We start from the raw sequence: 144179 nt of genomic DNA on the forward strand, positions 1-144179 counted from the left end.
CTGATGAAACTAGTGTTGCAGTATTGTTGTGTGATTGTCTACAACTTTGAGGTGATCTTTGAGCATTAGATTATGACCGGCTGCCAGACTTCCAAGCTTGATTTTATTGTCTTAACTTGGTACATTGAGCTTTCCAATGACTTTTCTGCTTATAGAAACTGCACTTATCGAAGGCAACCCTTGTGTAAGGCTTATTCTGATGATTAGAGAATGGCTTGGAGGGTACTACTAGTATAGATGAATTTAAAACAGAAAGAATTTCCTTTTCAGAATAAGACCAGATACGTATTTCTTCAGCCAATAACTCACTGTCTAAGGAGATTAGGTTTTAAGCGGGACCGTTTGTGACCCCTCCAATCTTTCCTGGGAACTTACTTAGTGAAGAATTATTCACATGATACTATTTCTATATATGTTACAGATCAATGAAACGGTGATAGCTGAATAGATCTCAGTGAATAAAATGGCAGCAAAGTACGAGATTGAGAGGTTTAATAGGAGCAATTTCTCACTATGAAAAATGAGAATCAATGCAATTTTAAGCAAAGACAATTGCTTGGCAACAATTGGAGATGGGCCCGCGGAGATCACTGATAATGCAAAATGGAATGAGATGGATGACAATGCTATTACTAACATACATATAGCATTAGCTGATGAAGTGTTATCAAGTGCGGCAGAGAAGAAAATAGCTGAGGAGATATGGGATACTTTGACAAAGCTGTATCAGTTCAAGTCTTTACACAATAAGATTTTCTTAAAGTGAAGACTTTATACCCTTCGAATGGAAAAAATCACGTCGGTAACTGACCACATCAACACAATAAGAACTCTATTTTCACAACTCACTAATTTGAGTAACAAATAGGGGAAAATGAGTGTGCAGAGCTTCTACTTCAAAGTCTTCCTAATTCATATGATTAGCTCATTATCAACTTGACCACTAATATCCTCTCAGACTATTTAGTATTTGATGATGTTGCAACCGCTATTTGGAAGAAGAAAATAGGCGAAAAAATAAAGGAGACAGAAATAGTTCAAACCAAGCAGAGGCGTTGTTGATGTCAAGAGGAAGATCAACGGAGCGTGGCTCCAATGGGAGTCAAATGCAAAGGAGGTCCAAATCAAGAAGTAAGAAGACTATGAAATGCTACAACTATAGTAGAAAAGGGCACTTCAAAAGGGATTGTTGGTTTAAAAAGGTTATAGAGAACAGTGTAGAGTTATCAAAACCTCAAGGATGTGTTGCAAGCACCTTAGAAGATGGGGAGGTTTTATATAGTGAAACAGTGACAGTCTTTACAGATAGAAAATAGCTTACTGAGGTTCGATTAATAGATTCAAAAGTAACATGACATATGAATCCTAATCGAGATTGGTTTCATACATATGACCCATTTGTGAAGGCTCAATTTTCATAGGTAATGATCATGCTTTAGAGATTGCTGGCATTGGCACCATCAAATTGAAGATGTATGATGGCTCAATTCATACTATTTCAAAAGTATGACATGTGAAAGGCTTAAAGAAGAAAATTTTATTCGTGGGACAATTTGATAATCTTGGCTGTAAGATTTGAATAGACAATGGAATCATGAAAATCATCAAAAGAGCATTGATGGTTTTAAAGGCAAGAAAGATAGCTGCAAACTTGTTTGTGTTAATGAGAGAAACACATCATGAGGTAGAGGCGTCAATTGTATCAGCCAATCCTTTAGAAGAGAAGATGATGATGTGGCATAAAAAACTAGGCCACATATCAGAGAAAGGTTTGAAAATTTGAAAATTCTCTCTAATCAGAAGTTACTCAATGAGCTTACAAAGGTTATTCTACCCTTTTGTGAGCACTGTGTTATAAGTAAACAACACAAGTTGAAGTTTGACACATCAATATCTAAGAGCAAATACATCTTAGACTTGATTTATTCTGATGTTTGGCAAGCACTTGTTATATCCTTGGGAGGAGCAAAATACTTTGTATCATTTATAGATGACTTCTTTAGGAGATGTTAGGTGTATCCAATTAGAAGAAGGCTGTAACAGACCTGACTTACAATTTGATCAATGCTAAAAGATCCCAACATATGCTATTAGTTTTAGGTTAATTTTTTTTTGTAAAGAATTCTACCAAAATTTCAGTAGAGATTCGTTTGTATTTAGGAATCCCAAGTTATCAACCGCTATCAATTTACTCAATCAACCATCACAAGGTCCTATAATTCCGGACCTTGTTGCAATCATCAATATTCAACACCTCATACAATCCACACAATATATCCTATCACGGATGCCATTAGCCAAAGCTAATCTTGTAATTCATCTCTTGGTAATCCTATCACTGATGTCATTAGCCGAAGCTAATATTGTAATTCATATCCCGACTATCCTATCACGGATGCCATTAGCCGAAGCTAATCTTGTAAATACACTAGACTTTATTTACATTGAACATGGCATTTATGCATTCGCCAAAAGAACTTTGAACTGCATAAGTGCAAAAAAGAGGGAAAATCACACACCTGCTTGGCCTATCTCGTGACCTCCTCGAATAAGAGATCCAAACTTGGTCGCTTCTCCTTAATCACAAGGAAGTTTTTGGTCATAATCCCTTCAAGCCGAATGTTATAGAGAATCTATATTCATCCATTACACATATGTTACTTTCTATGCATGTTTATTTCCTCATCATAACATACATACACATATCATGTATATTTTCAGAGTTAGTATCTTAATGTGCAAGTGTCCGCACGACTCAATTCTTATATATATACATATAGTATTCACGTGAAAGTCTAATTGTTACTGTCTTAGATATCTCACCTTTTGTAACAGTCTCATTGAATTTCATGGATTTTAGCTACCAATTTAACATCTCTAATGAATTATTAACGTCTCATAAATCCATTACATATAAAATCTAATAAGGGCCACCAATCAACTATATTCCTCATCAGACATCTACATGAAATTTAAGAAGTTGTAAAGAGATATTAAAAAAAAAATAGTCTACTGCCATTACCTTGATTTTTTCTCATTGCATCCATAATCATATTCTTATAAGGATTAATGTTGTCATTTGCAACTCCATGCACGTTGCTAGCACTAGAAGTTGACCCAACCACCCTTTCTACCATGCTCTCATTACAAACAAATAGTTCTTTATGGGCATACCAACACGGGCAATCCTCCATGAACATTGTATAGAAGATGCATCATTACAACATCTGGATGCATATACTTTTTATTTTTACACTTCCTACATGGACAACTAATACCGCTTCCAATAAAATTTCTAGGAATAGATGTTGCAAAATTAATAAAACCCTGAACCCCATTAAAATAACTCATCCTCCGCAATCCTTTGAGTGAATCTCGATACATCCATGAACCATCATCCATGACTTCTATTGAACCTCTATAAAATTATGATGACAACATGTATTAATTAACTATGTTAAGTAAATAAATTTGCAAAAATATTGGTTTACCTCGAGATTATTCAACAAACTATTTAAAACTTCTCGTAAATATTCATTATCAATTATCAACATCCATATAAATTTATACATATAAATTTACAGAAATTACAACTCTGCAATAACATTGATAAAAATTAAAACGGACCTGTTAAACAAGCTATTAATTATTTCATCACAACACATCTAATTCGGTAATTCAACAAAGTTTCAACAATTTACAAACAAATATAATTTTACAAAATCTAAAACAAACCATAACAAATACAAAATTATACATTCATATTACAAGTTTGTTTGAGAAATAACAATAAAACATGTATATACACTAACAAAATACATATACTAAAAAAACAATAAAAAATAATAAAATTGACATTTAAATTAAAAAAGATAGATTTACTTACAAAAAATGATAAAATCCACAATAAATCAGAACACAGATATTGTGATCACAAAAGTTATAGAAAGATGACTTATGTTGAGAAGAGGGGGTGGTTGTTTGCAGTTTGGGAGGGGAGAGTTGGGATGAGGAAGAAGAAGGAGAAATAGGGGAGGAGAGGGTAGACAAAGTGATGATTTATTAACTCTTACCGAGGGAATCACCGATGGAATACTTCTGTCGATGATTCCCTTGGTAATTCTAACGGTGAATTAGTCACGTCATTGTACGGAGATTCCAGTTTGAATCCCTCGATCATTCTGTCAGTAAAATCGCTCGCAAAAACTGCATGTCATCGAACTGCATTTTTTAAAAAAAATTCTATATATTTCATTTGTAATTCAGTCGGTATATACCGACAACATTAGTCCGTCGGTATATACCAACTGAATTACAAATGGAATAGTATCCATCGGTAATTATCACCACAATTTACCGGTTGAATTATTCTCTTGATAATTCTGTTTGTTTTAGGCGAATTTTTGGTAGTGGGTGTGATATAAACAGATGAGAAACCTAGTCCAAAATCCCACTGTTTTCACTGGTAGTGGAACTGTTCTAGCATTTTATTAATCTGGAAGTAATCTGTCGATGTATTATAGTTTGATTCTATCCTTTTGTTTGCTTTGTGTTGTTATTAATAACCAATGCTGTACAGCTTCCTAAAGGCACGCATCAGTGGTCAAGCTTTCTTACTCCTGAAGAACTGGTGCTTATCCTACAGCGTGCTTCTATCAATGTAAGATGGTTGCTTTCCCTGCTGACATTTTGACATGTCTACTACTGTTACGTCTTAGCAAAAACTTATTGCTTGGGGTTTGGTGCTCGCCAGGTTAAAGAAATGGCTGGATTTGTTCACAGCCCCTTGACTGGGCGATGGTCTGTATCTGATGATATTTCTGTGAACTTCATAGCCTTTGGTACCAAAGACGGTCAATGATGAGAATTGCGTACAATGACAGCCATGCTGAATAAAAGATTTACTCTTTGGTATTTTATATACTCATTCTTTGCTTCTGTCTAGTCACAAATAATTTCCATCTTGCTCTCTTCGTTATTAGTACTGAATGTGAGCATAAAGAAACAAAATGCTTCAGAAACTGTCCTCAGACCCAAAATTTTAATGATATGTATCAGATGCACAATTGCAGGCTAATCTGGATTTTGTTTGTGGATGAGGGATTGACCGTGGTCCGATCCAACCAGGCGGGGCTTGCTTTGAACCGAACACAATAGCATCTCATGCTTGCTTATGCCATGAATCTCTTCTATCAAACTTCTGATAAAAATCCTTGGAACTGTGATTTCTCACAATCAGCCATTTTCTCTTCCAACAACCCACTGAGTTTTCTCAAAACACTTCCTTTTTGGTTTTACTAATCCCTCTTCATGTTACTGCATTTGCACATGAACTACGTACAGGCTATAATGCTTGCACACATACCCTAGTGAGTGCACCTTAAGAGGACCCATGTACAAAGCCTTTTGGAGGTGATGGGTGCTTTATACCATCTCTTTCTCATTTAAAATATTGAAGCCATCATCTTTTTACTAGTAAATTAGGGAGATTCAATGTGTGTGTGTAGGCTTGCAAAGAAATGTTCATACAGTATTTTTTTTCTAGAACGACCTATCCTCCATGTATTTGTGAAATTAGTCGCAAGTTTCTTACAACTGAGTAATGCAAACAACAATAAAATATATATAGCCTTATTGCAGGTAGTTAATAAAAAGATAAAAATGAAAATGAAACCATAAAACACCCGTGTCTTCGTTAACAAAAGGAAGTACTTCACCAAACCCAAAACTTTTACTGCTTAATCCACCATGTGTTGGTTAAATTTAAACATCAAGAAACAAAAACATTACAAATCACAGAAACACCTATCTTTATTAATAAAAGGAAGTCCTTCACCAAACCCAAAACTTTTATTACTTAGTTCACTATATGTGGTAAGGCATGATAGCTTAGCACCAGGTATCTGCATTCTGTGGTTTGTAGCCTCATTATGCCCCACTAAAATTTATACTGATTGTTTCTTGTCAAATCATTTTTTTAATATCAAATGCATCCCAATAAAAAGACAACCCCACCCTCCCTTATATTCTTTGCACCTCTCTATAGTAAGGGTCACTCTGTTATTACACTGTTCCAATACACAGTACAATGAATCTTTATGAACAAGACTTTTCCCACATGATTTAGATTTATGCATAACAATTTGCATTTGTTTTTTTTTTCTAGGACCATTGACCTGCTTTTTGGTTATGTGAAAACAAGAGGGAAAGGCAGAGAACTCAAATCAATCCAAGTCCTTGGAAAGTTTATGGTGCGACGACAAACACTTCAAAGCTAGCTTGTTAAAGTATAGTTCCTCCAGCCCTAACAACTAACACTAAGCATCGTCACAACCTTTGCATCTGCTTATAGATTCTTTGAAGACAAGTTATCCGTCCAAGTTTCAAAGCTTCTCTGTAGAAATAAACATGCACAATTTTCCTTTTTCTGAACCTACTAATACGTGGGCACAACGTAGATGACGTTGAAATCCTGTATGTAGATCGTTAGGGGCCAAGTTCATGTTGAAAAGAAGTATTGAAAACTGAAAAGCATTCCATAATGAAAGTAGGTTCAGATAAAGGAAAATTGTGCATGTTTATTTCTACAGAGAAGCTTTGAAACTTGGAAGGAGAACTTGTCTTCAAAGAATCTATAAGCAGATGCAATGGTTGTGACAATGCTTAGTGTTAGTTGTTAGGGCTGGAGGAACTATACGTTAACAAGCTAGCTAGCTCTGAAGTGTTTGTCATCGTACCATAACTTTCCAATCGATTTGAGTTCATTTTATCCACATAACCCTAAAAAAAAAAAAGCATAGTTATCTATTACATTTGAATATATAGGATTAACCAAGGCAACAAAAAAATTTAATGAACAGAATAATTAATCAATTTGGTTTGACTAAACTAATATGCGAGGCAAAAGTATATTTTCGCATGAATTCTAGAAAAGCCATGCTATTTTTTTTTATGTTTGGTCTCTTTTCTTTTAAATATGTTTTTATGCTATAAATTTAAACTTTATCTCATCAACTTTGCCTTGGATCAAGTTCGGACAATTAATTGCCAAGAATACATAAATATAAGAGATCATCACTCAAAAAAATCACATGAAATAAATAAAAAAATTAATGACTAAAAAGGCACCATTGAAATAACCGAAAAAACCAAAGTGAACCAAAACCGAAAAAAACCGAGCCAAAACCAAAAAAAACCGAGCAAAATCAAACCGAACCAGAACCGGTCAGTTTGAACCGGTTTTTGTTCTAAAATAATCAAACTGAACCGAGCTAAATAGCTTTGGGTCTAGCCGCCGCTGGATCCATCAACATGGGTCCTGCTCCATCAAGACCTGCCTAACCCAACATTATTGATCCTATGTCAGTACCCAAGGCTAATAAGTCCTGTATCAAGACCCAGTTTTCTTGGGTTGAGTCAAGACCCAAAAACTTTGGTCTGGCGTCAGGACCCAAGATTCTTGGGTCTTAGGTTTCTAAATATAATTATTTTTATTATAATTAAATGTATTAATGTAAAAATTATTATTATTTTTGTTATAAATATTATTATTTTTATTATAATTAAAAGTATTAATATTAAAAATAAGTATTATTTGTGTTACAAATATAATTATTTTTATTATAATTAATATTATTAATAAAATAATTAATAAATTTGAAAAACATTTATTATTAATATTGAAAAACAACCATAGATTTGATTTGAAGTATAAAAATAATGATAATTATTATTATTATTATTATGATCATTATCATTAATAGATTTTAAAAAACTATTATTACTATCAAAGAAAAACCATAATTTTTTTTGAAAGATTAAAAATAAAAATTTTAGCAAGTAAAATATTATTATTAATATTATAAATATTATTATTGGGTACTTTAAGTTTCACCACCCATATTCTATAATAAGAATTTATCCGAAGTCATCTTTACGCTTCTGCTCTCGACTTGTAGCATATTCTATATTTAATGCCCACTCCAGTTTCAAAAAATGCAGAATAGAAACCGCTCCTCCTGAGCCATGGTGGTGCTTCCTTATACTATTGCTTTCCTACTCCTTTCCTCCTTACAGACTGTAAAAATCGCAAGTAAGTTTGCGTCTCTTTCTATTTTAATTACCTCCTTCCATTTCTAAAGAATTTACCTTAACTGAGCTGTCTTCATTTCAGTCTATGAAAACAAAAAATGTTGGTGTTCTGTTTTGTCGTTTAAAAATTGATGTTTGATCATCTGCTTTAAATTTTGCTGCTTTTTGTGCAGACTCGCAATCATTCATCGGTATAAACTATGGCCAAGTTGCGGACAACCTTCCACCACCACCATCCACCGCAAAGCTTCTTCAATCCACTTCAATCCAAAAGGTCCGATTATATGGATCGGACCCCGCCATAATCAAAGCCTTAGCCAACACCGGAATTGGAATTGTTATCGGCACTGCAAATGGTGACATTCCAGGACTAGCCTCTGATCCCAATTTTGCTAAGAGCTGGATCAACACAAACGTGCTTCGCTTCTATCCAGCTAGCAATATCATCCTCATCACTGTCGGCAACGAGGTCATGACTTCCAATGACCAGAATCTCATGAACAAGCTCTTACCAGCAATGCAAAATCTACAGAATGCTCTAAATGATGCATCGCTCGGGGGTAAAATTAAGGTCTCCACAGTTCATTCGATGGGAGTGCTTAAGCAGTCTGAGCCACCTTCTTCTGGAAGCTTTGATCCAAGTTATGGGGATCTGATGAAGGGCTTGTTGGAGTTTAATAGTGCGAATGGTTCGCCTTTCGCAATCAATCCCTACCCTTACTATGCCTACAGAAGCGATACAAGGCCTGAGACTATTGCTTTCTGCCTTTTCCAGCCGAATGCAGGACGAACGGATGGAAACACTAAGATCAAGTACATGAACATGTTCGATGCTCAGGTGAGAGTAAATCAAATTGCAAGTGCGAAAATTTTGTATCAATAGATAATCGAATAAAAATGCTACTGACAAGTGGTTTAATCAATTGCAGGTGGATGCAGTTTATTCTGCACTGAATTCTATGGGATTTAAGAATGTTGAGATTGTGGTGGCTGAGACTGGATGGCCATTTAAAGGAGATGACAACGAAGTAGGGCCAAGCATTGAGAATGCCAAGGCTTACAATGGCAATTTGATTGAACACCTTCGATCGATGGTGGGCACTCCACTCATGCCAGGAAAATCAGTGGATACATACCTCTTTGCTCTTTATGACGAAGACTTGAAACCTGGACCTGGTTATGAGCGATCATTTGGACTTTTCAAGACTGATCTCACCATGGTTTATGATGTTGGACTCTCTACAAGTAGCCAGGTAAGAACAAAATTTACGTGCATTTCAATGGTATTTCGCGTTTTCAACAGCCAAGTGTTCTATTCGCATTTTGTTTGTTAACAGAATGGACAGTTCCTTTTCAGGAAAGAAAAAGACCAAATTGTACTTAAAAAAACCCCTTAACTTAACTTATGAACAAAAAAAATCCTGATTTTCTATCCTAAACATTATGATTTTTGAAATAGGCTACATCTGTTAGGAAATTAACAAAAAAAAAAAACCCAGCCCATAACATCTTTTTAATCGCTTTCTATGTCTCTATTAATAATGATATAAAAGAAAAGAAATATTCAATTTTTCAATCTAACATCTTTATCAACAATATTGGAATCATTATTTTTAGACAAATAAATCCAAAATATTCTTGCATATTTCACCTGCAAAAACCCATTTAATTTATTGAAACATACCCAGTCACTAGCAGCAGTATTACAACCGCTACTAGCAACAGCCACCAACACCAGCACTGGCACCAGCACCAACAACAATAACAGCAGCACGAGCACAAGCACAAGCACGAGCACGGGTACGAGCACGAGCTCGAGCTCGAGCACAAACAACATCAGCATCGGCAGCGGCAACGGCAACAGCACCAACAACACCAACAAAGTATATTTAAATAGGATTTTCAATTTAGGTTTGTTGTATGGGTTTATGGGACTTTTTTTTATTTGCCTTTTTTTTGCGCTTCTCGGGTATCCTCACACCCTTTTTAAAAGGTGAGACTAGTCCCGTTCAGGGTTCGTGGTTGCCCCTCCCAACAAGTGCGTTTTCCAGAAATTGAACTTATGTTCTCACCCTTGCGGGGATATAGCAGTGCCTAACCACTAAACCAACACTTCATTGGTTTTTGCCTTTTCTTTTATGACATGCAGACTTAGAATATGAAGTTGTAAAGAGATGATGAAGATAGGTTAAGGTTTCTCTCTCTATTTTATAAGTTTCTCACTTAAAATGGTGAAGCCATCATCTTTTTACTAGTAAATTAGGGAGATTCATTGTGTGTGTGTAAGCTTGCAAAGAAATGTTCATATAGTATTTTTTGCTAGAACGACCTATCCTCCATGTATTTGTAAAATTAGTCGGTCAAGTTTCGTACAACTGAGTAATGCTTGAGGTTAAGCAGCAAGAAAGTGTGATTTGATGAATGCAAACAGCAACAAAATATATATAGCCTTGTTGCAGGTGGTTAATAAAAAAGATATAAAAGGAAATGAAACCATAAAACACATGAAAAACAAACCATTTTATAAAATATATATAGCCTTGTTGCAGGTGTCTTCATTAATAAAAGAAACTCCACCAAACCCAAAAATTTTACTGCGTAGTCCATCATCTGTTCGCTAATTTAGACACCAGTAGATCCAAACCCTCCAACATCTCTCACAATTGCATCCAAATCCTTGATTTCCATGATATCAATTATAACAGGGCATTTATAATCAGCATCTGTAATCAACAAAACTCAATTTTAAAAACAAAACTAAACCATATGTGAACATAAATTAAAACGTACGAAGTGAGATTTACCAGTACGAATATAAGTTCCTTTAGGTATAGCAATGCTCAAATATATAGAAATAAGATTTTTAATATTAAAATTAAAATTATTTGTATTATAAGTATTTTTCCTGTTAATATTATTAATATTAAAAATATTATTATTTTGGTTTATAAATATTTTTATTTTTATGATGAGTAATATTAAAAAAATTATTATTTGTATTATAAATTTTATTGTTTTTATTAAAATTAATATTATTATTATTATTATCAATTTTATTGTTTTTATTATAATTAATATTATTAATATCATAATTAAGAAATTTTGAAAATATATAATTTCTTTTGAAAAACAACCATAAATTTGATTTGAAGGGTAACATTATTATTATTATTATTATTATTATTAAATTTGAAGAAAAATATTATTATTATCGAAGAAAAACAACAAGTTTTATTTGAGGGGATTAAAAATTATAAAAACTTGGTCAGATAATTTTAATATTATTATTAATATCATAAATATTATTAAATTTGCAATAAATTTTATTACTATCGAAAAAAATATAAATGTGATTTAAAGGGTAAAATCAATTATTTTTATTATTATTAACTTGGGTCTGGAAGGGCATGCCAAACCCAAGTTGATTGGGAGTGACATAGGATAGACCGAAGTCCCCTAGGTCTTGTAGCCCTCCTTGACCCAAGACATTAATTGGGTCAAGAGTCAGACTCTAGTTTAATGGGTATGTGTCAGGACCCAATGCTCTTGGGTCTTGTGTCTTCACCCAACTCTAATGGGTTCGGAATGTAGTAAGACCCAAGGCTTTTGGATCTGTCATTTACGAGGGGTCCAAAGCTCTCAGGCCTAGAGTTACAGCTGAACCCACTTAAACTTGAGTAAGTTTATTGTTATTATAAATACTAAAAATATTATTATTTGTATTATAATTAATATTGGTAATATTAAAAATATTATTATTTGTATTATAAATTTTATTGTTTTATTATAATTAATATTATTAATATCATAATTACGAAATTTTAAAAATATATCATGAATTTTGAAAAACAACCATAGATTTGATTTGAAGGGAAAAATTATTATTATTACTATTACTATTATTATTAAATTATTAAATTTGAAGAAAAATATTATTATTATTGAACAAAAGAAACGAGTTTTATTTGAGGGGATTAAAAACTATAAGAACTTAGGTCAGATAAGTTTAATATTATTATTAATATCATAAATATTATTAAATTTGAAATACATTTTATTACTATGGAAAAAAATGTAGATGTTATTCGAAGGGTAAAATCAATTATTTTTATTATTTTTAACTTGGGTCTGGAAGGACTTGCCAGACTCAAGTTGCTTGCGAGTGGCAAGGGGCAGACCCAAGTCCCTTAGGTCTTATAGCCTTCCCTGGCCCAAGAGAATTGGGTAAAGCGTCAGACCTTAGGTTAATGATTTCACGTCATGACCCAATACTCTTCGATCTTGCGTCCTCACCCAACTCTAATGGGTTTGGATTGTGGATATACCCAAGGCTTTTGGGTCCTTCTTTTATTATTAATATCATATACATATAACTTAAAACACAATACATCTTTAACCCATGTAACGAGCTTTCGGCTAATGACTCTCAGACCAGTTGGTCTTCGGGCATTAGGTGTTGAGACACCCCTACGAGCTTAGTAACTCGGGTTGCAGATACTGATACGTAGATAGTGCAATGTTTGATTCCCTTAAGCTTTTCTCCTCAACCCATGTAACAAGCACTGGGTCAATAGCTCTCAAGTCAGTTGACTTTAGAGTATTAGGTGTTAAAACAACCCTTCGAGCTTAATTGCTTAGGTTAGGGAGGCTAGGAAACCAAACTTATCTATGTTTTTATTATCATCAATATTATATTTAATTTTTTTTTACGAATTATATCTTATCCCTTTCCCTTAGTTGTTACCTATAACAAAAAAACATAATTAATGTAATAATCCAATGTGCAACCCACAATCATATGTTAAATTGTGTGTGTGAAAATGAAGGTTTAAGAATACTTGTTAAATGAGTATATGAGCAGAATTAAGTGATAACAATGCAAGAGTTTGTAAATCTGAATATTTCATGAAAAGTGTGTGATAAAACCTTGTTATGAATATTGGAAATAACCATTGGAAAATGTTTACTAAGATGCGTTTCAAGAGTCAATAAAATTCTCCCTTACTCTGCCATCCTAGTAACAACAGTTTTATCAAATGGCTCAAATAATAGCAAAAAAAAAAAAACAATTAGTAAGTTAATATTTTTTTTGTCAACTACTACCCTCTCCCTCTAACCAAAATAAAACAATAACTACTGACAAACCTGAAACACACTTAAACAAATATAAGAAACAACAAAACACAAATATTATGCTATTAATAAAACCAAAAGACACAAGTTCTTACACACTAAGGCTTAAATTGTAATTGTGATTGTGGCTCACATCTTTCCTTGGTTTTACGTCCAAGAAAAGCTTAAACACCCTCTATGGGTTGGGGATAAGCTTCCCATCCAGTTTTCTTAAAAACTGGCAAACAAGGTCTTTTTTAGTCAGATTCCGAAGACTATGTCGAGCATGTTCTTTATGAAAATGAGGCCATAAATCATGAATTGCACAATGCACATCTCCATTAAGGTACGTCCCAATAGTCAATAAAAGATTATCTAAGGACTCTTTATTTTTTAAAATAAATCCTAACTTTTGATAATTTTCACAGGTTTTGCTGAACGCATGTGTGTCCTTGAACATGGTGGGCCAATAAAATCCACATTGTAAGATTTTTTTAATCATCTTTGTTGACAAGAAATGACCCCCACATGTCTTGAAATGATAAAATTTAATAATACTACTTACCTCATTATCAAGAATGCATCTTTGATATATTTGATTAGGACAATATTTGAATAAGTAAGGGTCATCCCAAAAAAAGTTCTGCACATCGCTCAAAAACTTTCTTTTGTCTTGGGTATCCAAATGAGCTAGCAAAAATCCTGAAGCAAGAAATTGTCAATATTAGCAGACTAAGGTATTGAAGCAATAAAAAGTGAAAATTCATCAGGAAAGTAATCATCAATTGGTGTGATGTCAGATGTCAAATCTATTGTCAATTTTGACAAATGATTCGCGACAACATTTTTTATGCCTTTTTCATCCTCGATTTCTTTATGTTTGAAAGTTTCAAAGATTTCAGAATCGTGATTGACTTCCCTTTGTTTGGTCATAGCATGAGGAAATTGAAGTATTGGTGGGGAATCAATCTTTTCTTTGCAATGTTCAAGTTTAACCCCTTCCTTACCCTCAGAGATTGACTCATCATCTTTCTCACAAGGTTCAAGAATGTGTTTTTCAATAACCTTACCACTATGGAGAGTAATGACTGATTGGACTTGATCCATGTGTTAGCTTTCGAAGTTGCTTGCACTTGAATTGTATTGCCCTTTGGGATTTTGCTGTTGTTGAGATGGAAACTTACCTTTCTCCTGAAAACTAAGAGCAGATGTGAATTTTGCAAGAGTATCTTAAAAATCTATCATGCTTTGAGCAAGTTGAGTGTTGATTGTCTCTTGCTTTTCAATGAATGCATGCAATGTTTCCTCAAGATTTCTTATAGGAGGGGGAACATAAGGAGGTACATATCCATGAGAATTTTGGAAATTATAGTGCACTTGAAATGGTGGCTGTGAAGTTTGTGCATTATTGTTACCACTCTTCCAACTGAAATTTGGGTGATTTCTCCAACCATGGTTCTACGTTTGTGAGTATGGATTCTGATTTGGCCTTTGGAAATTGTTTAAAGCATTGACTTGTTCATAGAGTCATTCCTTGAAAGAAAGCAAAGTTGGATAATCATTGGTTGCTTGTTCATTCGTTTCACAGATTTGACACACAATGTCTTGAATAGATTTTAAATGACCACTCTTTTTAAATTCAAGTTCCTCGACTTTTCTTGCTAAAGATGCAAACTTTGCTTGGATGTCATGATCTTCTCTAAGGTTGTACATTCTTCCAATATATCTATGAGGTTGAGTTTTACCTGGTGCCTCATAAGTTTTTGTAGTGTCCAAATTTTGAGCATTTTCAGCTACCAAGTCTAGGTACTCCATTGCTTCATCAGTGTCTTTATCTTCAAACGTTCTATTGCACATCAATTCCACCATTTGCCTATCTTTAGGTGTTAACCCTTCATAAAAGTGTGAGATCAATCTCCATGTTTCAAAACCATGATGAGGACATGTATTAAGCAAGTCTGCATACCTATCCCAACACTGGTAAAATGTTTCTCTTGGCTTTTGAGTGAATGTGGTGATTTCTCTTTTGAAAGAGTTTGTTCTATGAGAAGAGAAAAACTTCTTTAAAAATTATTGTTGCATTTCATCCCAAAGCACGAATGGATCCTGACCTCAGATTTTGTAGCCATGTTTTAGCTTTATCTTTTAATGAAAAAGGAAAAAGCTTTAATCTGATGGTGTTCATGCTACAATTTTTAAGTCATTATAGGTGTTACAAACCTCCTCAAATTCTCTTAAATGCAAGTATGGATTTTCTAGATTTAAGCCATGAAAATAAGGTAAAAGTTGAATAATGTCTGGCTTAAAATTGAAGTGAGATGCATTAGGAGGGAAAACTATACATGAGGGTGCACTTGTTCTTGTGCGATTCATGTGGTCTCTAAGTGTTCTAACACGGCTATTCTCATTATGAAGCAACTGATTATCTTCTTCGGCCATATTTTCTGAAAATGATGAGGATTTCCTAGAAAGTCTACCCTTAATGTATGTGACCAAACTCTCATGCATGTGTAGGAAGAGAATAAAAGGAAGGAAAAAAAAAGAAAAGAAAAAGAAACAAAACAAAAGGAACAAAAGTTAAATAAAAGAGAAATAAAATAAATATTATAATTTATACAAGAATTTACCTCCCCAGCAACGACGCCAAAAACTTGACACGATCAAAGAGTTGATGTCTTCTCCCAAGTATAGGAGTGTCGAAATAATAAATAACCCAACAAGACCGAGGTCAAACCACAGGGAGGTTAATTATATAAATTATAAATAATAATAATGATGATGATGATGATGTTGATGATGATGATGATGTTGATGATGATGATGGTGATGAGTTAAAGAGGACTTTGAGAAGTGAGATTAATGTGAAGACTAAACAATGATAAAAAAAATTGTCAAGGTTAGAGGATCCACTAATGGTATTTCAAACAAGTATAGTATAAACTCTTTTTATTACTCAATTGGAAACCACACACAAAAGAGGTTCCAATCAGAGTATAATTTATTAACATGATTATATTAATTATCTTATTTGAGTAATGTCAATACTTGTCAATGTTGTCAAGTATTCATGGTGATAACTTATGTTAACAATAAATTAAGTTCCTTTCATAGCACATGTGTCGGTTATACCATATAGTTGGGCTATGAAAGTGCCAAGTATTTGTTGTACCAAGGGTTGTTGAACACAAATCTAGATTAACCATTTAACAAGCAAGGTATTAAGAGTTAGTAAGATAATAAATACAAAACATGCTAGTATCAAACATTAAAGTCCATGTTGAGTTTATACTATACTTATTGTTACAACATTAATGTAACCTTTTCACCTTGAAATAATAAACTTAGATGAACATTATGAATAAGAGAAACATAAATAAACAAGAGGAGAACATGATTATATAAGTATGGTAAAGGAAATGAAAGGCATAAACAAGAGATTAATGAAATCAAAACTTAAGCATTACAAAAATATAAAGCGAGAGAGCAAGAACATGATTTTGATCTGAAAACCAAGATGCCTAAATGCATGGCAAATGCCTCCTTTTATAGGCCAAAATTCAGAACTATTAATTTGATGACTAATTGTTGAGTGGGTGGCCACCTCTTGACTTGGTAACAATCTTTATCTTCTTGTCTGTAGAAAACATCATTGCTAACATCAGAATTTGAACAAATAGTCTTCATGAATCGGTGCATTTGAACTTCTAGAACTCGAGATATGGGCTGAACACTAAATAGTGTTTGGGTTGTAGGACAGATTCTGAATTCTCTTTTATTGCTACAATTTGAACTTGAAAACATCTGTTTTGAATCTTGCACTCTCATGAAAGTTTGAGGCCTATGTCATAGATTTCCATCCATATAAACCAAACTTAAATCCAAGTTCTACAGCTTCAGTTATGATCCAATAACCAAATGGTGTTCCAGTTTGGATTGAACCAGCATCTCTTTCATAAGCTTAGTCCTCACTTTGTCTTCTCAATTTCAGTAGTTAAACTCATCAATCAATCATTTGATTTATGTGATAGGTCTACATTTAAGATGAACATTTACCATAAATTAAAGGTATCTTATATTATTAGACATGTTATTATAAAACATGCTCTAGTTAAGGAGTTATTGATACTTCAAGTGCAAAATAATGATATAAAATCTTGATAAAAATGCACTTTTAAGTACTAATCAATCCTCATACTCATCTCAAGGAGTTTCATATGGTTTGCGTTGGCGTGAAACCAAATGGAGTTGACAAATAACTGGTCAAGTTGAAAGCTTTCTCTTTCTCTTTAAAAGGGGTAGCAAAGACATGTCTTTTCTCTATTCTCCTAGGTTCCATTGGAACTTGGAATGCCATGAAGAAGATCTTCCTTGAGAAGTATTTCCCAACATCTCGAGTTGCCAACATAAGGAAAGAAATATGTGGGATTTGGCAATATCATGGTGAGACACTCTCTGAGTTTTGGGAAAGATTTGAGCAATTGTGCTTTCAATGCTCTCATCATCAAATACCTGATCAGCTGCTCACTCAATATTTCTAAGAAGGATTGATGCCTACTGACCGTAGTATCATTGACGCTGTAAGTTGAGGGGCATTAGTAGATAAGACACTCGAGGCTACATGTCAATTGATCTCAAACATGGAAACCAACTCGAAATAGTTTGGCTCCCGTGAAGAATTCTCAAACAAACGAGTAAATGAGGTGAAAGTTTGTAGCATATGTTTCTTACAAGGACATACCTTTGATATGTGCCCAACAATGTAAGAAGATTACATTGAATAGGTTCATGTAGTTGATGGAGGATTCAACGGACAACCCTGACATAAATATGATCCCTTTTCCAATACATACAACCCCGGATGGAGAGATCATCCAAACTTATGCTATGGGAACCTGCCTCAACAAGGTTATCAAGGTCGACAGTTCCATCCCCATGGATTTCAGCCCCAACAGAATTATCAAGCAAGACAACACCCTCCATTCCTAAACTCCAATTCCAATGTTATGGGGTCGTCATCTAGTGATGATCTTCGTGAGATGATGAAAACTGTCGCACCCTCGCGAGATCTCGACGTCACGATGACCTTTCCCGTGGCGGTGAATTGATTTTGGGGTCTTTGTTTTTGTGAAAAAGAGGAGTCGCCATCTAGTATTATGGTCACTAGAAACCCTAATTGGTCTTCAAAGATTCTAAGGCAAGGGACTGGTTGCATAAAGGGAAGGTTTTAGCACCCCTAATATGTCTTACCTAAGGTAACCTGCTTGGTTTTTGGTTTATAATTGCTATGGTGTTGATTTTTCTAATCCCATCAGTTTTCCTAGGATAAGTTTGCTATGATGAACAAACTTAGGTTCAAAGTCTAAAAGAAAGAACCTTTAGCCAATATGGATCATACCTTTAGATATGTCTATAGAGTGCCAAAGAGAACCAATGCAGATCTATTGAAATCTGTGTTTGATTTGAACTAAATTTACAACCTATGAATTAAGAAACATCTAAGATAGAAATCTAAGGAGATTCAATGTGTTTAAAAGGTCATTTTTCCCTTAGTATTTCAAGTGTTCGCGACTTGTAAATTGCAAGGAAGAGAAACAAAATAACTAAGTTAGAAATCTAAGAAAATTCAAGGTGTTTTAAAAGCCCTTTTTTGCATTAGTCTTTCATACTTTCATGGCTCGTAAACCGTGGAGTCAAAAATTGAAATGTACTCAATTATAATCAAGGCTTCTTTCAAGGATGTGTGATGACTTATTATTTCTAGAAAAATATTTTGGATATTAACCAATTGGGGTTTTTATCCAAACATTAAAAGTGAATAATAACAGGTTATTCCCAATAATATTTTGGATATTAATCCCTTTGGGATTTCTTTATTCAAATATAAATGGTGAATAAAGTAGCATTCTCCAAAATTAAGATTTTGTATTTTTTGAAATATTGGCCAACACCATTTGGAGTTTTACAAACATGTTATAAAATCCAGAATGTAAGAAAATAATTTTTTTTGTTTAAGAAATCCATGCTGAAACACATTTTCTTTTAAACTTTGAATATTTGTTTCTTTTTAAAGAGGAAATTCAAAATATGTTAGGGCATTGGCTGTATGCATGAAAACATTTTTTTTTGATATATATATGTATAGTTGCCACATTGCATCAAAAACCACGTATTTTTTTCACAATATAAAAATACAAAAACCACAAAATAAATACACGAGAAAACCAAAGATATTACTTGTATTTTTTTAGAGGGGCTGGGTCCAGCTCAGTCCATATGGCTGGGCTGAACCCAGCAGGCCTAGCCGGGTCACTAGCCCAAATTACTGACCCGACTAAGCACAAAAGCATGCATGAGTTTCCTCACGCGTTCCTTGGCTGGTTATTGTTAAAATGAATTATAATTCACTTGAACAGTAACAATACAACTAAGAATACATGCCAAAGCTAGGAATAACAGACTTGTAGGCAGAAACGAAGGAGTTGCAGCGATGTTGAAGGCGTGATGGTTGATCTATCCGTGTCGTCTATTTCAACCCTTTTCCCTCTGTTCTCTATTTGCGTCTGTCTTTTGTGGTTTTCTCTGCGTCTTCATCCCTCTCTCTCTACTAGTTTTAGCTTCTCTCCCTCTCCCCTGTTCTGCTTTCCCCGTCTCACAATAATGCAAAGATGAAGGAAAGAAACTCGTTATGTTCTCTGCGTTTTTTTCCTCTCCTCTCCTTTTCTCTTCTTTCTTTCATTTCTCTGCTTTTTTCCATCTCTTCCTTCATCTCCTATAGGTCTCACCAGTTTTGATAGATAAAAGTTTATGTCAATGTTTAGCAGTAGAGCTTCCTCTCTATGTGCTGCAGATCTCCAACGTTTCTTCTCCTCCTCTCCTCTTTTTTCTCGCTTTTCTCTTTTATCCTTCTAGGTTAGTAGAGGAGGTTTATATAGCCTAAAATGCAGCTCTATTTAGGAAAAAAAATATGGGGACACAATCGCGGGAGGCTTGCAATCGAATAAAGCAATTTAGAAAGCAAAATATTCTGATTGATTATGTGATCTCGGTAATTATTCTCCACGTGTAGAATCCTACCCATCAAATGATGGTGTGGCTCTCCTCTACATTCTTCCACAACTAGCATAGGTGTTCAAAATCGTTGCCTTTGGACCAAAGATGAAACAAGCTGGCGGGGCTTGTTGTAGGGTTCGTTCCGTGTAGAACATTGGTTTGTTCTGCATGCAATGTAATCAATTTTGGGTTCCTTCTAATTTCAATTTTCAATTAAATCCCTAATTTTAACACTTTTCAATTCAATCCTTAATCCAGAAAAAATCCTCCAAATCAACCCGTAATCCCTCGAATCAGACCTACGTGCTAGAATCCTTCACGCAGCAGGATTCCTTACTTTCACACTAGATATTCAAAAAGGGATATCTTGGACTTCTGATATAAAAATCAAGCGATTCAAAAAGCCAAATTCATTTACACGTATGATTCTATAACTTTCATAAAGGATTCAAAGTGAGATAAATTCATTTTGAAGAACATAATCTGGCCGCAATCTGCTTTGTCAAAAGGATCTCCTGATCTAATTCGGAAACTGACAATATCGAGCATCCCAATCTAAATGAGAGTCTGACATAAGAACAGTGAACCCTAGGACCCAATAAAGGTGTAGTTCAATTCTTTAACATGTCATGAATGATAGAATATAGCTGACATGGTCAAATATTACACGAAACCAAGTCAGAATCAAAGTCTAAGTTGGAACAAAGTTGGTATTACAAACAAAATTGTGACTGTAGCATAATCAACTTTTTTAGTACAAATTTTCAAGGATTTATCCAAACTTAAAGACCAAATAAAGAAGCAACGGGTTAAGCATCATGAAGACTCCTAATTAATCTAAGAATCCTGACGATTTCAGCGATGAAGGGGAAGGATAAAGAGAGCAAAAAATAGCTGAAATAGGGTTCGTAAAAACATTTCTTTCTTCTCTGGTTTTGTCAATCTTCAAGCAATCATGAGCTAAACTCCTGCATTCGGTTAAAAAGAGGTACACGCCATCTCTAGCATGTGGGGCCTAAAAATGAGTAGCAACAAAAACTTTGGCTTCTAACATTATGACCTTGCAACAAAATGTCATGTCTTTTCAACAGGAAACAAGGTCAAGTATTCACAACTTGGAGAAGCAAAAGGGGCAAATAGCTTCAAGTGTAGGGAAATTGAAAGCACAAATGAATGGAAAATTGCCCTCCAAGCATTGAATCCAAAAAAGAATGTTAGTGCGATCATGCCGCGAAGTGGGAAAGAACTTAAAAGGCAAAGGTCAAAACAAATTGAGATAGAGGAAGAAGAAAAGATAGAAACCGAATTGAGTACAAAAAAGAAACACCCTCCTCCTCCACAAACTGAAACTAGGTGCATCCATTAGCGTTATGCCTAAACATATTTATGATTCTCTTAGTCTGGAGTCTTTGAATAAAACTAGTATTGTAATACAACTTGCGGATCGTAGTTTTGTTTACCCACTTGGTGTGATAGAGGATGTCCTAGTCAAGATTGATAGTTTGGTCATTCCATGCAACTTTTATATTTTTGATATGGAACATGATTCTTGTGATTCATTAAACAACACTCCTATATTGTTTGGGAGACCATTCTTGAAAACTGCCAATACAAAGATTGATTGTGGTAAGGATACTTTGTCTATGAAGGTAAAAGATGAAAAAATTTAATTTAATTTTCATGATGCAATGAGATATTCTTATAGCAATGTTTACTATATCACATGCTATGACCAAGTTGATAAGTGTTTGCAACAAGTTAGTGAGTTTGATTGTAAGGATGGATTAAGCATAACTTTGAGCTATGGCTATGATTTTACCAAGATAGAAGAGATTGAGAGGCATATATGTGTTCCCCAAAACATGCACGAATTAGCATTGGCTTTGTAAGCTTTGCAAACCGTTCCCCATGGTAATGTCTTTGTTCATTTATTAGTACTTTCACATAACAAACTTCTACCATCTATTTTACAGGCCTCGAGTTAGAATTGAAACCTTTACTTGTTAATTTGTAGTATGTATTCATTGGCGATAACAATACACTTCCCTTTATCATAGCAAAATATTTGACAAGTACCCAAAAGGAAAAACTTGTGAAGTTGTTGTGATCACAAGACGATCACTGGATGGACTTTAGCCGACATCAAGGGCATTCGTCCCTCCATGTGTATGCATCACATATTATTGGAGGACAATGTGAAACCAACAAGGGAAATGAAAAGGAGGTTGAATCCGCCTATGATGGAGCCAATGAAAGCTGAGATTTTGAAACTATTCGATGCAAGAGTCATTTACCCCATCACAGACAGTAAATGGTGGCGCCTATCCATGTGGTGCCTAAAAAGACCGGGATCACGTTGGTAAAGAACAAAAATGATGAACTCATTCCAGCTCGCATCTCGAGTGGATGGAGAATGTGTGTTGATTATAGAAAGCTTAATCTCTCTACACGCAAAGATCATTTCCCAATACCATTTATGGACCAAATGCTTGAACGTCTGGTAGGTAAGTCTTTTTATTGCTTTCTTGATGGATATAGTGGATATCATTAGATTGTTATCAATCCTGAAGATCAAGAAAAGACTATATTTACATGTCCATTTGGTACATATGCATATAAGAGAATGCATTTTGGTCTCTCTAATGCACCTGCAACTTTTCAAAGATCCATGATGAGTATTTTTTTTTACTATGTTGAAAGAATAATTGAGGTTTTCATATATGATTTCATGGTGTATGATGATTCTTTTGATAAGTGTTTAGAAAATTTATCTTTGGTCTTGAAAAGATGCATTGAAACTAGCCTTGTCTTGAACTATGAAAAGTGTTATTTTATGGTAAAATAAGGAATAGTTCTTGGGCATATTGTGTCTTCACGGGGATTAGAGGTTGATAAAGCTAAAATAGATGTTATTTCATCATTGTCTTACCCCTCATGCATGAGGGAAGTTCGTTCTTTTCTAGGCCATGCAGGTTTCTATTGATGTTTTATTAAAGATTTCTCGAAGATTATAACACCCTTGTGCACACTATTAGCCAAAGAAGTGGATTTTGTGTTTGATTAAGCATGTAAGGATGCCCATAATGAGCTTAAGAGGCGTGTCACATCTGCCCCTATCATCTGGGATGAGCCTTTCGAGATAATGTGTGATGCGAGTGACTATGCGGTAGGGATTATACTTGGGTAAAGAATTGATAAGAATTTGCATGTTATAGCCTATGCTTCCAGCATGTTGGATAGAGCACAATGCAATTACTATACAACTGAAGAGGAACTTTTTGTAGTGGTGTTTGCTCTAGAAAAATTAAGGTCACATTTACTTGGTACAAAAGTCATTGTTTTTACTAACCATGCAGCTTTGAGGTATCTTTTGAAGAAAAAGAAGTCCAAACCGAGATTGATTAGGTAGATCTTGCTTTTACAAGAATTTGATCTTGAGATCAAAGACAAAAAAGGTGCCAAAAACCAAGTGGCTGATCACTTGAGCCGACTAAGGACCAAGGATATACAAACCAAAACAATAAGAGATACGTTCCCCAAGGAGTAGTTGTATGTTTACATTCCTCTACAAGACCATGGTATGTTGATTTAGTGAACTATTTAGTCACCAAAGAATTCCCTTCAAGTTTATCTACATCTCAAAAAAAACAACTTACGAGCTGATGCTAAATATTATTTTTGGGATACCCCTATCTATGGAAATTTTGTGTGGATCAAGTAGTTAGGAGATGTGTACCACAAGATAAATTTCATTCCATTCTCACGTTTTGTCATTCTCATTCTTGTTATAGGCATTTTGGAGCAAAAAGAACGGCCCACAAGGTACTTGAAAGTGGTTTTTATTGGCCTTTTATTTTTAAAGATGCATATCATGTTTGCAAATTATATGTAAAATGTCAAAGAACAAGTAATATCACTCATAAAAATCAAATGCCTTTAACGAATATTCTTGTAAGTGAAATTTTTGATGTTTAGGGTATTGATTTTATGGGTCCATTTCCTTCTTCTTTTGGCAATCTTTATATCCTTCTTGTTGTTGATTACGTGTCCAACTGGATTGAGGTGAAAGTCACACGAACTAATGATGCTAAGGTTGTTTTAAATTTTGTCAAGACTCACATATTTGACAGGTTTAGAATCCCTAAAGCTATCATTAGTGATCGTGGCACTCATGTTTGTAATCGTTCAATAGAAGCTTTGTTACGCAAATATCATGTGACTCATCGGACTTCCACAGCATACCATCCCCAAACGAATGGCCAAGCTGGAATTTCAAATTGAGAAATCAAATCCATTTTAGACAAGACAGTGCAACCTAACCGGCGAGATTGGAGTCTACGACTTGGTGATGTATTTTGGGCTTATCAGACTGCTTACAAATCACCTATAGGAATGTCACCTTATAGGATGATTTACGGGAAAACATGTCATCTACCGGTGGAGCTTGAACACAAAGCTTTTTGGGCCATTAAAAAATATAACATGGATTATGATGTTGCTGGGATTGCAAGAAAGTTGGAATTGCAAGAGTTGGAAGAGATTCAAAATGATGCTTATGAGAATGCAAGGATTTCATGTTGGAGACAAAGTCCTCCTTTATCATTCACGTTTGAAACTTTTTCCTGGAAAGTTGCGCTCTCGTTGGATTGGACCCTTTGTTGTTTCTAATGTTTTTTCTTATGGCGCGCTTGAAATTACAAGTTTAGAAACAAACAAAGTACTCAAGGTCAATGGGCATCGCTTGAAACCTTTCTATGAAGGTTGGACGATAGAAATCACCACTTCTATGGAGTTAGTTGAACCTACCTATGAAGCATGAGCATGCGATGTGTCGAGCCAATGACATAGAACAAAAGCACTTACTAGGAGGCAACCCAACACAAAAAGAAAAAAATCAGATTTGCTTTCTTTTTCCTTCATCTTTTATTTTTTTGCATTTTACTTTATTTTTGTCATTCTCTTATATTCCTTTTCTTTTTTTTCAACATTGAGGACAATGTTGTGTTTAAAGTGTGGGGGTATTGAGAGAATTTTGATTTGTTTTTGTTGCGTAAAAAAGAAACATCTATGTTTGATCTTTTTGAACTCCTATCGGTTTATGAGAATTAGAGTATTATGTATGAGAATTAATTGAGATAGATGAAGATATAAATCGAACGAATGACTGTGCATGCAAGTTTTAATGTTTAATTGGTTTAGGGATTGACTTTGAAAATATGCCATGTTGACTTTATAGTGTTATACCAATGCAAGCTTTTGAGCCTTCAACATTATATTATTTGATTGTGCATTCTTTCAATGATATGTATCTCTAGAACTTGCTTCATATCTTGTTGAGATTATATTGGCATTACATATATACATCAAAATGATAAAGGCATTAGGAATTTTAATCACTTAAGCCAAAAAGCCAACCTAAAGCATATTATCCTTAGTGAGCCCCTTTGAGCTTGTTTATCTATTCTTTGATTTATCCATGTATAAGATTTAACTTTTTATATGTTTTCCTCTTTTCCCCTGGGCAAGGATTAGTAGAGCATATACACTACCAGAAATTCGCTTCATACCAACAGAATTGTTGACGAAATAATTCTATCGGTAATTTGAGGTCGCCATTACCGACCAAATTTAATCTGTCGGTAATTTGAGGTCGTCATTAAGGATGAAATGTTGAGAATATAAAAAAAGGGTGGTTCATTGATGTGGAGGTTATTGCGGGTATTTTTTACCGACGGAATCACCGAGGGATTCAAAACATCAGCTCCGTATGGTGACGTGACCGATTAACTAACGAAAATTCTGACGGAATCACCGAGGGATTCAAAACGACAGCTCCATACGGTGATGTGCCCTGTTTACCGTCAGACGAGCCAACGGAATTACAGACGGAATTGGTCCGTCGGTGAAGCCGTCGGGAAAAGTTAATATATCCCCCTCTCCTCCCCTATTTCTCCTTCTTCTTCCACATCTCAACTCTCCCCAACTGCAAACAACCAACGCCCCCTCTCCCAAAAAAAAATTCTCCCTCTTCTCAGCACAACAAGTCATATTTCTTGAAGTCTTCTCGTCACAGCATCTGTGTTTTTATTTACCGATGAATTTTTATCAGTTTTTGTAAGTAATTCTATCTTTTAAAATTTTAACATTTAAATGTGAATTTTATTGTTTTTTTAGTATATGTATTTTGTTAGTAGATGTACATGTTTTATTATTATTTCTGAAATAAACTTGTAGTATATGAATGTATAATTTTATACTTGTTATGGTTTGTTTTAGATTTTGTAAGATTGTATTTGTTTGTAAATTTTTGAAACTTTATTGAATTACCGAATTACATGTGTTGTTTCGAAATAATTAACAGCTTGTTTAACGGGTCCATTTTAATTTTTATCATCAATAGTATTATGGAGTTGTGATTTCTATAAATTGATATATATGTATTAATTTGTATGGACGTTGATAATTGATAATGAATATTTAATATTTATGAGAAGTTGTAATTGGTTTGTTGGATAATCTCGAGGTAAACCAATATTTTTGCAAATTTATTTACCTAACATAGTTAATTAATACATGTTGTCATCATAATTTTATAGAGGTTCGATAGAAGTCATAGATGATCGTTCATGGATGTATTGAGATTCACCCCAAGGATTGTGGAGGATGGATTATTGTAATGGGGTTCAGGATTTTATTAATTTCACAACATCTATTCCCAGAAATTTTACTGGAGGCAGTATTAGGTGTCTATGCAGGAAGTGTCAAAATAAAAAGCATCTGCATCCAGATGTTGTAACGATGCATCTTCTACACAAAGGGTTTATGGATAATTACCAGTATTGGTATGCACACAGAGAAGTATTTGTTAGTAAGAGGAGAATGAGAGAAAGGGTGGTTGGGTCAATTTCTAGTGCTAGCAACGTGCATGAAGCGGCAAATGACAACATTAATCCTTATACGAATATGGTTATGGATTCAATGAGAATGAATCAAGGTAATGTCAGTTAATGTCCAATTGTAGAAGAAGAACCTAATGCAGATGCAACTAGGTTTTTTGATTCGTTGAAAGATTCTGATGAACCATTATGGGATGACTGCACGAACCATAGTAAATTATCAGTCGTAGCACAGGTGTTCACCATCAAGTCAGATCACGGGTTGAGTGAGGTCGAGTATGACAAGATTATTGAATGTACGAGAAGCATTTTACCTGAAGGGAACAGGCTGAAAGAGAACTTCTATGTTGCGAAGTCCATGATGAAACTCCTCGGTTTAGGATACCAAAAAATTGACATATGCCCTAACTTCTGCATGTTATACTACCTTGAAAATGCTGAGATGACCGGGTGCATGACATGCGGGCATTCCCGTTACAAACCCAGAACTGGTAGTGGAAAGACTCTAGTGGCATATAAAAAACTTAGATACTTCCCAATCACATCTAGACTGCAGAGGTTATTCATGTCACCAAGGACTGTTGAGCACATGACATGGCACCAATTACATGATGCGGTTGATGGAGTGATGGTGCATCCTTCTGACGATGAAGCCTGGAAACACTTTAACATTGTGTATCCTCACTTTTCAGCTGAATCAAGGAACGTGCATCTTGGATTGTGTACAAACAGATGCAACCCATTCGGGTCATTTCCTGCTCCTTATTCTTGTTGGCTGGTTATACTAACAGTTTGTAACTTGCCACCGGGGATGTGTATGAGGCCGGAGTTCATGTTTTTATCTATGGGCATACCAGGTCTGAGCAGCCTGGTCCAGAATATAGATATTTGTCTTTGACCGTTGATTGATGAGTTGGCGCAATTGTGGTCCTCCGAAGCTTTGACTTATGATATATCGAGGAAAGAAAATTTTCTTATGAGGGCAGCTTTGATGTGGACTATCAATGATTTTCCAGCTTATGGAATGCTTTCTGGTTGGAGCACGCATGGTAAACTAGCATGTCCATACTGCATGGAAAACAACAAGGCATTCACGCTAACAAATGGACGTAAAGCTTCTTTTTTTGACTGTCACCGTCGTTTCTTGCCACATAATCACAAGTACAGAAAGAACAGAAAAGATTTCTTTGTTGGCAGAGTTGAAAAGGATGTTGCACCCCCGCGTCTTTCTGGTGAAGAATTGCATGATGTTGTATTAGAGTACGGTGACATTGTGTTTAGTCTCCAATCAGGTAAGCAGAAGTTCCCTGGTTTTGGTTTGACCCATAATTAGGTAAAGCGAAGTATCTTTTGGGAGCTTCCTTATTGGAAGACCAATCTTCTTCGCCATAACCTTGATGTCATGCACATTGAAAAGAACGTGTTTGAGGAAATTTTCAATGCCGTCATGGATGTGAAGGGGAAGACAAAGGATAACATCAAGGCTAGATTAGATGTAGCTTTTTTCTGTAACCGTAATAATATAGAGTTGGTTTGTGATGAGTCACGGGTCACAAAACCAAGAGCAAGCTTCGTGTTAGAGAGAAATGCACAACTACTAGTCTACAAATGGCTTAAGAGTCTGTGTTTTCTGGATGGACATGCCTCAAACATATCAAGGCTGGTTAATATGGAGTAATGCAGATTGTATGGAATGAAGAGTCATGACTACCACGTGTTTATGCAAACACTCATAGAGATCAGTCATTTCTTTAGAGATTTATGCTCTAACAAGTTGAATGTTGATCACATTGAGAGGCTTGAAACGAATATCGTCGAGACACTATGCAAACTTGAGATGATATTCCCTCCATCATTATTTGACTCAATGGAGCATTTTCCCATACATCTACCGTTCGAGGCAAAAGTTGGAGGACCGGTCCAGTATAGATGGATGTACCCATTCAAACGGTTAGATATTACAGTTGCAATGTAATTCATATATAAGTATTTTCTTTGTTATTCTTCATTGAAAATATTTGATTAATTCAATGCAGGTACTTGTTCAATCTCAAGAAAAAGGTTAAGAACAAGGTGCATGTTCAGGCTTCGATATGTGAGGCTATATTATTGAGGAGATCTCAACATTTATCTCGTACTATTTCGAACCTCATCTGAGAACAAGAATCAATCACGTTCCACGGCATGATGATGGCGGTGAAGTGTCTTCCAGTGGGAACTTGTCAATATTCTCCAATCCTGGATGACCCACACCTAAAAATGTTGTAAGAGGAAGATATTTGTCAGAAATAGAGTTCAAACAAGCATACAATTATGTTCTATTTCACTGTGATGAGCTGAGACCTTTTATTCAGTAAGTGTATGTATGTGTAATACTAATTAAACTTTGTCAATAATATACTGTTAATTATATATTGTAATATAATACACTCATTACCACTTGCAGGGAACATCGATAATATTTGTTGTCCAATAACTCACAGCTGACCAAATCCCAGATCTTTCAATTACAAGATGAACAATTTGCCACATGGTTCAGAACACATGTAAGCACTATCACAAACTCATTCTCACTTGCAAAATTATTGTATGATGCATGTCATTACGTGATTCTCGTTTACTGTTCATTGATGTACATTATATACAAGGTTTATCAAATGAGAAGAAGTGTTGCTAAGTCATTGTCTTCACTAAGCCTGGGCCCTGAAAGAAAAGTTAAGTGCTACAATGGGTATTTTGTCAATAGATATGTTTTCCATACTGAAGAATACGGGCATGGAAGAAAGACATACAACAACGATGTTTGTGTTAAGGGATCGACTAGTAGTGAGTTAGAAGTTGACTACTATGGTAGATTAGAAGAGGTCGTCAAACTGCAATATCATATCGAGCAGAATAGAGTGTTTTTATTCAAATGCTATTGATATGACACGACTGACAAAGGAATCAGAGTTGATCCGCACTATGGTCTGGTCGAAATCAACTCAAAAGCTAGACTCCGCAACGTAAACGATGTCTTTGTTTTCACAAACCAATGTCAACAAGTTTATTACATATACACCCCTTCTTTTAGAAAGGATCGATCAATAGTGGATTGGTTGTCCATTTTAAAAACAAACCCAGGGGTCGTGTCGAGCTTGTTAAGGATGAGAACGAAGACACAAGTGTGTGAGATGAAGTCTTTCAAGTTAGTGAGTTGGTTGAATCATATCGAGTTGCTCCTTCGATTGACTTGGAAGAAAATTCAAATTCTTGTGTTTTCGATGGAAGAAAATTCAAATTTTCATGTTTTCGATGATAGTCTTGTTGATGTTGACGCAGAGGAGTTGAATGTTGTTTTGAGCTCTAGCGGACAAGCAAATGTCGATGAAGATGATGATATCCATGTTGAAGATTGTGATGAAGGTGATGACTATTCAATTGACGACGAAGAAAAAGAAAATTCGAACTAACTATCAGAATGAAGCCCTGTGTAATTTTTTTTTTCATGTAATATATATTATGGATGATATATTTTGTAACATGAAATATTTATCTTATAAGTTTATGTATTGTTTAAGCACTGTTGTTATTGTTTTGTGCGATGGACAATTTAACAATCAAAATAATTACTTGAAATGCCACTATCACCGACGTCCATATCGACGGACAAACTTCCGTCGATATTTCATAGAGAGTTGAAAAATAATTATTTGAAATGCCACTATCACCGACGTCCATACCGACGGATTCCAGGCCGTCGGTATGTTGTCGGCGGGTCACTATTACCAATAACATCACCGACAGACTATGCGAATTCCAAAGAGTGGTGCATTAAATGCATCTCTGACCGCGACATGTTGTGGACGGATTTATCAACGGACCGTGAAAAATATGGAGGGTAATTAAAAACGTTGGTGCGAAATTCAAAATTTGCCGACGGATTTTCGAAGCTTCACTGACCGAATAAATTAAAATAATATTTTTTTAATTTCCATCGGTGAAGCCATCGGTAAAACTGCCCTATAAATCCCAGCGGCCGCCCCTTCAGTTCATTTTTTCATCTCCCCCGTTCTTAATTTCCCCTCTTCTTCGATTTTTTTCCTCTCATTTCCTTTAAGATTTCTGCAAAGGTTATTAGTTTTTTTTTTAATCTTCATCAAATTAAAAGGTATGTGTTTCCTCTATTTCATTTTACTTAAAGGATTTTTTTTATTTTAGCTATTTTTATTTTTGTTATGTTTTTTGTTTTGGTGTATTTGTATAATGTAGATAAAGTCTTGAAATAAACACATTATTAAGGTAAGCATATTTCATTCCTAAAGTCTATAGTTTTTTTTTAATTTATTGAATATATTTTATTGTTGTATTGGTATAATTATTGAATAATTTGTTGAATTGTAATTGTTAATATTGAATTTACTTTAGAATTAGTAATTGAATATGTTGGAATAATTAGTAATTTTACTCTATTATTGCATGATTTGTGTTTAATTATTTCCATTGATTTTAATTGTTAGTCTATAATTTTTTTTAAAAAAAAATATTCAATATATTTTATTGTTGTATTGGCATAATAATTGAATAATTTGTTGAATTGTAATTGGTAATGTTGAATTTACCTTAGAATAAGTAATTGAATATGTTGGAATAATTAGTAATTTTACTACATTATTGCATGATTTGTGTTTAATTATTTGCATTAATTTTAATTGTTAGTCTAGAGTTTTTTTTGAATTTATTGAATATTTTTTATTGTTTGTATTTATATAATGATGGAATAATTTGTTGAATTGTAATTGTTAATGTTGAATTTACCTTAGAATAAGTAATTGAATATGTTGGAATAATTAGTAATTTTACTACATTATTGCATGATATTTGTTTAATTATTTGCATTAATTTTAATTGTTAGTTTAGAGTTTTTTTTTAATTTATTGAATATTTTTTATTGTTTGTATTTATATAATGATTGAATATGTTGTTAATGTTGAATTTATTTTGTAATTAGTATGAATGTTATACATATAGATGTTATGTTATATACAATATTAGTATAGATGGAGTCAGTTGGTTGTGGCTTTTGTCAATATTTGCAAGTTTGTGGATTTGGGTAGTATCTAGTATAGGAGAGGTGTTGTCGAAATTTTTTTAACATTCGAATTTAATTATATAATTATTTGTATAGAATTGTGTAGATGCTCAGAATGAAAACCACAGCTCATCACTCACGTATGGTCGCAGCTAGTTCTTCTAGCAGCGAGGATGACGTATCCTTAGGTGCCTCTCAAGAAGAGGCACCACCTGCACCGTCAACTGATGCTGCCTTTTCCAGCGCGGGTTTATAGCGCAGAGGTGGCGTGCCTACGCAGCGGAATCAATTCACCCACAAGTACGAGGCACAGTGGAAGGACGACCTTTCAATGTAAGTTTGTTAAGGTTTTAGTTTTTTCTTTTAAATTATAACATAATTTATGAACAACTAATCAATATTTCATTAATTTAATTTATTTTCAGGTTCACAAACATAGAGGCCACCCGAGTAGTATCATTAGTGTTTAAATCGTCGATGGAGATTCCATTATTTCAATGGAGTCAGGTATCCAGACATCCTAAATGGATACCTCAAATCGAGGCATGGTTTAACAAAGTTGAGGTGGTGTTAATTTCTAATTTCCAGCTTATTTCTAATAATTTATTAATGTAATTGTAAATAAATTATTATTTCTATTTATCTAATCATTTATACACAGCACAAGTTCTCTTGGGACAGGGCGCATGACAAAGTTGTGAGGAGGGTGTGGGAAAATCACGCGGCAATTATGTAACATCGAAAACAATACAAGATTTTTTTAGAAAATTTTTTTGTTTCAACGTCTAATTTCTCGCTATGGAAGTAGGTTGCGTGATTTTTGGTATGAATTACAAAAAAAGGCAAAAAAAACCATGAGAGATAGGGGTCTCCAAGGCTGGAATGACGTGGCAGTTTGGAGGGATTTCAAACCGATATACATCCTGGAAGATATATGGCCGCGCTATCTTGAGCACGTGATGTCTGAGCGGTTCACATGACGCTCACAGTCCGATGCTAGCAACCAGAATCGGCCAATTCATGGCTCGGTGACAACGCACACCGGCGGCTCTATTCCGTTTGCTGAACATGCAAAACGGATGGTAAGATTAATTTAAATGAAATATATTGTTAAATTAATTTGTTGTTAATTAATCTTTTTTCATTACAGGTTACGTCTCTTGAACGTGAGCCGAGACCGATGGAGCTGTTTGTGGAGATGCACGTGCGGAGTCAAGACGACCAAAAGGGGGCGCAACAGTTCGTTGACAACCGTGCTCAACACTTCGTGGTATGTTTGTTCAACCATTTTATTTAGTAAGTTATTATTTTTATTGAATTGAATATGATAATTACTTTTTTCATTTTTAGGAGACCTATAATAGCCGGTTGAGGGAGAGATATGGGGACAATCCTTTGACCCATCCGGAATTCGATCTAGATTTGTGGATGGAGGTTGGATCGTCTGATGGACCCGATAAAAATCAGGTTTACGGGCTCTCCAACACTACATCCGAGAACTTGCGGATGGCCCGTAGTGTTTCAACCGTTGGGAGCTCCCAATCAGTATTGAGCACCCAATCTAAGGAGTTCGTGGCCTTGCAGCAGCACACGACTCAGCTCACCGAAAAATACGACCACCTATCAGTAGAGTATGCACAACTCAAAGTGGAGCATGCATAAAAAAAAGCGGATCATGAACAGCTTCACGAAATGGTCATGAACATGTAAACCAAATTGAAATCCAAGATCTACAGCTCCAGATATGACTCAATTAATGAACAATGTTCCGGTTTGGACTGAACCAACATCTTTTTTCTAAGCTTAACCCTCTCTTTGTCTTCTCCATTTCAGTAGTTAAACTCATCAATCAATCCTTTGATTTATGTGATAGGCCTGCATTTAAGATGAACATTTACCATAAATTAAAGGTATCTTATAGTATCATACTATGGTGCAAATAGTGAGAGGTCATGAAATCATCTCTCATGCTCGAGTACTGACATCCCCTTCTGTCTCAAGGCTAGGAATTCATGTTCCTTCATCTTTTGATGATATTTGGAGTAATATTGATTCTCAAACTCCATCTTGAAATCATCCCAGGATAGGGATTCTGTAGTCCTCCTCAACTGAACTGTCTCCCACCAAGTCATAGCACTGTCTGATAGTAATTATGTAGCACAATCTACTCACAGATCATTTGGTATCTTAATTTAAATCATCATTTTCTCTACATTTCTAATCCACCTTCCCACTACTTCAACATCCTATTCACATGAGTAGGGTTCACAACTCATTTCTCTCATACTTTTCACCATTTGAACTAGATGTACCACATTATTAGTAGATGTAGGTGCTTCTGAAATGGTTTGTATGATGGGTTCATGTGGGGGTGCTCGCATAAGAGTGGCAGCATTAGCCATATCTTCCATTACTACTTTGACTAGCTAGGCCAAGAGCATTGGATCAACATAAGAAACAGATGGCCTTGCAGGTATAGTCTAAAGGGGATCCTCTGCTCGTTCCCGTGGGGCTAACATGGTTGGTCGGACATCTCCGTTTGCCTTGGTGCCTGTCTGACTTGAGGCCCTGTTAATTCTTCATGCCTTGCTTGAGTCGATACTGTTGGTGCATGTGAAGCAATTATCTTCCAAAGGGCTCTCTTCTTGCCCCTCGTAAAAGTCTACATCTATATTCCCCCTCCCTGCAGAGGATAGATCTATTCTAATCTCTTGGCAGGTATGTAACATCCTGTAATAAATTAACAAACATCAACAACCTCTTTTGAATTGCATCATAGAATGGTGATATATGTGCACCTCATCCTTTTTAGTCGTGTAACCACCAGCCTCCTCCTCCTCCTCTTCCTCCTCCTCCTCGAGCTCCACCTTTATATTAATTTGTAATAAATATTATTTACCTTTAATAGTTCATTTAATATTTTTTTTGAAACACATTTAGTTTGTAATGAATAGTATTTAACTTTATTTTTTTTTGTTTTTGATGTTTAATAAAAATTTTATTTGCATAATTGGTTTTTATTACCATTAATTTATATAATTTTATATTATGTATTCTAAATAATTTTTTAAAAACATATTTAAAAATAATTACAGAGGGTTTTACCGACGGAATATATCCGTCGACATTTGACAGTAGCTGCCACAATCACCGATGACTTTACAGACAGATATATTGGGTCGATATTTCACACTCACCGACAACTTTACCAACGGTATGTATCCATCAGTATGTCACACTATCACCGACGGGATAAATCTGTCGGTATATATAAAGCGGGAAATATTTTTTTTTTGCGTGCAATTTTCGTCTGTAAAACCATCGACAAATGCTTTTTTTGTGTTGTCGACCGATATAGCGACAGATGGTGGTATTACCGACGAACGGAAAGCCGACGAATGTATTCCGTCGGTGAAGAAGTCGGTAAATAAATTATCGATGAACTCTTAATCACATACCGACAGAAATTTTCCATCGGTAAAATTGTGAAATCTGGTAGTGATACTTGTGATATCTCATAGAATTATGGTTGGAAATTATGTGAAAAGAAAGAAGAAGTGATGCTTAATGAAAAGATGGGAAAAGTTGCCAAGGGTAAAAACAAGAAAAAAAAGAAAAGAAAAGAAAAGAAAAGAAAAGAAAAGAAAAAAGTGTTCCTTTATGTTCGTAAGATTTTATGTTGAAAGAGCTTGAAATCAAAAGAAGTTAAACATTGGTGATTAAAGATGGAAAATTTATGTGCTTTGATGGAATATCTTATTTGAAATATCACTTTTCAGAAAGCTTTACTTTCTTTGGTTTGAAATTTTCTTTTACCTCACCTTAACCTTAGCCTCATTACAGCAAAAAAATAAGACCTTTTGATTCATGCATTGCTTGTAATATGTTAGTAATGGAGATGAGATTGAAGAGCAAACTTATAGTAGAACATATTCATTGATCGAACTTGAGAGATTTAAACACATAAGCCCTAAACATGTGAGTGTTGGAGTGTATATCAATAAGAGGACCTATCACTTTGGCATGGCATAGATTTCATTTAAATCCCGAAGATTAATTGAGTTTTGAAGTTTGCATGTAAATAAATTCATGAAAATTTATACTCTTTATCCTTCTTGATTGTATTCTTGTTTATAATGCATATATTCTTGGATATTGATGGGAGATTAGTCATAGTAATTTGATTTGATTTGATTTAATTTCAATTTGATGTTACCCATCCTTTCTCAAGGAAGAATAAGAGCTAAGTGTGAGGGTATTTGATGTAACCATATTATTGGATAGTTTTACCCACATTTACCTAGTTTTTTGCCTATATTTTATATATATAATAGCTTGATATTCTTTGTTTTTATGTTTTGGAGGCACTTTCGGATGAAAGATGCAAAAAGAAGTAAATTTGAGATAATTGACAGATTTGACCTTCAGTAGATGTTTTGTGTAGAGCGTGAGTTCTAGAGGTTGAAATAAAGTGATTCCAGTGGCATTAAAAAGCTAACATCTATACCTTTCTGTAAATCTAAGGTAAGAAAATAAAATAAGGAAGAGCATGGAAATTGCAGCCTTCAAAGTAAAATCTCGCAATCTGCCAGTATTGACCTTCGGTCATTCCAACTTGAATATCTTGAGCTAGTCCAATTGATGCAAACTCAATTTTTTTGGATCTCGGACTCAAAGACATATTAACGCTCCAAATTTCAGCAAAAAACGATGTCATATGAGGCAGATATGATTTTCAAAAATGACAACTGAATTCTGCCAGCAAACAAGTTTCAAGAAGAAACAAGTCCAAATTACGTTGAGAGGCATCTAAACTGACATGCAAGTTTTTATTTCAACAATTTAGCTCCTCTAAGTCAAAGTGACACGACCAAAAGATTGATGTCTTCTTCCAAGTGCAGGCGTGTCGAAGAAATAAATAACTCAGCAAGACCGGGGTCGAACCATAGAGAGGTTAACTATATAAATGTTGCGATGTCGTGGTAGCACAAATTAATTACCCTAGCTTAAAACACACAAGATAGTATAGAGCAAGCAAGGGGTCGATCCCACGAGGAAGTTTCAAGTCAGATTTTTATGTTGTACGTTATGTAATTGGGGGGATTTGGTTTGTAATTATCTAAACTATGGCAGCAATTAAACTAGCAAACAAAATCAATTAAAACCGAAACTTATCAAGAAAACAAAATCAATCTCACGGTTCTTGAAATCCGAAGGTTTGTTGTGTCCTTGCAACCAAGAAAAGAGCTTAGCCTTGCATAACTATTGAACAACTACTTCTAAAGAATGAAAAGAGCATGATTTTTGGGTTTGTAGAGGAGAGAATTTGTGTTTATTCTCTGCTGGCTGCAGCCTCCTTCTACTCTCCCTCTTTTCTGCTGGCTGCTGCCTCTTCTCTCTTTCTTTTTATATGCTAAGAAACCCTAGTCTCTATTTTACAAAATAGTCCTTCCTTAAGTTGGCAGTTTACATTCAAGTACTTCAATAACTATTTTCCCTAAAAAGAAGAAATAGCCTTGCATGAAATCTTCAAGCTTTGACTTAGAGGAGCTAAATTGCTGATATAAAAACTTGGATGTCGGTTAAGATGCTTCGGAATGTAATTTGGACTCGTTTCTTCACGAAACCTGTTTGTTGGCAAACTTCAGTTGTCATCTTTGGAAAATTATATCTCCCTCATATGACATCGTTTTTGGCTGATATTTGGAGCGTGGATAGGTCTTTGAATCAGGAATCCAAAAAAATTGAGTTTGCATTAATTGGACTTCTTTAGCTCCAGATATTAAATTTTGAATGGTCAAAGGTCAACACTGGCAGAATACAAGATTTGAATTTGCAGGATGTGATTTTCATGATCTCTCTTTTTATTTTTCTTGCATTACATTTCCATAAAGGTATGGATGTTATCTTTTTAGTGCCACTGGAATCACTTCATTTCGATCTCTAGAACTCACGCTCTGCACAAAACATCGACTGAACATCGAATCTGCCAATTACCTCCAATTTACTCCTTTTTGCATCTTTCATCCAAAAGTACCTTCAAAACATAAAACAACGAATATCAAGACATTTTATATATAAAATATGGACAAAACATTAGGTAGATGTGGGTGAAACTATCGAATAATATGGTTACATCAAATACCCCCACACTTAGCTCTTGCTCGTCCTCGAGAAAGGATAGGTAAAACCAAATTGAAGTTAAATTAAATGAAATCACTATGACTAATCTTCTAAGCTCCCATCAATATTCAAGAATATATGCATTATAAACAAGAACACAATTAAGAAGGAGAAAGAGTATAAATTTTCATGAATTTATTTACATGCAAACTTCAAAACTCAATTAATCTTCAGGATTTAAATGAAATCTATGCCATGCCAAAGTGATAGGTCCTTTCATTGATATACACTCCAACACTCACATGTTTAGGGCTTATGTGTTTAAATCTCTCAAATTCAATCAATGAATATGTTCTACCATAAGCTTGCTCTTCAATCTCATCTCCATTACTAACATATTACAAACAATGCATGAATCAAAAGGTCTTATTTTCTGGTTGTAATGAGGCTAAGGTTAAGGTGAGGTAAAAGAGAGTAAAAGAAAAGGTTCGAAAGAAAGAAAGTAGAGCATTCTGAAAAATGATATTCCATCAAAGCATATAAATTTTCCATCTTTAATTACCAATGCTTAACTTCTTTTAATTTCAAGCTTTTTCATTATAAAATATTAAGAACATAAAGGAACACTTTTTTCTTTTTCTTTTTCTTTTTCTTTCCTTTTTTTTTTTACCTTTGGCAACTTTGCCCATCTTTTCATCAAGCATCACTTCTTCTTTCTTTTCACATAATTTCCAACCATAATTCCATGAGATATCATAAGTATATGCTCCACTAATCCTTGGCCAAGGGAAAAGGAAAACATATAAAAAGTTAAGGCTTATACATGGATAAAGCAAAGAAAAGATAAACAAGCTCAAAAGGGGCTCACTAAGGATAATATGCTTTAGGTTGACTTTTTGACTTAAGTGGTTAAAATTTCTAATGCCTTTATCATCTTCATGTATATATGTAATGCGAATGTAATGTGAATGTAATCTCAACAAGGTATGAAGCAAGTTCTAGAGATACATATCATTGAAAGAATGCACACTCAAAGAATATAATGTTGAAGGCTCAAAAGCTTGCATTGGTATAACACTATAAAGTCAACATGGCATATTCTCAAAGTCAATCCCTAAACCAATTAAACATTAAAACTTACATGCATACTCCTTCATTTGATTTATATCTTCATCTATCTCAACTAATTCTCATACATAATACTCATATTCTCAAAAACGAATGGGAGTTCAAAAGATCAAACATAATTTTATTTTTTAAAAAAAAGAACAAAGAAAACCAAAATTAGAAAACCAACATTCTCCCAATACCCCCACACTTAAAACACAACATTGTCCTCAATGTTGAAATAAAAGCAAAGGAACAGAAGAGAATGACAGAAAATAAATTAAAATGCGAAAAAATAAAAGATAAGGAAAAAGAAAGCAAATCTGATTTTTTTTTGTGCTGGGTTGCCTCCCAGTAAGCGCTTTTGTTTTATGTCATTGGCTTGACATGTGGCATGCTCATTCTTCATAGATTGGTTCAGCTAACTCTACAGAAGCGGTGAGTTCTGTCGTCCAACCTTCATAGAAAGGTTTCAAATGATGCCCATTGACCTGAGTACTTTGTTGGTTTCTAAACTTATAATTTCAACTGCACCATAAGGAAAAACATTAGAAACAACAAAGGGTCCAATCCAACAAGAGCGCAATTTTCCAGAAAAAAGTTTCAAACGCCAACGATAAAGAAGGACTTTGTCTCCAACATGAAACTCCTTTCTTGTAAGCATTCAATCATGAAGATTTTTAGTCTTTTCTTTGTAAATCCTTGCATTCTCATAAGCATCATTTCAAATTTCTTCCAACTCTTGCAGTTGTAGTTTTCTTGCGATCCCAACAGCATCATAATCCATGTTACATTTTTTAATGGCCCAAAAAGTTTTGTGTTCAAGCTCCACCGGTAGATGACATGTTTTCCAATAAATCATTCTATAAGATGACATTCTTATAGGTGATTTATAAGCAGTCCGATAAGCCCAAAGTGCATCTCCAAGACGTAGACTCCAATCTCGCCGGTTAGGTTGCACTGTTTTCTCCAAAATGGACTTGATTTCTCGATTTGAAATTTTAGCTTGGCCATTCATTTGAAGATGATATGTTGTGGAAGTTCGATGAGTCACATGATATTTGCGTAGCAATGCTTCCATGGAATGATTACATAAATGAGTGCCACGATCACTAATGATAGCTTTAGGGATTCCAAACCTGTCAAATATGTGAGTCCTGACAAAATCTAAAACAACCTTAGCATCGTTAGTTCGTGTGGCTTTCGCCTCAATCCATTTGGACACATAATCAACAGCAAGAAGAATATAAAGATTGCCAGATGAAGAAGGAAATGGACCCATAAAGTCAATACCCCAAACATCAAAAATTTCACTTACAAGAATATTCGTTAAAGACATTTGATTCTTATGAGTGATATTACCTATTCTTTGGCATTTTTCACATGATTTGCAGAAGTGATATGCATCTTTAAAAATAGAAGGCCAATAGAAACCACTTTCAAGTACCTTATGGGCTGTTCTTTTTGCTCCAAAATGCCCACCACGAGAATGAGAATGACAAAAAGTGAGAATGGAATGAAATTCATCTTGTGGTACTCACCTCTTAACTATTTGATCCGCACAAAATTTCCAAAGGTAAGGATCTTTCCCGAAAATAATATTTAGCATCAGCTCGTAACTTATCTTTTTGGGGTTTAAACAAACCTGGAGGGAATTCTTTGGTGACTAAATAGTTTACCAAATCAGCATACCATGGTCTTGTAGAGGAATGCAACATATACAACTGCTCATCGGGGAATGTCTCTCTTATTGTCTCGATCTGTATATCCTCAATCCTTAGTTGGCTTAAGTGATTAGCCACATGGTTTTCGACACCTTTTTTGTCTTTGATCTCAAGATTGAATTCTTGTAAAAGCAAGATCCACCTAATCAGTCTTGGTTTGGACTCCTTCTTCTTCAAAAGATACCTGAGAGCTGCATGGTCAGTAAAAACAATGACTTTTGTACCAAGTAGATATGACTTGAATTTTTCAAGAGCAAACACCACTACAAAAAGTTCCTTTTCAGTTGTATGGTAATTGCATTATGCTCCATCCAACATGCGAGAAGCATAGGCGATAACATGCAAATTCTTCCCAATTCTTTGCCCAAGTACAGCTCCTACCGCATAGTCACTCGCATCACACATTATCTCAAAAGGTCCATCCCAATTTGGTGGTTGAATGATAGGGGCAGATGTGACACGTCTCTTAAGCTCATCATGGGCATCTTTACATGCTTGATCAAACACAAAATCCACTTCTTTGGCTAATAGTTTGCACAAGGGTGCTGTAATCTTCGAGAAATCTTTGATAAAGCATCGATAGAAACCTGCATGACCTAGAAAAGAACGAACTTCCCTCATGTATGAGGGGTAAGGCAATGATGAAATAACATCTATCTTAGCTTTATCAACCTCTAATCCACGTGAAGACACAACATGCCCAAGAACTATTCCTTGTTCTACCATAAAATAACACTTTTCATAGTTCAGGACAAGGTTAGTTTCAATGCACCTTTTCAAGATTAAAGATAAATTTTCTAGACATTTATCAAAAGAATCACCATACACCGTGAAATCATCCATAAAAACCTCAATTATTCTTTCAACAAGTCAGAAAAAATACTCATCATGCATCTTTGAAAAGTTACAGGAGCATTACAGAGACCAAAAGACATTCTCCTATATGCATATGTACCAAATGGACATGTAAATGTAGTCTTTTCTTGATCCTCAGGATTAATAACAATTTGATTGTATCCACTATATCCACCAAGAAAGCAATAAAAAGACTTACCTGCTAGGCGTTCAAGCATTTGATCCGTGAATGGTAATGGGAAATGATCTTTGCGTGTAGAAAGATTGAGCTTTCTGTAATCAACACACATTCTCCATCCACTTGAGATGCGAGTAGGAATGAGCTCATCATTTTTGTTTTTCACCAACATGATTCTGGTCTTTTTGGGCACCACATGGATTGGCACCACATGGATTGGCACGACCCATTTACTGTCAGTGATGGAGTAAATGACTCCTGCATCTAACAGTTTTAAAATTTCAGCTTTCATTACCTCCATCATAGGCAGGTTCCACCTCCTTTGCATTTCCCTTGTTGGTTTTGCATTGTCCTCAAATAGTATATGATGTATACATATTGAGGGACTAATGCCCTTGATGTCGGCTAAAGTCCATCTAATGGTCGTCTTGTGATCACACAATAATTTCACAAGTTTTTCCTCTTGCATACTTGTCAAACTTTTTGCTATGATAACGGGAAGTGTATTGTTGTCGCCAATGAATACATATTTCAAATTATCGGGCAAAGGTTTTAATTCTAACTCGGGGGCCTGTAAAATAGATGGCAAAAGCTTTTTATGTGAGAGTACTAAATCAACAAAGACATTACCATGGGGAACAGTTTGTAAAGCTTGTAAGGCCAATACTGATTCGTGCACGTTTTGGGGAACACACACGTGCCTCTCCATCTCTTCTATCTTGGTGAAATCATAGCCATATCTCAAAGTTATGCTTAATCTGTCTTCGCAATCAAAATCACAAACTTGCTGCACACACTTATCAATTTGGTCATAACATGTGATAGAATAAACATTGCTATAAGGATATCTCATTGCATCATGAAAATTGAATTCAATTTTCGCATCTCCTACTTCCATAGACAAGGTATCCTTACCACAATCAATCTTTGTGTTTGCAGTTTTCAAGAATGGTCTCCCAAACAATATAGGAGTGCTAGTTGATGAATCACAAGAATCATGTTCCATATCAAGAATATAAAAATCACATGGAATAACCAAACTATCAATCTTGACTAGGACATCTTCTATCACACCAAGTGGGTAAACAAAACTACGATTCGCAAGTTGTATTACAATGCTAGTTTTATTCAAAGGCTCAAGACTAAGAGAATCATAAACATGTTTGGGCATAACACTAATGGATGCACCTAAATTGCATACAGCTCTTTTAAAACTAGCATTACCAATAACACATGGGATAGTAAATGCACCTGGGTCTTTTTGTTTCAAAGGCAGATTCTTTTGAACAACGGCAGATACAACTTCACCCATACTTACCGTTTCATGACCTTTTAGTTTGAAAGCTCTCTTGGTAGTACACAACTCCTTCAAGAATTTTGCATACTTGGGAATTTGCTTGATAGCATCAAGCAAAGGAATGTTGAGTTCCACTTTCTTGAAAACCTCTAAAATCTCTTTTTCTTTGTTTTCTTTCTTTGACCTAGAAGAACTCACACGAAAGGGTGGAATTGTTTTAAAACTGGAATTAATTGAGTGAGGAGTTACCTTTGGAGTGTTGGTCTTTATTTCAGTTTGTGGAGGAGAAGGATGTTCCTTCTTTGTACTCAATTCAGTTTCTATCTCTTCTTCTTCCTCCATCTCAATTTGTTTTGACCTTTGCTCTTCAACTTCTTTCCCACTTCGCAGCATGATTGCACTAACATTCTCTTTTGGATTTAATGCTTGGGAGGGTAACTCCATTCGTTTGTGCTTCCAATTTCCCTACACTTGAAGCTACTTGCCCCATTTGCTTTTCCAAGTTGTGAATACTTGACCTTGTTTCCTGTTGAAAAGACATGAAATTTTGTTGCAAGGTAACAGAATTAGAAGCCAAAGTTTTCATCATCTCATGAAGATCATCATTCGATGATGACCCCATAACATTGGAGTTTGTGAATGGAGGGGGTTGTCTTGCTTGATAATTTTGTTGAGGCTGAAATCCATGGGGATGGAACTGTCGGCCTTGATTGCCTTGTTGGGATGGGTTGTCGTAGCGTAAGTTGGGATGATCTCTCCATCCGGGATTGTACATGTTGGAAAAGGGATCATATTTACGCTGGGGCTGTCCGTTGAATGTTCCATCAATTGCATAAGCTTGTTCAATGTAGTCTTTTTGCATTGTTGGGCACATATCCGAAGCATTTCCTTGTAAGGAGCATATGCTACAAACTTTCACCTGCTGCACATTTCCACAAGCCAAAGAACGCACAAGAGAAGTAAGATCATTAACTTTACTTTCAAGGTTAGAAATACTTACCTCATTTACTCATTTGTTGGAGAAGTCTCCACGAGTGCCAAATTGTTTTGAGTTGGCTGCCATGTTTGAGATCAATTGGTGTGCAGCCTCGGGTGTCTTATCCACCAATGCGCCTCCACTTGCAACATCAATGATACTACGGTCAGTAGGCATCAATCTTTCATAGAAATATTGAATGAGCACCTAATCGTGTATTTGATGATGAGGACATTGAATGGAGAGTTGCTCAAATCTTTCCCAATATTCGGAGAGTGTCTCTCCATGAGATTGCTGAATCCCACATATTTCTTTCCTTATGTTGGCAACTCGAGATGCTGGGAAATACTTCTCAAGGAAAATCTTCTTCATAGCATTCTGCCCTCTTTAAAGAGAAAGGGAAAGCTTTCAACTTAACTTGTTCTTCATCAACTCCATTCGGTTTCATGCCAACACAAACCATATGGAACTCCTTGAGATGAGTATGAGGATCTTCTCCTCCAAGACCATTAAATGTTGGTAACAAATGTATAAAACCAGATTTGAGCTCAAAGTTTACATTATTATCAATGTTTATGCATAATGGTTGATTTTCCACGTTAGGAGCAGCAAGCTCCCTGAGTGTTTGTTGTCATGCAATAGCCATGGTGTTGAGGCAAACTTTCTTTCTTAACCTGCATAAAGTGCTTTCTATTTCAAGATTAACCTGTACTTGAATTTGATTAGTAGAACGGGTCACAGACATAAATTGCTAAGAAAACTCAAAAGAAAGTAACCACACAAGAGATCGAAAACAATGCAAATTATACGAAAATCCTACGGAAGAAAACTAAAACTACCTAAAAACACTAGAAAACAGCGGAATTTGGCCTCAATAGGGTGGGGCTAGTGATTGATCGCAAGTCCTGTTCAGAACATCGTTTCCCTTCAGGAAACAAAAGGCCGATACCTAATTCCACCAAAAACTCTGTTTTGAACAGTACCGCTGCCGCAAGTGAACAGTACCATCGCAAGCAAAAATTCTGTTTCTCTTTTTTTTTTGAATCACAACAAATAAAAATAACAGTACAAGCACAAGAATCAACTAAAATTACCTCCCTGGCAACGGCGCAAAAATTTGTTGCGATGTCGCGGTCGCACAAATTAATTACCCAAGCTTAAAACACACAAGATAGTATAGAGCAAGCAAGGGGTCGATCCCACGAGAAAGTTTCGAGTCAGATTTTTATGTTGTACGTTATGTAATTGGGAGGATTTGATTTGTGATTATGTAAACTATGGCAGCAATTAAACTAGCAAACAATATCAATTAAAACCGAAACTTATCAAGAAAACAAACCTTGGTTGCAAGCACACATCCACCAACGGAAATTAGAATCGATCCATGAAACAAAAATTGCAGTTTATGTTCTGAAATTTTATCTTTTCTTAACGTTGATTAATTAACGGATCCATCGTATAACCAATCCTAACCAATAAACAATCAAAGTGTCCGCACTAATGATTCAATTTAATGGTAGCTTTAAGAACTAGATAATTTCATCAAGATTAACATACAAGCTGTCCGCAGCTTATGTCACTTTGTTCAAATGTTCTCCCTAAGTTCAATAATGTAGTTCCGCCATAATTATCAAGCTTAGTTGCTTCACAAGTTCATATATCACAACTCCGGTTTTGATATTAAACTTAGCAATAGATTGTTCACAACAATAACTTAGAGTCCGCTCTAGCAATCATCAACAACAATCATAGGAAATATGTATAGGAAAACAATCATACTCATTCATAACATAAACTGAAAATAAAAGGAAGAATAAATCTCACGGTTCTTGAAATCCGAAGGTTTGTTGTGTCCTTGCAACCAAGAAAAGAGCTTAGCCTTGCATAACTATTGAACAACTACTTCTAAAGAATGAAAAGAGCATGATTTTTGGGTTTGTAGAGGAGAGAATTTGTGTTTATTCTCTCCTGCCTGCTGCCTCCTTCTGGTCTCCCTCTTTTCTGCTGGCTGCTGCCTCTTCTCTCTTTCTTTTTATATGCTAAGAAACCCTAGTCTCTATTTTACAAAATAGTCCTTCCTTAAGTTGGCAGTTTACATTCAAGTACTTCAATAACTATTTTCCCTAAAAAGAAGAAATAGTCTTGCATGAAATCTTCAAGCTCTGACTTAGAGGAGCTAAATTGCTGATATAAAAACTTGGATGTCGGTTAAGATGCTTCGGAATGTAATTTGGACTCGTTTCTTCACGAAACCTGTTTGCTGGCAAAATTCAGTTGTCATCTTTGGAAAATCATATCTCCCTCATATGAAATCGATTTTGGCTGATATTTGGAGCGTGGATAGGTCTTTGAATTATGAATCCAAAACAATTTAGTTTGCATCAATTGGACTTCTGTAGCTCCAGATATTAAATTTTGAATGGCCAAAGGTCAACATTGGCAGAATACAAGATTTGACTTTGCAGGATGTGATTTCCATGATCTTTCTCTTTTTATTTTTCTTGCATTACATTTCCAAAAAGGTATGGATGTTAGCTTTTTAGTTCCACTGGAATCACTTCATTTCGATCTCTAGAACTCACGCTCTGCACAAAACATCGACTGAACGTCAAATCTGCCAATTACCTCCAATTTACTCCTTTTTGCATCTTTCATCCAAAAGTACCTTCAAAACATAAAACAAAGAATATCAAGATATTTTATATATAAAACATGGACAAAACATTAGGTAGATGTGGGTGAAACTATCGAATAATATGGTTACATCAATAAATTATAAATAATAATAATAATAATAATAATTAAAAAAAAATGAAAAGAGTTTTGAGATGTGATATTGATATAAGGATTAAACAATGATAAAAACAATTGTCAAGGTTAGAGGATCCACTAATGGTATTTCAAACAAGTATAGTATAAACTCTTATTACTCAACTGGAAACCAAACACAAAGGAGGTTCCAATCGGATTATAAATTGCTAACATGATTACATTAGTTATCTTATTTGAATAATGCCAATACTTGTAAATGTTGTCAGGTATTTATGATTATAACTTATGTTAACAACAAATCAAGTTCCTTTCATAGCACAAGTGTCTGTTATACCATACGTTTGGGCTATGAAAGTGCCAAGTATTTTTTGTACCAAGGGTTCTAAAACATAAATCTAGATTAACCATTTAACAAGCAAAGTATTAAGAGTGAATAAGATAACAAATACAAAACATGTTAGTATCAAACATTAAAGTTCATGTTGAGTTTACACTATACTTATTCTTACACCATTAGTGTAACCTTTTCACCTTGACATAATAAACTTAGCTAAACATAATGAAGAAGAGAAACATAAATAAACAAGATAAGAACATAAATAAGATATAAGTGAACTAAGTAAAGGAAAGGAAATGAAAAGCATAAATAAGAGATTAATGAAAGCAAAACTTAAGCATTACAAAAATATAAAGAGAGAAAGCAAAAGCATGATCTTGATCTGAAAACCAAGATGCCTAAATGCATGGCAAATGCATCCTTTTATAGGCCGAAATTTGAAACTATTGATTTGATGACTAATTATTGAGTGGGTGGTCACATTTTGACTTGGTGACAATCCTTATCTTCTTGTCTGAACAAAACGTCATTGCTAATGTCAGAATTTGAATAGATTTTCCTTATGCAAGTTCTAGGAAATTGTCTCAGCTTTCCAACCAAAAACATTCGGTGCATTTGGACTTCTAGAACTCGAGAGATGGGCTGAACACTGAACAATGTCTGGTTTGCAGGACAAATTCTGACTTCTCTGTTGTTGCTAAGATTTGGACTTCCAAACAACAGAATTGAGTCTTGCACTCCTCATGAATGTTTTAGGCCTATGTCTTAGCTTTCTAGCCATATAAACCAAATTGAAATCCAAGATCTACAGCTCTAGATATGACCCAATGACTGAACATTGTTCTAGTTTGGACTGAACCAGCATCTCTTTCCTAAGCTTCACCCTCTCTTTGTCTTCTCAATTTCAGTAGTTGAACTCATCAATCAATCCTTTGATTTATGTGATAGGCTTGCATTTAAGATGAATGATGTAACCATATTATTCGATAGTTTCACCCATATTTAACTAGTGTTTAGCCTATGTTATATATATAAAATGCCTTGATATTCTTTATTTTATGTTTTGAAGGCACCTTTAGATGAAAGATGCAAAAAGGAGTAAATTGGAGGTAATTGGCAGATTTGACGTTCAGTCGATGTTTTGTGCAGAGCGTGAGTTCTAGAGATCGAAATGAAGTGATTCCAGTGGCACTAAAAAGCTAACATCCATACCTTTTTGGAAATGTAATGCAAGAAAAATAAAAGGAGAAAAATCATGGAAATCACATCCTGCAAAGTCAAATCTCGCATTCTGCCAATATTGACCTTTGGCCATTCAAAATTTAATATCTGGAGCTACAGAAGTCCAATTGATGCAAACTCAATTGTTTTGGATTCCTGACTCAAAGGTCTATAAACGATGTCATATGAGGGAGATATGAGTTTTCAAAGATGACAACTGAATTCTGCCAGCAAACAGGTTTCGTGAAGAAACGAATCCAAATTACATCCTGAAGCATCAAAACCGACATCCAAGTTTTAATTTCAGCAATTTAGCTCCTCAAGAACATCAATCCAGAAGGTCAAGGAAGGCAGCCACCAACCTCAAGCCACCAACCAGCTGCCAGCTGCCAGCCACCAGCCACCAGCCGCCTTCACACTACCACCATCTCTTGATGTTCACACTTGAACTTTGATTTTTCTTACTTACAATTTGTGTATAAATAGGCAGCTAAGTTTATGCTATGAAGAGAGCCAAGAGAGAGGGAGAGAGAGTGCAGTAGAATCAAAGAAAGAAGGGTGGCAGCCATAAGAGAAGAAACACAAACTCTCCCCTCTACAACCCAAAAATCATGTATTCTTTTATCTTTAGGAGTAATTGTTCAATAGATATGCAAGGCTAAGCTCGTTTTCTTGGTTGTAAGGACGCAAACACCTTCAGATTTCAAGAACTGTGAGATTTATTCTTCCATTTATTTTCAGTTTGTATTATGAATGAGTATGTTTGTTTTCCTATGCATATTTTCTATGATTGTTTATCTTAATTGCTAGAGCGGACTCTAAGTTATTATTGTGAACAATCTATTGCTAAGTTTGATATCAACACCAGAGTTGTGGTATATAAACTTGTGAAGCAACTAAGCTTGATAATTGTAGCGGAACTACGTTATTAAACTTAGGAAGAACATTCGATCAAAGCAACACAAGCTGACAACTTGGTTGTTAAGATTAATGAATTTATCTAGATCTTAAGGCTGCCATTGGATTAAATCATTAGTGCGGACACTGTGATTGTTTGTTGGTTAGGGTTAGTTATACGGCGGATCCGTTAATTAACTAACATTAAGAAAAGATAAAAAATTCAGAATATAAACTGAAGTTTCATTTCAAGGATCGGTTCTGATTTCTGTTGGTTGATGTGTGCTTGCGACCAAGGTTTGTTTTCTTGATATATTTCAATTTCAATTGATTTTATTTGCTATTGTAATTTCTACCATAGTATAGATCATTGCAAATCAAATCCCCCCAATTACATAACGTACAATATAAAAATCTGACTTGAAACTTCCTCGTGGGATCGACCCCTTGCTTGCTCTATACTATCTTGTTTATTTTAAGCTACGGTAATTAATTTGTGCGACCGCGACATCGCAACAATGAACATTTACCTTAAATTAAAGGTATCTTATAGTATCAAACTTGTTATTATAAAACATGCTTTAATTAAGGAGTTATTGATACTTCAAGTGCAAAATTATGATATAAAACCTTGATAAAAATGCACTTTTAAGTACTAATCACAAAGCTTGAAGATTTCATGGAAGGCAATTTCTTTTTTTTAGAAAAATAGTTATTAAAGTACTTAAATGTAAATTGTCTACTTAAAGGAGGACTATTTTGTAAAATAGAAACTAGGGTTTCATAGGATATAAAAAGAATGAGAGAAGAGAAGGGAGGCAACCAGCCAAGAAGAGAAAAACACCCCCTTCCTCTAAAAAACCTGAAATCATGCATTCCTCCTTTTTTTTATTAGGTGTTCAACAAGCATGCAAGGCTACACTCTTTTTCTTGGTTGTAAAGACACGAAAATGCATGAAAATAATTGTTTATGTGTTGGACATGCAAATCGGAATTCTAGACAATGTTGTTAGCTAACTTGTGACCAAATTTTTTTTAACAAACATATTAGTTCATTTATATAATTTTTTTATTTTCACTCTTTGTTGACACTAAACATTTAACTAATATACACCACTTAGACACTTTATTGTGTAAAATAAAAGAATATACCTATTTGAATAAAAATAAAGTTCAAATACCCAATTTTAAAAATCAATAAGTTCAAACATTTAAAATCTTACTATTCCTTAGATTATCCCCATAGTGGAATAATAAAATCCAAAATGGGCGTCATATTAGGGTCATTTGACGGAGGCATTCATATCATTTCCCTTGTATTGAAGTGATTTTTGGTTCATGTCACCATGTGTAAATGTTCCATGCATCATGATCCACACTTTCAAGTTCACTAGAATATTCCTCGTGCTTCACAATGGGTTTGATCAATTTTTTTAAAATATAAAAAAATTATTAAAGCATGAAATTTTTTTAATAGTATTATTAAACTTGATCAAGTGGATTAATTTTCAAATCGGCAACAACACAGTTTTTGTTGTCGCTTTCTGAATCAGCAGTGACAGTTTTTGTTGCTGATTTTTGAATCGGCAACAACTTAGCTTCGTTGACGGTTTATGAGTCAACGGTGGCTATGTGCATTGACAAAGCCATGTGTTTTGTAAAACCCGACAAAAAAATTTAATGTTATAACGGCCTATTTTAAGAAAAATTGGTGGGGGAGGAATCGACCTATCCTAGGAGGGGATTATAGAGGATATAACCATCCGTAGGATAAGTCAATATGGGGATAGAGACCAAGGGTAACTGGCATCCAAACATCCCCTCTTATTTAAGAGGGGTATAAATACAGGAGGGAAGAGAAGGTGAACCTTTCTCTTCTCCAAAACAAACCCTTGATTATTGTGTGAGGAGAGAGTTAGAAGAAAGGAGAAGAGACCATGAAAGGCAAGTGAGCTGGAAGGGCGACTGCTGGAACAAAGAGGGAAGAGAAGAAAAACCGAAAGTAGAGAGGAAGAAGAAGAAGAACTATATAAGAAACTTGCCTAGGACAGCCCAAAATCATGAGGTAAGGAAAGAACATCACCTCATTACTTACCTCTTGGAATTTCAGGATAGAAAAGAGAAGGAAACCACAAGGGTTTGGCTAGGGTTCTTACACTTATTACTTGAGAGGACTAGATAGAAAGATTAAGGAGAATGAGGGCTGGATGGGGGGACCTATTCCAGAAACATTGACAAAAAAGAAATGGATGAACATGATGAACAAAACTTAGACTAAGAGCCGACCAAGGGAAAAAAATGGACAAGGATGAAATGAAATGATAAAAACTGAAATTTATGACCTTGTTTAACTCATGGAAACATGCATGAGCTGAGGTAAAAATTCATGTTCATGATAATGAATGGATTTAGCATGCATGAGTGAAGAGTTGTGTGAAAATAAAAAGGAAGAATGTGCAGAGTTATGATCTTGTTGAACCCTTAGGATGATAACTGAGCTGAAATAGAATCTTTATTAATGTTAATGCTTTGATTTTATTATGAGGTTAGTGAACTTGTATGAATATGGTTCAAGTGAATGAGAATGTGGTTACGACATGAATGTTGTGATTATCCTTGTGTTAATGACATAAATTCTGCATATGTGGTGGATGAAGTTATGCAAAAATATGTTGAAACGATAGTAAATGTGCAGAATTGTGTTGTTGTTAAGCCTTAGGGGCATGTTGAAACTGAAGTGGAAATCACTCCATGTTAATGCCTTGATTTTTTGCGTAGGTAATGGATGAACTTGGTTAATTAGAAATCAAATGGTTAAATGTATGATCATGTCATGTTGTTAGGAATATGTTTGTGTTAGACTTGATAAAATGCATGAGCGAGATTGAATAAAATGGGGCAACTATGTTTCGGCCATGAAGAGTAAAAGCATAATTGACTCAAAAGTCGCTGACGATTACTGAATCAGTAGCAACATGGATTGCATTGATGATTTGTGGGTCGGCAAGAACTCAGTTTTTGTCAATGATTTCTGCATCAATAGTGGGACGTGTGTGCTGATGAATTCTATGTTAGTAGCGAACCAGTTTTCGCTGCTGCATTGTATTGTCAACAGTGAATCAGTTTTCGATGTCAAATTATGGTGCCAATAGCGAATCAATTTTTGCTACCAAATTATGGTGCCAGCAATGAAACCTTTTTCATTGTCGGATGGTGGCGTCACTAGCGAGCTAGTTTTACTGACAATTCTAAGCTCCAACAAATCAATTCGCTGGCGAATCTGCGTCACTAGCGAGCCAGTTTCTGCTAACTAATTTCTGCAGTAGATTTACGTATTTGAATTGGTCTGGTGACTAAAATGATTGCATTGTGTGATTGTGTAATATGTGGAACACTAGAATGTGAACATGTGGATTCTTGAAATATGTATGGTGATGAGTCACATGATTTCAAAATGCAGATGAGCTGATTTGTGACCATTGATATGTTAGATGGTGTGACCGGGTAGGGACACCCTACATAAGGAACAGGTAGGTGGTTTCCACCTTTTTCTTGTATAATGTTAATGTTCTGAAATGATTTACTTGTGGATGATATATTATTGCATTGTGCTGAATGTTAAACTGACTATGAAATGTTGATCCAGTTCTTGATGAATTTTGGAACGATGATGAAATGTTGATTGAATTCTTGATGAATGTTGAAACGACGATGAATGTTTGATTGAATTCTTGATGAATGTTGAAACGACTATGAAATGTTGCTTGAGTTGGTGATTAGCTTCACCTAACGACATTCGAGATGGATGGTCGGGTTGTAACGATGATTAGCTTCAGCTAATGGCATCCTAGATGGATGGCCGGATCATGTTAATGATTAGCTTCGGCTAATTGCATCCTAGACGGATGCCCGGGTCACGTACATGATTAGCTTTGGCTAATGGCATCCTAGATGGATGACTGGGTTGTGTTCATGATTAGCTTTAGCTAACAGCATCCTAAATGGATGACCAGATTGCGTAGATGATTAGCTTTGGCTAATGGTATTCTAGTTGGATGACCGAGTTAATTATGACGATTGACTTCGACTAATGGTATCCAAAGGAGATGATGGGTTTGATTTTATGATTAGGTCTTAAGTGTTATGTTGAATATTTTCCATTCAGCACTTTTGTAAGGACGTGTAAATGAAAATTTTAATGGAACATAGATGTGGATGTGCGAACATGTTAATACGATGTTATGAATATATTTATGTGATATTCTCTTTTACGAGGATGTTGTGTTGTGAAATCATAAGAGGATTGAATGAAAGAATGTACTAGATGTGTAAAATTGTTGTTCGACACTTGTATGTAAACTCATGTTGATAACGAGACTAGAACATAAATGAAAATGTATGAGTATTTCAATATGATGTAATGTAAATGTATGAATATGAGAATATAATATTATAGGCATGTATATTGAGTAACCGTTTTATGGGAATGTTGATTTACAAAAACAAACTATATCCGTATGATGCCATGATAAGGAAGGGAACCTAATTACTATTTTATGGAATGCCATTATGAGAAGTATCGATAACTTAATGGAAAAAAAAAATCCACCAATTTTAGCTTTGAAAAAGTCGAGTCATTACAGTAGATGCCATAACACAATATTCTACTTCGGTTGAAGATTGAGAAACAATAGATTGTTTCTTGCTCTTCCAAGAAATAAGAGAATCACCTAGAAAGATACAAAAACCTGTAACAGACTTATGTTCTGGGGGATCACTATCATGATGAGCATCAAAGTATGCACGTAGTTGCAAGGAAGAGGTGAATGAGAGTAAAAGACTTTGAAAGACCGTACCATGAAGATGTCGCAAAATACGAAGAATAGTTGCCTAGTGAACTATAGTAGGAGAAGCAATAAACTGACTAACAACATGAACAACATATGTAATATATGGATGAGTAATAGTGAAATATACCAAGCTCACAACAATAGTACGGTATAAAGTAGGATCTGTCAAAGGTAGACCAACAAAAGAAGAATACCTTACGTTAATCTCAATGTGTAACAACCACAATTTTTCTATTAGTTTATCCGTTAATCTTCCCCCCTATAAAGGGTAGATGGAGCAGTTTTTTGTTTTACTCTATACCAGGAGATCCCAAGTTCTCGACAATGTACCCTGCACACATTTAGAATCACATCTCATCCACAATCACATCCATGTTTTGTACAATCAACTGCATAATTCATTCTAGATTATGCTCAGGACCATATGCATTCCCAAACTCCATCTTACATCACACGCATAAGTTAATAATTAAAATAGCCAAATTCGAGCACGAAGATTGCATATATATATATATATATATATATATATATAACAACACGGTTTAATATTCTAACATAGTCTAGTACATTCTAATATCCCAAGCATACGTTGATACATTTAATATTTCAGAAACAAAATATTACAAATATAATATTCTATACAGGTTATATGTTTACTGCATGACAAAATTACACCACAAATCCCTAAGTTCTTAACTTATACAAAAACGGATAAAAAAAACTTAAAATCTATTCTTGACGTGAATGGGAGGGACCTGCAAAACTATAAATTTTCCATATAATTAAAAACAAATTATTAAAATACAAGCAATTTACAGAAGAAAAATTAAACAGCATATCTATCTACTTAAATCATAAACCTCTTTTAATGGTTATATAAGAATTCTCTTTTTCTTTTTCTTTTTTTTTTGTTTCTACTGACTGCTTCTTCCCCCCCCCCCCTCCACATCAAAAAGACTATTGCCAACACCATTGACCTCCATTAATGTCTTTAGTTGCCCGTTCTGGAACAACTACTCAGTTTCATGAAAATGTCGACACGAACGTAACCGTTCGTGTCATTAACTATTTTTAAAACTAAAATAGTTAATCATTTACCTTGGGAGGTTCTCAGGTATGCTGATGTCAAAAATTCTTGACATCATTAGCTTTCACCTCGAAAAGCTAATCAAGTCTATAAATTTTGTTGATATCGACGTCACCCACAGATATCATTAACTATTCTGAAATCGAATAGTTAATCAAGTTTATAAATTTTGCCAATATCGACGTCACCCGCCGATATCATTAACTATTCTGAAACCAAATAGTTAATCAAGTTTATAAATTTTGCCGATATCGACGTCACCCGCTGATATCATTAACTATTCTGAAACCGAATAGTTAATCAAGTTTATAAATTTTGCCGATATCGACGTCACCCGCTGATATCATTAACTATTCTAAAACCGAATAGTTAATCAAGTTTATATTTCTCCTTTCATGTACCAGTGATGCTGATGTTATCCAACTTGGTTAACATCATCAGCCTCTCATATCAGGGACAAACAAATCAAATTCGAGAAACAGTCATTACCAAAATTCGTTGTTACTCCAAAAGAACCCATAAATTAAATCTAGTCCTCCGTTTCATTTTATTTTTTTTTCGTCATTTAACCTTTCTTTTTCTCATCAATAAGCACCAATTTTTTATAGTTCAAAAGTTGGTTAAAATAATTATTAACTAGAGGAGATAAAGGTACCAAGTACCTACCTGTTGTAGACACTCGACTTGCGTTCCCCTGTGGTTGCTATACTCCTCCTGCGGTTCCTCCTGAAACCACAAACACCCATCATTATTCCATATTAGTCCACACATCACACGCAACAGCAACAATGGAAATAATATTCATTTCTCTTTTACCAAATCTTTTCTTTCTCACTTACATTCCTCATTATTATCCTTTAACTTTTCAACTCATTAGTAGTCTAAGTGGACATCATAAATTCAATTTTGATTACAGTTTATTCTTTTTGAAGATCAAGATACACTTTATGAAGGGCAAGAAGACAAATTCTACCCTTAATATGGCTAAATTTCACCGTTATCAACTTGGCCGAATCTACCAACAGGGGTGGCAGCTTGACCTCTCCTTAGTTTTTTACTTGTATCTGGAGTTCTAGAACTCCAAATTAGGCGGGGTCAGATTCGTTGAAAGCTAACACTTTCGGCTACAACTTCTATGGGGGGACCCTCCCTGAATTTTGTAGTTTTCAGGTCCAAAATCCCCCCAGGAAATAGGGCAGCAAACCTGCCCTGTTTTGCTAATGGAGAAAGTATCTCCAATTCATCTTAAATCCCTGCTTCTTCATCAGTCACAGCCATGCCTTCCCTTTATTCATGGCATTCCCGTCTCATTTTATATCATATTAAGGTCACTTGTACCAAATTAATTAATTAAGCACATCATAAGTTCTCATTCCCTCTCTACACTAACCAGTAGAGAACGTGCCCAAGGGAACCAAGAGTTCCCTTCCTCTCTTTTATGCATTCATTTCTTCTTCTTCTTTAAGGCACTTAGATTATTCTAATCCATTTAACCTCACTCATTTCTGCATTTTCCCAACATTTTATGTTAAAGAACCCTAATTCCCAATTCAAGAAAAGCATAAACTTCTAATCAAATTGAAGTTGATTTCATAGAAATTGGAATTAGAACTCCTTACTTGGATGGAAATCTAAACTTTACTTCACAAATTTTTAGAAGAATCTTAGCCTTCTTCTCCTTGTATGTAGTCAGCCACTCTTCCTTCTCTTTTCTTCACCAACTCTTCACTTTTCTTCTTGTTAATTCTTCCACCCGATTGTGTTCCTCCACTTAATAATTCCAAGGCTTATTTGGGTTTACTAATTTTAAGTGTTTACTCCTAGTTTTGATGAAGGAAAAATCTGAAATTCTCCTCCCCTCCTTATTCTTATTTTCAGCCGGCTATGGATGAGAGAAGGGATGGGTATTTATAGTCCCATCTCTTGTTAATTCCATTTTGGCCCCATTTTTCACTTTTTATATATATATATTATAACAACATTTTGAATTATTATAAACACCCCCCCCTCTTTGTATACTTTATTCTCAGGCTTCACACAATGAGAGTATCTATAGTCTTTTTATCAGTAATTCTAGTCCGCTTAAGAATATCTGCAACATATTTCGATTGAGAAAGAAGGTAACCTCTAGGTGAGTAAGCTACTTCAATACCCAGGAAATATCGAAGATAACCTAAATCCTTCTTTTCAAAGTTTAGCCAATTCTGTCTTTAAAATTGAAATATCATCAATGTCATCACCAGTAATAATCATATCTACGACTTGCATTAGTGCACTTAATAAAAAGGACAGAATCATAACTACTGGAAACAAATCCAAGAGACAAGATCACAACAGAAAATTTCTCAAACCAAGCATGAGGTGCTTGTTTGAACCATATAACGCTTTCTTGAGCTTAGAAACATACCCAAAGTCATGTGAAACACCAAGAGGGGAGCCATATAAACATTTTCTTGAAGATCTCCATTCAAGAAGGCCCTTTTAACATCAAGTTGAAAGATATGCCACTGATAAACTAAAGCTATAATAATAAGAGTATGAATATTAGTCATTTTTGTAAATGGGGAAAATGTCTTCTCATAATCCATACCATATTGTTAAGAGTATCATTTTGCAACTAACCTAACTTTGTATCGCTCAATGGACTCATCAGAATTAGTCTTGATCTTAGACACCCAACGACAACCAACAACACTCTTACCAGGAGGTAGAGGAACCAAATCTCAAGTATCTATCTTATACAAAGTAGAAATTTTATTATCTATAGTTTGCTATAAAAAAAAGGATCAAGAATTGCCTTCTTATAAGAAGAGGGCTTAGAGAGACAATGAACAGAAGCTAAAAAAGAAGTAAAGGATGAAGAATAATAAGAATAAGCAAATTCTAGTAGTTTTATAGATATACAAATGCATATGGATTGACGCAAAGGTGGATCCACAATCTTAGACGAAGCTTGGGGGGTTGTAGATGAGAATGGAGCTTCAAGTATGCTAGAGAATAAAGTGTCAGTACCTGCATCATGATTAGTACAAATTGGTCGAACATGGGAACGGGTATCTAAGGTACTAGGAACATGAGATGATAAACTATTAGAATCCTTAGAAAAGGGATCTATATGAATAATACCAAGTCTAGTCAAGCTATGAGTAGTGGATGGAATAGAAAATAAAGGTATATGCTCGAGAAAGACAACATAAGGAGATACATAAAGTTTATGAGTTATTGGATCAAAACAATGATATCCTTTTTTACCTTCACCATAAATCAGAAAGACACAAATAGTAGATCGAGAGAACAACTTACTGCATTTAACATGAGGACAAAGAACAAAACAAGTACAACCAAAAACTCTAAAGGAGGAATAATTAGGGATATACCCATATAACTTTTCAAAAGGAGAAAAACTTGAACTATAAGAAGATGAGATTGTATTAATCAAACTTATAGCAGTAAGGACAACTTCTCCCCAAAACTCACTAGGAACAAAAGCAATCAACAAGAGAGAATGAGCGGTTTCGTCAATGTGCCTATGTTTTCTTTTAGTAACACCATTTTGCTTAGGAGTATCTGTACACGAAGTTTGGTGAATGGTTCCATCTAAGGCAAACAACTCACAGAATTTATTAGAGGTGTATTCCTTAACCAAATCACACCTAAACATTTGATAATAGTAGAATGTTAAGTTTTGACAAGAGCTCGAAATGCTATAACTGTGGTAGAAAAAGGCTTAAAAAGGGTTGTTGGTTTAAAAAGGGTGTATTCCTTACCATGTTCACAAGGGATTGTTGGTTTAAAAAGGGTATAGAGAACACTGTAGAGTTATCAAAACCTCAAGGATGTGTTACAAACACCTCAGAAGATGGGGAGGTTTTATATTGTGAAGTAGTGACAGTCTCTACAGATAGAAACGTGCTTACTGAGGTTTGGTTAATGGATTTAAGAGCAACATGGCATATGACTTCTAATCGAGATTGGTTTCATACATATGAACCCATCTCTCAAAGCTCAATGTTCAAGGGTAATGATCATGCTTTAGAGATTGTTGGCATTCGCACCATCAAATTGAAGATGTATGATGGCTGAATTCATACTATTTTAGAAATGCGACATGTGAAAGGCTTATAGAAGAAATTTTTATCTGTGTGGCAATTTGATATTCTTGGTTTTAAGATCTGAATAGACAATGGAATCATGAAAATCATCAAAAGAGCACTGGTGGTTTTAAAGGCAAGAAAGATAGCTGCAAACTTTTTTGTGTTAATAAGAGAAACATATCATGAGGTAGAGGTGTCAATCGCATCAGCCAGTCCTTCAGAAGAGAAGACGATGATGTGGCATCAAAAACTAGGCCACATGTTAAAGAAAGGTTTGAAAATTATCTCTCATAAAAAGTTATTCCATGGGCTTACAAAGGTTATTGTACCCTTTTGTGAGCATTGTGTTATAAGTAAACAACACAGGTTGAAGTTTGGCACATCAACATCTAAAAGCAAATGCATCTTAGACCTGATTCATTCTGTGTTTGGCAAGCACTGATTGTATCCTTGGGAGGTGCAAGATACTTTGTATCATTTATAGACAACTTTTTTAGGAGATATTGGGTGTATCCAATTAGAAGGAAGGCAGATGTGCTCATAGTCTTCAAAACCTTCAAAGCGTGGGTAGAACTTGAATCTAAAAAGAAGATCAAGTGTTTGAGGATTGATAATAGAGAAGAATATACCTGTGATGAATTTGATAACTTCTGTCAACATGAAGGTATCAAAAGGTAGTTCATAATAACATACACTCAATAACAAAATGGAGTGGCAAAGCGGACGAACATAAATCTATTAAAAAGAACAAGAGCAATGTTGAAGGCTACAAGTCTAAGAAAGCCATTCTGGGCAGAAGCAGTCAAAACCGCCTGTTATGTGATAAATCGATCTTCATCAACTGCAATTGAGCTAAAGACACTGATGGAGATGTGGACTAGGAAGGTAGCTGATTATTCTGTATATAATTGGAAGTCCTGTGTACATGATGTACAATACTCAATAAGTTAGCAAACTGGATTCAAAATCCAGAAAATATATATTCTTGGGATATGCTGATGGAGTGAAGGGGTATCGCTTGTGGGATCCCACTGCCCATAAGTTAGTCATCGGTAGAGATGTCATATTTATAGAAGATAAAATGAAAATGGAAGAAAATAATAGCATTTTAAAGGAGACTACAGTAGTCCAGATGGTAAACACTCAGAATCATACTTCTTCTGAAACTACACTAGAGCATAGAGAACAAGAACATATAGAGTCTTAAACTCCTAAAGTTCAATGGTCAACTTGTGAAAGAAGACCATCAACTTGACACTCAGAATATGTTACTAGGAGCAACATTGCATATTGTCTTCTAATAGAGGATAGAGAGCCATCAACTTTCCATGAGGCTATGAAAAGCACAAATGTATATATGTGGATGACAGCAATCTCAGAGGAGATTGAAACTCTACATAAGAATAACACTTGGGATCTTGTTCCGCTACCACAAGGAAGGAAGGCCAGTGGCAACAAATGGGTTTACAAGATAAAGCATGATGGTAATGATCAAATGGAGAGGTATTGGGCAAGATAAGTGGTGAAAGAATATGCTTAGAAAGAAGGAATAGACTTCAATGAAATATTTTCTTCCATGGTACGACTTACTACAATGAGATTAGCCTTGGCGATATGTGTTATATTTGATCTTCACTTAGAGCAGTTAGATGTGAAAATTTCATTTCTTCATGGAGAACTTGAAGAAGAAATTTATATGCTCCAACCAGAAAGTTTTGCTGAAAATGGTAACGAGAACTTGGTTTGCAGGTTGAACAAATCTCTATATGGTCTCAAACAGACATCGAGGTGTTGGTACAAGAGATTTGATTTGTAATATCCCATATCGGCGGGTGAGAGAGTGGTAGCTGACCTTATTAAAAGTGTTGATTGCCAACTTGTCATACGTGTTTTAGGGCGTCAGGCTTAGAAGTGAGCTCGCGTCACTAGGAACAAAACCATGAGGGCGGTAAAACCCAAAGCGAACAATATATGGCAGGCTGGGTTGGGCTGTTACATTTGGTATCAGAGCCGACCTCACTGGTTGTTCGGTTATGCCGACGGGGCCATTGGGCTCCTTAAAGGGGGTGGATTGTAATATCACACATCGGCGGGTGAGGGGTGGTAGATGGCCTTACTAAGAGTGCTGGTTGCCAACTTGTCATACACGTTTTGGGGCGTTAGGCTCAGAAGTGAGCTCACGTCACTAGGAACAAAACCATGAGGGCGGTAAGGCCCAAAGCAAACATTATATGGCAAGTTGGGTCGGGCTGTTACATGATTCCTTCATAATTAGTCTTGGGTACAATAGACTCAGTTCAAACCATTGTATGTATTATAAGAAGTTTGAAAAAGATGATGATATAATCATTCTGTTGTTGTACGTGGATGGCATGTTGGTAATAGGCCCCAACAAAGATCGAGTCCAAGAATTGAAGGCATAGTTGGCTAGGGAGTTTGATATAAAGGACTTGGGGCCAACAAATAAGATTCTAGGGATGCAAATTGACCAAGAAAAAAGTAAGAGGAAGATTTGGCTTTCTCAGAAGAATTATTTAAGGAAAGTTTTACGACGCTTCAACATGCAAGATTGTAAGTCAATTTCCACCCCACTTCCTATTAACTTCAAATTATTCTCAAGTATGTCTCCTAGTAATGAAGCAGAGATGATGGAGATGTCTTAAGTACCGTATGCATCAGTAGTGGGAAGTTTAATGTTTGCTATGATAGGTACAAGACCAGACATTGCACAAGCAGCAGGAGCAGTTAGTTGATACACGACAAATCTTGGTAGAGAGCATTGGATACTATTAAGAGGATCTTGAGATACATCAAGGATACCTCAGATACCGCATTATGTTATGGAGGATTAGAATCTACTGTCAGAGGTTATGTTTATTCAAATTTTGCTGGTGACCTTGAGAAAAGAAAATCCACTACAGGCTAAATGTTCAGAATTGCAGGAGGAGTTGTGAGCTAGGTCTCTAAACTTCAGACTATTGTAAAGTTATCCACAACAACAGCTGAGTACATGGTAGCTACACAAGCTTGTAAAAAAGCAATATGGATGAGGAAACTTATGGAGGAGCTCGAACATAAACAAGAGAAGATTCCTTTGTATTGTGATAGTCAGTGTGTCTTGCATATTGCAAGGAATTAGTGTTTCATTCAAGAACAAAACACATAGATGTTCAGTATCACTTTGTTTGCAAAGTGATGAAAGATGGAAGTGTGGATTTTATGAAGATTCACACTAAGAAAAACCTAGCAGATGCTTTGACCAAACCAGTCAACACTAATAAGTACATATTGTGCAGATCCTCTTATGGCCTAACAGAAACGTAAGTATATAAAGATGAAAAGTATACAAAGGATAGAACAATCATAGATGATCAAGTGTGAAGACTTGATTAAATCATAAAAGTTTTCAAGTGAGAGAATGTAAAGCTAGTTGGACATTAATTGGTGCTGCCTAAGTCAACAATGTTAGGAACCAATTCAATGCCACTTGCAACACCAATTAATTCCTCGTGTCTTTTGCAAGACAAAGGCATGGATATCTGCCTATAAATAGGCAGTGCATCTGTTGGTTAATTTCGCAAGTGCACGAATCGTAACAAGTAATAAAGTGATGAGTAGAGTATTGTCCCACGAGGATTTGTAAAAATTATTACTAATTACCAAAGTCTTTTAAATTATGATCTATTTGAGGAATCGAATGAGATAGTTTATGAAACAAAAATTAATGATAAAAAACAAACAACCAAATGATTAAATATTAATGAATTCAATTGTACTGGTTCTAGGATTTATGACTTACCGTAAATATGCCTATGTGAACTTTCTCGATTAAATTAATTACTGCTAATGTTGATAATCAGGTTTTCCTAATGTAAATATTAATCTCTCTCGAGCATCAATAAATTATTTCAACAAACAAATTTCATATATTAAAGTTCTGAACTTGTCGAAATTTATTAAGTACTGTAAAACCTGTAACAATTACAAAAGTTCCTAGGATATCTCTATCCTATAGATTTCTTAAGGTATTTCAAACAATAGCTAAAATAATTATCACTTCTCATTTTCAAATTGAATTCTAAATCATGCAGATGTTGGCCAAACACACGCAAGCATTACACATAGAATTAAATAGTCAACATCTTAATGTAATAATTCAATCGAAGAAATTGTTCACATATTCATAGTAAGGTTACATCAAAATTCCTAGATTAAAAGTCTCCATAGTTAAATTAAAGACAAACAAACTTGATACGATGAACATCACTCAAAAGCAGAGATTTTTAGTGGAAGAGATAGGTGTCCTCCCGGTCTTCAATATTTTTGCCTCTGTTCTTTTTGTTCCTATTGGTGCCGCCTCCTCTGTTTTTCTTTGCTATGTTGTAGGGTTTCTAAGTGTCTCCACTCTGTTTTTCAGACCCCGTTTCTCTTCTTTTATATTGTGGTTGTTCTACCCCTACAGTCATGAGGAAAGTTTCCTTTTCTGCATTGAATTCCTTCCTACCCAGACATTGTGGGCTAGATTTGAGGTAGGAAACGAGCGAATTCAAAGATCTCTATTTATGTAGAAATTGTAGAGAATCAAAGTTTCTTTCCAACGACACTGATCTTGCAATTTTTGGACCTCTAAGCGTTGAGATAAGGGCCATAAACCGAAACAGTCTTTGCAGTGCAGGAATTTCGGGCTGGTTCAATCCTTGTTTTTCAACTCGCTTTTTGTGCTTCGAAACAACAAAACTGAGTTATATGCCCTTCATATGTTTTGTAGACCTTCATCTCAACTATTTGAAAATGGTAACAAACATCTGGAACTAAGTTGTATAGCTTCTTTTGCAGCACATAATGAATCACTATTCAGTTTCACTGCCGGGCTCTGCCTGTTCAGTAACCTAATATCTGTAAACACATTAATTTCCCACGAGGTCAATAGTTCAAAAGGAGATTCAACATTCTAATTGTCTTGTGCAACATATCCAAAATATTTAAAAATCAAGCATGAATAGTGAAAAATATACATGCTAACAATTCTCTTATCAAATACCCCCAAACTTGAATGTTTTCTTGTCCTCAAGCAAAAAGGAAACCATGAAAGCAGAGTGCTAAAAGCTCATGATAAGTTCAACTTTGACATTTAAAAGGCTCCATCGTGCAGCATTCACTTCTTGACTTAGCTCATAGACAATATTAGATAATGGAAAACTAAGCATTCCTACTCTCTGTGCAGACCGTTGTACAAACTTCCAACTCATCCAGGTGTTTCATGTGTTTAGCATCCTTGAACTGTGCACAGTCATTCTGCCATTATTAATATATATTTTTTTTTGAACAAGGTAGCCAACTTTAGGAGTAATAACACACTTTTACTTGTCTTTTGACAAGGGTGATTTTTTTAAATTTATCACTTGTCTTTTGACGCAAATACAAACATTTGTGATGAATGCACCTGGTTACTTAACAGGTCATAAACTTAAAATGCTTTGCATACTCATATTTTAAGTTGTTGTTTGACGTAAAAGTAAACATTTGTGATGAATACTCCTAGTTACTAAGCAACTCAAAACATTGGAGTAGATACACATCATATACTTATTCATTCACTTTCATACTCATTATCACTCCTTGTTTTGATATTTTTCTTAGAGGGTAATAACAAGAAAGAACAACACACTTATCTCTTATGCATAACTACACAATTCACATGACTATGCTGAAAAAGTGTACTTCAATAATTCAACAGAAAATAGTCATGCTTAATCCAACTTTATAAGATATTATCTGCTCTAAGCAAAGGAATATCATGGATACATCATGAAGCACCTAAAAATGTCAAAGTTGATCTCAAATGCATATCACTTTTCACCCTCTGTTTTTCTGGTTCTAGTGTGTAGTGTCTTTCATAGTCAAAGCATGCAATGTCTCCCCCAAACTTAAATATCACATTTTCCTCAATGGAAAAACAAAGAATAGAAAGGCTTACGAATACTTCCTTTCGACTATGTGGGTGTGAGTTTGCTGTTGCACTTGGTTATTTGCTTGTATGATCAATCCCTGCACAACTCAATGAAACAAATAAGGGTTTTTTTTTTATGGGTTGCCTCCTAATCAATGCTTAGTTATAGTCATTAGCTTGACTTTTCCATTTAGCTAAGATGAAGTGAGAGGGATATCATCCCTTTTTCCAATAGACTCTCCATTCCTATAATGCTTCAGACGCTGCCCATTCACTGTGAGTGTTCCTTTTTCATCATGAGTGACCTCTACTACTCCTTAAGGAAATACCTTCACAACCGTAAATGCCATGCCTTGGTTCTTTCCTTGTATATCTTGGCATTCTCATAGGACTCATTGCAAAATTCATCCATCTCATTGAGTTGCAGGATTCTTTTCTCACCTGCAACCTGCAGATCCATGTTCAGTTGTTTCATTACCTAGTATGCCTTATGCTCTAATTCAACAGGAAGATGGCATGCTTTTCCAAAAACTAATCGATACGGAGACATTCCCAATAGGGTTTTGAATGTTGTCCGATATGCCCACAATGCATCATCTAGCTTTCGTGCCCAATCTTTTCGAGAATTACTTACTGTTTTCTCTAAGATTTGCTTCACCTCTCTATTTGATACCTCTGTTTAGCCATTTTTTTGAGGATGATAAGCCAATGCTTGTTTGTGTCTGACTCCATACTTAGATAGCAGTGCTTCAAACTGCTTGATGTAAAAATGAGTTCCTTCATCACTGATGATGGCTCGAGGAGTACCAAATCTGGTAAAGATGTTCTTTCGTAGAAAATTAAGTACCACTTTGCCATCATTTGTAGGCGTTGCAATTGCCTCGATCCACTTTGATACATAATCCACTGCTAAGAGAATGTATTTGTTGTTATATGATGAAGGAAAAGGTCTCATAAAATCGATGCCCCAAACATCAAATAATTCAACTTCTAGGATATTCTGCAGTGGCATTTCATTTCATCGAGATATATTCCCAGTATGCTGACATCTATCACAAGCAGTAACAAAAGCATGAGCATCTTTAAACATAGTGGGCCGATAAAAACCTGACTGCAGAACTTTGGTTGCAGTGCGCTGTGTTCCAAAGTGCCCTCTATGTTCAAGTGTGTGGCTATGCTTCAATATGTTTGTCATTTCCTCTTCTGGAACACACCTCCTGATGACTTGATCTGCACAATGCCGATAGAGTATCGGCTCCTCCCAGAAGTAGTGTTTGACTTCAGAAAAAAAATTTCTTCTTTTATTGGTAAGAAAAATCTGGCGGTATGATTTTACCTGCAAGAAAGTTGACATAATCTGCATACCAAGGAAAGAATTTGTTAGTGGAAATTGCTAAGAGTCTTTCATCAGGAAAACATTCATTTATAACCATGAATTTAGGCTCCAGCTGCTATGCCAATTCCAGCCTTGAAAGATGATCTGCCACCACATTCTCAGTCCCCTTTTTATCTTTAATTTCTATATCAAATTCTTGCAGTAACAGGATCCAACGGATGAGTCTAGGCTTGGCATCTTTCTCAGACACTAGGTATCTAATTTCAGCATGATCAGTATACATTAGCACTTTGTTTCCCATCAGGTAAGGCCGAAACTTATCAATTGCATAGACCACAACAAACAACTCTTTCTCGGTTGTGGTGTAATTTAGCTGGGCATCATTGAGTGTTCTGCTGGCATAATATATGGTGTGAAACACATTATTTTTTCCGCTGCCCTAGTACTGCTCCAATTGCATAATCACTTGCATCACACATCAGCTCAAATGATTTATCCGAATCCGATGCAATTACAGTAGGAGCTGTCACTAGCCTTTCTTTCATTAGCATAAAGGTTGTCTTGCATTCCTCATCAAACTGGAACTTTGTGTCTTTTAGCAGCAAACTGCATAGCGGTTTGGATATTTTAGAGAAATCTTTGATGAACCTCCTATAAAATCCCACATGACCAAGGAAACTCCTACCGATCCTCCAATTTTTGCCTCAAACAGTAAATGTATGGGTAGATGTTCCATTGAGTCAAAAAATGATGGAGGGAATATCATCTCAAGTTTGCATATTGTCTCGACGATATTTGTTTCAAGCCTTTCAATGTGATCAACATTCAACTTGCTGGAGCATATATCTCTAAAGAAATGACTGATCTCCGTGAGTGCATCTCATATCCCTTTTGGCAGCAAATCTCGATAAGCTAATGGAATGAGTGTTTACATAAACACATGGCAATCATGACTCTTCATTCCATACAATCTACATTCCTCCATATTAACCAACCTTGATATGTTTGAGGCATATCCATCGGGAAAACACAGAGTCTTAAGTCATTTGTAGACTAGTAGTTGTACATGAAGCATGCTCTTGGTTTTGCGACCCGTGACCCATCAAAAACCAACTCCATATATTTATGATTACAAAACAAAGCTATATTCAATCTAGCCTTGATTTTGTCCTTTGTCTTCCCCTTCACATCCATGACGGTGTTGAAAATGTTCTCAAATACGTTCTTTTCTATGTGCATGACGTCAAGGTTATGTTGGAGGAGATTGGTCTTCCAATAAGGAAGCTCCTAAAAAATACTTCGCTTTACGCAATTATGGGTCAAACAAAAATGAGGAATCTTCTACTTACCTGATTGGAAACCAAACATAATGTCACTATACTTTGATACAACATCATGCAATTCTTCACCAGAAAGAAGCGGGGGTGCAACATCCTTTTCAACTCTGCCAACAAAGAAATCCTTTATGTTCTTGCTATAACTGTGATTCATTGGCAAGAAATGACAATGGCAGCAAAAAAAAGAAGCTTTACCTCCATTTGTTAGCATGAATGCCTTGTTGTTTTCCATACAGCATGGACATGCTACTTTTCCATGTGTGCTCCAACCAGAAACCATTCCATAAGCTAGAAAATCATTGATAGTCCACATCAAAGCTGCTTTTATAACAAAATTATGTTTCCTTGATATATCATAAGTCAAAGCTTCGGAGGACCACAACTACGTCAACTTATCAATCAACGGTCAAAGACAAACATCTATATTCCGGCCCGGACTGCTCGGACCGGGTATGACAGTAGATAAAAACATGAACTCTAGCCTCATACACATCCCTGGTGGCAAGTTATAAGCTATGAGTATGACCGACTAACAAGAATAAGGAGCAGCAAATAACCCGAATGGGTTGAATTCATCTATACACAACCTAAGACGCACGTTCCTTGATTCAGCTGAAAAGTGAGGATGCACACTGTAAAAGTGTTTCCATGCTTTGCCGTCAGAAGGATGCACCATCACTCCATCAACCACATCATATGATTGGTGCCATGTCACGTGTTTAACAATCCTTGGTGGCATGAATAACCTCTGCAGTCTAGGTGTGATTGGAAAGTATCTAAGTTTTTCAAGTCTTTCCCCTACTAGTTCTGGGTTTGTAATGGGAATGCCTACATGTCATGCATTTAGTCAGCTCAACATTTTCAAGGTAGCATAACATGCAGAAGTTATGGCACATATCAATTTTATAGTATCCTAAACCAAGGGGTTTCATCATGGACTTTGTAGTATAGAAGTTCTCTTTTAGTTGTTCCCTTCAGGTAAAATGCTTCTCGCCCATTCAATAATTTTATTATAACCAGACTCACTCATCCTGTGATTTGACTTGATGGTGAACACCTATGCTACGGCCGATAATTTACTGTGGTTCATGTAGCCTTCCCATAATGATTCATCAGAATCTCTCAATAGATCAAAAAACCTTGTTGCATCTGCATCAAGTTTTTCTTCTACGATTGGACATTGACTAACATTACCTTCATTCATTCTCATTTGCAACTCCATGCACGTTGCTAGCACTAGAAGTTGACCCCACCACCCTTTCCACCATGCTCTCATTACAAACAAATAGTTCTCTATGTGCATACCAACACAGGTAATCCTCCATGAACCCTTTGTAAAGAAGATGCATCATTATAACATCTGGATGCATATACTTTTTATTTTTACACTTCCTGTATGGACAACTAATACCGCCTCTAGTAAATTTTCTAGGAATAGATGTTTCGAAATTAATAAAACCCTGAACCCCATTACAATAACTCATCCTCCGCAATCCTTTGGGTGAATCTCGATACATCCATGAACGATCATCAATGACTTCTATCAAACCTCTATAAAATTATGATGACAACATGTATTAATTAACTATGTTAAGTAAATAAATTTGCAAAAATATTGGTTTACCTCGAGATTATCCAACAAACTAATTAAAACTTATCATAAATATTCATTATCAATTATCAACATTTATACAAATTTATACATATAAATTTACAGAAATTACAACTCCGCAATAGCATTGATAAAAATTAAAATGGACCCGTTAAACAAGCTATTAATTATTCATTCACAACACATCTAATTCGGTAATTCAACAAAGTTTCAACAATTTACAAACAAATACAATTTCACAAAATCTAAAACTAACCATAACAAATATAAAATTATACATTCATACTACAAGTTTCTTTGAGAAATAACAATAAAACATATACATACACTAACAAAATACATATGCTAAAAAAAACAATAAAAAACAATAAAATTGATATTTAAATGTTAAAATAAAAAAAATAGATTTACTTACAAAAAATGATAAAATCCATAATAAATCAGAAGATAGATGTTGTGACCATAAAAGTTATAGAAAGATGACTTTTGTTGAGAAGAGGGGGGTATTTTTAGGAGGTGGTTGTTTGCAGTTTGGGAGGGGGGAGAGTTGGGATGGGAAAGAAGAAGGAGAAATAGGAGAGGAGAGGGTCGTCAGAATGGTAATATATTAACTCTTACAGAGGGAATCGCTGACGGAATACTTCTGTCAATGATTTCCACTTTCCTCGACAATTCCCTCAGTAATTTTGACGGTGAATTAATCACGTCACTGTACGGAGATTCTAGTCTAAATCTCTCGGTCATTTCGTCAATAAATGGCCTCCAAAAGCTGCCACATCATCGAACTACTTTTTTTAAAAAAAATTCTATATATTTCGTTTGTAATTCAGTCAGTATATACCGACAACATTAGTCCATCGGTATATACCAACTGAATTATAAATGGAATAGTATCCATCGGTAATTATCACCACAATTTACCGGCTGAATTATTCTTTCAGTAATTCTGTTTGTTTTAGGTGAATTTCTTGTAGTGGGTGTGATATAAACAGATGAGAAACCTAGTCTAATATCCAACTGTTTTCACTGGTAGTGGAACTGTTCTAGCATTTTATTTTTCCTATAGCAATGGACTTTGTGTGTAGGAATATCCAGTGCATGCAATCTTCTTATCGCTGTAGTTGGTGGTGGAGGTGGTGTGTAGGTTTTAGTCTTCCCAAAATTTCTGGAAGTAATCTGTCGATGTACTATAGTTTGATTCTATCCTATTGTTTGCTTTGTGTTGTTATTAATAACCAATGCTGTACAGCTTCCTAAAGGCACGCATCAGTGGTCAAGTTTTCTTACTCCTGAAGAACTAGTGCTTATCCTACAGCGTGCTTCTATCAATGTAAGATGGATGCTTTCCCTTCTGACATTTTGACATGTCTACTCCTGTTACTTCTTAGCAAAAACTTATGGTTAAAGAAATGGCTGGATTTGTTCACAATCCCTTAACTGGGCGATGGTCTCTATCTGATGATATTTCTGTGAACTTCATAGCCTTTTGGTTATCTGGAAAACAAGAGGGAAAGGCAGAGAACTCAAATGGATCCAAGTCCTTGGAAAGTTATGGTGCGACGACAAACACTTGAAAGCTAGCTTGTTAACGTATATTTCCTCGAGCCCTAACAACTAACACTAAGAATAGTCACAACCATTGCATCTGCTTATAAATTCTTTGAAGACAAGTTATCCTTCCAAGTTTCAAAGCTTCTCTGTAGAAATAAACATGCACAATTTTCCTTTATCTAAACCTACTAATACGTGGGCACGACGTAGATGACGTTGAAATCCTGTATGTAGATCGTTAGGGGCCAAGTTCATGTTGAAAAGAAGTATTGAAAACTGAAAAGCATTCTCCACCCTTCAATCCTCCTAGTGTAACGGAGAAGATGAGAAGGTTAGGTTGGATCTTGAATCAAATCTAACAACTATGTTGAGAACTATATAATATATTTTTATTATTTTTTTTTATAATTTTGAAGTTGTATTGTTATTTTATGAAGTGTGTATCTGAGAGTGTGGTATGGTAGTTTTTTTTATGAAACTCGCATAAAAAAATAGGAAAAAGTAGGGAAAACTTGCTTTTAATTTTAATAATGATGTTTTGTGCATTGAAAGGGTTTTTTTTTTTTGTATACAAATCAAAGCTCAAACCAATTTTCAGAAGTTTTCATAGCAATTTGATCTATGGATTTCACACCAATAACCCTTTGTGCGTCTCTCCGTTACACTAGTAGGATTGAAGGGTGGAGGATGCTTTTCAGTTTTCAATACTTCTTTGCTTTTCAGTTTATTTCTACAGAGAAGCTTTGAAACTTGGAAGGAGAACTTGTCTTCAAAGAATCTATAAGCAGATGCAATGGTTGTGACAATGCTTAGTGTTAGTTGTTAGGGCTGGAGGAACTATACGTTAACAAGCTAGCTTTAAGTGTTAGGATCCAGTTTCCTTATGATACATCAAAACCCAAGCCTAATAGATCCTACGTCATAACCCAGTTTTCTTAGGATGAGTTAGGACCCAAGGCTAATGGGTCCTGCATCAGGACTCAAGGTTCTTGGATCTTTTGTTTTTAAATATAATTTTTTTTATTATAATTAAAAGTATTAATATAAAAATTATTATTATTTTTGTTATAAATATTATTATTTTTATTATAATTAAAAGTATTAAAATTAAAAATAGTATTATTTGTGTTATAAATATAATTATTTTTATTATAATTAATATTATTAATAAAATAATTAATAAATTTGAAAAACAATATTATCAATATTGAAAAACAACCATAGATTTGATTTGAAGTGTAAAAATAATGATTATTATTATTATTAATAAATTTTAAAAAATTATTATTACTATAGAAGAAAAACCATAATTTTTTTTTGAGAGATTAAAAAATAAAAATTTTGACAGACAAGTGAAATATTATTATTAATATTATAAATATTATTGTTGGGTTTGGCGTTGCAGTCAGATTCAATGCTCTTGAGTTCAACGTTGTAACCAGACCCAATAATTTTATAATGTTTTTATATCTTATATTTTTATAATATTTTAAAAGATAAACCCAAAATAGTATACCGTAATTGGTTTCTATTTGAAGTTTCACCATCCATATGATATTCTATAATAAGAATATATCCGAAGTCATCTTTACGCTTCTGCCCTTGACTTGTAGCATATTCTATATTTAATGCCCACTCCAGTTTCAAAAAATGCAGAATAGAAACCGCTCCTCCTGAGCCATGGTGGTGCTTCCTTATACTGTTGCTTTCCTACTCCTTTCCTGCTTACAGACTGAAAAAATCGCAAGTAAGTTTGCTTCTCTTTCTATTTTAATTACCTCCTTCCATTTCTAAGGAATTTACCTTAACTGAGCTATCTTCATTTCAGTCTATGAAAACAAAAAATGTTGTTGTTCTGTTTTGTCGTTTAAAATTTGATTTTTGATCATCTGTTTTAAATTTTGCTGCTTTTTGTGCAGACTCGCAATCATTCATCGGTATAAACTATGGCCAAGTTGCGGACAACCTTCCACCACCACCATCCACCGCAAAGCTTCTTCAATCCACTTCAATCCAAAAGGTCCGATTATATGGATCGAACCCCGCCATAATCAAAGCCTTAGCCAACACCGGAATTGGAATTGTTATCGGCACTGCAAATGGTGACATTCCAGGACTAGCCTCTGATCCTAATTTTGCCAAGAGCTGGATCAACACAAACGTGCTTCCCTTCTATCCAGCTAGCAATATCATCCTCATCACTGTCGGCAACGAGGTCATGACTTCCAATGACCAGAATCTCATGAACAAGCTTTTACCAGCAATGCAAAATGTACAGAATGCTCTAAATGATGCATCGCTCGGGGATAAAATTAAGGTCTGCACAGTTCATCCGATGGGAGTGCTTAAGCAGTCTGAGCCACCTTCTTCTGGAAGCTTTGATCCAAGTTATGGGGATCGGATGAAGGGCTTGTTGGAGTTTAATAGTGCGAATGGTTCGCCTTTCGCAATCAATCCCTACCCTTACTTTGCCTACAGAAGCGATACAAGGCCTGAGACTCTTGCTTTTTGCCTTTTCCAGCCGAATGCAGGACGAACGGATGGAAACACTAAGATCAAGTACATGAATATGTTCGATGCCCAGGTGAGAGTAAATCAAATTGCAAGTGCGAAAATTTTGTATCAATAGATGATCTAATAAAAATGCACCTTCAATAACCTATTTAATTTATTAAATCAGACCCGATCGCTAGAAGCAACACCACAACCGCCACCAGCAACCGCAGCCACCACCACCAGCACCGGCACTAACAACAATGACAGCAGCACGAGCACGAGCACAAGCACGGGCACGGGCACGAGCACAAGCACGAGCTCGAGCACAAACACCATCAGCATTAGTAATAGCAGCAACAAAGTATATTTAATTAGGATTTTCAATTTAGGTTTGTTGTATGGGTTTATGGGATTTTCTTTGATTTTTCTTTTCTTTCATGACTAGAATACTTAGAATAAGAAGTTGTAAAGACACGGTGAAGATGGGGTAAGGTTTTTCTCTTTATTTTATAAGTTTCTTTGTCGTATCTATTGTTTGGGAGTAAATTGGAAAAATAATTGGAAACTAAGTTCAGGGGATATTTGTTGGTTGAGTATTATTATTAGTGTTTTTTTTTAAAGAAAAATAATTTAGCTAAAGAGAAAAGAAAGGAAAAGTTAAGTTTATAAGCTAGCTCTATTTATACTTTTACTGTGCACAAGGTTTTTGGATTTGCCATTTAAGAAGGGGCTAAAAACTCTTGGGTTTGATGTTATAGACAGACCCACTTAAACTTGAGTAAATTTATTGTTATTATTAATATTAAAAATATTATTATTTGTTTTACAAATATTTTTAAGTTTATTATTATTATTATTATTAAAAATATTATTATTTGTATTATAATTAATATTGCTAATATTAAAAATATTATTATTTCTATTATAAATTTTATTGTTTTTATTATAATTAATATTATTAATATCATAATTAAGAAATTTTAAAAATATATATTAATTTTGAAAAACAACCATAACTTTGATTTGAATGGTAAAATTATTATTATTGTTGTTATTATTATTATTATTAAATTAATAAATTTGAAGAAAAATATTATTAGTATCGAAAAAACAATATATTTTATTTGAGGGGATTAAAAACTATAAAAACTTAGGTAAAATAAGTTTAATATTGTTATTAATATCATAAATATTATTAAATTTGAAATAAATTTTATTACTATGAAAAAAAACATATATGTGATTTGAAAGGTAAAATCAATTATTTTTATTACTATTAACTTAGGTCTGGAAGGGCATGCCAGACCCAAGTTGCTTGGGAGTGACAGGGGGAAGACCCAAATCCCTTGAATATTGCAGCCCTGTCTGTCCTAAGATAATAAGGTCAAGAGTCAGACTTTAGGCTAATAGGTTCGTGTTAGGACCAATGCTCTTGGGTCTGACATCCTCATCCAACTCTAATAGGTTCTGAATGTAGCCAAATCCAAGGCTTTTGGGTTCCTCATTTTAGAGGGGTCCAAAGCTCTCGAGTCTGGTGTTGTAGCCAGACCCACTTAAACTTGGGTACGTTTGTTATTATTATTAATATTAAAAATATTATTATATGTATTATTAATATTTTTAATTTTAATATTATTAATATTAAAATATTTTTTTTTGTTTATAAATATTTTTATTTTTATGATGATTAATATTATTAATATTAAAATTATTATTATTTGTATTATAATTAATATTGTTAATATTAAAATATTATTATTTGTATTATAATTAATATTGTTAATATTAAAATATTATTATTTGTATTATAAATTTTATTGTTTTTATTATAATTAATATTACTAATATCATAATTAAAAATTTTAAAAATATATCATTAATTTTGAAAAACACAATAAATTTGATTTGAAATGTAAGATTATTATTATTATTATTATTATTATTAAATTAATAAATTTGAAGAAAAATATTATTATTATCAAAGAAAAACAATAAGTTTTATTTGAGGGGATTAGAAACTACAAAAACTTAGGTCAGATAAGTTTAGTATTATTATTAATATCATAAATATTATTAAATTTGAAATAAATTTTATTATTATGGAAAAAAAACATAGATGTGATTTGAAAGGTATATTTTTATTTTGGGTCTGGAAGGACATGTCAGACCCAAGTTGTTTGAGAGTGGCAGGGGGAAGACTCAAGTCCCTTGGGTATTGCAGCCTTACATAGCCAAAGACAATTGGGTTAGGAGTCAAACTATAGACTAATAGGTCCGCCTCAGGATTTAATGTTCTTGGGTCTTGCGTCCTCACCTAAATGTAATGGTTTCGGATTGCAGTCAAACCCAAGGTTTTTTAGTCTCTCATATAAGAGGGGTCCAAAGCTCTTAGGCCTGGTGTTGTAGGCAGACCCACTTAAACTTGGGTAAGTTTATTGTTATTATTAATATTAAAAATATAATTATTTGTATTATAAATATTTTTAATTTTAATATAATTAATATTGTTAATATTAAAAATATTATTATGTGTTATAAATTTTATTGTTTTTATTATAATTAATATTATTAATATCATAATTAAGAAATTTTAAATATATATCATTAATTTTGAAAAACAAACATATAATTGATTTCAAGGGTAAAATTATTATTATTATTATTATTTGAGCGGATTGAAAACTATAAAAACTTACATCATATAAGTTCAATATTATTATTAATACCATAGATATTATTAAATTCATTCATATTATTAAATTTGAAATAAATTTTAGTACTATAAAAAATATATATGTGATTTGAAGGGTAAAATCAATTATTTTTATTATTATTAACTTCGGTCTGGAAGGGCATGCCAGAACCAAGTTGCTTGGGAGTGGCTAGGGGCAGACCTAAGTTCAAAGATGGCAGGAATCGGCTGCTCAAGTGCATCCCTCACTTCTGGATAAAGAGATGGTTAATCTATTTGCTGATACCCTCAAGGCACCATACTACAAACATGTGATGGGCAACTTAGCTTAGCAATTCACAGATGTTGTGGCAGCATGTGAGCGCATAGAGCAAGGCATCAAGAGTGGTAGAATTTACGCACCCACTGAGAAAAGCGGCTTCGAAGGGAAGGAGGTCAACCATGTTGGAGATGACTATAAGGGTAGGAAAAAACCCATCCCAAAACTACCACACTCCATCCCAAATTACCAACATTAAAAAACCTGAGCCCCAAAACTTTCAAGCCAAAAGGCAAATTAGAAATTACCAAAACGTCCAAGAACAACTACCTACATCACTGCTACCCTTCAATGAGATGTACTAGAAGCTGTTAAGCATTGGGCATATAACTCCCGAACCTCTAGCACCTTTGTAGCCACCTTACCCCAGTAGGTACAAGCTAGAGCTCACTTGTGTATACCATACTGGTATTGATGGACATAACATTCATACTTGCAACGCCTTTAAGAGAAAGCTTCTGTAATTAATCAAGATATGGTGGATAGCATTTCAAGACACTCCTAATGTGAACACGAACCCTCTACCTAATCATGCTTGAAGCGGTGGATCAGAAATGCACTAGTGATGAACTATCCAGGAAATTTGAAAGCACCGATGGTTAAGGCAGGTTGTGAAAAAGACAACATAAATTTTTGAAGGGCTTGAATTTATACCATAGTTTTTTGTCCCCACCATTAATGAGACCTCTACAACAGTTATTGTGGGGAGGCTAGCCCAAGAGGAGATTTACCAAAATAATAGGATGAAGCCTGCCCTATTATTGTCTTTTGTTTGATCATGTCTATTTTAACTTGTTTCAATCTTGTTAGTATTTTTGCTCATAACACCACAAGATTTTCTATGTCAAATGAGCCCTTCTTATTGAAAAGATCATGTGTTTTCTTAATATTCATAATGTGCCTCTATTTTCGTTGTTGTTTCATGCCTACACAAGCACACTCTTTACTCATGAAACAATTGCACCAAGAATTCTTCATTTTATTTCAAAAAATATGCATGATCTTGTACGTTCACAAGGATTGTTGGGAATTCAAAGTTTTAGTACACAAATAGAAATCATATTTGTGCTTGTCCAAACAAACAAGTTCTGGAAATTCAAGTGAATAATTAGAAAACCTTGAGATGACTCCAAAACTAGGTTTTAACTAAATGAATAGTGAGAAATCATTTTGCATACTCACATGAAAGCAAGGATTACCGATCCTAAATGCATACATTTGAAATGAAGAAAAGTCATCTTTGATAATCCTTTCACGAGGCTAAAATATATCCTATGCAATCCCCTTTTAAGTCGAGTAATGTTTTTCAGAAATAACATTAGCTAGGATCACATCCCATACTTGGGGGTAACTGCGAGAGATATTAAAAAATCCTCAATAATAAAAAGTGCCACAAATAACACTAGGGGCATGAAAGAAAATTCTTAATGATCAAAGGTGCCCAAACAAAGCTAGGGGCATGAAGAAAATCCAAACGATCTAAAAGATTTAAGCTTTCCACAAAAATAATTAATATGATGATGCTCAACCAAGTGAAGAAAGAAAAGAAAAAACAAAGAGAAAAGGCCCAAGCCCGACACTAGAGGGCACGATGGATCATTTTGGAAAAAATGCAAAAGACAAAAGGTTAGGAAACAAGCACTAGTGATTCTTAGTCTTGAGATCTCTTAAACACTTTATAAGCCTACAAGTATCCTTTTCTTCATAACCAATAGTCAAAGTCGTGCCTAATCAAGCTCTTTTTCTGATCAAAGGCAAGCAATCTGAATCGGTAGGCAATGCTTTCTTATAAGAAACAAGTTATTATTCATACAATCAAAATGAATTCTTTGAAGATCGGTTGACACTAGCAAGGCCTCTGTAATCAGCATCTATGACACCAGCATCCACATCAATCGAGTGCTTCCATGCCAATCCCGATCTAGGTGTTGAAACAACAAAACTTGTTTTTTGATTAAGCAGACCCACTTAAACTTGGGTAAGTTTATTGTTATTATTAATATTAAAAATATAATTATTTGTATTATAAATATTTTTAATTTTCATATAATTAATATTGTTAATATTAAAAATATTATTATGTGTTATAAATTTTATTGTTTTTATTATAATTAATATTATTAATATCATAATTAAGAAATTTTAAATATATATCATTAATTTTGAAAAACAAACATATAATTGATTTCAAGGGTAAAATTATTATTATTATTATTATTTGAGCGGATTGAAAACTATAAAAACTTACATCATATAAGTTCAATATTATTATTAATACCATAGATATTATTAAATTCATTCATATTATTAAATTTGAAATAAATTTTAGTACTATAAAAAATATATATGTGATTTGAAGGGTAAAATCAATTATTTTTATTATTATTAACTTCGGTCTGGAAGGGCATGCCAGAACCAAGTTGCTTGGGAGTGGCTAGGGGCAGACCTAAGTTCAAAGATGGCAGGAATCGGCTGCTCAAGTGCATCCCTCAGTTCTGGATAAAGAGATGGTTAATCTATTTGCTGATACCCTCAAGGCACTATACTATAAACATGTGATGGGCAACTTAGCTTAGCAATTCACAGATGTTATGACAGCATATGAGCGCATAGAGCAAGGCATCAAGAGTGGTAGAATTTACGCACCCACTGAGAAAAGCGGCTTCGAAGGGAAGGAGGTCAACCATGTTGGAGATGACTATAAGGGTAGGAAAAAACCCATCCCAAAACTACCACACTCCATCCCAAATTACCAACATTAAAAAACCTGAGCCCCAAAACTTTCAAGCCAAAAGGCAAATTAGAAATTACCAAAACGTCCAAGAACAACTACCTACATCACTGCTACCCTTCAATGAGATGTACTAGAAGCTGTTAAGCATTGGGCATATAACTCCCGAACCTCTAGCACCTTTGTAGCCACCTTACCCCAGTAGGTACAAGCTAGAGCTCACTTGTGTATACCATACTGGTATTGATGGACATAACATTCATACTTGCAACGCCTTTAAGAGAAAGCTTCCGTAATTAATCAAGATATGGTGGATAGCATTTCAAAACACTCCTAATGTGAACACGAACCCTCTACCTAATCATGCTTGAAGCGATGGATAAAAAATGCACTCAATTCTCATCAATTTGACTTCCATAATTAATTCTTCATTAACTTCTATTGGAATTTGTGATAGCACCCGGGTTGGATCTATTTCAGCTTTTCATAGCATTGATACATGAAACACATCATGTATTTTGACCAGATGTTGGGGGTAAGGCTAGTTGATAAGCTACTAGGCCGATTCTTTTCACGATTTCATAGGGTCTAATGTATCTTGGCGCTAACTTCCCTTTCATACCAAATCTTAACAAGTGTTTCCAAGGAGCAACCTTCAAGTACACCTTATCCCCCACATTAAACTCAAGAGGTCTCCTTCGTCTATCGGCATAACTTTTTTGTTTGTCTTGAGCTGCTTTCATTCAATCCCTTATAATTCTAATCTTCTCTGATGTATCCTGAACAAACTCAGGCCCCATTAAATTTCGATCTCCTACTTCTTCCCAACATACTAGAGTCTGACATCTTCTGCCATACAAGGCTTCATATGGAGCCATCCTTATGGTAGCTGGATAGTTGTTATTATATGTGAACTCCACGAGAGGTAAGTGATCCTCTCAATTTCCACCAAACTCATAGCACATGCCCTCAATAAATCTTCTAGGGTCTGAATTGTCCTTTTAGATTGTCCGTCAGTCTGAGGATGAAAAGTTGTACTCATATTCAGTTTCGACCCTAATGCACACTGTATGCCAGGTCATAACTGAGAAGTAAATCGAGGATCTCGATCCGATACTATTGACAAAGGCACCCCATGTAATCTCACTACTTCATTGACATATAATCTAGCCAATTTATCAACTGGGTTGGTCATCTTCATTGGTAAGAAAAGAGCAGACTTGGTCAGTCGGTCTACTATCACCTAGATAGCGTCATTACCCTTCTTCCCTCTAGGTAACCCTGATACAAAGTCCATTGTAATGTCTTCCCATTTCCACCGTGGTATTAACAATGGCTGTAAGGGCCCCGCTGGCTTCTAGTGTTCCACTTTCACTTGCTGGTATACAGGACAACTGGCTACAAAATCTACTATCTGTTTCTTCATATTTGGCCACCAGTAGAATTCTTTTAGGTCATTGTACATTTTTGTACTCTTAGGGTGTATATTGAGTCTAGTTTCATGAGCCTCTTTTAATAATTCCCCTTTCAAAACTTGGTCTCCCGGTAAATACATCTGTTTTCCCATTAATACCATCCCATCATCCAAGATCCGGAAAGGAGTCTCAATACCCAGTTTAATCTTCTCCTTTACTTTATCAACTTCTATATCCTTTTATTGCGCCTCCAACACTTTCTCTCGAAATGTTGATTTTACCCTCAATTGAGCAAATAAGGAACCTTCAGGTCCAACCTCCACCTTGGCATCAATTTTTCTTAATGCTATTAGTTCTTTTTTAGCACAATCATTCGGTTCTATGACTAATAACTTACTTTTGTGACTAAGTGCGTCTACCACCACATTAGCTCTTCTTGGGTGATAATCTATTACACAGTCATAATCTTTAATTAGCTCCACCAATCATCTCTATTGCATGTTTAACTCCTTTTGAGTCATCAAGTATCGTAAACTTTTGTGATCAGTAAAAATTTGTACCCATGACCCGTACAAATAATGTCTCCAAACCCGTAAGGCAAAAATTACTGCAGCCAATTCTAAGTCATGGGTTGGATAATTTGTTTTATGGGTTTTTAATTATCTTGAGGCATAAGCTATTACCTCCCGTGTTGCATCAACATGCATCCCAAACCCTTCTTGGACGCATCACTATATATGACAAACCCTTCCATTCCAGAGGGTAAAGTTAATACTAGAGTTGTGGTGAGTCTTCTTTTTAGCTCTTGAAAACTATTTTCACATTCTGATGTCCATTCCCACTTCGTTTCCTTCCGGGTCAAACGGGTCATTGGAGCCGCTATTGTAGAGAACCCCTCGATAAACCTCCAATAATATCTTGCTAGCTCGAGAAAACTACGTATCTCTGTCATATTTGTGGGCCTCTTCCATTTTAAGACAACTTCCACTTTCCTTGGATCCACCAAGATTCCTTCAGCTGAGATAACATGCCCTAACAAAAGTCACCTCATTTAACCAGAATTCACATTTATTCAACTTGGCATATAGTCGATGTTCTCTTAGAGTCTGTAGTACATCTCTCAAATGTTTTTCATATTCTATATATGAACTGGAATACACCAATATATCATCAATGAACACCATAACTAACCTATCTAAATAGGGTCAGAAGACCCTATTCATTAAATCCATAAATACCACAGGAGTATTTGTTAATCCAAATGGCATTACCAAGAACTTGAAATGTCCATATCGAGTTCTAAAAGCAGTTTTTGGTACATCTAGATCTTTAATCCTGAGTTGGTAGTACTCGGATCTCATATTTATCTTCAAAAATACCCTAGCTCCCTTGAGTTGATCAAATAAATCATCGATTCGTGGAAGCGAATATTTGTTCTTTATTGTCACTTTATTCAACTGCCTGTAATCAATACAAAGCCGAAGAGTTCCATCTTTTTTCTTTGCAAATAACATCGGAGCTCCCTAGGGTGAGTTGCTGGGGCGTATAAACCCTTTAACTAACAGTTCTTGTAACTGTAATTTTAGCTCAGCTAGTTCTACCGGTGCCATTCTATATGGTGCTTGAGCTATAGGTGTTGTGCCTAGCAGTACATCAATTGAAACCACTACCTCTCTCTCCGAGGGCAAACTTGGTAATTCTTCTAGAAACACGTCTGGGAAATCTCTCACTATGGGAAGATTTGCAAACTCATTATTCCCACTATTCAAGTTCATCACCATATCGAGATATACCTCACATCCTTTATTCACCATTTTTTGTGTTGTCATAGCTGAAATAAAACAATTTGATATGACATTTCTCTCTCCTCTAAAAACCACCCCTCTACCCATAAGTCCACAGAAGGTAATTGTTTTTGCAAAACAGTCCATTTCAGCTCTATGCCAACCCAACCAATCCATTCCTAATATGATATCAAAATCGTGCAATGGTAAGGGTATTAAATCTGCACTTAACTCATACCCTATAATGACAAGTTTGACATCCTTATACACTATATCAACATCTACCCTTTCCCCTAGAGGAGTACTTATAGCAAACCCCATAAAAAATCTATGTGGACTCATACCCAATTTTTCTATTGTTTTATAAGAAATAAAAGAATGAGTAGCTCCCAAATCAAAAAGTACAAACACAGGCTAGTGATTTAACAACAAGGTACCTGCAACAACATTTGGGGCAGTCCGAGCCTCCTCTCGTGTAGTGGCGAACACCCGACCTTAAGTTCGGTCACCTTGGGCTCTAAATCGACCCCAGCTATCACTGGCCCCTGACTGTGATTGTCTAGCCGGTTGGTCTACTATAACTGATTGTTGTTGACTCTGAGACTGTTGTTGGGTCTGGATGAATTCTGACCTCCTAGGATAGTCCTTTTTGATATTTCCCTGTCCATGACAGTAATAACAATCCTTGCCCAAGTGTGGGCACTCCCTCCACCTATGCTCACCCCGACAAACATAACATCGTCCAAGCGTTGTCGAACAGTCCCCAGGATGTTTCTGGCCACATCGGACACACTGAGGGTATGAAATTGATTTCTGATCAGAAGTCCAACCAAATGATCCACTCTGTCCTCTTGATTGGCTTCCAATAGGTCCAATACCTGAACTCTGCTCCATTCCTGATGTTGTCCCCTCCTTCCTTCTAAACTGACTAAACTGAGATTTCCCTTTCTTAGGATCAGTGTCCTTCCTCTTGCCAAACCCAACCTGACCTTGCTGACCCTCACTCATACACGCCTCTAATGTCTAGGCTGCTTCAATAAGTCCTCTAGAGGACTCAAACCGCAAAGCAACCAATCTTTGTTTAAGTTCCTGGTGTAATCCATCCCATAATCTGTCAATAATCTACTGCTCAGTGGTAACAAACTATGGGGTAAATAAAGAAAGGTCATGAAATCTTCTCTCATAATCTAGTACTGTCATGTTTTCCTGTTTCAATGCCAGAAATTCCTGTTCTTTTATTCTACACTAGAAAGGAGAGAAAAATTAGGTCTCAAACTGTTTCCTAAACTCACCCCAAGTACAAATTCCAGTAGTCCTTCGAGATTGAATGACTTCCCACCATGTTTGAGCTATATCTGAAAGTAACTGGGTAGCACAACTCACTTGCCAGTCCTCGGGTACCCTCATCTGAGTCATAACGCTTTCTACCTTCCGTAGCCACCTACCCACAATTTCTGCATCCTGCTCACCTAGAAAAGCTTCACACCCCAACTCCCTCATATTCTTCACTGTCCTTACCAACACAATTATATTATCGGAAGACACAAGAGTAACTGGAGCTGTCAGTGGTGCTGGAGCCACTGGAACAGTCGTACCTGACATTCTTTCTATCACTACTCTAACAACCTGTGCTAGGAAAACAAGGTCTGTATATGGTGCTGGTGCAGCTCCTGGTGGTGCTTATGGGGGCACCCCTTCATGCCCCTGTTGTCCCAGTCCCTCAGGAGGTAGTGTATTAACTTGTCTAGGCCCCTCTTCAGCCTGTAGTCTGACTGATCCCCCAATACTCTGGTGTAGTGACACTGGAGGTACATGTGAAATAGTATCCTCTAAAGGATCCTCTTAACATCTATCCATAGATCCTCTATCTTGAGCTTGCCTCTTCGAAGGGGAGGGGTCAATAGTTGCACCCTTTTTGGTTTATACCATCCAGTAATAATACAATGATTTTTTTTTGTGAGTTTTTTTTATCATCTTGAACCAAAACCAGGGCTTTGATACCAATAGTAACAACCCCAAAATTTTCCAGCAATATATTTTGAAAATTCATAATATTTTTTTTTAAAAAAAAGTTCGACAGGGTTTCCCCGAATTTAGCCTATCCCAAGTTATCGACAAAATCAACATTAGTCCTTAATCAACCATTTCCACAATTCAATGTTCTTATTATACTCCAACATATCTTAATCAACAATATTTCACTTTCTCTAACATATCAACTCAATGAATAATTATTTTGCTAAAATGAAGAAAGAGTTACCTTAACCATGATACACAAACCATAGATTATAGACTTAATATACTTCCTTCAATCATATAAAATCTTATAAGTACTGTTTTATCACAAATGATATTAACTACATGCTTATATATATATATATATCACCATTATAATTAGAAAATATTTACACAACATAGTACAAGTTAAATAAGCTAGTCCATTTAAATTCATAATACACAACATTATAATCTTCAAAATATACAGATAGTAATGTTATTATCAACAATCTCCAAAAGATTTACTGGTAATAGAAGTAAACTCTAAAACTACTAGAAGGTGCGGTATTGAGATGAACATGCATAATGATTTAGAAGATAATCATGGTCAATTAGAGCATTTACATTTGCATTAACATATAAATATATACTTTAGTTACTCTTAAAATTTCCATATTTACTATCATCTTCCAAGTACTATTCTCAAATCAATAATCCAAAATTCAAACCTGTCCACATCATAGAACTTCAGTTCAAAATCAGCACAGCTGGACTACCAGCACTAGTTCCATACCAGCATAGCTGGACTACCAGGATAAGTGGCCCACCAGCTGCCTATTCACAGGGCATCAGTTCCATACCAGGGTAATTGGTGCACCAGCTGCCCATTCACAGGGCACCAGTTCCATTCCAGGATGACTGTCTCACAAGTCTTCCATTTTCAAAATAAATTATTATGAGAAAATCTACCAGCATTCCACATAACATTTCATTGATCGAGGGAAAAATTAAATATCTAAATTTTAGAGAAAGAAAAAATATTCAAGATATTAAACACCTACCTGGTGTTTGCGTCCTGCTAGCTGAACCTGTCTGCTGAGTGGTTCCTGTAGCCTCGTCCACTCTTGCAAGTTCATTTCATTACCAATTAAATTTTCTTTCAACAAAATCAACTTGTCATCAATTTCATTATTTCATCAACAACATAACCACAAAGCCACTTTACTTATCAAACCAGCAAAACACCTCATTGTTAATTTAATTACTTCATCAGCACATCACCACATAATTCATTTAATTTTCAACAACAATATCAACTCATCACTAACATAATTTCTTCATCATCAATATTACCACATGACTTATTTAATTATCACTCAACAATATTAACTCATCACTAATATAATTTCTTCATCATCAATATCATCATATAACTCATTTAACTATCAAAACAATATTAACTCATCACTAACATAATTCCTTCATCATCAATATTATCACATAACTCATTTAATTATCACTCAACAATATTAACTCATAACTAATATAATTCTTTCATCATCAATATTATCACATAACTCATTTAACTATCAAACAACAATATTAACTCATCATTAATATAATTCCTTCATCATCAATATTACCACATAACTCATTTAATTATCACTCATCAATATTAACTCATCACTAACATAATTTCTTCATCATCAATATTACCACATGACTCATTTAATTATCACTCAACAATATTAACTCATCACTAATATAATTCTTCATCATCAATATCATTATATAACTCATTTAACTATCAAAACAATATTAACTCATCACTAACATAATTCCTTCATCATCAATATTACCACATAACTCATTTAATTATCACTCAACAATATTAACTCATAACTAATATAATTCTTTCATCATCAATATTATCACATAACTCATTTAACTATCAAACAACAATATTAACTCATCATTAATATAATTCCTTCATCATCAATATTACCACATAACTCATTTAATTATCACTCATCAATATTAACTCATCACTAATATAACTCCTTCATCTTCAACATTACCACATAACTCAACAATTAATTATTGATCCAACATTTTCATTCATTTTCTTTCTCTAGGCCGAAACCTCTCCTCCAAAGAACCCATAATTATTTTTTCTTCAATTTCACAAATTGAAACATTACCCACTGTTATTTCATTTATTAAAACATTAATTCATCATAATTTCATAATTTTATAATTTAACCCATTCAACCTCACAACTCATACCATAATTATATACTAATACAATTGAAAAAAATCTTAACATACTAAATATATCAATTTAATTGAGAGTAAAAGATTTGTTACCTTTTAATTCAAAGAAATAAGAGATGGAAAGCTTGAAATCACCACACAAATTTCTTTCCTCCTTCCCCCTTTATTTTCCTCTCATTGCCTCCCCTTTTTAATAAAAACAATCTTTTGTTCCCCTTTTGAGATTTTCTTGTTCAAACCCATCCTAATAAACTTTAATCACTAATTATATCTCCTTCCTTTTTTTATTTTTGTGAATTTATTTTGGATGAACTTTGATAAATTTCACTCAATTCTTCTCCCTCTCAAGCCCTAACATGATCGGCCACACACCCTTAAATTCCACTCCTCACTTGTTTATATATTTACAAGTCCCCCCTCCCCGTTTTCATTTATGTCCTTCCTTGATTTGTTTTGAAACCATTTGGCCAAAAAGTTTGATTTATTCAATTTAATCCTTGTCTCACATTCACATTATTAGATAATAATTTCCACTTCATTAACTTATATATATATATATATATATATATATATATATAATTATTTGCCCCCCCTTTCTTTTTGTAAGTTAAAAATGCAAGAATATACCCAGGAGTTACAACACAAATCTAGATTAATCATTTAACAAGCAAGGTATTAAGAATTAGTAAGATAAAAAGATAAGACATGTTAATAACAAACTTTCTTGCATATAAACATTGAAGTCCATGTTGAGTTTATATTATACCTATTCTAATACCATTAGTGAAACCATTTCACCTTGACATATTAAACTTAGCTAAACATTATGAAGAAGAGAAACATAAATAAATAAGATGAGAACATAATTATATAACTATAGTAAAGGAAATGAAAGGCACAAACAAGATATTAATGAAACTATAACATGAAATAAAACTAGAACATAAAAACTACAAAGAAAGAAAGCAATTAAGGAAATGATCTTGATCTAAAAACCAAGATGCCTAAATACATGGCAAATGCCTCCTTTTATAGGACAAAATTCAGAACTATTGATTTGATAACTAATTGTTGAGTGGGTGGCCACCTATTGACTTTGTAACAATCTTTATCTTCTTGTCTACATAAAATGTCATTGCTAACATCATAATTTGAACAGATAGTCTTCATGAAAGTTCTGAAAAATTGTCTCAGCTTTCCAACAAAATAAGAATGAGGTCATTTCAACTTCTAGAACTCGAGATATGGGTTGAACACTGAATAGTGTCTGGGCTGCAGGACAGATTCCGACTTCTCTATTATTGCTACAATTTGAACTTGAAAAAGATCCTTTTGAATCTTGGACTCTTCATGAAAGTTTTAGGCCTATGTCTTAGCTTTCTATCCATATAAACAAGACCTAAATCCAATTTCTACAGCTCTAGTTATGATCCAATAACCAAATGGTGTTTCAATTTGAATTCAACCAGCACCTCTTTTCTAAGCTTAACCCTCTCTTTGTCTTCTCAATTTTATTAGTTAAACTCATCAATCAATCCTTTGATTTATGTGATAGGCCTGCATTTAAAATGAATATTTATCATAAATTAAAGGTATCTTATATTATCAGACTTGTTATTATAAAACATGCTCTAGTTAAGGAGTTTTTGATACTTCAAGTGCAAAATAATGTTATAAAACCTTGATAAAAATACACTTTTAAGTACTAATCAAACACAATGCATCAGAGTGTGCAAATCAGCGAGTTATGATTCTAAGGGATGATGGAGAGATTGTGTTCACTAATGAGGAGTCTGATTGTGATGACATGCCACCACTTGAGGATGCTAGTGATTTAGAGTATGCTATTGGTGATAAAGTTTTGGTGATTAGACGGTCGCATAGTGTTCAAACTAAGGAGGATGATGTGGAGCAACAAAGGGAGAACATCTTCCATACTAGATGCCTAATCAACAATGAGGTATGTAGTATGATCATTTATACTGGTAGTTGTACTAATATTGCTAGTGTTACTTTGGTTAAAAAGTTGGGATTGAATACCGCAAAGCATGAGAGGCCTTATCAGCTTCAATGGTTGAATGAATGTGGTGTTGTTAGGGTGACTAGACAAGTGATGATTTCCTTTTCAGTAGGCAAATATAAGGATGATGTATTATGTGATGTTGTGCTTATGCATGCTACTCATCTGTTACTAGGGAGGCCTTGGCAATTTAATAGAAAAGTCAAGCACGATGGGTTTAAGAACATGTATTCATTGGAGAAGGATGGAAGGATTTATACACTTGCCCCACTCTCACCAAAGCAAGTGTATGAAGATCAACTTCAATTGAAGAAAAGTTATGAGGAAGAGCAACATGTTTCGGTCAAAGTGGAGGAACAAAAAGATTTGGCCAAAATAGAAAAACAAGCTGAACAACATGGTGAGGATGTGAGGAAGAGAGAAAAGAAAGTGAGCCATGAGTTGAAAACAAAAGGGAACAAAGTTTCAACCCTTAGGACATTAGGGGAGGGTCATGGCCAAGAACGAAAAAAATCAAAGGAAAGTCGAGAGTGGAGAGAAGAAAGAAAGGGTGAGAAAAGAAGAGTGTGTAGAAAAAATTAGGAAACACAATTTTTTTGCAAAATCTAATGATCTTAAACATGCATATCTTTCTGACTTGCCTATTATTTTACTTATGTATAAGGAGGCATTCTTTAACTCAGATTATTTAGATTCTTATGTTTCTAGTGTTGTTAAAGTTCTTTTGCAGGAATTTGAGGATGTCTTTCCGGATGACATTCTTAGTGGTTTGCCGCCAATTAGAGGTATTGAGCATCAAATTGACTTTGTTCTAGGAGCATCTATACCAAATAGGTCGGCTTATAGGAGCAATCTTGAAGAGAAAAAGGAGCTTCAAAGGCAAGTGGGGGAGTTGATGTCGAAAGGATACATTCGAGAGAGAATGAGTCCTTGTGCAGTTCTCGTGCTTCTTGTTCCAAAAAAGGACAATACTTGGCGAATGTGTGTGAATTGCTGAGCTATCAATAACATCACTGTAAAGTATCGACATCCCATTCCTAGATTAGATGATATGTTGGATGAATTACATGGTTCTAAATTGTTTTTGAAAATTGATTTGAAAAGTGGTTATCATCAAATTAGGATGAAAGAAGGGGATAAATGGAAAACTGCTTTTAAAACTAAATATGGTTTGTATGAGTGGTTGGTTATGCTTTTTGGACTTACTAATGCACCTAGTACTTTTATGAGATTGATGAATCATGTGTTGTGTGCTTTTATTAGTAAGTTTGTAGTCATTTACTTTGATGATATCTTGATTTATAGTAAGGAGATTGATGAGCATATGGGTCATTTGAGACAAATTCTTAATGTGCTTAGAAAAGAGTTCTTATATGCTAATTTGAAAAGGTGTGACTTTTGCATGGATAGGATTGTTTTTCTTGGATATGTGGTTAGTGCAAAAGGTACAGAGATGGATGAGTCTAAGGTTAAGGCTATTTAAGAATGGCCTACACCAAAATCCATAATAGATGTTAGGAGTTTTCATGGTTTGGCTAGTTTTTATAGGAGATTTGTTAAAGACTTTAGTACGATAGCCTCTCCATTGACTGAAATTGTTAAGAAAGTCGTGGGTTTCAAGTGGGGAGAAGAACAAGAAAATGCTTTTAGCTTGTTAAAATCAAAGTTGATTTCGGCACCTTTACTATCTTTACCTGATTTTAATAAAGCTTTTGAGATTGAATGTGATGCTTCAGGAATAGGTATTGGAGCTATTCTAATGCAAGAAAAACAGCCCATTCCTTATTTTAGTGAGAAACTCAATGGTGCATCTCTTTTTTTTTTTATCAAATGTAAGAATTGTATAGATCAAAAAAGAGCAAGACAAGCTTGCGATACAAGCTGGAAACCAGCAGAACATTATATACACCAGTAAAGGGAACAGACTCCCTTGAACAAACCTTAGCAACACACAAAAGGCGAGTGCAGGGGAACATTCTCCCCAGCATAAGCCAACCAGAGAAAGGGGATAGGATCCCATATACAAAAGCATGAATAGCCCTCATGCAGGGCAAAAGAGAAATAAAAAAGCCTAAGGGAACATGCTCCCACTAAGGCGAACAAGAAATGCAAAATACAACTAACAGCAAAACCGCATCAAGATAGCCTGGACCACTATCTTCAAACCAATAGCATTGAGCAACCAAAGCCCCACAACAGGGCACATCAGGATTGGATAAGCAGCCTCCCATTCTGAAGTAAACAGGAACAAAACCCACCTGCATGAGACCCCACATAGGCTCAAAACAGGACAGAGAAATCAACAACTTCTAACAAACCCAAATAGCAGGGCCACAAGCATATCAGCAGCCACAAAGCCTGCAAACCAACTGTCAAAGCAGGCTTCCCAGAAGAAACAAGCTAGCAATAAAAAAGCCAGCAAACATGACCAACAGAGGACAACCAAATCAAGAGGCACAACCCAAACAAGCAATAAACTGCACCTACTATAATATAGGCCTATGAAGGCAATAACAACATACAATATAAGTAAAGCCCAGATTAGACACAAGGATATATTCCTTGGCCAATATTCTACAAGTGCATAATATTTCAAAGGAAAAAAGAGGGGGTGCTGCCTTGAATCCTACTTATTCTCAATGGTGCAACTCTTAACTATCCTACTTATGACAAAGAGTTGTTTGCAGTGTTGAGGGCTTTGGAGACTTGGCAACATTATCTATGGCCCCAAGAGTTTGTCATTCATACTAATCACCAATCGTTGAAACATTTGAAGGGTTAAGGTAAGTTAAGTAGGAGACATGCTAAGTGGGTTGAGTTTATTGAAACTTTTTCATATGTGATTAAATACAAGGTCAGGAAAGTGTGGTTGCTGATGCCTTGTCATGAAGGTATGTTCTTCTTAATACTCTTAATACTAAATTGCTAGGATTTGAGTATATTAAGGAGTTGTATCTTGATGATCATGATTTTAGTGCTATATATGACACATGCAAGGTTTCGGCCAAGGATAAATATTTTAGGCATGATGGATTTTTATTTAAGGAAAATAAATTATGTGTGCCTAATTGTTCTTTATGTGAATTTTTTATGAGGGAAGCACATGGAGGAGGTTTAATGGGGCATTTTGGAATTGCTAAAACTTTGAAGGTTCTGCATGAGCACTTTTATTGGCCTAATGTGAAAAGAGATGTGCAAAGAATATGTGATAGGTGCATAACATGTAGACAAGCCAAGTCTAGGGTAATGCCTCATGGACTACACACACCTTTGCCTATTCCTAAGGAACCTTGGGTTGATATTTCTATGGATTTCATTTTGGGTTTACCTATGTCTAGGAAAGGGAGAGATTCTATATTTGTTGTTGTAGATTGATTTTCTAAGATGGCACATTTCATTACTTGCCATAAAACCAATGATGCAACAAATATAACTGACCTATTCTTTAGAGAGGCCATTCAGCTACATGGTCTTCCTAGAAGCATTGTATCCGATCGAGACATTACGTTTTTGAGTTACTTTTGGAAGGTTTTGTGGGGTAAGTTAGGAACTAAACTTTTATATTCTACTACTTGTCATCCACAAACAAATGACCAAACTGTTGTTAACCGGACTTTGATTCAATTGTTAAGGGCTATCATTCAAAAGAATCTTAGAAATTGGAAAGATTGTTTGCCATTCTTGAATTTGCATATAATCGTAGTGTGTGCACTACTGATTATTCACCATTTGAGACTGTGTATGGTTTTAACCCTTTGACACCATTAGATTTGATTCCTTTACTTGTTGATGAAAGGATTAGTCTTGATGGTAATAAAAAAGCATAGGTGGTGAAAGATCTCCATGCAAAGATTCAGCAACAAATAAAAAAGATGAATGAACAATATGCAAACAAAGCCAATAGAGGACAAAAATTAGTGAGATTTGAACCAGGTGATTGGGTTTAGGTGCATATGAGGAAGAAAAGGTTTCCTGAACAAAAAAGATCAAAGTTGATGCCTCGAGGAGATGGTCCTTATCAGATCATAGAAAGGATTAATGATAATGCCTACAAAGTGAATCTACCAGGTAAGTATGGTATTAGTGCTACATTCAATAATTCTAGTCTTTCTTTGTTTGATGTAGGTGATGATTTGAGGTCGAATTCTTTTGAGGAGAGAGGAGATGATGTGATCCAACCATCAAAGGATCCATTGGAGGTTCTAGTTGATCTAGTTACTAGGCTTAGGGCTAAGAAGTTCAAAGAAGCTTTTAATGGATTTCTTCAAGATACATGGGCTAAGGTGGACTTTAAGAGGATTTGTAATAATAAAGAGCAAGCCTTGATTAATCTGATTCATGTTCAAGAGGGGCTTGTTGGTGGAATCAAGACCATTACACAAGGATTGAGAGAAGAAGACTAGATTCAAATAGTTTGACCTTTCGTTACTCTTTGGGTAATAACTGAATCTACAAATAGAATTTCGATGTGATTCTAGTTGGGTTGGAAACTAGACTTCCATACATTTCCAACGGTATATAGCATGCCTTCTAATTCATTAAAACGAGAGAGAACCATCCGTTTTCAGTTGGGCTTTTTGCTGCTGCCAGACAGAATGCGAAAACAACGAACTTGTCTTATTTAATTAGTTGGGCTATCAAACTTTATTTATTTTGAGAGGAGACATTTTATTTGGGTCTTAGATTTGTTTATTTTGTTTATTTTAATTAGTTTGGGCTAGTTTTATCTTGGGTTGATTATTATTTAAATTGGGCTTATGTGAGACTCATTAGGGAAACTAGGGTTTTGGCTTGGAGTTTAAATACTCTTTAGGAATAATTTTTTGGGTAGACTTTTGATGATATTTTCAGCATTGTAGTCGACTTTTGGTTGCTCAATCTTGGTTTTTGATTTTCATCTTTTCAAAGAATTGACCATTCTTTGTTGTGAATTTATACTTCTTTTGCTCGTCTCCAGATGTAGGCGTTGTGATCGAGTTGGTTTATAGTCTTATTGCCTTGGAGCAAGTCTTTCATTGTGACAAGCTCATTCAAATCTCAACAAACTTGGATTAGATTTAGCTTAAGGTCGTGAATTCCATTAAGTTCCGCTAGGGTTCACATCACTCATGGATTTTAGCCCCAACAGAATTATCAAGCGAGATAGCCACCTGCATTCACAAACTCCAATGTTATGGGGTCATCTAGTGATGATCTTCATGAGATGATAAAAACCTTGGCTTCTAATATAGTGACGTTGCAACAAATTGTCATATCTTTTCAACAGATAACAAGGTCAAGCATTCACAACTTAGAGAAGTAAATAGGGCAAGTAGCTTCAAGTGTAGGGAAATTGGAGGTATAAATCAATGGAAAGTTGTCCTCCCAAGCATTGAATCCAAAAGAGAATTTAGTGTGATCACGCTGCGAAGTGGGAAAGAACTTGAAGAGAAAAGGTCAAAATAAATTGAGATGGAGGAAGAAGAGAAGATAGAAACTGAATTGAGTATAAAGAAGAAAAATCTTCCTCCTTCACAAATTGAAACAACGACCAACACTCCAAAGGTATGTCCTCACTCAATGAATTCCAGTTTTAAAACAATTCCACCATTTCCTGTGAGTTTTTCTAGGTCTAAGAATTAGGATAAAGAAAAACAGATTTTAGAAGTTTTCAAGAAAGTGGAACTCAACATTCTTTTGATTAATGCCATCAAGCAAATTCCCAAATATACCAAATTCTTGAAGGAGTTGTGTACTACCAAGAGAGCCTATAAGCTAAAAGACCATGAAATGGTAATTAAGGGTGAAGTTGTTTCTATTGTTGTTTAAAAGAACATGCCTTTAAAGCAAAAAGACTCAGGTGCATTTACTATCCCATGTGTTATTGGTAATGCAAGTTTTAAAAGGGCTTTATGCGATTTAGGTGCATCCATTAGTGTTATGCCTAAATATGTTTATGATTCTCTTAGTCTTGACCCTTTGAATAAAACTAATATTGGAATACAACTTGCGGATCATAGTTTTGTTTATCCACTTGGTGTGATAGAAGATGTCTTAATCAAGATTGATTGATAGTTTGTTTTTTCCATGTGATTTTTATATTCTTGATATGGAACATGATTCTTGTGATTCATCCAACAACACCTATATTGTTTGGGAGACCATTCTTGAAAACGGCCAATACAAAAATTGATTGTGGTATGAATACTTTGTCCATGGAAGCAGGAGATGAAAAGATTGAATTTTATTTTTATGATGCAATAAAATATCCTTATAGCAATGTTTATTCTATCACATGCTATGACCAAGTTGATAAGTGTGTGCAACAAGTTTTTGATTTTGATTGTGAGGATGGATTAAGCGTGGCTTTGAGCTATGGCTATGATTTTACCGAGATAGAAGAGATGGAGAGGCACATATGTGTTCCCCAAAACGTGCAGGAATCAACATTGGCTTTGTGAGCTTTGCAAACCATTCCCCTTGATAATGTCTTTGTTGATTTAGTACTTTCACATAAAAAGTTGTTGCCATCTATTTTATAGGCCCCCGAGTTAGAATTGAAACCTGTGCCCAATAATTTGAAGCATGTTTTTATAGGCGACAACAATAGACTTCTCGTTATCATAGCAAAAGGTTTGACAAGTGCGCAAAAGGAATAACTTGTGAAGTTGTTGTGCGATCACAAAAATACTATTGGATGGACTTTAGCCGACATCAAGGGCATTAGTCCCTTGATGTGTATGCATCACATACTATATGAAACCAACGAGGGTAATGTAAAGGAGGTTGAATCCGTCTATGATGGAGGTAGTGAAAGTTGAGAATTTTGAAACTATTAGATATAAAAGTCATTTACCTCATCACTGACAGTAAATGGGTGGCGCCTATCCATGTGGTACCCAAAAAGACCGAAATCATGTTGGTAAAGAACAAAAAGGATGAACTCATTCCTACTCATATCTCGAGTGGTTGGAGACTATTTGTTGATTATAGAAAGCTTAATCTTTCCACACGCAAAGATCATTTCCCATTACCATTCATGGACCAAATGATTGAACGTCTGACAGGTAAGTCTTTTTATTGCTTTCTTGATGGATATAGTGGATATAATTTTGCTTGATAGTTTTTTGTTGACTTTTGCTTTAGCCTAGATAATTTTCTGATCGACCCCTTGCTTGCTCTATACTATCTTATGTGTTGTGTTTTAAGCTACGATAATTAATTTGTGTGATCGCGACATCGCAACAATCCCCCTCCACCAAATTGTCTAGATCCTCCTGAGCTACCCCTGGGGTGAAATTCCCACCTTTTTTCTGGAATTGGTCTAATGATTGCCCACTCTTCCTTTTCTTTGGAAAAGGAGGTCTCCCAATTGAAAACCCAAAATCTCTCCTCTTAGCACCAGTCGTTTGACTATGCTCAACCAATGGCTTCGTGGCATCCCTCATCACCTTCTCCATACCCTTAGCCCGTGCCAAATCTCGAACATATTGAAACTACATGGATATCAATATCACCCTTAGCTCCTACCTCAGTCCATCACGAAACCTCACTACCCTATGGCGCTTTCTAGGAAGGTAAGTAGAGGCAAAAACTGCTAAGTCCTGGAACCTCTTCTCATACTCTAGAACTGTCGTATCCCCCTACTTCAGGTCAAGGAACTCCTGCTCTTTTTCCTTTCTATGCTGCCAAGAGTAATACCTCTCTTCAAATTCCTTTTGAAAATCTCTCCAGCTCACCCTTCTCTTGCTCTTTTTTCTCTGATAGTTTCCCACCAGGAGTGGGCACTCTCTATTAACAACTAGGTCACATAGTCCACTCGAGTTTCCTTCGGCACTTGCATATGATCTATGACCCTTTCCACCTTTTTCAACCAATGTCTTGTTACTTCAGCATCTTCTTCCCCTGAATAGCTTATACAACCCATCTCATGCATACCCTTCACCCATTTAACTAAGGTAACCACTCTCTCTACTCGAGGGGCAGGACTGGACGTGCCTACGGCCATCCCTGCTACTACTGCCTTGACCAGTTGCTCCATAAATGCAGAGTCTAAATATGGATTTGGTATGGTTGTCGGTGCAGCCGGTGGAGGCCTATTTCCCAGTCTATGGCCACCTGTTTCTCCGAGCAGCAACTATTCTGCCCTACGGGGTGCAAGGTCATCTTGATGCCCCCCTGATTCTCCCCTCTTAGAATGGGCTGATACTGCAAGTAGATGAGAGGCAGTTTCTACCAGTGGATCCCCTTCAGCTTCGTTACATCCAATGAGTCATACTCTCTCCTTTTTATGGGAGATGAGTCTGTCACTGCTCCTTGTTGTGTGCGAACCATCATGTAATATATTTTCCAAAACCACATCATTGCTTCAGTTCTTGAAATTTCAACCAGATGCTCTGATACCAAAATGTAACATCCCCATATCTGGGATAAAACAACAATCTCATGTCAAATGGGAAATAGGGTAATTTGTTTTTGTGTATATATGAATTTCATAATAAAAGTTTACCAAAATTTTGACAGGGTCTACACTATACCGGGAGATCCCAAGTTATCAACATATAACCTGTTTACACTTCTAATAACTCACATCTCATAACTCAATCACGACCCAATCATCCTAGCTCTCAATCCCATAAACATCATCGTCAACACAACCATAATATTTATAACATACATTGAACAACAACTATCATTATAGAGGAATAAATAAGATACATGCATACATGGAACATGATTATATGAATTTTAGAGTTAAGTTTATCTATTCAAGTTTAAACATCAAATATACAAATTACATTATATAAATATTGTAATATTACAAAATACAAGGATATGCTCTCTAAAAATAAATAACAAAAAGTGAACATAAGCTAGGATCTACTCCTGTCATGCATGCGATGGTCCTGAAACAAAATACATATTATTGAACCTGGACTTGGTTCTGAGCGATCATCTGGACTTTTCAAGACTGGTCTCACCATGGTTTATGATGTTGGACTCTCTACAAGTATCTAGTTGATCCCAAAGATCTGTCATTGTAGAATAGAACTCCTAAATACTCATATTTTTCTGGTGAAGAGCTCATATGTCATTTTTTAATTGATACTACTTTGTAAAATTTGATTGCGTGCATAACCTTTGCAGATGATGTCAAACCTCCTTTGTTGTCTCATACTTCGCCAACTACATACCTATAGAATGCTCAACAAAATTGTTAATCCAAGTAATAATCTTTGCATTGTTTCCTTCTCATGCATCTATCAAAGCAACATCCCCTTCCTCAGTATTCTTAGACACCATATAGGTTCCACTGACATATCCCCACATCCTTTTGCCCTTAAAGAAATTTCACATTACATAACTCCAATACGAATAGTTCTTCCCATCTAACCTCACACTCACAGATTGAACCGAATCATCTCTTTCAGTAGCTATAATCAACAATTACAGTGAACCAGAATGCAAAAGCAGCCAAAAACAAAATACCAAATTGCAAAAACTAAACAGATATCTTAAAAACTAAACAAATATCTTCTCGAAGTTATATGATTACACAAAAACAAAAAATTGAAAAACTAGAATGCAAATGCCAAGTTGTAGAAACTGAAGAGAAGATGAAATACCAAATTGCAGAAACTTAAGGGAAGATGAAATACCAGATTTACAGAAACAAAGCGAATATTACTAAAAAAAATAAACCAAAAGCAATCAAACCGACAAGATTGTGCAACCAAGTCTCTTCAAAATTCATCTAGTTATAATTATTATTTCTATCTCTTTTTAGTTTTATCGCATATTAATTTAGTCTTTTATAAAAACTGAACTAATTAATTATTCTATTCATTACTTTTTTTATTGCCTTGGTTAATCCTAAATATTCAAATATAATACATAACTATATGTTCAAGCATTTTAAAAGTGTACTAGTTTTCTGACCCGTGCTTTGCCGCTGGTCAAATATTTTTATTTTTTATAAAAAATATTATGTATAATTTTTCAACGCATTTTGATATTTCAAAAAATATAACAAATTAAAAATATATATTTTTATGACAACTATAGTTACGAAACTCGACATAGGGGTTGAATTGGCAAAGGGGTTGGGTTCTGGGTTATAAGGGTTGACTCGAGTCAAACTGGGAAAATTGAAAAAAAATTATTTGAGGTTTTAATATTTTATATGAAAAAATATAGAAATAATCCATGTGGATATAGGCTATACATGTTGTAAACAATTAAATTCAAAAGATTACCTCAACAAAATTTATCCCACATTGAAAAGATACTATCTTATTCTTCTAACTTGAAGTATTTAAACCAAAAATGTTTTTTATCCCACATTGAAAAAATAAAACATTCTTCTAATATTTATATAGTGAACTTTGAAATGAATTAGTAATTAACTAAAAAATATGAAACAAGAGGGGTCTCTAGGTTGGATGAAAAAAATTAAAAAAAATAGGTCTCTACCGGGTTTTGGTCGAGTCGCCCAAGTTACGGGTTGACCTGGCGAGACCGGTTTCCTTCGGCCCAATTACAGGCCCAAATTTCAAATGAAACAAACTTGGTCAACGCTACTGGGTCTTGGTGACAAAAATACCCAGCAACAATAGGTCTTGTTGGAAATTGGGCCTACCTCTGCTTAGTCCTGGTGGAAGCAAGGCCCAACTTTAGTGGGTCCTGCTTCAGCTAGGCACCCAGACCCACCATTATTGGGTCTGGCAGCAGAGTTAGGCCCAATAAACTTAGGTCCAGCACTGTTGTTGGGTCCTGCTGACAGCAATACACAACAGTGAAGGGTCTTACTGTCAGCAATATTGATAAGTGCAAAATGTAAATGTGTTTTTCTTCCTTATACACTATGCTTTTTAAGGGATTTTGAACTTATTCGAGTTGATTGGAAGTTATTTTTATGAGTTTGGCATGCAGAAGAGACTTCGTGAATTAATCGCTAAAAGATAAGAAATTCTGCATTTTACTTTTTTGATATAGCTTCTTGTGATAGGTTTTTTGCCAAGTTAGAGTTCCAGAATGAGAATGTGGGCTTAATCTAAGTTGAAGTACACGTGTCAAGATTTCCAGGAAGTTATATAGGCAAAAATCTGATCTCATTAGGACCTCAAATCAGACCTGCAAATTCGGATCAGAATCTTACTCGCTGCAGGATTCTCTACTTTCACACTAGATATTCAAACGGGAATAAATCATGATATTCAAAAGCCCAAATTCATCTGCACATCCAGGAATACAACTTTAATGAAGGACTCCAATTCATATAAAAATATTTTGAAGGCCAAACTTCGGACACAATCTGGAGGATGAGATGGGTTTCCTACTATGATCAGGAAACCAATAGTGTTGAGCATCCTAATACGGCTGAGAGTCTGACAAAAAAACGGTGGGCCTCAAGACCCAAGAAAGATGCAGATTAAGCCTCTAACATACCATGAATGAATGAATACAGCTGGGATAGTCGAATATTGCAAGAAATCAAGTCAAAAACAAAGTCTATGTTGCAGTAGAGTTGGAATTACAACAAAATTGTGACAGCAGCAGAATCAGTTCTCAACACAAATTCTGAGAAGATTTATCCAACCTTAAAGACAAGATAAAGAAGGAACGAATTTAGCATCATGAAGAATCCTAATTAGCCTAATAATCTAGAAGATTTCGATAGCAAAAGGGGTGGATTAAGAGATCAGAACATACCTGAAACAAGGCCAAAAATCATTCATTTCTTCTCTGCTTTTGTCAATTTTCTAGCAACCATGAACTAAACTTCTGAATTCGGTTCAAGAGGGATACACTTCATCTCCATTAGCACGTTGTGAGAAGTAATGTTATCATTGTAATTCTTTTAAATTCAAGTAAAGAAAAAAATTTATTGTTAAAAAATTATTTTATTTAATACAAATATATAAAGTATATTATGTGAATAAAAAATTTATTTAGAGTGCCATCAACTTTAATATGACAATATTAGAATTATAATTTTTCTAAATGCTTTTATTTTGAAAAAAAAATTCAAGAGGAAAAAAATAAAAATCTTAATTCGAAGTAAAGAAAAAAATTTTATTTATTTTGAAAAGCATTTTTGAAAGGCAAAAACAAACATGCTTTAATAAGGAAATTCAACCCAACCTCAAATGAAAAAAAAAATTATCACCACTCAATTTTTGTACAATATAAAAAATTCATCTATTTGTGTGCTCTTTACCGTATGAGAAAAAAAATTAAACTCTTGGGTCCTACTAGGGGGAGCACCCAACTCTAATGGGTCCAGCAAGACCCAACACAATTAGGTCCTGGTGTAAGCAGGACCCAACACTATTAGGTCCTGCTGTAACGACCCAACAACCCTTTAGACCCTAGGTGCGTGGTTCTGCCAACCTGCTTGCCTGGGTCTGTAGCCAGGCACGCGTGTCTGGACCTAGCACCCAAGGCATGGTAGCCCAGCGCCAAGTGTTTGCAGCCTAGGGCACAACCCTACCCCCTGCAACCTTTGGAACTCTCTGTGGCAGTGCATGACAACCTAGCACTAGGTGTCTGCAGCCTATGGACTGTAACCCCACCATACCCCACCAAAATTTGCACTGACCGTTTTTTCCCAAACCATTTCTTTAACAAATAGATAGGTCCCCTCTGCTCCATAGACCCCCTATAACACTTATCCCCTGGCAGGTCTAACCTCCCACTAATCCCCCAGCATTAACATGTTTAGCACCTCCTGAATTCCTACCATGAATAAAACTCCCCCCTTTTCTCGGGAGTGGCCCGAATGATGACCCGTTCCTTCCTTTCTTTGAAAGAGGATTCCTCCCTATAGGAGGTATGAAATCCCTTCTTTTGAATATTGTAGTCTGACTCTGCTCACTTGTTAACCTTGGGGTGTCATTCATTACTCTTTCCATACCCTAAGCAGCTCACACTAACTCTTGGACCTACTGAAACTACATAGCCACCAAAATTAATTTCAGCTCCTGCCTAATCCCTTCCCAAAACCGTTCCACCTGATGATACTCAATGGGAAGATGGGTGTTGGCAAAGATAGATAAGTCCTGAAACCTCCTCTCATACTCCAGGATGGTCATATTCCCCTATTTCAAATCCAGGAACTCTTGTTCTTTCTCTTTTCGGTGCTGCCCGGAGTAGTACCGCTCCTCAAATTCTTCTCGAAAGTGTTTCCACCTCAATTCTTCTCCTGCCATTCTTTCTCTATAGTCTCCCACCAGGAGTGGGCACTCTTTGTTAACAGCTGGGTCACACAGTCTACTCGAGTTTCCTTTGGCACTTGCATCTGATCTATGACCCTTTCTACCTTCCTCAACCATGTCCTGCTACTTCGGCATCTTCTTCCCCTGAATAGGTCGTGCAACCCATTTTTCGCATGCCCTTCACCCATTGAACCAGGGTGACTACTCTTTTTACTCGAGGAGTGGAATTGGATGCACCTGCGACCATCCCTATTGCTACTGCCTTGACCAATTGCTCCAGAAATATGGGGTCTGAATATGGATTCGGGGTGACTGTCGGTGCCACTAGTGGTGGCCTATCTTCTAGTCCTTGACCACCTGCTGCTCCAGGCAGTAACACTTCTGCCTGATGAGAGGCAGGGTCATCCTGATGTCCCCCTGATTCTTCCCTCTCTAAATGGGCCGACGCTGCAGGTTGGTGGGAGGCAGTGTCCATGAGTTGGTCCCTTTCATTTTCGTTCCCATATAGTGAGCCATACTCTCTCCCCTGCATAGAGAACGGGTCTGCTCTTGCTTCTTGTCCTGTATGAGCCATCCTACAACATGTTTCCAAATTCACATCAGTATTTCAATCCCTGAAACTTCAACCAGTGGCTCTGATACCAACTGTAACAGCCTCAAAAGTTAAATCAATTTATCCGTTTAACTTCCACATAAAAAGGTAAATGGAGCATTTTTTTATTAAGTTCACTGAAATTATTAATGAAATTTCGGCAAAGTCTCCCCTATATCGGGAGGTCCCAAGTTATCAACAATTTACCCTGCACACAATTATAATCACATCTCACCCATAATCACATTCATAATTGGTACAAATCAACCATTTAATTCATTCGAGAATAAACTCAGGACAAATCTTCATACTCAATCTCCATCTCATATCACATGCATAAGTTAGTATTTAAGAGAACCATCCAAGCACTAAAATTTCATATATAAGCACAACACAGTTTAGCATTCTAAACAGAAGCTAGTACACTATAATTTCCCAAGCATAGAGTAATACATAAATATTCCAAAAACAAAATAATATAAGGAGTATAATATTCTATTCAGGTTACATGTTTACTGGATAACAAAATTACATGAATAATCCCTAAGTTCCTAACTTATACAAAAAGGGATCAAGGAACCTAAATTCTACTCCTGACGTGAATGGGAGGGACTTGCAAAACATAAATTTTCCATATAATTCAAAATAAATAAAATACAAACAATTCATAGAAAAAAATTTATACAGCTCATCTACCTACTTAAGTCATATGCAATTCAATACACCACCACCAACCCCTTTTAAGGATTATCCAATTTATTTCCTTTAACTACTCCCTACATTAGGAAGACTACTACCGACACTAATGACCTCCATTAGTATCTTTAGTGCCCGTCTTGGGGCCAACTAAACAAATTCATGAAAATGTCAACACTAACACAACTGTTGGTGTCATTAACTACTTTTAGACCGAAATAGTTAATCAATGTTCTATGTTACCTTGGGAGGTCCTCGGGTATGCTGATATCAAGGATTCTTGACATCATTAGCTTTCACCTCGGAAAGCTAATCAAGTCTATAAATTTTGTCGATATCGACGTCACCCGTCGATATCATTAACTATTCTCAACCCGAATAGTTAATCAAATTTTATATTTCTCCTCCCACGTACCGGTAATGCCGATGTTAACCAACTTAGCTAACATCAATAGCCTCCCATATCTGGGACAGGCTAATCAAATTCGAGAAATAGTGATTCCCAAAATTCATTGTTACTATTCATTTCCTCCCAAAGAACCCATAAATTAAATCTAGTTCTCCGTTTATATTTTCCCGTCATTTAACCTTTCCATTCCCCCTTTTCTATTCCTCATCAATAAGCACCAAATTTTTTAGTTCAATAGTTAGTTAAAATAATTATTAACTAGAGGAGATATAGGTACGGAGTACCTACCAGCTGTAGACGCTCGATATGCGTTCCCCTGTTGTTGCTGCACTCCTCCCGCGGTTCCTCCTGAAACCATAAACACCCATCATTATTCCATATTAGTCCACATATCACAACACAACAGAAACAATGGCAATAATATTCATTTCTCTTTTACCAATCTTTTCTTTGTCACTTACATTCCTCATTATTATCCTTTAACATTTTCAGCTTATTAGTAGTCTAAGTGGACATCATGAATTCAATTTTGATCACAGTTTATTCCTTTTTGAAGATCAAGACACGATGTTACACACTTTACGAAGGGCAATAAAACAAATTGTACTCTTACTATGGCTAAATTTTGTCATTTTATCGACTTGACCGAATCTACCAACAGGGGTGGCAGCTTGACCTCTCCTCATATTTTTATTTGTATCTGGAGTTTCAGGACTCCAAATTAGGCGAGGTTATACTCGTTGGAAAGCTAACACTCTTGGCTATAACTTCTATGAAGGGACCCTCCCTGGATTCTATCATCTTAAGGTCCAAAATCCCTAAAAAACCAAGGCAACGAACCTGCCTTGTTTTGTCAATGGAGAATGTATCTCCAATTTATCTTCAATCCCTACTTCCTCATCAGATACAACTATGCCTTTCCTTTATTCATGGCAACCCGTCTCATTTATGTCCTCCCAAAGTCATTTATACCAAGTTAATTAATTAAGCAATCATAAGTTCTCCTCCCCTCTTTTCTTCCCTTATAGTGGCCAGTCACCCTGCATCTGTTCTCTCTCTGTTTTTTTTTTTAATTCCTCGCATCCCTCCACATTCAATACCATTTCTATCACTAAATTATGCATGAAGAATTACTTAATCCACCAGAATTTCTCTTCCCTCCTTGCATTGTCTCTAACCGAAATATGCACTCATTTCATTTTTTTTCTAAGACACCTACACTATTCTAGTCCACTTAATTTCAATCATTTTTGCATTTTCCCAAAATTTTATATTCAAGAACCCTAATTTCCAATTTATGAAAATTATGAACTTCTAATCAAATTGAAGTTTATTTCATAGAAATTGGGATTAGAACTCCTAACTTGGATGAAATCTAAACTTTACTTCACAAACTTTAAAAGAATATTAGCCTTCTTCTCCTTGCATATAGTCGGTCAGTCTTCCCCCTGTTTTCATGATGTTATCAGCCGACCATGGGTGAGAGAAGGAATGGGTATTGATAGGCCCTTTTTTTTTAATTCCATTTTAGCCCTATCTTTCTCCCTTTTTCTTAATTAAGCCTCTTTTTTTTTTTGTTCTCCTTAACTAATAAATTTTATCATCATTATTATTATTTCTGTAGTTACATTATTTCTATATTTTAATAAAATTTAAATTATTATAAATCCCCCCTTTTTTGGTATAATTTGTTCTCGGGTTTCACATGGTTGGTCTGTTGAGGTACGGCAGAGGGCAGAACATGAGTATTGTTTGGGCCGGTTGGTAAAGTGGTAGGTTGAAAGAATTAGGGAGGATTCAAGGGTGGAAGGTGTGTAGGTTGTGTGGAGCGTACTAGGGTATGTGTTATCTGTTCAAAGTTCGCAAAAAGAAAGACATTTTCATGAAAATGAACATGACGAGAGATATAAATATGATGAGAAGCTAAATCAAGAGAACGATAACCAAGATGGGATGAGCTATATCCTAAGAACACACATGGTATAGGTACATTCTATAATACTCACAAAGGTTATTGGTGTGAAATCTATAGATCAAATTGCTATGTAAACTTCTGAAAATTGGTTTGACAAGGGAGATTGTCTCTTGTCTAGATCTCTTAATAAATTAGTCATTCACTACAAGAAAGACATCTCATCAAACAATTGAAACCCAAATTTCACCAAACTTAGGTTAACTTTGCACTTTCCTATATTTGTGCATGTATCTTCCTTAAGTACTAGACTTGTCTTATCCTAGAAAAACTAAAAGCTAACCTTCCTCTAAAAAAAAAACCATCTTTGAAGGTAAGAATTTGAGTATCTTTTTGGGAAGTGGTGTTGTTTGGTGTGATAGTTTTTTATATATATAAAATCCTTTTAATGGACAAAACATCATCATTAAAAGCAAGTTTTTCGTACCTTTTCCTATTTTTTTATATGAGTTTCATAAAAAAAAAATCACCATACCACACTCTCAAACATACACCATAAAATAACAATACATTTTCAAAATTATAGGAAAAAAATAATAGATATTATATAGTTCTTAACATAGTTGTTAAATTTGATTCGAGATGCAACCTAACTGGACTTAGAGTTTGAATTAGTAGATGGTTAAGTCAATTTAAATCTATTATTTTTATCTATAATAATGTTGTTTGGTTGGGAAGATGAGTTTTATTTCTTGGTAAACCCTTAAAAATAGATGCATGAGATTTAGTAAATAAAGAGAAACGTATTGGTAACAAACAAGAACTCTAACTTGAAGTATGAAACACACATAAGTAAATAAGGAGAAATTGGGACCTAATGTGGGAAAGACTTTGTGAGGGGACTAAACTGAAAATATATAAACAAATGAGGGACGAAAGCAAAAAAAAAGAAGAAAACTTGTCCGCCCTAAGAAGAATAAGAGGGCTGATGGCAGAATAGAGAGGAAGGGAAAAGGAAGAGGCATTTTGCTCTTCAACACCTTATTCCAAAGAACAGGTGGAGACAATCACATGCAAGCAAACATATGAGAGAAATAAGAGGTTTGAGTGAAGATTAAAGCATTTAAAGCAAAACAAATTGAGGGCAAGGAAGAGAGGAGGCTAGCAGCAATAGAGGAGGAGTGGAAAGAGACCAAGAAAATTTGAAGGAGAAGAGTTTTAGGGAGTAGAAAATGCAGTGAGGATAAACCCAAAACCTTCCTAAAACAGTTTCTAATACATTGGGTAAGTGTTGTACAAAATTTTTACTATGGACTGTGAGCGATTTCACTGTGAATTGCACTATTTCGAATCATTGTGGATTGTGATTGATTTCACAATGAATTGCACTATTTGGGTTTACTCTAGTCTCTTTCAAAACGTGTGAGAGTGGACACAGACACATTGCATTGTGGACGACACTGTAGGCATAGACTATTTTCATTGCGGACATCATTGTAGCGCCCCCCAGGGCGTTCCTCTACTGTGTTTTTGGTAACAAATTACGGTTGGGGGCGTTGCTTTCTCTGCCAAAAGTTGTTAGGTCTGTCATGGCAGCTGGACCCAATGTTGTTGGGTCTGGTGATTAGTACTTAAAAGTGCATTTTTATCAAGGTTTTGTATCATCATTTTGCACTTGAAGTATCAATAACTCCTTAACTAAAGCATGTTATATAATAACATATCTAATTATATAAGATACCTTTAATTTATGGTAAATGTTCATCTTAAATGCAGGCCTATCACATAAATGAAAGAATTGATTGATGAGTTGAAGTACTGAAATTGAAAGGACAAAGAGATGGCCAAACTTAGAAAAGAGATGCTAGTAGAGTCCAAACTAGAACACTGTTCGGTAATTTGGTCATATCTGGAGCTGTAGATCTTGGATTTAGATCCATTTTATATGGATGGAAAGATAAGACATAGGTCTACAACTTTCATGTGGAGCCCAAGATTTAAAAAGGTCGTTTTCAAGTCCAAATGGTAGCAACAACGGAGAAGTACGAATCTGTCCTGCAGCCCAGACACTGTTCAGTGTTTAGCCCATACCTCGAGTTCTAGAAGTCCAAATGACCTCCTATTTTTTTTTCCTAGAAAGCTGAGATAATTGTCTAGAACTTTCATGGAGAATCTGTTCAAATCCTGATGTTATCAATGATGTTTTTGGCAGACAAGAAGATAAGGATTGTCACCAAGTCAAGATGTGGCCACCCACTTATCAATTAGTCAACAAATCAATAGTTCTAAATTTTGGCCTATAAAAGGAGGCATTTGCCATGTATTTAGGCATCTTGGTGTTCAGATCAAGATCATGCTCTTGCTCTCTCTTTTGTAATACTTAAGTTTTGTTTATATTAATCTCTTGTTTATGCCTTTCATTTCCTTTTCTTTACTTAGTTAACTTCTTTCTCATTTATGTTCTTATCTTGTTAGTTTATGTTTCTTTATTTCATTATGTGTAGCTAAGTTAATTATGTCAAGGTGAAAAGGGTACACTAATGGTGTAAGAATAAGTATAATATAAACTTAACATGGACTTTAATGTTGGATAGTAACATGCTTTGTATTTGTTATCTTGTTCACTTTTAATACTTTGCTTGTTAAATGGTTAATCTAGATTTATGTTGTATAACACTTGGTACAACAAATACTTGGCACTTTCATAGCCCATACTATATGTTATAACCGACACCTGAGCTATGAAAGGAACTTGATTTGTTGTTAACATAAGTTATAATCATGAATGTCTGACAACATTTACAAGTATTAGCATTATTCGAATAAGATAACTAATGTAATCATGTTAACAATTTGTAATCTGATTGGAACTTCCTTTGTGTGTGGTTTCCAATTGAATAATAAGAGTTTCTACTATATTTGTTTGAAATACCATTAGTGGATCCTTTAACCTTGACATTTGTTGTTATCATTGTTTAATCCTTACGTTAATCTTTCATCTCAAAGTTCTCATCAACTTCTTCTTCTTCTTCTTCTTTATTATTATGAGTATTATTATTATTACTATTACTATTACTATTATTATTATTATTAGTATTATTAGTAGTATTATTATTACTATTATTATTGTTGTTATTGTGTTGTTGTTATTTATAATTTAAACAATTAACCTCCCTGTGGTTCGACCCCGGTCTTGCCGGGTTATTTATTACTTCGACACTCCTACACTTGAGAAAAGACATCAATCTTTTGGTCGTGTCATCTGGCTGCCAAGCCAAATCCAAAAATCTGACTTGAACCTTCCTCGTGGGATCGGCCCCTTACTTGCTCTATAAGTTAGGGTAATTAATTTGTGCGATCACAACATCGCAACAAAGCTCCATCAATATAAAATTTTAAGAACACAATGGAACACTTTTCTTTTCTTTCTTTTTTCTTTTTCCTTTTTTTTTCTTTCACCTTTGAAAAATTTTCCCATTCTTTTCATTAAGCATCACTTTTTTTTCTTTTCACATAATTTCCAACAATAATACCATGAGATATCATCAAGTACAAGCTTCACTAATCCTTGGCCAAGGGAAAAGGAAAACATATAAAATGTTAAGGCTTACACATGGGTAAAGCAAATAAAAGATAAACAAGCTCAATAAGGATAATATACTTTAGGATGACTTTTTGGCTTAAGTGGTTAAAATTCCTAATGCCTTTATCATCTTCATGTACACATGTAATGTGAATATAATCTCAACAAGATATGAAGCAAGTTGTAAACACCCAAAAGAATATATATCTCAAAAGAAATGTCAAAACTGAGTTGTCTGCAGCGAATTAGCATTCGCTGCCGAATCGTGTGTTATGCAGCAAAGTTGTGATTCACTGCCGAAGTTGAGTTGTCTGCAGCGAATTTGTGATTTACTGCCGAAACTGAGTCTTCTGCAGTGAATTAGCTTTCGCTGTCGAATTATGTGTTCTGCAGCGAAATTGTGATTTGTTGTCGAAACTATGTCGTCTGCAGTGAATTAGCATTCGCTGCCGAATGGCGTGTTTTGCAGCGAATTTGTGATTCGCTGTCGAAGTTGAGTTGTCTACAATGAATTTGTGATTCGTTGCCGAAGTTGAGTTGGTTACAGCGAATTTGCGATTCCCTGCCAAAAGTGAGTTGGCTGCAGCGAAGTAGCATTCGCTACCAAATTGCGTGTTCTACAGCAAATTTTTGATTCGTTGCCGAAGTTGTTGTTTGCAGCGAATCTGTGATTTGTTGCCGAAACTAAGTTGTCTGCAGCGAATTAGCATTCGCTGCCGAATTGGGTGTTCTGCAGCAAATCTGTGATTATCTGCCGAAACTGAGTTGTCTGCAACGAATTAGCATTCGCTGCCGAATTGGGTGTTCTGCAGCGAATTTGTGATTCGCTGCCGAAACTGAGTTGCCTGCAGCGAATTAGTATTCACTGCCGAAGTTGTATTGTTTGCAGTGAATTTGTGACTCGCTGCCAAAATTGAGTTGTCGACAGCGTAGTAGCATTCGCTGCCGCAAAACATGTTGGTTGCAGCGAACCAGTCTTTGTTGCCGAAATTGTGGCACCAGCAGCGAAATAGTTTTTGCTGCCGAATTGGCAGCTTGCAGCGAACCAGTTTTCGTTGCCGAATGGGGAGCCGGCAACGAACCTGTTTTTGCTGGTGCTTTCTACAATAGGCCTCCTAGGCATAAATGACTTAATTGCTAGTGACAATTTCATGGTATGATGGTGTAAAATGTGGAACACTTGAATGTGAACATATGAACTCTTGGAATAAGTGTGGTGACGAATGTGATTCAAAGATACAAATGTACTGATTTGTGACCATTGATGTCTTAGGTGGTGCAGTCGAGATTGGACCATCGTCAGGACAAGAACAACCCACAGGTGGAGCAGGTAGGTGACTTTCACCTTCCTTTTTCATACGTTCAATAATGAAATACTTTATCATGAATGTTACCATATTATGTTAGAACAAATATCAGATTGTCAAATGCTTAAATGTTGACAAAGGGTCGATTAGCTTTGGCTAAGAGCATTCGAATGGATGACTGGGACAAATGAATGATTAGATTCGGCTAATGGTATCCGAATGGATGACCGGCTAATGGCATCCGAAGGGATGACCGGGACAAATGATTGATTAGCCTCGGCTAATGGCATCCGAATGGATGACCGGGACAACGGTTGATCAACTTTAGTTGCAGGAATCCAAAGTGGATGACTGGGGTGTGTGAACGGTTAGCCTCAACAAATGATGCCTTAAGAGGATAGTCGGGTTTAGGATTATGATTGATTGCAAAAAATTGGTGCGTCTATATGTACTACGAGTTGATTATACCAAGTACATGAAGAAACTATAAATGTCATGCTTCAAACATGGGATAATGTTAACGCTTCATTAAACTGCCAGACTGTTTAATTATCATTATTATTGTTAAGTAATTGCATTCTCTTAAATGTTTTGTACTGCAGCAAAGACATCACACCAATGAGGTGCCTAGGAAACCCAATACACAGGGACCTACTTTTGCAAGGAATCATGTAGTTTGCATTCTAAATCCCGATGTATTTTGTATGAATCATTGTACTGAACGTATAACTTTTATTAGATCCTTTTGTTTAAATTCGTGATGACTATTAGTAGGATAGGAATGCAAACTCATGTCTATGTATGTATATTTTTAATGTGAACTTCTAATCATGCAAACATAATATTATGTGTTTATGTAAGATTCACTTTTAAATGAAAGGTTGATTGTTGTTGATGTATGGATTGTATCTTGATGATGTGAGGGAACAGGTTCGCCAATTACCGATACGATGTGTGCCAAGTATAAAAATAAAAATTACCATTGTTTTGGGCTTGAAAAGCCGGGTTGTTACACAAGTTCTAAAGATACATATCATTGAAAGAATGTACAATCAAATAATATAATATTGAAGGCTCAAAAGCTTGCATTGGTATAACACTATAAAGTCAACATGGCAGATTTTCAAAGTCATTTATTCCAAAAAATGATAATAGCGTTGGGTTCTGCTACCCAATAGGATTCAATAGTTTTGAGCCACACCCAAAACACTTCAAAAAGGGGCTGGGTCTGGCTGCCTAGCCAGACCCACTGATCTTGGGTCTCGCTAGGCAATGGGACCCAATATCCTTGGGTCTGCCTGCACAACCATACCCAAAGATATTATTATTTCTATTATAAATATTTTAAAATTTATTATTAGTAGTATTATTAATATAAAAAATATTATTATTTGTGTTATAAATATAGTTATTTTTATTATAATTAATATTGTCTTATAATCTTATTATTTTTATTATAATTAATACATAATTAAGAAATTTTAAAAACATTATTATTAATTTTGAAAAACAACCATAGATTTGATTTGAAGGGTAAAATAATAATAATAATAATAATATCAAATCTATGGTTGTTTTTTAATATTAATAATAATGTTTTTTCAAATTTATTAATTATTTTATTAATAATATTAATTATAATAAAAATAATAATATTTATAACACAAATGATAATATTTTTCATATTAATACTTCATATTAATACTTTCAATTATAATATAAATAATTATATTTATAGCACAAGTAATTATATTTAGAAACTTAAGATCTAGGAACCTTGGATCCTGAAGAAGGACCCAAGAGAATTGGGTGCTGACGCAGGACCCCTTAGCTTTGGGGCTTGACGCTTGACCAAAGGATAATAATAATAATAAGAATATTAATAATAATAATTTTACCCTTTAGATCAAAGCAATGGTTGCTTTTCAATATTAATAATAATGTTTTTCCAAATTTATTAATAATATTAATTATAATAAAAATAATAATATTTATAACGCAAATGATAATACTTTTAATATTAATACTATTAATTATAATAAAAATAATAATATTTATAACACAAATATTACTATTTTCATATTAATAATTTTCATTATAATAAAAATAATTATATTTACAACACAAATAATAATATGTTTGATATTAATACTTTGAATTATAATACAAATAATTATATTTAAAAATCTAAGATCCAAAAATCTTGGGTCTTGAAGAAAGACCCGAGAGAATTGGGTCCTAACGTAGGACTTATTAGCTTTGTGTCTTGATGCCGAAAACAAGAGAATTGGGTCCTGATGTCGAACCAAAGAGCATTGGGTCTTGATGCAAGACCCATTAGCTTTGGGGCCTGAAGTAGGACCCAAGAGAATTGGTTCTCATGTATGATCAAATTCTAAGGGGTCCTGATGCAGGTCCTAAGAGAATTGGATCCTGATGCTGGACCCAAGTGTAATGGGTCCATCATGGGACCCACGTCTAATGGGTACGGATACCAAACCCAACAGAAATGGGTCTGGAAGCAGGATTCAAGGCTCATGGGTCTTACACAAGAACCAATAGAATTGGGTCATGTTGCAAGACTTAAGAGAATTATAATAAAAATAATAATATTTTTAATACAAATAATACTATTTTTAATATTATTACTTTCAATTGTAATGAAAATAATAATATGTATACCACAAAAAATAATATTTTTGATATTAATACCTTCAATTATAATAAAAATAAAAATATTTATAGCACAAATAATAATAATTTTTAATTTTATCCTTCAAAACAAATATATGGTTTTTCTTTGGTAGTAATAAATTTTTTTTTCAAATTTATTAATGATAATAATAATAATAAGAACAATAATTAATACTTTTACCTCAAATTAAATCTATGTTTGTTTTTCAATATTAATAATATTTTTTTCAAATTTATTAATTATTATATGAACCATATTAGCTATAATAAAAATAATAACATTATAATACATATAATAGTATTTATCATATTAATAATGGTATTTATCATAGCTTCAAGTTTTTATAGTAATAATATTTTTTTGGAAATATATCAATGATAATAAAAACAACAACAATACCAATTACTCTTGTTATATTTCTTTCCAAAATCTTTTGAATTTGTTATTCCTCTTTTCAATTTCTTTTGACTTTGTTATTCCTTTCTACATGGTCTGCAAACCCAGGAGTTGATCAGCAAACAAAGACAAACCCAGGTGCGTGGGTCTGCTGACCAAGCTGTGCGAGCCTTGAACCCTTGGGGGGCTTTATAGACCCCAGGCACGTGGTCTCCAGACCCAGGCCCTCGGATCTGCCACCCTTTAATGTCAAATGAATCCCAATGAAAAGACAACCCCACCCTCCCCCTACAGTCTTTCCAACTCTTCTTGGCAAGGGCAGCTCAGCCATTATACTGCTGCAATCCACAGTAACAGGGGCTATGATCCCTTTTAGTATATTGTATAATATATTAACATAATAATATAATATCTTCACCCCTAGAAAAAGACAAAAAAAGGGTATGCTATAACATCCACATATCCGAGATAAAACAACAATCTCATGTCGAATGAAAAATAGGATAATTGCTTTTTTGTATATATGATTTTCATATACAAGTCTATCAAAATTTCTACTGAAATTTCGGTAGAGTCTCTCCACTATACCAGGAGGTCTCAAGTTATCAACAAAGAACCTATTTACACTTCTAATATCTCACATCTCAAACTCAATCACGACCCAATCATCCTAGGTCTTAATCCCACGAACATCATCGTCAACATAACCACAATGTTTATAACATACATTGAACAAAAAATATCATTATAGAGGAATAAATAAGATAAACACGCATACATGGAACATGATTATATGAATTTCAGAGTTAAGTTTATCTATTCAAATTTAAACATCAAATATACAAATTACATTATATAAATATTGTAATAATACAAAATACAAGGATATGCTCTCTAGAAATAGATAACAAAAAGTGAACATAAGCTAGAATCTACTCCTGTCATGCATGCGATGGTCTTGAAACAAAATACATATTATTGAAACATGAATCTCATAATAAGTATAATAACACAATTATCCAATAATTTTAAAAAATAAACATGTATTCATATTCTATTCACTTCTCCCTTCTTGTTTTCATTGCAACTCTTTATCATTCAAGATTTCATAAGATCAACCATGACAATTTCTGCCTAACACATTAACGATACCAATTTCACCGATATCATCATCACTTCGTAGGTGTTGACGCACAACGATCCCCTCACCCGTAGGGGTGGAATTAAAGGGAGGCAAACAGGGGCTCGGGCCCCTGCTAAACATTTTAATTTTTTTTATTACTTAGTATTTAAGTGTGGAAGGTGAAATATTTTTTATTTTAAATAGGTGGGCCCTTCCCATAGTAAATATATTTGCTAAATGATATAGGATCACTTTAAAAGTCCTATCTATGTGGAAAGAAAAACATAAAGTTATAAACCTTTTCAACTAAATTGACTTTGCCGTCACTATTTGGAGCCCTCAAATAAAAGTTAAAAAATATAAATAAGAATACAAATAGCAATAGCAAGCGAAAAAGGCTAAAGCAAACGGCAAACCCATCAATTAATTCATCTTTCATCAAACAAAACAAGGTAATTGGTCATTGGTAACCTAAACTTAAAAATTACTTTTGTTTTGTTTTGGGATGTTTGTTAAGAATTTGATGATTTTTTTTTATAATTCTACTATTTTTGCTTTTAGAGGGCATGATGAATGTCTAGAATAAAAAAACCGAGGTAATTTTCTTGAAATGATGGAACTTTTAGCATCTTATAATGAGCAAGTAGGTGCTCTTATGGAACTTTTAGCATCTTATAATGAGCAAGTAGGTGCTCTTGTTTTGGGTAATGCGCCATAAAATGCTAAATACACCTCACATCAAATTCAAAAAGAAATTTTGCATGTCTTTGCTAGAAATGTTCAGTCTCCAATTCATCATGAGATTGGTGATGCAAGATTTTGTTTAATTGTTAATGAAGCTCGAGATGAATCCATAAGAGAGCAAATGACCCTTGTTATTAGGTTTGTTGATAGAAGTGGATTTATACGAGAATGATTTTTTAATATAGTTCATGTCAAAGATACAACTGCTTTAACTCTTAAGGAAGAGATTTCCTTGTTTTATCTCATCACAATCTTGATGTTTAAAATATTAAGGGTCAAGGGTATGATGGTGCTAGTAATATGCGTCGAGAGTGGAATGGTTTGCAAGCTTTATTCAAAACATTATGTACATTGCTTAGCTCATCAATTACAATTAGCTCTTATTGTTGCAACTAGAGAAATATCTTATGTTCACACTTTCTTTCAGAATTTGATTTTTATTATTAACATTGTCAATGCTTCTTGCAAGTGTAATGACGAATTACGAGCTTTTCAAGCAGCTGCAATTGAACATCTAGTTGATATTGGTGAGATTGAAATAGGTAAAAGAGTTAATCAAGTAGGTGGTTTGCAATGGCCTAGAGATGGCAGATGGAGTTTGCACTTCAAATCAATTTGCAGTTGGATAAAAATGTATGGGGCAACTTGCTTGGTTAAAACATTGCTTTAGATGGATCTACTTATTCTCAACGTGGTGATACGACCTGTTCAGTTAAGTTGCTAATGTCATTTGATTTTGCATTCATCTTACATATAATGAAGAATGTTATGGGAATTATTTATATGCTTTGTCAAGCCTTGCAACAAAAATCTCAAGACATTTTAAATGCTATACATTCGGCGACTACCATAAAGACTTTAATTCAGAAGTTAAGAGATGATTTTTGGGAAACTCTTTTAGAAGAAGTGACATCATTTTATAAGCATCAAGACATTGAAGTTCCTGATATAGATGCTTGTTTTTCTAATGTGGGACAATCTCGCCATAAAAAAAAACAATAACAGTTGAGCATCACTACCGAGTTGATATATTTATAGCTATCATTGATCAATAATTGCAAGAGCTAAATAATAGATTCAATGAGCAGATGATCAAGCTTCTTAAGTTGAGCACAACTTTATATCCTAGAAATAGCTATAAAGTATTCAATGTTGAAAATATATGCTTACTTGTTGACAAGTTCTATCCTGAAGATTTTTGTAACCATGAAAAAATTCATTTGAGATTTCAGTTGCAACATTATGAGTTTGATGTACCTAATAATCCAAAGTTAAAGAATATATCATCGATTGCTGATTTATGTCAAGGATTGGTTGAAACATAAAAATCATCAATTTATCTACTCATTGACAGGTTGATTCAACTTATTTTGACTCTTGCTATTTCGACAACAACTGCTGAACGAGCTTTCTCAATGATGAAGATTGTTAAAACAAGACTTCGCAAACGGATGGAGGATGATTTTCTTGCAAATTATTTGCTTGTCTATATATAGATAAGAAAATTGCTGAAAGATTCACAATTGATATGATAATCGATGATTTTTATTCTATGAAAGAACGACGAGCATAATTAAAATAAATATGTAAGAATCATTCTTTATTATTTTTTATTTTATTTCAAAGTTTATCAAACATAAATAATGCTTCACTTTAGCTAATGTTTCTTATATGCTATGTATGTTTGTATTTGATAGGTACAAAGACCAACAAAATTAAAGTGATGGATACATTATGAAGATGAAATTAACTTCATCGCTTTGACTCATTTTGATATTGCTCTAAACCTCTTACCTTGTATAAAGATCATTATATGTTTTGTAATACGTTCTTTAAATAAAACTAAATCATGTATTTTTTATTTTATTTTTACAACTCATGTATAATAGATTAAAAAAAAATATTATATCTTATTATATTAGTTTTGCCCCTCTAACAAATAATCCTAGCTCCGCCCCTGCTCACCCAAGACCCTAACATACACTAAATATATCTAGTCGATGTATGGTGATCCCCTTACCCTAGATCTTAATATATACTAAATGTATGCTAGTCTATGCATGGTGATCCCCTTACCCCGGATCCTAACATACACTAAATGTATGCTAGTCCATGTCTCATAGGCATCGATGTATAGTGATCCTCTTACCCGGGATCCTAACATACACTAAATATATGCTAGCCAATACATGGTGATCCCCTTACTCGAAATCCTAACATACACTAAATGCATGTTAGTCAACGCCACATATCACACTAATATTTCCTATGTTAGCAATAATTTCATCGCTTGGTAATTTCACACAAGGATCATTCACTTTGAACACACATACATTCAAACTACTATTGTTGCGATGTCACGGTCACATAAATTAATTACCATAGCTTCAAACATAACACATAAGATAGTATAGAGCAAGCAAGGGGTTGATCCCACGAGGAAGGTTCAAGTCAGATTTTTATGCTAGATGATATGTGATTTTTTTTGGGGGGGGGGAGTTAGAGGTTATCTAGGCAAAAGCAAATGTAAACAAAAAGAAGCAATCAATCCTAAATCAAAGAAAACCAAAATTTATCAAGAAAAACAAACCTTGGTCTTAAGTAAACGTCCACCTACAAAAATTAGAACTGATCATGGAAACAAAACGTCAATTTATACTCTGAATATTAATCTTTTCCTTTGCTGATTAGTTAACAGATTCATTGTATAACTAATCCTAACCATCAAATAACCATAGTGTTCGCACTAGTAATTTAATTCAATGGCATCCTTAAGAACTAGATGAGTTGATTAATCTAGACAACATAATTGTCTGCAATCCATGTTTGATTTGATCAATCGAATGTTCTCCCTAAGGTTAATAACGTAGATCTGCCATAATTATTAAACTTAGTTGCTTCATAAGTTCATATACCACAACTCCGGTTTTGATATCGAACTTAGCAATAGATTGTCTACAATAATAACTTAGAGTCTGCTCTAAAAATTACAATAAAAAATCATAGGAAAAATAAGCGTAGGAGAACAAATATATTCATCATATAAACTGAAAAGAAAAGGTAAACTAAATCTCACATTTCTTGAAATCCAAAGGTTTTCATGTCCTTGCCGCCAAGAAAAAGAGTTTAGCCTTGCATGTCTACCGAACAATTAATCAAAAAGAAGGAAGAAAACATGATTTGCGATTCTGTTAGAGGAAAGGGGCTTCTTTTTTATCTCTTAGCTGGCTGCCCTCTCTTTCCTTTCTCTCTTTCTTTTTATATCTTAGGAAACCCTAATACCTTTTCTACAAAATTGTCCTTTCCTAAGTGGACAATTTACATTTAAGTACTTTAATAACTATTTTCCTAAAAAAGGAGAAATAGCCTTGCATAAAATCTTTAAGCTTTGACTTTTGACATAGAGAAGCTAAATTGCCGAAATAAAGACTTGGATGATGTTTGGATGCTTTGAGAAGTACTTTGGACTTGTTTCTTCACAAAACCTGTCTACTGATAAAATTCATATGTCATCTTAGAAAAATCATATCTCTCTCATTTGAGCTCTTTTTCTACTGAAATTTGGTAGGTTGATAGATCTTTGAGTCAGGAATCCAACAAAATTAAGTTTGCATCCAATGGACTTCTGTAGCTCAAGATATTCTAGTCGGAGTGGTCAAAGGTCAACACTGGCAAAATGCAAGATTTGACTTTGAAGGCTGTGATTTCCATGCTCTTTCTCTTTTTATTTTTCTTTTCTTTTATGTATAGAATGGTAAATATGTTAGCTTTCTAATTCTACTGGAATCACTTTGTTTCAACCTCTAAAGCTTAAGCTCTACACAAAACATTGATTGAAGGTCAAATTTGCCAATTATGTCCAATTTACTTCTTTTTGAACCTTTCATCCAAAAGTGCCTTCAAAACATAAAACAAAGAATATCAAGACATTTTATGTATAAAACATAGGTAAATGTGGGTAAAACTATAAAATAATATGGTTGCATTAACTATCCAAAATAATAACATCATTACACAAACTTTCATCCTTTCACAAAATATCCAACATTTGCTAATTCGCATTTCACGTTTCACATCAATAACATACTAAATCATGGAATTTAACTAGTGTGGTTCACCTACCTGTAGTAGAAGCTCTACTCGTGCTCCTCTACTGTTGCTACTGCACAATGCCTGTGGTTCCTTTTGGTAATCACAGGCATATCTTATAAGTTATCCTCATTCAAGGCTACATTTCATAATAATCATATTAACAGCCAATACAGGTCTTTCTTTCAATTATTACTTTATTTATTTTTTACATTCTCTCATTTCATGCATTAATATTGTCATTCTTTTTATGACCATCATTATCATTATAAATTTCCATTTTGAATATGGCTTGTTTCTTCTAATGGTTTCTGAGATAACGATGGTTGTTTACATTGACAAATCCATTTGTTTTGTAAAACCTGACAAAAGAATTTAATGTTATACCAGCCTATTTGAAGGAAAGTTGGTGGGGGAGGAACCGGCCTATCCTAGGAGGGGATTATAGAGGATATAACCAGCCATAAGATAAGTCAACAAGGGGATAGAGAACAAGGATAACTAGCACCCAAACATCCCCTCTCATGGGTATAAATGCAGAAGGGAAGGAAAGGTGACCCTTTCTCTTCCCTAAAAACAGTCGCCTAGTAGCCTTGGCTTCAGCAACCCTGTCTTTTCAAAGCAGAACTCAATTGCATGCAAGCCCTTGATTGTTGTGTGAAGAGAGAGTTAGAAGAAAGGAGAGGAGACCATGAAAGTCAAGTGAGCTGGAAGGGCTGACTACTGCAACAGAGAGGGAAGAGAAGAAAAACTGAAAGTAGAGAGGAAGAAGAAGAAGTACATAAGAAACCTACCTAGGACAACCTAAGATTGGGAGGTAAGGAAAGAACATCACCTCATTACTTGCCTTTTGGAATTTCAGGATAGAAAAGAGAAGGAAACCGTAAGGGTTTGGCTAGGGTTCTTACACCTATTACTTGAGAGGACTGATTAGTACTTAAAAGTGCATTTTTATCAAGGTTTTATATCATCATATTGCACTTAAAGTATCATTAAATTCCCTAACTTGAGCATGTTTTATAATAGCAAGTATGATAACATAAGACATCTTTAATTTATGGTAAATGTATATTTTGAATATAGGTTTATCCTTCAACTCAAAGGATTGATTGATGTGATTAACTATTAAAAGTGAAGAGACAAAGAGAGGACTAAGCTTAAAGAAGAGATGTTGGTTCAATTCAAACTAGAACACCATTCGGTTATTGGATCATAACTGGAGTTGTAGACCTTGGATTTAGGCGTGGTTTATCTTGATGGAAAGCTAAGACATAAGTCTATAACTTTCATGAAGAGTCCAAGATTCAAATCTTCTGTTTTCAAGTTCAACTCTTAACATCAAAAGAGACGTTTGAATCTGTTCTAGAAGTCCAAATGAGCTCTGGTTTTTTTTGTTGAAAATGATAGACAATTGCCCACAACTTTTATGAAGACTATGTGCTCGAATTCTGATGTTAGCAATGATATTTTGGCTAGCCAACAATGTCAATAACTAGCCACCAAGTCCATGGTTGGCCACCAACTAAATAGTTAGTCATCTAATCAATAGTTCTGAATTTTAGCCTATAAAAGGAGGCATTTTCCATGTATTTAAGCATCTTGTTTTTGAGATCAAGATCATCTTCTTGCTTTCTCTCTTTGTAATGTTCAAGTTTTCTTTCATGCTATATTAATCTCTTGTTTATGCTTTTTCATTTCCTTTCTATACTTAGTTAACTTATATCATAATCATGTTCTTATCTTGTTTATTCATGTTTCTCTTCTTCATAATGTTTAGCTAAGTTTATTATGTCAAGGTGAAATGTTTTCACTAGTGGTGTTAGAATATGTATAATATGAACTCAACATGGACTTCAATGTTTATATCTAAGAAAGTTTGTTATTAACATGTCTTATCATTTTTATCTTATTAACTCTTAATACCTTGCTTGTTAAATGGTTAATCTAGATTTATGTTGTATAACACTTGGTACAATAAATGCTTGATCCTTCATAGTCTTCAGCCGAGATCGTTGTTATGAGAGGAACTTAATTTGTTGTTAACATAAGTTAGCATCATGAATGTCTGACAATATTTACAAGTATGATGTTACTTAGATAAGATGGTTAATATGATCATGTGAATAATTTATAATGAGCTAGTAACGATAAATCATCTGATTGGATCCTTCTTTATGTATGGTTTCTAGTTGAGTAATAAAAAGAGTTTATATTATATTTATTTGAAATACCATTAGTGGATCCTCTATCCTTGATAATTGTTTTTATCTTTGATTAAATCTTTACATCAATATCACATCTCAAAAGTTCTCTTCAACTTTTCTCCTTTTATTATTGATAATTTATATAGTTCGACCTTGGTCTTGCCAAGTTATTTATTACTTTGACACTCCTGCACCTGGGATAAGACATCAGCTCTTTGATCGTGTCAAGGACTAGATATAAAGATTAAGGATAATAGGGGCTGGATGGGGGGACCTATTCTAGAAACATTGACAAAAAAAGAAATGGATGAACATGATGAACAAAACCTAAACTAAGGGCCACCCAAGGGAAAAAATTGGAAAAGGATGAAATGAAATGATAAAACTCATGGAATCATGCATGAGCTGAGGTGAGGTAAAAATTCATGTTTTTGATAATTTATGGATTTAGCATGCATGAGTGAAGAGTTGTGTAAAAATACAATGGAAGAATGTGCAGAATTATGATCTTGTTGAACCCTTAGGATGAGAACTGAGTTGAAATAGAATTTGTGTTAATGTTAATGCTTTGATTTTATTATGAGGTTAATGAACTTGCATAAATGTGGTTGTGACATGATTGTTGTGATTATACTTGTGTTAATGACTTAAATTCTGCATATATGGTGGATGAAGTTATGCGAAAATGTGTTGAAATGATAATAAATGTGAATTGTGTTGTTGTTAAGCCTTAGGAGCATGTTGAAACTGAAGTGGAAATCACACCATGTTAATGCCTTGATTTTTGCATAGGTAATGCATGAACTTGTTTAATTAGAAATCAAATGGTTAAATGTATGATCATGTCATGTTGTTGGGAATATGTTTGTGTTAGACTTGATAAAATGCATGCGAAAGATTGAATAAAATGGAGCAATTATGTTTCAGCCATGAAGAGTAAAACTATAAATGACTTAAAAGTCGCTGACAATTACTGAATCGGTAGCAACATAGATTGCGTTGACGATTTCTAGATCAGCAGCAACTCAATTTTTGTCAATGATTTTTGTATCAATAGTGGGACGCGTGCACTGATGAATTCTGTGTTAGTAATGAACCAGTTTCCGCTGCCTAATGATATTGTCAGCAGCGAATCAGTTTTCTTGAGCTTAATAAAAAGGACAGAATCATGACTACTAGAAAAAAATCCAATAGACGAGATCACAACCGAAAATTTTTGAAACCAAGCACGAGGTGCTTGTTTGAGACCATATAACGCTTTCTTGAGCTTAGAAACATACCCAAAGTCATGTGAAACACCAGGAGGGGGTGCTATATAAACTTTTTCTTGAAGATCTCCATTCAAGAAGACACTTTTAACATCAAGTTGAGAGATGTGCCACTAAAAAATCGAAGCTACAACAATAAGATCATGAATAGCAGTCATTTTTGCAACTAGGGCAAATGTCTCCTCATAATCCATACCATATTGTTGTATATTGTTGAGAGTATGCTTTTGCAACTAACCTAGCTTTGTATCACTCAATAGACCTATCAGAATTAGTCTTGATCTTATACACCCAACGACAACCAACAACACTCTTACTAGGAGGTAGAGGAACCAAATCTCAAGTATCTATCTTATGCAAAGTAAAAAGTTCCTCATCCATAGCTTATTGTAAAAAAGGATAAAAAATTGCCTTCTTATAGGAAGAGGGATCAGAGAGACAATGAACAAAAGCTAAAAAAGAAGTAAAGGATGAAGAATAACAAGAATAAGCAAATTCTAGTAGTTTTATAGATGTACAAATGCATATGGATTGACATAAAGGTGGATCCACAATCTTAGACAAAGCTTTGGGGGGTTGTAGATGAGAATGGAGCTTCAGGTGTGCCAGAGAGTAAAGTGTCAGTACCTGCAAAATGATTAGTACAAATTGGTTGAACATGAGAAGGGGTATCTAAGGTACTAGAAACATGAGATGATAAACTATCAGAATCCTCAGAAAAGGGATCTATACAAATAATATCAGGTCTAGTCAAGCTATGAGTAGTGGATGGAATAGAAAAGAAAGGAATATGCTCGAGAAAGACAACATGACGAGATACATAAAGTTTCTAAGTTATTGGATCAAAACAATGATACCCCTTTTTACCTTCACTATAACCCCGAAAGACACAAATAGCATACCCCTTTTTACCTTCACTATAACCCCGAAAGACACAAATAGCAGATCGAAAGGACAATTTACTGTGTTCAACGTGAGGATGAAGAACAAAACAAGTACAACCAAAAACTCTAAAGGAGGAATAATCACGGATATACCCATATAACTTTTTAAAATGAGAAAAATCTTAACTATGAGAAGATGAAATTGTATTAATCAAACTTATAGCAATAAGGACAACTTCTCCCTATAACGCACTAGGAATTGAAGCAAACAACAAGAGAGAATGAGTAGTTTTGACAATATGCCTATGTTTTCTTTTAGTAACACCATTTTGCTTAGGAGTATCTGTACACAATGTTTGGTGAATGCTTCCATTTAAGGCAAGCAACTCACAGAATTTATTAGAGGTGTATTCCCCACCTAAATCACACCTAAAACATTTGATAATGATAGAATGTTTAGTTTTGACAAGAGCTCCAAAGGCTGTATATATCTCAAAGAATTCATAATGATGTTTCAATAAATAAACCCGATAATAACGAGTATGATCTTCAATAAAAGAAACATAATATCAAGACCCTCTTTTTGCGGCAACAAGAGAAGGTCCCCGTACATCAGAATGAATCAAGTCAAATAGGAAAGAGGAAACATAAATTCTTCTATCAAAAGGGAAAGGGAAAAATTTCACCAGTTTACATCCACTACAATCAGAAATATCACAAGGTTGCAAATTTCCTAAAGCTCCTATGGGTGCCAAAAATCTCAAATGAGAAGATGAAACATGACCTAAACAAGAATGCCATAAATAAAAACTAGAAGATGAATGACTTAAAAGAAAAGAAGACAAATCAACAGAAGTAGCAGCAATAACTGGCATCGGCTTTTCCAAACCCAAAACGATGGTACATTTATACACACACACACACACACACACACAATTGACACACATCATGTTGGTAATCGGCGAACCTGTTCTCTCTCATTATCAAGATACAATCCATACATCAACATCAACAACATTTAATTTAAAAGTGAATCTTACATATACACATAATATTATGTTTGCATAATTATAAGTTCATATTAAAAATATACTATATAGTCATCACAAATTTAAATAGAAAGATCTAATAATAGCTATACATTCAGTACATTAATTCATACAAAATACATCATGATTTAGAATGCAACTACATGATTCCTTGCAAAAGTAGGTTCCTATGCATTGGGTTTCCTAGGCACCTCGTTGGTATGATGTCCTTGTTGTAGTACAAAACAATTATAAGAATATGATTACTTAATAATAATAAGCAGTCTGGCAGTTTAATGAAGCATTAACATTATCCCAAGTTTGAAGTGTAACATTTGTAGTTCCTTTATGTACTTGGTATGCACGACTTGTAGTACATATAAAGGCATCAATTCTTGCAATCAACCATAATCTTAAATCCGGTTATCCTCTTAAGTCATCATTAGCTGAAGTTAATCGTTCACTAGTCCCAGCCATCCACTTCATATGCCATTAGCCGAAGCTAATCAATCATTTGTCCCGGCCATCCATTCAGATGCCATTAGCCGAAGCTAATTAATCATTTGTCAACATTTACCCATTTGGTAGTTTGATATCTATACTAACACAATACAGTAACAATTCATGATAGAGCATTTCATAAATCAACATTATGAAAAAGGAAGGTGGAAATCACCTACCTGCTCTACCTGTGGGTTGTTTTTGTCCTGATGATGGTCTAATCCTGACCGCACCACCCTAAGACATCAATGGTCACAAATTAGTACATTTGTATCTTTGAATCACATTCATCACCATAATTATTTCAAGAGTTCATATGTTCACATTCAAATGTTTCACATTTTACACCATTATACAATGAAATTGTTATAAGCATTTGAGTCATTTTTGCCCGGGAGGCCTATTGTAGAAATTTGCAGTGAAAACTGATTCGTTGCAGGCCGTACAATTTGGTAGCGAAAACTGTTTCGCTGCTGGCGCCACAATTTCAGCAGCAAGTCACAAATTCGCTGCGAACAATACAACTTTGGCATCGAATCACAAATTCGTTGCAGACACAAAATTCAGCAGCGAATGCAAATTTGTTGCAACAACTCAATTTCGGTAGCAAATTATAAATTCGCTGCATAACACATAATTTGACAGCGAATGCTAATTTGCTACAAACAACTTAATTTCGATAGTGAATTACAAATTTGTTGCATACAATACAACTTTGATAGCGAACCCCAAATTCGCTGCAGAACACACAATTCAGCAGTGAATACTAATTTGCTACAAACGAATCAATTTCAGCAGCGATTTACAAATTCACTGCAGACAATGCAATTTGACATTAGGTTCCAGCAAAGTCATATGATTTTTGCATGAACAGACACACACACATGCAATAATCAATTCCAGCACATAATCTATCACAAAAGTCCAACAGAATACACACACGCAATAATGAATTCCAGCACATAATCTTTCATCAAATCCCAGCATAACACACACAAATGCATTTTGCCAACTCCATAGCTAAGGTCGCCCCCCTACCATGTTTTGTTCTTTCCATTTTATACATTTTTCTTCGTTAGATGTTATGGAAATTTGCCTTATTTTGTCTCTATTTCTTTGTCCTCTTAGTCGGTTTCAGTTTCCTTTACAACTAGCTTAGGGGTCTTAGGTCAATTTTCTTAGGGACTCCTTCATCATTTTTGGTTCTGAGTTTCAAGAACAAGGGGGAGGACACTACATGACCCATACCTTTTGAATCTAAGTTCATCTGGACAGTTTGGTAGAGTTCCTTCTCTCCTTCTTCTAGTTCTCCTTCTCTCTTTTTCTCTCTCAGTTCTCTTTCTTTAGTCAGTTCCTTCCCACCCATTCTAGCGCCTTTTCCCTTCCCTCTAAGCATTTGTTCAGCCTCCACTCAAGATCTCAACTCTCTCTTTCTCTCACACGTTCATAGAGGTACTCTCTGCTAGTTTTGGTTTAGTTTCTGTTGGGAAGGCGAAAGAGAAGAGAAGTATGCAACTGGACATGCAACTGCTACTGGTAGACTTTGGGAAAAGGAAGGGTCACCTTCTCTCTCTCTCCTTGCATTTATACTTCACATTAAATGAGGTGGGGGTGTTTAGGGTTGGTTTAGATATGCTCTTGTCCCTGTTTTGGTTTGTCCAAAACCGGGTTTACCCCCCCTCTTAGCCCTTTAAGACAACTTGATTGTTTCCTACACTTTCAATTAAACTGTGTCACTGTCGATGTCGATTCAGAAGTTAGCAGCGAAAACTGCGTCGCTGTCGATTCAAAAGTCGGTAACAAAAATTGCATAGCTGCCAATTCAGAAATCAGCAGCGAAAACCGTGCTGCTGCCAATTCAAAAATCAACCAAAAAAATCATGTCACTGCCTATTCAAAAATCAGCAGCGAAAACTGCATCATTATCGATCCAAAAATCAGTAGCAAAAACCATGTTGCTGTTTGATAAGGGAATTTTTAGCATGTATATTTTCTGCTATTCATGCTTTATTTTTAAATATTTTGGATATGTTGCACAAGACAATTAGAATTTTGAATCTCTTTTTGAACTATTGATCTCGTGGGAAATTAATGTGTTTTCAGATCTTAGGTTACTGAACAGGCAGAGCCGGGCATTGAAACTGAACAGTGATTCATTATGTGCTGCAAATAAGCTATGCAATTTAGTTCCGGATGTTCGTAACCATTTTCAAATAGCTGAGATGAAGGTCTACAAAACATATGAAGGACATATAACTCAGTTTTGTTGCTTCGAAGCCCAAAAAGCGAGTTGAAAAACAAGGATTGAACCAGCCCAAAATTCTTGCACTGCAAAGACTGTTTCGGTTTATAGCCCATATCTCTACGCTCAGAGGTCCAAAAATTGCAAGATCAATGTCGTTGGAAAGAAAATTTGATTCTCTACAATTTCTCCAGAAATAGAGATCTTTGAATTCGCACGTTTCCTACCTCAAATCTGGCCCGCAATGTCTGGGTAGGAGAAATCAATGCAGAAAAGGAAATTTTCCTCATTACTGCAGGGGTAGAAAAGCCACAATATAAAAGGAGTTACGGGGTCTGAAAAACCGGGGGGAGACACGTAGAAACCCTGAACATAGCAAAGAAAAACAGAGGAGGCGGCACCAACAGGAACACAAAGAACAGAGGCAAAAATATTGAAGACCGGGAGGACACCTATCTCTTCCACTGAAATTCTCTGCTTTTGAGTGATGTTCATCGTATCAAGTTTGTTTCTCTTTAATTTAACTATGGAGTAGACTTTTATTTTGGGATTTTTTATGTAACCTTACTATGAATATGTGAACAATTTCTTCGATTGAATTATTATATTAAGATGTTGAGTATTTCATTCTATGTGTAATGCTTGCGTGTGTTTGGCCAACATCTGCATGATTTAGAATTCAATTTGAAACTGAGAAGTGATAATTGTTTTAGCTATTGTTTGAAATACCTTAAGAAATCTATAGGATAGAGATATCCTAGGAACTTTTGTAATCGATACGGGTTTTACAGTACTTAATAAATTTCGACAAGTTCAGGACTTTCGTAGAGTATATGAAATTTGTTTGTCGAAATAATTTATTGATGCTCGAGAGAGATTAATATTTACATTAGGAAAACCTGATTATCAACATTAGGAGTAATTAATTTAATCGAGAAAGTTCACATAAGCATAGTTACGGTAAGTCAGAAATCCTAGAACCAGTACAATTGAATTTATTAATATTTAATCATTTGGTTGTTTGTTTTTTTAATCATTAATTTTTGTTTCATAAACTATCTCATTTGATTCCTCAAATAGATCATAATTTAAAAGACTTTGGTAATTAGTAGTAATTTTTACAAATCCTCATGGGACGATACTCTACTCATCACTTTATTACTTGTTACGATTCGTGCACTTGCGAAATTAACCAACACTATTGATTCAAAAATCAACCATAAAACCGTGTCATTGTCGATTCAGAAATCGGCAGTGAAAACAGCGTCGCTGTTGATGCAGAAATTGGCAGCGAAAACAGCGTCGCTTTCGATCCAGAAATCAGCAACGATAGTGGGGTTGTTTGGACTTTTAATTTTTTTTTTTGGTGTTTACATTCTCCCTCTCTTAACATGAATTTCATCCTCGAAATTTCAGAGGTTTCATAATCCAAACCTAGTAGTTCAAATAAATTAGGGCATTTTTTCCTCATTTCAGACTCCCTCTCCCATGTTTCCTCTTCTATTTTAGCATTTCGCCTTAAGATTCTGATGATGGGGATCTTTTTGTTTCGTAGCTCCTTCATTTCTCGATCTAGTATCCTTATGGGCCTCAATTCAAGCGTTAAATCTTCCTTGACTTCTACTGGAACTTGAGGTAGGATATAGGTGGGGTCCAAGTCATCTTTCACATCAGCATTCCTTAACAAAGAGACATGGAACACATAATGGACCTTGGCTAATTGTGGGGGTAAGTCCACTTTATAGGCTACTGGCCCCACTCGCTGCAAGATTTTGAAGGGTCCGATGATGCAGGGAGTTAACTTCCCTTTCAATCCAAATTGTAATATGTTCTTCCACGGGGCTACCTTCAGGAACACCTGGTCCCCCGCACTGAACTCGAGAGGTCTCCTCCTCACATCATAATACTTCTTCTGTATATCCTGTGCGGCTTTGATGCGATCCTTGATGGTTCTCACTTTCTCCGTGGTGACTTGAACCAACTCTGTGCCATGCAACTTCTGATCCCCAACTTCTTCTCAACATAAAGGAGTCTTGCACCTCCTACCATAAAAGCTTCTTCTCATGGCTTGGTGACTATTATTATACATGAACTCCACCAATGTTGTTTGTTCCTCCTTGTTTCCTCCAAATTCTAGCACAGATGCATGTAATAGGTATTCCAAGACTTGGATGACTCTTTTCAATTGGGCATCAATTTGAGGGTGAAACGTGGTGCTCATGTCCAAACTTGTCCCCAAGGCATGTTGTATGCTCGACCAAAGTCAAAAATTGAACCTGGGATCTCGATCCGATACAATGGACACTGGAATCTCATGGAGTCGTACCACCTCGTTTATGTAGATTTTGGCAAACTCATCCAAAATATATAGTCTATTCTCCCTATTGCCTGTCCCAATTAGCTTTTTAGACTTCAGATCCTATACACAACAAAAGAAAGAGGAAAAAATGACTAAATAATCACCAAAATCACAGAAGTGTCCAACATAAGCAAGATTCAATCTAAGTTTCAGAATAAGATAAACATTAGGGAGAGATAAGTGGGGTGTGAAAATAGAACCAACACCTGCTAAGGGCATTAAAGTGTCATCAACAGTTATAACAGGAATGGAGGGTGAAGGGGACACAAAGGTAAAAAATGAAGAATATAGAGACATGATGTGAAGCACCAGAATCCAAGACCTATTCAAAATTTGACATACTTGAAGAATTATGAGGCAACTGACCTACGGAAGAAGAAGCAGACATTGCTTGTGGATGTAAGGAGAGAAACTTTTGAAATTGCTTAGCCAGAGTACTAGGATCGGTGATTGGGCCTGATGAAACTATTGTTGTAGTATTGTTGTGTAATTGTCTATAACTTTGAGGTGGTCTATGAGCATTAGATTGTGATTGGCTGCAGACTTCCAAGCTTGATTCTATTGTCTTAACCTAGGACATTGAGCCTTCCAATGACCTTTCTACTTATAGAAACTACACTCGTCGAAGGCAACCTTTGTGTAAGGCTTATTTTAATGATTAAAAAATAGCTTGGAGGGTGCTACTAGTACAGATGAATTTGAAGGAGAAAGAATTTCATTTTCAGAATAAGACCGGATACGTATTTCTTCAGCCAATAACTCACTAACAACAGAGTCAACAGAAGGCAGTGGAGAACGATGTAGAATTAAACCTCCGAGTCCTTTAAAATTACTGTGAATTGCTATTAAAAACAATACCAATCATTTTTGTTCCCTACAATTAATATAGGCACTAAATGCCTTTAATTCTGCTGATTCTATAAGAGCCAATTGATCCTAAAGATTTGTCATTGCAGAATAGAACTCCTGAATACTCGTATTCTTCTAGTGAAGATCTAGTATGTCATTCTCTAATTGATATTGTTTTGTAAAATTTGATTGCATGAATAACCTTTGTAGATGATCCCAAACCTCCTTCATTGTCTCTTACTTTGCCAACTGCGTACCTATGGAATGCTCAACAAAATTGTTAATCTAAGTAATAATCTTTGTATTGTTTGCTTCCCATGCATCTATCAAAGCAACATCCCCTTCCTTAGTATTCTTAGGTACCACATAGGTTCCACTAACATATTCCCACATCTTTTTACTCTTAAAGAAATTTCACATTACTTAACTCCAATACGAATAGTTCTTCCCATTCAACCTCACACTCACAAACTGAAGCGAATAATCTCTTTTAGTAGCCATAATTAACAATTACAGAGAACTAGAATGCAAAAGTAGCGAAGAACAAATATCAAATTGAAAAAACTGAATAGATATCGCAGAAACTAAACAAATATCTTCTCGAAGTTATATGATTACTTCAAAACAAAAAATTGTAGAAACAGAATGCAAATACCAAGTTACAGAAACTGAAGAGAAGATGAAATATCAAGTTGCAGAAACTGAAGAGAAGATGAAATACAAGATTTGCAAAAACTAAAGGGAAAAAAATACTAGATTTGCAAAAATAAAGCAAATATTACTCAAAATAAAACCAAAAACGATCAAACTGACAAGATTGTGCAACTGAGTCTCTTCAAAATCCATCTAGTTCTAATTATTATTTCTATTTCTTTTCAGTTTTATCGCATATTAATTTAGTCTTTTGAAAAAACCAAACTGATTAATTATTCTATTCATTAATTTTTTTATTGCCTTGGTTAATCCTATATATTCGAATCTAAAAGATAACTACATTTTCAACCATTTTTAAAGTGTATTTGCAGTTGTTTTTTTTTTCTTAGGACCATTGACCTGCCTTTTGGTTATGTGGAAAACAAGAGGGAAAGGCAAAGAACTCAAATCGATTGGAAAGTTATGGTACAATGACAAACACTTCAAAGCTAGCTTGTTAACGTATAGTTCCTACAACCCTAACAACTAACACTAGGCATTGTCACAACTGTTGCATCTGCTTATAAATTCTTTGAAGACAAGTTCTCCTTCCAAGTTTCAAAGCTTCTCTGTAGAAATAAACATGCATAGTTTTCCTTTATCTGAACCTATTAATATGTGGGCACAACGTCATCTATCTTTAGGGTTCTAGAACCTTATTGCTTTAATAATAGTTTATGTAGAGCTTGTGAAGATAAAATAAGGATCCGAGATCAGGATTAGATAAAGGAACAGGGTTCTAACCCTTAAAATAAGGCAGAGTAAATTGTGAGTTGAGAATAATTAAGAGGCTTAACCTAATGGTTAGCCAACCCTTTCTATATATATGTGTAGGGCAATATACAATAGCAATGGTGGAGGTTACCACACAAGAATATGTCTACAATATTTTCTTTATACAATATTTCCTATATAAGTACATTTTATAATATGCCCCCTCAAGCTGAGAGTGGAGGATCAACCCGAAGCTTGAAATGAAAAACAGTAAACGAAGAAGTAGGAAGTGGCTTAGTGAAGACATCGACAAGTTGATCCTGAGAGGAAATAAAATCAATCTGAATCTCCTTCTTTGCAACTCTATCTCGGACAAAATGATAATCGACCTCAACATGTTTTGTGCGAGCATGAAAAACAGGATTCGCAGATGAAATCTGGACATCTGTTAATAAGTATTGAAGCCAGATAACCTCAGCAGTGCCATCAGCTAAGGCTTTGTACTCAGCTTTAGTAGAAGAGTGAGCAACTGTATCGGATTTCCATGAAATCAACGTCTGACCAAAGAACACAGGATAACCACCCGTAGATTTTCTATCCTCAACACTGTCGGCCCAATCTGCATCTGTAAAACCATGTAAGGCAAAAGAAGAAGTGCGAGTAATATGTAAGCCATGTGATGTCGTACCCCAAAGATAACGCAAGATGTGTTTCACGGTAGCCCAATAAGAATCTATAGGAGCATGCATAAACTGACAGACTCTGTTAACAGTAAAGCAAATATCTGGGCACATAAAATTGAGATATTGAAGAACACCTATAATTTGACGAAAGCGTGTAGCATCATAAAACAATGGATCGAGTAGAATGGTAGCTTTGGATGTAGAGATAGGAGTATCAATAGGTTTGCAAGATAACATACCAGCCCGAGTGAGGATGTCAAGTGTATATTTATGCTGGCGGAGCATAAGACCCATACTAGTAGACTGAACCTTAATGCCCAAAAAATAATGAACAGAACCCAAGTCGCGAAGCTTAAATTCTGAGTCCAGTAGCTGAATGAGCTGTTAGAGCAAAAGAGAGTTACTACCCGTAAGCAGAATATCATCAACGTAGACCAGAAGATAACAAATATCATCACCAACAGAGAAGATAAACAATGAGGTATCCACCTTAGAGGCACGAAAACCAATAGATAACAGGAAATCATTTAGACGAGTGTACCAAGCCCGCGGAGCCTGTTTTAAACCATATAAAGATTTATGCAATCGACACATATGAGAGGGGATAGCAGAATCAACAAAATCTAGAGATTGTTTCATGTAGACCTCCTCGTTTAGAACACCATTGAGGAAGGTATTATGGATATCAAGCTGATGAATTTTCCAACTACATGAAACGGCAATAGAGAAGACTAATCTGACGGTCGCCTGTTTGATGACAGGACTAAAGGTTTTAGAGTAATCAATACTTTTTTGCTGAGTGAAACCTCTAGCAACCAGACATGCCTTATACCTCTCGATGCTACCATCAGATCTGCGTTTAATCTTGTACACCCACCGACTACCAACAACATTCATTGAGGGGTGAAACGACACTAAGGTCCAGGTTCTGTTTACGCGCAAGGCCTGAATTTCCTCACGCATAGCACTATGTCACGCCTTATATATGTTAGAATCATTAAAAACAAGTGGCTCATGAGAGGGAGGAGAAACTACCTGGCTGAAGGAGGCAACAGAGGTTGCAGTAGTGGCGGTGGACAGCGCTGTCTTGGACGAAGGACCATGGGATGTTGACGAGCAGCTAGGCATGGAGAAGTGTGGCCTGTAACTAGAAGGTGCTGAAGAGGATATGAGGAGAGGTCTACAAAGAGCTGTAGACCAGCTGGAGAAGCAGTGGAGGGACTGGTCGGCACTGCAGACTCTAGTGAGGCTGCGGCAAAACTAGGATGTTCTGTTGCAGAACCGGGATGTTCTACTGCAGAACCGGGATGTTCTGCTGCAGAACCGGGCTGCTCTACTGTAGCAGACTTGAGAACATGCGCATCCAATGATGGAGAACCTATTCCTGCACAATGATCATTGGAAAGACAAGCATATGGTGACAGTATGGCAGTGTGGGTTGGTGATGAAGGGGTGGCAAAATCTATGGGCAAAGGGGTGGTCTGGTGGGGTGCGGCAGAGGGCAGAATTGGGTTGTTGTTGGGGCCGGTTTGGCAAGTAGTAGGCTGAAAACATGGAGGAGGGTTCAAGGTGGGAGGTACTAGTGAGGATGTTACTTGTTCACACTTCGCAAAAGGAAAGACATTTTCATGAAAACGAACATGACGGGAGATATAAATACGATGAGATTCTAAATCAAGACAACGATAACAAAGATGGGATGATCTATAGCCTAAAAACACATAAGGAAAAGACCGGAAATCTAATTTATGAGCATGATATGGACACAAAAAAAGGACACCTAAAAGTACATAGGAAGTTATAATCAGGAGTGCAACTAAACAAACACTTAAACGAAGATGTATTTTGGAGAACAAGAGTAGGCATGTGATTAATAAGGTATACCGATTATTCAAATGCATAGTTCCAAAATAGCAATGGGGCACTACATTGGCCTATAAGGGTTAGTCCAGTTTCGACAATATGTCGATGACGACGTTCAACAATGCCATTTTATTCATGATTATGAGAACAAATTAATCGATGATGAATACTAATGGTCTAAAAAAATTTATTTAATTTACGATATTCACCACCCCAATCAGTTTGAATAGATTTAATTTTAAGTGAAAACTGACGCTCAATAAGTGTTTGAAAATGTTGAAAAGTGGAAAAGACATCAGATTTCGCAACAAACGGATAATACCATATATGTTTGGTATGCGCATCGACCCCAAACATCACTAAAAATTAAATCAAGTGGGGTAGAAGTTTTGTGACCCATGGGTCGCAATGAGAAACAGGATGACTTGCCTAAAGGACAAGCTTGACACTAGGTAAGAGAACGTCTAAAAGTATATATGATTTTATTTTTGGAAACTAACAAATTTAAAATGCGAGGGGTTGGATGACCCAAATGATGATGCCACAGGTCGGCAATCACGGAGATGCACGGAGACCAAAAAGCTTGAGGAACTAACGTGGCAGAAGACTCGGAGAGGACATAAAAACCATCATGACTCTGACCGGAAAGGAGAACTTCCTCGGTGATGAGATCCTTCACATAAAACATAGAAGCGTGAAATTCAAAATAAACATGATTATCACGGTAGAATTTTTGAACAGATAACAACGGTTTGGTAAAGTGAGGCACATGGAGAACATTAGATAATGTAAACATGCGTTTTGGGGAATATAATGTAGTATGTCCAATATGGGATATGTCAAGGCCCTTACCGTCACCAACATGCAAATAATCATTACCAAGATAGGGTGCAGAATCGGTTAGAGTTCCAAGATCAGGTGTGACGTGTTGATTTGCACCGGTGTTGGGGAACCAAGTCACAGCAAAAACATTCCTAACAACAAGGTGAGCGGAGGGCTGCAGTGAAACTGGGAACAATGGGGAGCTTTGTGACCGAAACTGGAGCACAATTGGCAACGTACATGCTGCTGTCCAAACCACAGCCCAACATCGGAGTTGCGCCTAGTTTGCTGCCAGTGGTTTGGCCGCCAATCTGCAACAGATTGGCCCCTGTTTTGGGGAGTGTAACGGTTGTTGTTGGGATGCCAATTACCTCTAGAGCGACCCTTGTTGCGGCTGAAGTTAGGGCTGTGATGAGACATAGCATGGTGAGCAGAAAATTGTGGTGTTGGCAGCAGTGGTGGCTACTGCGGTAGAGAAGAAGAAGACAACAGAGAGGGAGCGGCGGTCATGGAATGGAAGGAGTTCTTGTGCAGAAATTCATGGGTAAGAAGGTGGCTATGAAGATCATCATATAATAGCGATTCTGCCTTGGTTATGAGACTTCTTGGTTATGAGACTCGTTACCAAGTCTTTGAACTCACCACGAAGGCCACGAAACACATAGAGATTGAAGACTTCAAGAGACATTGGGCGACCAGCACCAGCCAATTCGTCAAATAACAATTTGGCTTGCTGCATGTATATACTAACTGATGAGTCACCTTGCCGAAGGTCTTGAAAGGAGCCATGGAGTTGCATGATGCGAGAATTAGATGGAGAGGCAAATGCTTTCTCAAGAGTTCGCCAAACACAATGCGAGGTAGAACAATCTACCACGAGATGCAACACATCTACGGAGAGAGAGGAGAGTAAATCACTCAAAATAAGTTGATCCTATTGCTTCCAACGAAGAAAAGATGGGCTGATGGTAGAGGAAGAACTAGCAGAACTATCAAAAATATGAGATGGAGGACACGACACTAAGCCGTCAACGAAGTGAAAAACACCTTGACCAAGGAGATATGGCTTCATCTGCATTCGACAATAGAGATAATTTGTGTTTGTAAGTTTCAATGAAACAACTTGGTGGATGTTTGATAAAGGAATGATAACTCGAGTTTGTGTTCCCATGAGAGGCAAAGGAACGGCAGAGACTTGTAAGGAAGAATCAGAGACATGCTCTGCAAGTGGAGGCTGCTGTTGGGGAGAAAAGACACCACTGGCCCATCAAAATTTACACTGACCGTTTTTTTTAACTATTTTTTTAATGTCAAATGTATCCCAATGAAAAGACAACCCGGCCCACCCTCCCCCTATAGTCTTTGCACCTCTATGTGACAAGGACAACTCTGTCATTACACTACTCCAATCCACAATGCCATGAATCTTGATGAACATGACTTTTGCTAACACTGTTCCAATTCACGGTACAATTAGTCTTTATAAATAGAACTTTCCTCACATGATTTAGTTTTATATATAATAATTTGCAGTTATGGGGAAAACAAGAGGGAAAGGCTAAGAACTCAAAGCGATCCAAGTCCTTGGAAAGTTATGGTGCGACGAGAAACACTTCAAAGCTAGCTTGTTAACGTATAGTTCCTCCAGCCCTAACAACTAACACTAGGCATTGTCACAACCATTGCATCTGCTTATAAATTCTTTGAAGACAAATTCTCCTTCCAAGTTTCAAAGCTTCTCTGTAGAAATAAACATGCACAATTTTCTTTTATCTGAACCTACTAGTACGTAGGCACAACATAGATGACGTTGAAATAAACCGCGACTTCTAGATTTAGAAACGTGTGCTAACTAAGTACGCTACAACACAAAATTATTATCATATGAATCAAATAAATATATTGAACAATGAAGTACCAAAAAAAAAATCGAGGCTCAGCATAGCAATTTGTGCTAATAAATAGATGATTTCCCTTGTTGTTGTTTAGTGTATACAAATCAAAGCTCAAACAAATTTTCAGAAGTTTACATAGCAATTTGATATATGGATTGCACACCATTAACACTTTGTGAGTCTCAAAAAAGAGGAAACCTTCTCGTCTAATTCTCCGTTTCACTTGCAGGATTGAAGGGTGGAGAATGCTTTTCAGTTTGCAATACTTCTTTTCAACATGAACTTGGCCCCTAACGATCTACATACAGGATTTCAACGTCATCTACAGTGTGCCCACGTATTAGTAGGTTCAGATAAAAAGAAAATTGTGCATGTACGTTTATTTCTACAAAGAAGCTTTGAAACTTAGAAGGAGAACTTGTCTTCAAAGAATCTATAAGCAGATGCAATGGTTGTGACAATGCTTAGTGTTAGTTGTTAGGGCTGGAGGAACTATACGTTAACAAGCTAGCTTTGAAGTGTTTCTCGTCGCACCATAACTTTCCAATCGATTTGAGTTCTCTGCCTTGGTTAATCATATATATTCAATGGTCCTAAGGAAAAAAAAACAAATGCAAATTCACTTTAAAAATGGTTGAAAACATAGTTATCTATTACATTCAAATTAATGAAGAGAATAATTAATCAGTTGGGTTTGACTAAATTAATACGCGATAAAAGGCAAAAGTAACATTTTCTTACGAATTCTAGAAAAGCCATGCTATTTTTTTATGTTTGGTATTTTTTCTTTTAAATATGTTTTTATGCTCTAAATTAAAACTTTATCTCATCAACTTTGCTTCCAAGAATATATAAATTTAAGAGATCAACTTTATCTCATCAACTCAAAAAAATCACATGAAATAAATAAAAAATTTAAGTCCTAAAACATAATGTTAAGAGCCCTACTAAAACACCTTTAAAGAATTAGTTTATATAAATTTAATTTGAAGTTTCACCACCCATATTCTATAATAAGAATATATCCGAAGTCATCTTCTATATTTAATGCCCACTCCAGTTTCGAAAAATGCAGAATAGAAACCGCTCCTCCTGAGCCATGATGGTGCTTCCTTATACTGTTGCTTTCCTACTCCTTTCCTCCTTACAGACTGTAAAAATCGCAAGTAAGTGTGCGTCTCTTTTTATTTTAATTACCTCCTTCCATTTCTAAAGAATTTACCTTAACTGAGCTGTCTTCTTTTCAGTCTATGAAAACAAAAAATATGTTGGTGTTCTGTTTTGTCGTTTAAAAATTGATGTTTGATCATCTGCTTTAAATTTTGCTGCTTTTTGTGCAGGCTCGCAATCATTCATCGGTATAAACTATGGCCAAGTTGCGGACAACCTTCCACCACCATCATCCACCGCAAAGCTTCTTCAATCCACTTCAATCCAAAAGGTCCGATTATATGGATCGGATACCACCATAATCAAAGCCTTAGCCAACACCGGGATTGGAATTGTTGTCGGCACTGCAAATGGTGACATTCCAGGACTGGCCTCTGATCTCAATTTTGCCAAGAGCTGGATCAACACGAACGTGCTTCCCTTCTATCCAGCTAGCAATATCATCCTCATCACTGTTGGCAACGAGGTCATGACTTCCAATGACCAGAATCTCCTGAACAAGCTCTTACCAGCAATGCAAAATGTACAGAATGCTCTAAATGATTCATCGCTCGGGGGTAAAATTAAGGTCTCCACAGTTCATTCGATGGGAGTGCTTAAGCAGTCTGAGCCACCTTCTTCTGGAAGCTTTGATCCAAGTTATGGGGATCTGATGAAGGGCTTGTTGGAGTTTAATAGTGCGAATGGTTCGCCTTTTGCAATCAATCCCTACCCTTACTATGCCTACAGAAGCGATACAAGGCCTGAGACTCTTGCTTTTTGCCTTTTCCAGCCGAATGCAGGACGAACGGATGGAAACACTAAGATCAAGTACATGAACATGTTCGATGCTCAGGTGAGAGTAAATCAAATTGCAAATGCGAAAATTTTGTATCAATAGATGATCGAATAAAAATGCTACTGACAAGTGGTTTAATCGATTGCAGGTGGATGCAGTTTATTCTGCACTGAATTCTATGGGATTTAAGAATGTTGAGATTGTGGTGGCTGAGACTGGATGGCCATTTAAAGGAGATAACAACGACGTAGGGCCAAGCATTGAGAATGCCAAGGCTTACAATGGCAATTTGATTGCACACCTTCGATCGATGGTGGGCACTCCACTCATGCCAGGAAAATCAGTGGATACATACTTCTTTGCTTTTCATGACGAAGACTTGAAACCTGGACCTGGTTCTGAGCGATCATTTGGACTTTTCAAGACTGATCTCACCATGGTTTATGATGTTGGACTCTCTACAAGTAGCCAGGTAAGAACAAAATTTACGTGCATTTCATTGGTATTTCGAGTTTTCAACAGCCAAGTGTTCTATTCCTGAGCTTTCCTTTGATTTGGCATTTAAATTTCTGTGTTTGGTTGGGAAGATGGGTTTTAAAAACATCACTACGCATTTTGTTTGTTCACAGAATGGACAGTTCCTTTTCAGGAAAGAAAAAGGCCAAATTGTATTAAAAAAAAACCCCTTGAACTTCTGAACAAAAAAAATCCTGATTTTCTATCCTAAACATTATGATTTTTGGAATAGGCTTCATCTGTTAGGAAATTAACAAAGAAAAAAACCCAGCCCATAACATCTTTTTAATCTTTTGAATCGCTCTCTATATCTCTATTAATAATGATAAAAAAAATATATAAAGAAATATTTAATTTTTCAATCTAACATCTTTATCAACAATATTTGAAATACATGAAATTATTATTTTTAGACAAATAAATTCAAAATATTCTTGCATATTTCACCTGCAAAAACCTAATTAATTTATTGAAACAGAACCAGTCACTAGCAGCAACACAACCGCTACTAGCTGCAGCCACCAACACCAGCACCGACACCAGCACTAGCAACAATAACAGCAGCACAAGTACGAGCACGAGCACAGGCACTGGTACGAGCACGAGCACGAGCTCGAGCACGAACAACATCAGCATCAGCAGAGGCAGCAACAGTAGCAACGAAGTATATTTAAATAGGATTTTCAATTTAGGTTTGTTGTATGGGTTTATGGGACTTTCTTTGATTTGCCTGTTTTTCTTTTGTGTTTTTCGGGTATCCTCACCCTTTTTAAAGGGTGAGACTAGTCCTATTCGAGGTTTGCGGCTGCCTTTCCCAACAAGCACGCTTTTCAAGGATCGAACTTGTATTCTCACTCAGCAGGGATATAATGGTGCCTAACTACTAAACCAACACATCATTGGATTTTGGCTTTTCTTTTATGACTTGCAAACTTAGAATATGAAGTTGTAAAGAGATGATGAAGATGGGTTAAGGTTTTTCTCTCTATTTTATAAGTTTCTCACTTAAAATGGTGAAGTCGTCATCTTTGTACTAGTAAATTAGGGAGATTCGGTGTGTATGTGTGTGTGTAAGCTTGCAAAGAAATGTTCATACAATATCTTTTGCTAGAACGACCTATCCTCTGTAATTGTGAAATTAGTTGGTCAAGTTTCTTACAATTGAGTAATGCTTGAGGTTAAGCAGCAAGATAGTGTGATTTGATCAATGCAAACAGCAATAAAATATATATAGACTTGTCCCCTAGGTCTTGTCGCCCTTCCTGACCCAAGATAATTGGGTCAAGAGTTAGACCCTAAGTTAATGAGTTCGCGTCAGGACCCAATGCTCTTGAGTCTTGCGTCTTCACCCAACTCTAATGGGTTCGGAATGCAGCAAGACTCTAAGGCTTTTAGATCTGTTATTTAAGAGGGGTTCAAAGCTCTTCGCCCTGGTGTTACAGCCAGATCCACTTAAACTTGAGTAATTGTATTGTTATTATTAATATTAAAAATATTATTATTTGTATTATAATTAATATTGCTAATATTAAAAATATTATTATTTATATTATAAATTTTATTGTTTTTATTAGAATTAATATTATTAATATCATAATTACAAAATATTAAAAATATATAATTAATTTTGAAAAACAACCATAGATTTGATTTGAAGGGAAAAAATATTATTATTACTACTACTATTATTATTAAATTAATAAACTTGAAGAAAAATATTATTATTATCGAACAAAAACAACAAGTTTTATTTGAGGGGATTAAAAACTATAAAAACTTAGGTCATATAAGTTTAATATTATTATTAATATCATAAATATTATTATATAAATTTGAAATAAATTTTATTACTATGGAAAAAAAACATAGATGTGATTTGAAGGGTAAAATAAATTATTTTTATTATTTTTAACTTGGGTATGGAAGGACTTCCCAAACCCAGGTTGCTTGCGAGTGGCAAGGGACAGATCTAAGTCCCTTAGGTTTTGCAGCCTTCTGTGGCCCAAGATAATTGGGTAAAGTGGTGCGATGTCGCAGTCGCACAAATTAATTATCCTAGCTTCAAACACAACATACAAGATAGTATAGAGCAAGCAAGGGGTTGATCCCACAAGGAAGATTCAAGTCAGATTTTTATGCTAGATGATATGTAATTTTGGGGGGGGGGGGGTTGGATGTTATCTAGGCTAAAGCAAAAGAAAATAGAAAACTATCAAATAAAATTTAATAAAATCAGAAAATTATGAAGAGAACAAACCTTGGTCACAAGCACACATCTACCTACAAAAATCAAAACTGATCATGGAAACGAAACATCAATTTATATTCTGAATATTTATCTCTTCTTAACATTGGTTAGTTAACGGATCCGCCGCATAACTAACCCTAACCATCAAACAACCACAGTGTCCGCACTAGTAATTTAATTTAATGGCAGCCTTAAGAACTAGATAAGTTGATTAATCAAGAAAACATAACTGTCTGCAGTCTATGTTTAATTTGATTGAATGTTCTCCCTAAAATTAATAACGTAGATCCGCCACAATTATTAAACTCAGTTGCTTCACAAGTTCATATACCATAACTCCAATTTTGATATCAAACTTAGCAATAGATTGTCTACAACAATAACTTAGAGTCCGCTCTAGTAATTAAAATAAACAATCATAGGAAAAATAAGCATAGGAGAAAAAACATATTCATCATATAAACTGAAAAGAAAAGGTAAAATAAATCTCACAGTTCTTGAAATCCGAAGGTTTCCGTGTCCTTGCAACCAAGAAAAAGTGTTTAGTCTTGCATGTTTGTTGAACAACTAATCAAAAAGAAGGAAGAATGCATAATTTAGGGTTTCTTAGAGGAAGGGAGCGTTTTTCTCTTCTTGGCTGGCTGCCCCCCTTCTCTTCTCTCATTCTTTTTATATCTTAGGAAACCCTAGGTCTCTATTTTACAAAATAGTCTCCATTAAGTAGACTGTTTACATTTAAGTACTTCAATAACTATTTTCCTAAAAACAGAGAAATAGTCTTGCATGAAATCTTCGAGATTTGACTTAAAGGAGCTAAATTGCTGAAATAAAAACTTGGATATCGGTTTAGATGCTTCGGAACATAATTTGGACTCGTTTCTTCACGAAACCTGTTTGCTGGCAGAATTCAGATGTCATCTTTGAAAATTCATATCTCCCTCATATGACATCTTTTTTGGATGACACTTGGATAGTTTATAGACCTTTGAGTTATGAATCCAAAAAAATTGATTTTGCATCAATTGGACTTCTGTAGCTCCAGATATTCAAGTTGGAATGGCCGAAGGTCAACACTGGCAGATTGCGAGATTTGACTTTGAAGGCTGCGATTCAATGCTCTTCCTTATTTTATATTCTTGACTTAGATATCCAGAAAAGTATGGATGTTAGCTTTTTAATGCCACTAGAATCACTTCATTTCAACCTTTAGAGCTCACGCTCTGCACAAAACATCAACTGAAGGTCAAATCTGCCAATTATCTCCAATTTACTCCTTTTTGCATCTTTCATCCAAAAGTGCCTTCAAAACATAAAACAAAGAATATCAAGGCATTTTATATATAAAACATAGGCAAAACACTAGTTAAATGTGGGTGAAACTATTGAATAATATGGTTGCATCATAAAGCCTCAGACCCTAGGCTAATGGTTCCATGTCATGACCCAATACTCTTTGATCTTGCATCT

At 35.2% G+C, this 144179-nt stretch overlaps 3 protein-coding genes, 2 non-coding genes and 1 pseudogene across 5 annotated transcripts; 5 read left to right on the forward strand and 1 right to left on the reverse strand.

Annotated features, from left to right (window-relative positions):
* The first annotated feature begins 520 nt into the window (after positions 1–520).
* Positions 521–5456, forward strand: LOC133682915 (uncharacterized; annotated as a pseudogene).
* Positions 5457–8025: 2569 nt separating this feature from the next.
* LOC133682916 (glucan endo-1,3-beta-glucosidase 7-like) lies at positions 8026–71547 on the forward strand. Its single transcript, XM_062106455.1, has 5 exons — positions 8026–8092; positions 8265–8929; positions 9021–9344; positions 71223–71303; positions 71362–71547. Exons 1-5 carry the CDS (start codon positions 8026–8028, stop codon positions 71545–71547), a joined length of 1323 nt encoding a protein of 440 aa, XP_061962439.1.
* LOC133684366 (small nucleolar RNA R71) lies at positions 17604–17710 on the reverse strand. The gene has a single exon (XR_009837875.1). It is a non-coding gene; the product is annotated as a small nucleolar RNA R71 (small nucleolar RNA).
* On the forward strand, positions 44698–44804 carry LOC133684380 (small nucleolar RNA R71). Its single transcript, XR_009837882.1, has one exon. It is a non-coding gene; the product is annotated as a small nucleolar RNA R71 (small nucleolar RNA).
* Positions 71548–73204: 1657 nt separating the features above from the next.
* Positions 73205–74153, forward strand: LOC133682917 (glucan endo-1,3-beta-glucosidase 7-like). Its single transcript, XM_062106456.1, has 2 exons — positions 73205–73271; positions 73444–74153. Exons 1-2 carry the CDS (start codon positions 73205–73207, stop codon positions 74151–74153), a joined length of 777 nt encoding a protein of 258 aa, XP_061962440.1.
* Positions 74154–139102: 64949 nt separating this feature from the next.
* LOC133682918 (glucan endo-1,3-beta-glucosidase 7-like) lies at positions 139103–140489 on the forward strand. The gene is made up of 3 exons (XM_062106457.1): positions 139103–139166; positions 139341–140005; positions 140097–140489. The coding sequence occupies exons 1-3, from the start codon at positions 139103–139105 to the stop codon at positions 140487–140489; spliced, it is 1122 nt and encodes a 373-aa protein (XP_061962441.1).
* The last annotated feature ends 3690 nt before the right edge of the window (positions 140490–144179 follow it).

Source organism: Populus nigra, chromosome 2, assembly GCF_951802175.1.
Source record: "Populus nigra chromosome 2, ddPopNigr1.1, whole genome shotgun sequence".
Classification (NCBI taxonomy): domain Eukaryota; kingdom Viridiplantae; phylum Streptophyta; class Magnoliopsida; order Malpighiales; family Salicaceae; genus Populus; species Populus nigra.

Coding starts and splice junctions, on each gene's coding strand:
- LOC133682918 (XM_062106457.1), top strand. CDS start 139,103: ATGGTGCTTCCTTATACTGTTGCTTTCCTACTCCTTTCCTCCTTACAG. Junction 139,167..139,340: donor ACAGACTGTAAAAATCGCAA/GTAAGTGTGCGT, acceptor CTTTTTGTGCAG/GCTCGCAATCATTCATCGGT. Junction 140,006..140,096: donor TGAACATGTTCGATGCTCAG/GTGAGAGTAAAT, acceptor AATCGATTGCAG/GTGGATGCAGTTTATTCTGC.
- LOC133682916 (XM_062106455.1), top strand. CDS start 8,026: ATGGTGGTGCTTCCTTATACTATTGCTTTCCTACTCCTTTCCTCCTTA. Junction 8,093..8,264: donor ACAGACTGTAAAAATCGCAA/GTAAGTTTGCGT, acceptor CTTTTTGTGCAG/ACTCGCAATCATTCATCGGT. Junction 71,304..71,361: donor TACAGCGTGCTTCTATCAAT/GTAAGATGGATG, acceptor GTTACTTCTTAG/CAAAAACTTATGGTTAAAGA.
- LOC133682917 (XM_062106456.1), top strand. CDS start 73,205: ATGGTGGTGCTTCCTTATACTGTTGCTTTCCTACTCCTTTCCTGCTTA. Junction 73,272..73,443: donor ACAGACTGAAAAAATCGCAA/GTAAGTTTGCTT, acceptor CTTTTTGTGCAG/ACTCGCAATCATTCATCGGT.